This window comes from Triturus cristatus, chromosome 7 (genome assembly GCF_964204655.1).
Source record: "Triturus cristatus chromosome 7, aTriCri1.1, whole genome shotgun sequence".
Classification (NCBI taxonomy): domain Eukaryota; kingdom Metazoa; phylum Chordata; class Amphibia; order Caudata; family Salamandridae; genus Triturus; species Triturus cristatus.
Window position 1 is genome coordinate 969,297,175 of NC_140590.1, and position 144,179 is coordinate 969,441,353.

The 144,179-nt window shown below is 44.9% G+C and overlaps 1 protein-coding gene across 3 annotated transcripts; it reads left to right on the top strand.

The window, feature by feature from the left end:
- The first annotated feature begins 13,145 nt into the window (after positions 1 to 13,145).
- Positions 13,146 to 89,105, top strand: SMAD5 (SMAD family member 5). Of its 3 annotated transcripts, none has more exons than XM_085618010.1 (7): positions 13,146 to 13,273; positions 14,110 to 14,706; positions 36,714 to 36,965; positions 38,107 to 38,226; positions 68,738 to 68,959; positions 82,268 to 82,524; positions 87,517 to 89,105. In XM_085618010.1, exons 2-7 carry the CDS (start codon positions 14,304 to 14,306, stop codon positions 87,658 to 87,660), a joined length of 1,398 nt encoding a protein of 465 aa, XP_085474136.1. In that variant the 5' UTR covers positions 13,146 to 13,273; positions 14,110 to 14,303; the 3' UTR covers positions 87,661 to 89,105. The 3 variants fall into 3 exon arrangements, with proteins under 3 accessions (XP_085474136.1, XP_085474137.1, XP_085474138.1); XM_085618011.1 differs by having other exon boundaries at positions 13,160 to 13,278; XM_085618012.1 differs by having other exon boundaries at positions 13,196 to 13,441.
- Positions 89,106 to 144,179: the final 55,074 nt, after the last annotated feature.

Sequence of the window (144,179 nt, forward strand, 5' to 3'; positions counted from 1 at the left end):
ATTGAGGGTCGTACTTTGCTGTGTCAGCTTCCTCAAAAATAACAGGAACACAGTGAAATCACAAGGCTGCTTAGTGGGGCTGTGCTGTTTTGCACCACAGCCATGACCCATGATGCCCTGGACTCACACAGTTGGCAGCAGCCAAAGGCACGTTCTGTCTGGGCAGTGTTGATTTCCTCGCTCCAGAATGGGGAACCTAAAAAGCAACGAGTTGTAGTATGCAGTGAGATCTGCTAAACAACAACAGCAGTGCCGATTAAGGGCGTACAGGGACTGCCTCTGCTCAGGAGCTCAACACTAGGAAAGAGCACACAAGAACAGCCCACTCAGCTGATGAAGCCACGCCAGAGCAGAGAACTGAAACAAAGCAGGTGAATGCCTGCAACCAACAAAGTACCGACAATCTACCTTTGCCAATACTACCAAAATATGCCAGGCACAAAATCCCTACAAAAGAACAGAAACAGCATTTAATTCACTCTTGTATAGTATAGAAAAGACAACAAAAAGGAGGCACTCATCAGTGCAGTAATGGGCTTACAGGAATGTGAACTGGTGGAGCATTTTGTTTATGATTACCTCATTTACTGATATCTACAACACTCAAATGAGTTGTAATGTGTTACAGTTTTGTCAGTGGATACTTATGCTGCTCATAAGTAGTAAAGGAATAATAAAAGCCTAATATCAGAATCTGTGTCTTGAAATAGAATTCAACTCCATCCTTCACCTTTAAAGGGAATAAATCAGTGCTTCTTAACCTTTTGACTTCTGTGGACCCCACTTAACCCATACTGGAAGCTAGGTATCATTATCTGAAATAGGCCACCCCCACTGTGCTGTTATTGGAAGTCAGGAATCCCAGCCTAGGCATTTTTGATGATTTGAACTGCAAAACAATACACATAAAATACAGAAACAAGCATTCATCAAACAAATACACACATTTTTAACTATTTCATTTATTTCACAAATATAAATACAAACATCAAAAATTCAATTTTAAAATCGTAGTTTGGAACTTTTTTAAATTCAACTGAGGCCACTTATCGTTCATACTATTCTGTTTGATGCACTTGCACTGCTCTCACAAATCAATCTAAGCTTAACTTTTAGCCTCCAATTTCAAAATTCCTTCACATTTACAGAAAGTTTTAAAATGTTCAACTTAACATTTTGCTTCTTTATTCATATATACTTTCTTATTGTGTTAAAATGTAGTTTTCTAAGCAGTCACAGACCCCCGAATGGGCTTTGTAGACCCCCAAGCAGTGGTCGAAGTGGGGGGAAAAAAGTATGGGAACTGTGGGCGGAGAATCAGAGGGCAGAAATAACCCGAGGACTGGGGCAGTGGGCGGAGTCAGAGGTGTGGCCAGAAGGAGCAAAACATACCAATTTTTAGTATTTGTTTTGCATTTCACTGACCAGTTACAGCTCATTACGTTATTTAATTCAAATTGACATTAAAATACATTCACAAATTGGGATATGTATCCAATCACAGAATGTCCCAAATACGCTTCAAAGTGCTATCACAAGCCATTTGTCTCTCAGCCGTGCAGTTTCTCTCATCAGCACTTTTCCTTCCCTTTTCCACAAAAGAAGTTCAAAAATGAATGGAAAAATATCCTATTTTGCAAATGTTTTCCACATAATTATGGCTCTGCCATATTTGCTACATAATACATCATCTGCTGCATTATCTGACGCGTTTAACTAATAAATATTAGTAGCTCAAACGGATCAAAAGTTACTAAATATGTGGCTTGTGTTGCTGCAAAGTGAATGGACCTTTGCGAAGGTTGAGTGGTTACCTTTATCACTGCTACATTTGTATTTTGAACTGGTACTAACGAGTCAAAATATTTGCAGAGACTGTTAGTATGTGTAAAAATGTCAAAATAATAAAATATCAGGAAATATACCGCATTACGCTGCAGCCTTTTTCTTGCTGCATAATTTAGTTAACACTGCAGCATAATTTTGTCCTCCATTGCTGCAGAATTCCAGCAGGCAGCACATGTTAAAAGTGCTTGTGCATGAAGCAAAGAGACTGTCAAGTTTGTGAACTTATTTTGGTGTGTGTGCAAATCCTGCATTGCCGAGCCCTGATGAGTTGCAGCTAATGCTGTTGAAACAAGGCCAAAGGAGGTACCAATGGGTGAGGCGGACCGGCATCAAGGGTCCTGGGACCTCAGGGATAGAGTCACTGTCACTCTAGGGTGTGCTTCTTCGTATGCCTGCAGACAAGCCTGGAGGTGAACTTCAGTATGGATTGCCTTGAAGATTAACCCACACTTGCCACCCCTAGGGTCCACCTGCTGATGCTAAGACACCAGGGCGTTTAAGGTCTAGCGGGGCCTTCTAAGGTCTAGCAGGGGATGTGCTCTCTCAGGAGAGTAGTCTGGTGGACTGGTCATAAAGGCTGAACCTGGTTGCCCAGTTCTCAGCATCTCTGGCCAAAGAAGTGTCAAATCCTCTCCCCCACTGGACACCATACTGCCCCACTGAGAGAAAATCGCACTGCCTTTAACTACTACCAAATTGTGCCCCTCTATAAACACCTAGATGAGATTCAATTCAAAATATACACTTGACAAGTGTAATACGCTGGCTGAAAAAAGTAACAACATTCTGGAAAAAGCAAACACTCATAGGTAATACAACTTAACACTTTTACACTCATTATGCAGAAATCAATGAGCGTTTTTGCCTGAAAAGTTAAGCACATGACTAAAAGGTTTGGAAGGGACCCGTTTCAATGTCCATTGCTTATATCCTTACAAAACATAGACAGTATGGTTTAAAAAGACCACATCCCTGGACACAGAGCGGCGGTGCACATTTTATGAACTAAAATAGGGAAAACAACTGATAAGGATCACATTAAATGTTTTCCAATCCACTCATCAAGCAGGTATTGAAGTACCTCCATGAATGGCGCACTTCCCACTTGGGGAAAAATGCTGTTCAAAGAAAGATGAGAAAAGAAAAGTAGAGCTTCATTGGCAAACGCTGTAAAGTGCCGCTAATGTGTTTGGGGGGAATGAAATCAATCAGGCCAATTTGCGACCACTCTCTCTTGCTTTATTTAGTTATTTATTTATTGTTCAAATTTTAAACCTTTTTTTCTCTCCTCCCGAGGCTGCATAGAAAAATTTCAGAAATAGACATTTGCAGCAAAAGTGTTTCCTCTTTTTTTGGATTCATTTTACAGGGGAATGAATGAAGGAAAGCAGAGGAAAGAAAAGTCACGGTTTTCAACAAGTGACCTGGAGCACGACAAAAAGGTAGAGAATGCCGCTGCCCGCGTCCCACGCAGAGGGACATCAGCAGGGCAGCCTTCTAGTGGCCGCCCGTCGGAGCCTCCCCCCAACCCCCTGCTCCGCCTCGCTAGCGAGGCCGCGCCTCAGGGAGGGGAGGCCCCCAATGGGTTTGTCTTTGGGAGGCGTGCCAATAGGGTGGGCGAGGCTAGACCCCCTTTTTAGGCGTCTCACCCCCCCCCCCCAGATCCTCCTCTGCTTCCTGCGCCGCTCCTCCTGCCCACGCGTATTTTGCCCCTCGTCGTGTCTTCAGTCGCGGTTTGGACTCGTCATCGCCGACCTTGCCACGCGTCACGCGCAGGGCCCTTCGTGGATTTCATACTACGAGCAACGGTGAGTCTTGCACAACCCCTCCCACCCCGGCCCTGTCCCTGGGCAGTACCAGGTTGACGGGCCCTGTGGCTCGAAGACCACGGGTGGGGGAGGGGGAAGTGGGCTCCTGCGCGTCGGTAGGACGCTGCGGTCGGGGTTTTTGTGGCGCGAAAATAGAAAGGGGCAGGCTTGTAAGAGGCGCGATTTACAGGCTGGGAGGACTCGGGGTCGTTCGTATGGCGGGAAAGGGGGATGTTTGTGTGGTGGGGCACTGCCCGGCAGCGCCCGCTGTGTGGTTCGGAGGGTGTCGATCGTTGACTTGCCAGGAATCGCGCGCATGGTGATGAGCGTCGGTGTCGGTAGCCCCTCCCTTGCCAGCCACGAGTTTAGGCATGTCCCCCGTTTCCAATGGCTACGACCGGAGGGCTGTTGCGGCGTGGGTTAGTGGGTTTTTGAGCCCGGAACCTCCGCATATCTTTGTTTCCGATTACACTGGAGTCTTGTAGCTCTGGGTGGGTGTCTTCCCCGTGTGCCAGCACAGTAATGCATACCTACCGGGAGTGCCGCCCGGAGCGAGAGCGGCAGTGGTGCGCAGTGAACCCCCCCTTTTTGGCTCGTGCACGGGACGGCCGCCCCCCTCACACCCTCCCCAACCCCCCTGCCTTCCAGTACCGCAGTCCGCATTGACCGACGATGGTGCTGTGTACTCCTATTCCTTATGAGCGAATGCCCGCCAGAAAAGCTTAGAGGCATAACAAGCAGATCACATGGAAGGACCGAGGCTAGGTCCTCAATCGCAATCTGGTCGGCGTGTTTCTAGTCTCGGGGCCGCGTCCGCAGTATGGGTTTCGGGGACAATTACCATCCCCCCCCCCCCCCCCCCCCCCGGGCCAGCATACGCTTGTGGATTCGGTGCCGCGCGCTTCAATACTTTCGGGTCGGGTTTTCCGCTAGGTGAGGCATGCAGGCATGGAGAGGAGGCCATATGCAGGGACAGAGACTGGGGTCCTCGGTCGCAATCTGGTCGGTGTTTGCGGGCCCGGGGCCGCGTCCGCATTGTTTGTTTCGGGCCGGTCCACTGGTTGCCCCGTGCCAATATGGTTGTGGATGCGGTGCTGCGCGCCCCAGTGCCTTCGGGCCGAGTTGCCGATAGACGGGGCGTTTGGGCTGAAGAGGAAGTCTTGTGCAAGGACCGAGGCTCAGGTCCTCCATCGCGGTCGGGTTGGTGTTTGGAATGGCGTGTGGCACAGCACCAGAGCTGTCGACTGTGAGCTGGGGATGTATGTTCGGGCCTTGGCGTCGGCCCAACGACCTGCGATTGTTTGCAAATTGTGTATTTGCGCATGTTTGCTGTTTTCGGGGTTTGGGGCCAGGGCCGCGTGCTGCGATGCGGGGCAGATCACTTGATCTTCCCGCGCCTAGATAACTGTGTGGCTGCGGCACTACGGCATTGTCCGGTCCACGGTTTCTGCGCATGGGGGCGAATCACTTGATCTCCCCGTGCCTGAATGTGGCCGGTGCTCAGGTGAGGCGCTTTGGTGCCCGCGCGAGATGGATCTACAGTCGTCAAGTGGCATTGGAGTGGTGCTGCCCCTGACAGTGGGTCGGTGTTCCCCCACGGGTGCGGGGGATGCTGGCGCGGGCCTGGGTTGGCACAGGGGAGAGAGGCCCCCGCCCCCCCCCCCTCCGTGTGCATGTGGGTCGGTGGGTTGCTGCGTTTCAGGGGGCATCCTTAGGTCTTGCAGAGTTGATCTGAGGTCTTGGCCATCGGCTTACAGGTTGGGTTTCGGACTGTGTTGCAGAAGGGACTACTTCGGATAGTGATGATGTTGCTTATGATGCTTAGGGGTGAATTGAGTACCGCAGCTGATGTCACTGTGCTAACATCATGTTCTCCCTCCCACAGATCGACGGGGGGTCAGACCACAAACGTTAGGAGCAGGGACCGTGGGAAAAGCGCAAAGGGGGACGAGTGCAAGCTGTGACCGCAAAGGTTGAGCACCGCACCATGGAGGATATAGGGACACCGGGTCCACTTTTCTCCCAGGAGACGTCGGTCGATGAGACGCAGTCGAGCGCACCGCAAGACGGGATGCGGGCGGAATTTATGGCAATCGCTCGTGAGAAGGGCCCGGCGTGGGTTCAAGGTTTTATTGAGGCCCGCAGGCAGGACGACTCTGGCGTGGTTGTCGCATCCCCCCCAGCCGAGGGCATCCCCGGCCCTTCGGGGGCGGAGCCCTGGAGGTCTACTCGGGTACGCAAGCCCACAACAAAAGACATGCCTGAGGCCCCGCCTGCAAAGAAACGGCAAGCGGCCGCACCACGTAACACTGGGCCGGCCGTTGTAACACCGGTGGTGCATGATTCTGCCACTGGCATCTCGGACATGGCGCAAATGGGCAAGGCCATGGACCACATGCTTAGCCTCATGACTGTATTCCAGAGCCGCTTGGACGCTCTATCTGCACCGCCACAGGCGACCCCAGCGGCGGTGCCCGCGGCAGCCCAAGCCCCCGTGCTCCAGGTTTGGGCTGGACAGAGCGCAGCCACGGAATCTCGTAATGGTGAGCCTGGGGGAGCTCCGGGGCTGTCACTCACAGGGAATGCTAGTCCCACCGCAATTACTGCAGCGGTTGCACCCACGGCTGGTGCGCTGGTTTCCTCACCCCCCCACCTGCGAATGGTCCGGCCACCACCAACATTGCTCTCGAGCCTATGCCCGCCGTGGCCCCAGGTTCTGCTGTCCCAGTAGGGGAGGGCACTGGGCAGGTTCCCAGACCCCTTGTTACTCAGGCACCATTGGCATCCGGCCGCTGCTCCCTGGCATGGATGGTACCGCAGGCCGCAAAAGAAGGGATATGGAGGCGGGAGTACATAGACATCCTGACACTACTTATGCACGGGTCGGCAGGGGTGGACACCAGAAAGATGGGGCATAAGGAAGAGGAAAGAGTCAGATATCAGCGCTGGCCTGACAAGACAGTTGAGAACTGGACGTCAGCATTTAACATATTGGCGGCAGTGGTGGTCCAGAAATTTCCTGAACAGAGTGAGGCCCTCATGCAGTATGCCAGCACGATTCAAGAAGAGGCGAGGCTCTCTGGGGGGTTGGGCTGGTTCTATTATGACCAAGACTTCCGGAAAAGAATGGACATATGCCCGGACCTTGGGTGGGATCAGAAGGAGATCCAACTTTGGGTACAACACATGTGCCGGCCCACCCGGGATAGGAAGGATCAGTCACATAAAGGGCAAGGGGAGTCAGACGACAGGAGAAAGGATCAGTTTCCCAGGCGCCCCTTCAATCAGTCTTTTCGTGGGGGCAGGGGGCGAGGGCAGAGGCAGGGCTCCAAGCGCTTCAACTCAGGCACATGTCGACTTTACAACGGGGGCAACTGCACTTGGGGAAGGTCATACAAATTCGCACACAGCTGCAGCAAGTGCGGTGCACAACACCCTGCGAACACCTGCACCTCCAGCCAGGGCGCGCCCCAGCCTACCACACCCAACAGGACAGACACGCAACGCCAATGAAACCACAAGGGACGGACCTCCCCCCGCACAAGGGACCCCCACCACCACCCCCTGCGCTCCTGGGCCCCCCACGCAGCGCCCTAGGCCCGCAAAGGGCCCATCCCCCATCATCATGGATAATTTCATCCCACTCATCAGGCGCTATCCGTTGGTACAGGACAGGGCCCTGCTAGCGGGTGGGTTCCTCGATGGTTTCAAGATTCCATACAAGGGGCCACTGGAGTCCAGGGACGCACTGAACCTGAAGTCAGCCAGGGACATGCCCGGGGTAGTGGCGCAAAAAATACAGAAGGAGTTGTCAGCAGGGAGGGTGGCGGGGCCATTCAGCAGCCCTCCCCTGGATCATTTCTTGGTTTCACCGCTGGGGGTGGTACCGAAGAAACAGCAGGGCGCCTATCGCTTGATCCACCACCTATCGTACCCCGAGGGGAATTCCGTGAACCACTGGCTGGACGAGGGGACATGTTCTGTGTCATACTGCTCCCTGGATATGGCCATTGACATGATCCGTAGAGTGGGGAAAGGGGCGTGGCTGGCTAAGGCGGACATTGAGTCCGCATTCCGCCTGCTGCCGGTTCATCCAGATAGCCAGCACCTGCTAGGTTTCAAGTGGGCGGGGCAGTTCTTCTATGATTGCTGCATGCCAATGGGTTGTGCAGTCTCCTGTGCCTACTTCGAAGCCTTCAGCTCGTTCCTTCAGTGGGCCTTGGGGGACCTCCATGGGATCACGCAGGTGACCCACTACCTAGATGATTTTTTGTTTTTTGGCCCGGCTGGGACAGACGGGTGTGCGGCAGGGCTGAGACGCTTTGAGGAGCTGGCAGAGTTACTAGGAGTTCCCCTTGCCCCAGGTAAGACCGAGGGGCCGGCGCAGGTCCTGACCTTTTTGGGTGTGGAGCTAGACACGGTGAAAGGTGAATCGAGGCTTCCCGCTGAGAAGGTTCAGGGCTTGTTGCAGGACATCCAGGCGCTGCTGGGCAAGGACAAAGCGACCCTAGGGGCTGTCCAGAGCTTGGTGGGCAAGTTGAACTTTGCAGCTAGGGTGATACCAGCGGGCAGGGTATTCTCGAGGAGGCTGGCAGGGGCCACGGCAAATGTACTACAGAAGCACCATTTTGTAAGGTTGACTGCAGGCTTGAAAGCGGATCTAGCAATGTGGGCAGAATTCCTCATTGGTTTCAATGGTACGGTGATTTGGAGGGCCCCGTGGATAGCCAGCCAGGAGCTTTGCCTGTTCTCAGATGCGTCTGGTAGGGAAGGTTTTGGCGTGATCCTGGGCGAAGAGTGGTGCGCAATGAGGTGGCCAAATGCATGGCGTAAAAAGAAGGTAACAAACAACATTGCAGTGTTGGAACTCTTTCCCATACTTGTAGCGCTGCACTTATGGCGGGCCACCCTAAGCAACATGAAGGTAGTTTTCTGGTCAGACAACATGGCGGTGGTGCACGCCATCAACGGTCTTACTGCCTCGTGCCCGCTAGTTTTAAGTCTGCTGAGGGAGTTAGTGAAGGCAGGGCTGCGCAGCAATATTGAGTTTAGGGCGCGGCACATCGAGAGGATGTCAAGAATGTGGCAGCTGACGCTCTTTCTCGCTTTCAGTGGCTCCGGTTTCGAGAGGCATGGCCGCGGGCAAGGGCGGAGATGACACCATTCCCAGACCCCCTTTGGCGCCTGCTTCGGTGGGGGAACGACTGAGGAAGATGGGGGAGAGGTCCCTGGCGCCGGCGACACAGAAGAAGTACGGCTCCCAGTTAGCGACATTCAGAGCAGTAGTGGAGGCGCAGGGTGGTCTAGCCTTGGGGAGCGAGGATCAGGTAGAGACCTTCGTGGTGTGGGCCAAGGAGAACGGCAAAAGTCACTCATGGATATGTGGTCACCTGGCAGCCGTGCGCCCCGATGCCAAGCTAGATGGGGGTGTCGACCCAACGGGGTCTTTCAAGATTAGGGCGGCCCTGAAGGGCTGGGCCAGGTAGGAGATTAGACAACCGGACACCAGGGCGCCCATTGAATTCATTGACCTGCAGCGCATCCTAGACGCAGTACCCCTGGTTACCTTCTCCCTGTTCGAAGCAAGGCTCTTTTCAACGGCATTCTGCCTGGCCTTTTTCGGGGCCTTTAGGGTTAGCGAACTGGTGGTGAAATCCAAGGTTGACCTGTCTGGCACAGCGCTGGGTATCGCAGACGTGGGTCTCAATGTATCACTGGAGCTCCGCATTCGCAAATCCAAGACAGACCAGGCGGGGAGGGGAAAGACAGTTGTCCTACAAGCCCTGGGGGACAACAGGTATTGCCCGGTCCACACTGTCAGAGAATACCTGGCCTTACGCCCAGCGGCCCCGGGGCCCTTCCTGATTCATGCGGATGGGGCCCCCCTCACCCGGTTTCAGTTTGTTCGCATTCTGGGGGCCGCCCTTGACAAGGGGGGTTTATCTGGGAGTGGGCGCAGATTCTCCTCCCACTCTTTCTGAATTGGCGCCGCCACCTCTGCTGCCAAAGCCGGCCTGGGCCCAGAGGGCGTGAAGGGTGTGGGGCGCTGGGACTCCGACTGTTTTAAGAGATATGTTCGACCTTGATGCCGCATGTACATTTCTGAGTTTTCCATACTGAGTGTTCCATAGCGGATGAACATATCCGAGTGTCCTTAAAAAGTGTTCTACAGCGGGTATACCCCAAGAAATTTTGTGTGCAAATAAAGATACAACTGCCTAAAAGCTGCTTCATCGTTTCATTGGCAGGTCACCAGGTATGGTTGATGGGACACTCCTACATCACAAGGTTGGAACGCTGGGCAGAGCACAGGAATTGGCCGCAGAGTTTTGTTAACACGCAGTTCGTGTGGTTGGGCTCCCCGGGGATGAAATGGAGTGAAGCACGGGGCTCAATTGAACAGCGTTTGGCGGCTGGATGGGTACAGCCGTCGGTCATCATCTTGCACCTTGGGGGAAATGACCTTGTTTCCAGGGGAAGGAGGGCCCTGCTTCTGTCCATGCAAGCGGACCTTCCAGCCATCAGCCAGGCTCTGGGTTCATGCGAACTGTGGTGGTCGGAGATCGTCCCCCGCAAGACTTGGAGGGGGGCCAGGTCTCCGGCAGCAGTAGATCGATCACGCAGAAGGGTCAATAGGTCCATGCAAAAATTCATGGAGCGCAGGGGCATGGGCTTCATCAGACATGCATTGATCCAAGAGAAGGTGGAGGGGTTCTACGAGCCGGATGGGGTACACCTGTCCAGGGTAGGGATGGACATGTTCTTGCTGGACGTGCAAGAGGCGCTAGCAAGGGCAGGGCATCAGTAGCAGCAATGGAGGGAAGGGGGGCTCTGGCAGCGACGGGAGCCTCCCCAGAGCTGTGGCGGAGTTACAGGGTGATCTGGAGGCAGAAGGGTACAGTAAGGGTACCTCTGCGACAGGCGGTACAGTAAGGGTACCCCTGTCCGGCACAGTAAGGGTGCCCGAGCCAAGGTCCAGGAGCCGAAGGAGGTTCTGGGAAGACCGCGACAGCGCCCCGTTAGTCCTTCGGGCGGTTGGGGGGCCTGACCAACCGGGGGTGTGCCACAACACGCTCCGCCCCCGTCAAAAGGGGCGGGAGTAGTAGACAGATCACGTGATCCAGTGGATGATCTGAAAATATGTGCCGCACTGCCGGGCATCGACCCACCGTGCGTGCTGGCTCGCCAGGCGGGCGGAGCAGCGAGGGGCTGCTTGCCCTGGATCGTCCGTAAGATAACCCACTTATAGTCATACTTATGTTGTATGAAATAAACCTGCAGCAGTTCTTCACCCACAATGTAAGTGTCAGTGTAATCCTGGGGTGACGTCTGTGCATGCGTGTTGAGTGGAGCGGATGACGGTGTGGTCACTATGCCGCTGCCCGCATCCCACGCAGAGGGACATCAGCAGGGCAGCCTTCTAGTGGCCGCCCGTCGGAGCCTCCCCCCCCCCCCCCCTGCTCCGTCTCGCTAGCGAGGCCGCGCCTCAGGGAGGGGAGGCCCCCAATGGGTTTGTCTTTGGGAGGCGTGCCAATAGGGTGGGCGAGGCTAGACCCCCTTTTTAGGCGCCTCACCCCCCCAGATCCTCCTCTGCTTCCTGCGCCGCTCCTCCTGGCCACGCGTATTCCCACCCTTTCCGCTTACCCTGCGCTGCGGAGGCAGCGCGTTATTGGAATGTTTTAAGGTTTTTTCTTGCGTTGCAGGCGGAGTTACAGGGCGATCTGGAGGCAGAAGGGTACAGTAAGGGTACCTCTGCGACAGGCGGTACAGTAAGGGTACCCCTGTCCGGCACAGTAAGGGTGCCCGAGCCAAGGTCCGGGAGCCGAAGGAGGTTCTGGGAAGACCGCGACGGCGCCCCGTTAGTCCTTCGGGCGGTTGGGGGGCCTGACCAACCGGGGGTGTGCCACAACACGCTCCGCCCCCGTCAAAAGGGGCGGGAGTAGTAGACAGATCACGTGATCCAGTGGATGATCTGAAAATATGTGCCGCACTGCCGGGCATCGACCCACCGTGCGTGCTGGCTCACCAGGCGGGTGGCGCAGCGAGGGGCTGCTTGCCCTGGATCGCCCGTAAGATAACCCACTTATCGTCATACTTATGTTGTATGAAATAAACCTGCAGCAGTTCTTCACCCACAATGTAAGTGTCAGTGTAATCCTTGGGTGACGTCTGTGCATGCGTGTTGAGTGGAGCGGATGACGGTGTGGTCACTATAGGAGAAAGAGAGGGGGGGTGGCTGCTAGCGGTGGAGCGGGAGAAGTGGACACTGTCCTTGACTTCTCTGGGCAAGAAGGAAACGACAGCCCTTTTCCTTCTGTGCCCGCCCGTCCTTGAACAGCCACGAACGGCCAGGCTATTTCGGCCGTCCTGGGACGCATATCTAAAATAATAAAGTAGGGGAACGGACTGTAATAAATGAAAGAAGTAGGGGCACGCCGTGCCCTGCCGATCCCACCCACTTCGACCACTGCCCCCAAGTGTCCCAGGTCTACAGGTTACGAAACACTGAAATAAACTACTGTAATACTTGTATGGTCTCCTTTTAATTGGAACAGCACTACAGTGTCTTTTGGGCCATACATTTGCCTTAACATTCATATTTCTGGGTTTTAGGTTTTCTTAGAAACGTTTTCCATTGCGAAGTACAAGCCTTGGAGAGTGTGGTCAATGTCCAGCAATCCCAGTTCACTAAGAACAACTGTGTTTAGACACATCCTAGGGTGGTTCTGAGACAACTGTTTCACCCTAGCTCTATTGGTTTCCGCTGTTGATGATATCACTGAATTAAGATGTAAAACTTGAGATTGTAGGTCTTCCTTCTGGAGCTCAAACTGCTCAGTCCCTCGCTTTTCAATTATCTTTAAGTCCATCTTTTTCCAACATTTTCACGGTTTCTCTCGCTGCCCTAGTATGGTATTTTGGCCACATTTCTACCCAAGCATACATTTAGAAGACTCCTGTGAAAGCTTTCGCAAGTTAGAAAGCTGCCCTTCAGCAGTCACCAGTAACTGCAGTCCGGGCCGAGGCACACGACGGGGGGGGGGGCTTTTAGTCCTATGGGCGTTGCGCGTCTGCCACCCACCCCCTAAGAATGAATACGTGTTCGGGCTGTACGCGTAAGGTCCGCAGGGAACACAGCGACATAAATCATATATATATATTTTTTTTAAAGGCCGGTGGGCGGAGTGAAATCAGACGTTGGAAACCGGGCTCCGCACATTCGACACCTAATCCCAGGCGATTTGGCCAGAGGAAGGCCATGAACAGTGTAAACTAAAGACCGCTCCGATAGAGGGTAGACAAACAGAAGACTCGTCGCTCGGCTTAGGACGCCGCATACTCTAACAAGTGTTACTACTAAGGGTGGGAACGGGCCGGACGCCTCCTGGGGTGCCAGAACATTGCCGCATCGGACGTGATTGAATCACTCACTGGCCAATCAGTGCAGCGATGACGTAACGTCCGTGATGTAAACTTCCCTAGGCCATCCAATCAGAACCTCCCCCAAGCCAGCGGCGAGACGGCGGGGAAGATACGTCAACTTCTGTCCTGCGCCCCCACCAACAGGCAGCCTGTTTAGTACTGGGGAGTTGTCGAGTAACGCCGGGAGACGAGAAGTAAAGTAACTCAGTGTTCTTTTACAAATATCCAGAAAAGGCTTTGCGATTATGAACGCAATCTTCTATCCCATGTATTGTATACAATGTCTTCGTCACAACGATCTAATGCAACTACTGGTTTCTAGCGCTTGCTAGCTCGGGGTATTTACTCCAGCGGCAATCAAAGTAATTATGCTCCTGCCATTTTGCTCCTAGCTCGTTGTCCTATCGTTTTTTCTCACACGAGTTTATATATGCAAACCCTTCTCAGCAGTGCCACTCTTTCTGCATGCCATAGAGTCCTACATAGTAACATGGAAGTGGTTTATGTAGGGAACTTCAGCGAATGACTATTATTAGACGGACAAACTATTGTTCCAGAAAAAATGAAAACAAAAAACTGCCGTAAAGGCTGTTATTATTATTGTTGATCAGGAACATTTGTTTTGCTCTTTGCTATAATATTTTTTGGGGGGTGGTGATCGTAAAGTTGATTAAAATGAAAGATACGAGAGGTTGAGCTGCAATTCAGTATTTTGTGTTGCATGCGCTATTTTGAATATTTAAAGATTATTTCCAAAAATGGGATGTTCATTAATAGCATTTCTTAATGTAAAATGCTGACTTGCAAATAACTTATAACATTGATATCTTTATCAAATTATGATGTTTAAACGTAGTTGTGATTAAAACTGCTTTTGCAATTCATAGAATTTCGAAAGGGTGCATTGATTTTTAAACGAGTACATTAGTGCCAGTTGAAATTTGTTAAGAAGGATTCTTACTTTCACATCTCGTTTTGAGCACCTCTGCATTGACATTATTAACTTATGTAATTTTTTTTTTTTTTGCAGGAGAACATTTTAATGAAGTGGAAATATGCTGCTCTGTCTCTTGTAGACAAAATAGCTTCATGAAGATTACGTGGCACATTTTAAGTTAATTGGCGTGTCTTGGAAAATACTGGTTAATCATTGTTCAACAGCTGCAAAACTTTCTTGCACTTCTTTTTTAATTTGAAGGAAGGTTTTGTGGATATTCTTATCTAATGACGTCAATGGCAAGCTTGTTTTCATTTACTAGCCCAGCTGTGAAACGTTTGCTGGGATGGAAGCAAGGTGACGAAGAGGAGAAATGGGCAGAAAGAGCTGTTGATGCTTTAGTTAAAAAGTTGAAAAAAAAGAAGGGCGCCATGGAAGATTTGGAGAAGGCTTTGAGTTGTCCTGGACAGCCAAGCAAATGTGTTACAATTCCTCGTTCTTTAGATGGTCGACTTCAAGTGTCTCACAGAAAAGGCTTACCACATGTTATTTACTGCCGTGTTTGGCGTTGGCCGGACTTGCAAAGCCATCACGAACTCAAGCCATTGGAGTTTTGTGAATATCCCTTTGGATCCAAGCAGAAGGATGTGTGTATTAATCCATACCATTACAAAAGGGTCGAGAGTCCAGGTTTGTATAACCTAGACACAATTTTGTGCTTCTTATTTTTTTATTTGGTTGGCTCTATACGGCATTCAGTTTTCAGAGTTAAATGTTATTGTCCAGTTGTTGGCTTCACATAGGTAATATGCTTGGGGGTAGTTTGCCTAGATTCATATGCCATTACAAAACCTATCAATAGGCTGTTATATGTTCCCACTTATTTATCACTGGACTATTTTACATTTATATTCACTTAAACCTTCGGGGAATAACTCAAATTCTGTGTAAAATACTTACCCTGAAAATAGTACAGGAGTTCAAGAGACTCGTGTAAGCAGTAGGTGTAATTGCTTTTCCTTTTATTCTGTCTAATTGAGTCCTCATCTAGAACCTTCTCCCGACTGCATGGCCATGTTAAAATAATTTCACAGTGTTTCTACTAGAATCATGTGACCTCTTTGTCCTCCAACCTTCATCACATTCCTGCTCTAGGCTCCTCGATTGAATAGCCCGGTTTAGTGTTGAGTTTTTCTGTAGATTACCTGCAATCTCATTGGGGCATATCGGCAACAACCGGCGATAATCATCGCTAAGCGCACTTGACGCTAGGCTAATTATCGCCGGCTAGCGTGGATTTTTATCGCTGAGATAGCGTGCTATTAGCAACGCTTATCTCAAAAGCGATAAAAATCCTCGCGCTAACTGCCTAACGTGAGATTATCGCTGGAAACCCAGCGATAATCTCACGCAATGTGGCATTAGCTTGTTGATAGGGCATACAAAGAAAGAGTATGCTGTTCCTCCTGGTCAGGGGTGATTCTGTGAGGTACACAGTCTACTCCGGGTGGAGATAAAGTGAAAAATGATGTAAAAAATGAATGAAAAAGGGGAGTGGGGGACCCACAAGGGTGGAACTAAAACCCTCACACACCCAGCAAGCTAGGTGTCATGCTTCATCATCTGGGTTTTGCTCCTCGTCGGGTCGGCGCTGCAATACCCAACGGGCACCCTAAAAGGGGCTCTTTGTCGGAGATCTTTTGTTCCTTGCCGTAAGATGAGTGCAAGTAAGGGCCAGGCAGGTGTAGATGTTGGTGGGTGTATTAAAAAGGGTTGATTAGTCTGAATAACATAATTTATTTGGTCAGTAAATCACCCTATTTAAAAACAGTGTGAGTGGCGGTAGTCTGGACTCATTAGGTCAAGAACTAACAACGCTCAACTCAGATGGTCAACATGTTTCTCGCCTAATGGTCAGGAGGATCCAGCGGCAATTCATCAGGACCAGTGTGGTGCAAACTATCTACAATCGTGAGGGTGTATGACAGGGTCTCACATATATGTGTATGTACCTAGTCAAGTCTACCCTAAGAAAGTGTGAATTAATCTATCACTTCCGCAATGGAGTGGCCTAAAAGGATCATTTCCCGGTTTCGGCGGAGTGGGTAGGTTCTACAACCACCTTGGGCATCAGAAACGAGGCTACCACGCCATCCCAAAAGGCTCGCCACGCACCGATTGGAGCGGTACTAGTTTAGCTTTTAGGCCACTCCATTGCGGAAGTGATAGATTAATTCACACTTTCTTAGGGTAGACTTGACTAGGTACATACACATACATGTGAGACCCTGTCATACACCCTCACAATTGTAGATAGTTTGCACCACACTGGTCCTGATGAATTGCCGCTGGATCCTCCTGACCATTAGGCGAGAAACATGTTGACCATCTGAGTTGAGCGTTGTTAGTTCTTGACTTAATGAGTCCAGACTACCGCCACTCGCACTGTTTTTAAATAAGGTGATTTACTGACCTAATAAATTACGTTATTCAGACTAATCAACCCTTTTCAATATACCCACCAACATCTACACCTGCCTGGCCCTTACTTGCACTCATCTTACGGCAAGGAACAAAAGATCTCCGACAAAGAGCCCCTTTTAGGGTGCCCGTTGGGTATTGCAGCGCCGACCCGACGAGGAGCAAAACCCAGATGATGAAGCATGACACCTAGCTTGCTGGGTGTGTGAGGGTTTTAGTTCCACCCTTGCGGGTCCCCCACTCCCCTTTTTCATTCATTTTTTTTTTCTCATTAATTTTTTACATTTTTACATCATTTTTCACTTTATCTTCACCCGGGGTAGATTGTGTACCTCACAGAATCACCCCTGACCAGGAGGAACAGCATACTCTTTCTTTGTATGTCATTTCAGGGCATGTACGCTGGACCTCATTAAATATAGCCCACCCCTTTTTTGCTTCCTCTCTTTTGTTTAGAGACTTGTTGATAAGGCACCACAAAGTTAGCCATGATATCCACCTTCCATAGGATATCATGGCTAAGTCCATCCTGAAGCAGGCGTAAGGAAAGTAGCGATAACGGGGGTTATCGCTACTTTTCTTGCCGCTATGCTTCATAGCGTGGGGCTTGATGATAGGAGAAATGTCGCTTAGCGACATTTCTCCTGTCATGTCAGGAACGCCCACTTTGCATCTCATTAGAGATGCAAAGCTGGGCGTTAGGAATTAGTGCGCTAATGCAAGGTTTCACGCGTTAGCGTGACCTGGCTAATTAGGCGTGAAAATTATCGCCGCTTTTCGGCCGAAAACGGCCGCAAAAGCGGCGATAATTCTATCGCCTCACCTTGCTGATATGCCCCATTGTTTTCTTTTTCTGCTTGCTTTACGTCTTGATACGTGTTGCAGTTAGTTTTTTACCGTGCAATTTTAAATTTCTCTCAAAGTGGCCCCATTGAGATTGACAACGTAAGAATAATTTTTGATTACCAGGCTACACCTCAGAAACGCAATTTGTTAAAAAAAAAAAAAAGTTGTATTTATTTTCCCCCATACTTTTAGATTTTAAATATAAAAGAACAAACCATGTGAAACTATAGCATCAAGAGAAATGCATATCTGCCATTTTAAATTGCTTTTTCGGTTAGGATTAATGAGAGTTGTTTGTTTTTAACCTGGCACTGTTCTGCTACTAACTTCTTGCATGCTGCTTTGTTTTTTAAATCTATATTTGTATACCTGTTACGAGTCACCGTACGTTTGCTTGGTGTATGAAAGTGCAGCCGGGCTCACGAGACGCTGATTGGCTGTTGGGGGACCAATCAGCTACCCGGTTGGTTAGGGGCCGGGTAGAGGGCAGGTTCTGCCTTTAAAAGTGCATGCATGTTGCGACCGCTCCGGTAATGAGATTTGTTTGTTTTTAACCTGGCACTGTTCTGCTAATAACTTCTTGCACTCTGCTTTGTTTTATTGATCTGAATTTGTATACCTGTTACCAGTCACCGTAGCTTTGCTCGGTGTAGGAAAGCTCATTAGCCTTCAGCGGGGCTCACGAGGTGCAGATTGGCTGTTGGGGGACCAGTCAGCTGCCCCGTTGGTTAGGGGCCAGGGAGAGGGCAGGTCTGCCTTTAAAAGTGCACACATGGCGCGACCGCGCTGGTGGTGCGCCAAAGGCAAGCCTGTCTGCGCCCGGGGCCAGTTACTATGCCCCTTTCATCTCCTATGATCGGAAAGATCTGCTGGCTCTGAACAGGGACACTCACAGCGTCCCTAGAACACTCATGACTTCCCTGATGGAAGCAGGGCTATTGGGTTCCCCCAGAAAGGGAGACCTTGAGGGCGGTTGCCAGGTCATTCTTCACACGGATCACAGGGTGATGAGCGTTACCCCCTTAGTGGAATTGAAAGAGCGGACCGATACCCAGTTTATCTGAATACACACTCATTGGCTAAGCACCAAGGTGACATTTTCCATCTACTGGAGTTTGAGTCTCCAGATTTGTTGCTACTAATGGAGACGTGGCTCACAGTGGAATCATCCCCTGATATACTGGCAGCTCTCCCTAGTGAGTACTATATATTGGCATCTAACAGGGAAGAAAGGTGGGGGTGTCGCAGCCATAATTAAAAAATCCATTCAATTTACTAAATTGCCCTCTCTGGAGTTACCAGCGGTAGAAACGTTAGTGATCCTATTGTAATCTGCTATGGAGGTTTTTGTGTACGTCTTGGTTTATAGGCCTCCTTACTACATGCAGGAGTTCGCCCAGGCTTTCGCTGGGGCTTTCGCTGAAGCCATAGCCCCTTCAGTGGTAGACCATGCCAATGTTCTCTTGATTGGAGACTCAAATTATTGGGCAAAGGATGAAGACTGGGGGCCTCAAGCCTTGGACTTCACAGTTGCCTTAAGCAAATTGAACCTGGTACAAGCAGTGAATTCCTCAACTCACGTTCAATGCCACATTTTGGATCAAATGTGGACTTCGAAACTTCCGGTGCAGAATTTGAGCATAGTCCCTTGTGGGTGGGCAGACCATCATCTGATCTCCTTTTCGGTAGCTAGGCCAAAGGAGATAAGGCCTCCAAGTGGACCGGCGATCTCATTTAGGAACTGGGCTCAGGTTAACCTCACAGATTTCTGTGGGGACCTGGGGAAATTTGTGCCGGCTCCTATGGAGGATATTGACTTTTATGAGCAAAATGTTTTTAACTGGCTAAAGGGGGCTAGTGACATTCCCACCCATAGTCATAGCTCCAGCAAGACGAGAAACCATGAGGCCAATAAATGGTTCTCGGCAGATCTGAGAATGGCGAATTCAGCCTCCGATGCGCAGAAAGGAAATGGCGGTCGGAATATTAGCTAGATCTGAGAACCAGATATCTCCAACAACTCAAAGCGTATAAGTAACTCGTAAGGCAAACCAAAGTAAGCTACTTCCCGAGTAAAATCTTGAAAAGGCACCCAATAAATCCAAGGAGATTTTTAGGATCGTTAATGAACTATCTAATCTAGACAGAGTGACTCTTCCTGTCGCACCCTCACAGAGTTTGTGTGACAATCTCAGCGTCTTTTTTGTGAATAAGATTGCGGCAATAAAAAAGAGCATCTCCTTAGGCTCTTCCGCTACCTACTCATCACCATGTGACATGAATAGCCACACTGCGTCGGATAAAAAAGATTAGGACATTTCTTACGAGAGAGGCCCTGATCCTTGTTATCATGGCTTTGGTTATGTCCAGAATTGATTACGCAAACTCTCTCTATCTGTACCTCCTGAAATCCCTCTTGCGTAAGCTTCAAGGCATGCTGCACAGCGTTCAAGGCATTGGATTTGAGCTGCCCGGGCTTCGTGAAAGCTCGAATTGTAAAATATCGTCTGACAAGAGAACTTAGATCATGCCACCTACACTACCTGGTCACCCCCACTTATAACAAACACAGAATTGGAGGCGGTAGGTTCTCTGTCGCGGTTCCACGTGCTTTGGAATATATTCCCCTTGGAAATTAGTCAGTCTTCTGTCTACACCAGATTTAGGAAACTCCTGAAGACCTGGTTGTTTATACAGGCTTGCCAGTATTAGGGACTTATGACATTTCAGTACCTAGCGCCAAGAGACCTCCCCGATGATCGTTCGCTCTAGAAATAGTCAATAACATAACAGGATTGCCTACTTTGTTTCTGAGAGTTCTGCACCACTTTACTTACGTTTTTAATATATTAATATGTAAGACCTATAGTTATGGGAGAGAGAAGGGTAGATTACAAACTTAAGGAGGATATCATACCTGGAATCCTAGTGTTCCAGGTATGCAACACTTCCTTCTATTTAGACACCATCTTTAAATTTCTAACTTTTAGAGCAGAAATCTAATGGAAACGACATCCAGCTCTGTGCTATTTCAGCGGTTCATCCTGAATGTTTTCAGACTACTGTGAATTGTTTTGACTGTGCAGCAACACAAGATCACACTAAAAGCTAATTAACAGCTAAGTCTGTCAACCTAAATTCTTAGTAGCTGCAGTTTCTTAGTACCTGGCCAAGGCTTCCTTGCCTAGAGATGAAAGTTGGATGGCTAGGGAGCCTTCATAACATTCCTCCTTTTGGTTATATGACGGAAAGAAATGCAGGAATACATTTGCATGCGTTTCCTGGATGGAAACAAGCATACACACTACTGCTCTCTTAATAGTTAGGTACTGTTGCAAGGTTGAAAATCAGACATAATGCTTGTTCATCTGCTTGCTTCAACAATATATGTATTAAGTCTTTGTATACAAATTCTGCAAACATATGGCTGCCCCCTTCCATACAGAGGTCTAGCCTGAACAATAGTGTTATCCAGCATAGAAACCTTGAACGAATTAAAGAACACTGGATACCTCTGTCTCATTGTTGCTTCCCAAAACACCTTTACAAGAGAACCGCATAATGAAAAAGAGGTTAATGAAAAACAATTTTGCACTACAGTCTTACACTGAGAGTACAGAGTGCCTTTAAGACTGCATGCTGGCCCAGGTCTCAGAGGGCATAGCTTAAGTCATTTATTTTTTTCTTTTCACATTTCAATGTGAGGATCCCTGACCACAGGGTTCAGCCTGTGTTACTTTGTAATTTCTTGTCAGAATTTCTTTCAAGCAGCTGTAGTGGCTGGCACGGATCGGGAGTGGCTGGTTGTGCCGGGGGGGGGGGGGTTAAGGGGGTGTTGGAAAAAAAAAAGTACCTTTTCGCTGCTGTCCTGCTTTTGCCCACGTCGTCACAGTCTCTCCTCTCCGGGGCCAGAACAGGAAGCAGCCAGGCTCCCTCACCTAAGCCAATCACAACGCTGCAATGCAGCATTGTGATTGGTCTGAGCGCTGTGGTTTGGCACTCAGCAGGGGAATAGGGGCCTGGGCATGTTCTCCACGCCGGCTTTAATGAAACCTACATGATGACCATGTGAAGTGCACATGACACTTTGACTGGCCCATATATAACAATCAGATTTCCTGTCTGTTTCGCTGCGGGTCAAGTTTATAATTTGCTTTGATCTTGATTAGTTAACTCACTAGAAATTCAATTTACTCCTGATAAATCTTTATTCAATGTTTAACTAATCTTCACTTATCAACACTCTTCCTTTGGTCGATGGACCATAAGTTGAGTAGTTGATGGTGATATGAACAAATTAACTAAACTTACACTTAATGAAATAAACCACAGACTCTGGGTAAGATTCAATAAGTTTATCTAAATCTCTGTCTTTAAATGAACGCTCATTAATACAAATTCACAGTGCAAACACTATCCAAATTTCATGGGAGAGAAAATTCATTTAGCAATGTACATTCATTTCACAGACTCATTCTACAAATAAATGCTTTAAGAGTGGACAGATAAAGAGACAGAAGGCATAATAAATCATACATTTGCAAAAGGTATGCAAATTTGAGACAGAATAATAATTACCCAAAGGTGATTATAGAAACCCAGCTCTCTGGCCAAATAGGGCTGGTGGTGGTCTCCTGATTAAGACTCGGGAGACAAAGGCTATAGGACAGGCTCAGGACAGGGTAATACTTACTAAACTTCTCTATAGACCCCACACACCGGGACGCATCCCTCACTTGCTCTCTCTCCCTCCTCTATATTCTTCCGGAATCTTCGATCTAATCAAGTATCTTTCAGAGGTGAATCTTCCCAGTCTGTTTTCTCTTTCCTCAGCAGCAGTAGTTCTTGCCTCTCTCTCTCTTACACTCGTGCTTGCCTCTCCTCGCTTGCATGCATGACCACTCTTAAAAATTAAGTCGCTCTAGTTATAGTCTTCATTTTTGCATGTCCCACCCTCAAAAGTTACAAATCTTGATGAAATACGAACTCTGATTGGACAGGGGAGTTATCACCTCACGCTGACATGTTTAATTTTTAAGAACTCTTTTTTTGTCTAACAAAACCCATCCCCTTTAGCTCATCTAATTTTCTGTCTCATTTTCATTCACATGTATTTAATGTTACTATTCAAATGCATTCAATTCAGTTCTACAGTCGAGAAGAATTTTCACATGGCGGGTATCCTTGGCTCTTGGCAGCCTGTCAGTGACTCGGTCCGCGGGTCACATCAGTATTACACGGCGCATGTCTAGCTCGCCTCCATTTCTGTCGCCATCTTTTTTTCTCTTGTATGCCACATGAGACAGACCCAAACGTACACTATTAATAAAGGAATCATAAACAAATGTCAGTGTCTCAAATTACAGATTTTCACTGTTCACCACCCACTTCTACTCTATCCCATATTATTTACTCCTTCATTAAGCAAAAGCATTAGTAACGACACCTATCTTTAAATTTAGGCAAGCATATGCTAGGCACGCGTACCTCAAGACTCCATGTTAGTAATTTCTGCGCATGCGTGAGAGTTTTTCCTCTCAAAACAGCTTACTCATGTTACTATCTACGTAGTTCTAATTCGCACATGCGCAAAAGTGTTTTTCAGTTTAAAGCGGGTTTTAGTTGCATTGCGTTCTATTTTCATTAATTAAGCATGCGGAAAGCTCTTATTCCCATATGTAAATGTTGTGCGTGCATATTAATTTTGTTTTCTTTGCTATTACTAATAACTAATACTGTTAATGAGGGATTGCTCAGAGCAAGTTTCGTTTTCTTGAATCCTTGCTCCATCATAAGGATGACTCCACACATTTAGTCGCAAGTTCATATATTTATTATGTTTCCAACACACCAGTGAGGGTCGATCAGGCACACCTCAAATCGATGTCATCTCTGAACAGCCACCAGTGCACGTTCTGTCAACATTCCAGAACGTCCAGCTGGTGACAATGTCCAACAGGGTGAACACCGGGTATGGTCTCCCAAATAGGACTTAGGTTGATGTCCATACCAAACACATCTTCCCCCTTTATAGATTAAAAGCACTTACCTGCTCTGCCGACAAATGAACTCATATATATAAACTAAGCAGTCCACAAACAAATAATGGATATGATTCAGTTGCAGCAATAGTGCTACTCTCAAATATGATAATGTAATTTTCTTAGTTTGACTACAGGATGACCCACTCTGCTCATTTTATAGCCAGAAGTGGCACTTCTGTGGTTTGGAGTAGAAAGTTCTCCACTCCTGAGTCTGATGACCCAGGTTGTTGAGCAGATCACAATTGTCCTCTCCCCACCATTCACAGTTCCGTCTTGAACCACCTTCTATCCTCTTTACCTGAGAAAAGGCATTCATATCTATTTGTTTACACACAGAGATAAACACAGACATAATAGACAAATGCCATACATTTCCATTACTCAATAATACTGAATTGCAATACATTTTTTAACCCGTTCGACGCGCATGACGGAACGGTTCCGTCATGCACGTCAGATGCGCTGTGCGCATGACGGAACCGTTCCGTCATTGCCCCGCCCGCGCACGGAACCTTCAGCGTGGCGCGGAAATCCGCGCCGCGCTGAAGGGGTTAAACTGTAAGGGGTTGTGAGAACCAGCTTTGATAATTTCCAATGTGCCCACTTGTTTTTACTTGTACTAAATCCCTAATGTTTAATTGGACAGCCTTGCTATTGTGCCTAAAGTCAATGTTTTTTACACACATTTTATGCTTTCTCTAAATATCCTTTTAATCAGTTGAGGTCCACCCTTCTGGCTGCTTCCAACCGACCAATGATATATTTAGAGATTGGGGTTCCACTCTTCACAAGATCAAAGAGACTTAAACCAGTGCATTCACACAGAATGATTCTGTAAGCTCACAGGGTTTTAAGTAATTCTCCCCTCCAGACTAAGCTGTTATTACTAGCTAATTTAATGATTCCCTTGATTTTACGGTTGAATCGTGCAACTGTTCCGTTCCCAGCTGAATGATACACAGACGTAGTCTTGTGTACAATACCATTTCTTCCTAGGTATGGTTTTAAGCACTTGGATGTAAATTGAGGCCCATCTTCACTCCAAATACTCTTGGGCAACCCTTCTCTCAATAAATGTTTGTCAAAATGTTTATTGTGCTACAAGTGTCAGCTTTATGCACTACCTCTATTCCTGGCCACTTGGAAAAGTGAACAGTCACATAGACTTGTTCATATTGTTCACTAATAGGCCCTGTTATATCTACACCAACATTTTTTCAAGGCATATTCGGACAAGCAATGAGGTGTAGATGTGGTCTGAGTGTAACTTGTGTTTTGTCTGAATTTTCACATTGTAGGCATTATGTGACCTTCCTTTCTATTTCCCTATCTACTCATGGCCACCAGTACCAGTTTTACACTCTGCTGTTAGTCTTGTCTATTCATAAATGTCTGTAATGACATATTTCTAGATTATTGGTTCTCAATTAATCAGGAGGAATGACTTATCCATTTTTTAATATTAAGCGGCCTTCAAAAGATAATTCGTTTCTCACCTTCCAAAAGAATTGTTGCCCTTTTGGGATTAAATTTTTTGCTTGCCATCCCCCTGACATCATGCTGTAAATATTTGCAAGTAACACATCCTGTTCAGTCATCCATTCATCACTTGATCTGCCTTGAAATTCCGCAGAGATATTTGCCACACAAAAGTCTCCTACCATGTCCTCAAACACCTGACTCAATAATAATTGCATGTGACTCAGAAAATACACCACCACATTCTTTGTACGAGGTACAGACTGTACATTGTAATTGTAATCGAAAAGGTGGATTGACTTGCGGGCTAATCTAGGAGAAGCTGCATAAAGTCCTTTGGTGGTTAGGACATTGGTCAGGGGTTTGTGCTCCTTGCGCAACATAATTTTATTTCTTCAGATGTACTGTCTGAAGTGTTCTAAACCCCAAACACATGCAAGTGCTTCCAGTTCAAAGATAGACTACTTTTCCTCCATAGGGGTAAAAGAACTGTACGCAAACGCAATTGCTCCATCAGGATTCAGGCAAGCCGGGCCGACGAAGGCTGTGATGCCAGAAACCGGTCCCCGGAAGCTTGTTTCCTTCCCAGTATAAGAATTGGCTTGGTAGTTTGGTTTGCCCTGTTCCCATCATGCACTGGGACAGGTACAGACTAATTTGCATGTAGCCAGGTTCTGAGCTGGGATGGAGCTAAAAAACGGTGATGGATTAAAACCATGATCTCTTGACTTGGTAAGAGTATTCTGCATCATTCAGAAACTCTGTCCATCACCACCCCCTTTTTCCCAAATCGCAAACGCAATTGTGCCTTCCTTGCCAGAATTATTCTTTTGGGCGAGTACTGCATTTATAGCTCTACCACTGGCATCAGTGGTGACTATACTATGTAGTTCGGGCTAATAACCTTGTAATGAATGGAGATGCTCTCCACATGTCTTTCTTAAGAGAAAGAAATGCATCCTGGCATTTACTGGACCTTTCAGATTTATTTCTAAGTTTAAGTTTGTCTCATTTCGTAAGTTTTAGTGGAAGAGTCTTTACAAATTAGGAATAAAATTCCACAAGCCCTAAGAATGCACATAACTCATCCTTGAGATTTGTCACTTGTGCATTCCTGATAGCATACAACTATTCTTTCTGAGGTTTAATACCATCACCTGTAACAAGATGTCCTAAATATGCGACTTCCTTGCGTGCACATTTGCGTTTACTATGGTTTGCACTTAGACCTCTGTTCTCTAGGATACTGAAAACTTGAAACCATTTTTGATGAATTTCTTCTTTAGTTTTACCCATTGCTAGGATATCATTCTAGTAAATTACCAGGATCTTAACATTTGTAAAAATGTCATGCATCAGCCTCTGAAATATGGTCGTTGCAGAGGCCAACCCGATGGGTACTCTTTTAAACCTGTAGCACCCAAACGCTGTAATAAATGTTGTGAGATTTCGGCTCTCTGGATATAAAGGAACCTGATGATAAGCAGTTTAAATGTTAGTAGTAGAAAACCATTTAATTCCCTTTGTGAGAGATAGCATTTCATTGATGCGTGGTACAGGAAATTGATAAATTGATTAATAAGGATATTGTTATTCAGATTGTGAAGATCTATGTATAGCCTCACCTTGTCATTGGCCCTCTTGGCCACTACCAGGGGTGCCAACCACTCCGAGAACTCCAACTGTTCTAGGACTCCTTCCCTTTGTATTTTTTCCAGCTTCTTTCTCACCTCCTTTTTCAAAGAAAATGGGATGTTCCTAAATGTATGTACATGGGGTTTGGCATCTTCTTTCACACACATCTACAACCTCTTAGTTTCCCTATATTCACTGTAAATACCATAGGAAATTTGATTAATACAGATTTACTAAATTCTTTCTCAGGCTGAACCGTTAGTACAGGTTCTGGACTATTGGGGTTCAAACTGATACCCAGTTTACCTTTGTCCATCCAACTCAATACAGATGGGCCTATGACTGAGACATACAGTTTACCTTCAACCTCTCTGTTCTTGAACTGGAATTTTAATTTCCTATACCCAACAACGTGTATGGGTTCTGCTGTGATTGTTTTGATAGAGCTATCGGACTGATCCAACTCTCTTCCTAAAGCTTGTATAAATTTCTCCTCCCACACATCTTTATTAACAATTGTGTAATGAGAGCCTAAATCGGCAACAATGGAAATGTTAACCCCACCAATTAACATTTCACATATGGGTTTGTTCTTGTTTCCTTTGTCATTGTGATCAATTTGCAACACTCTGACATCTTCTACACTAAGAACATGCATGTTCAACTCTTCATCTTTCGACGTGCTAGTGTGACATCCAACATCTTGTTCGACTATCTTGACCATGCTTCCTGACTTCTTCTGGCACACTTTGTGGAAGTGTCTTACAATTCCACATTTGGAACGGTTTTGTTTACACGTTGGGCATTTTTTTATCATTTGCCAAATGATTTGCACTTCCTCTGCTATAACATCTTCTCTTCACAAACCCTTTGAAGTTTTGACCATCTGCATCCACTTTCTCTGGACCTTTCTTTTTGTAAGGAACAGCAGATTTAGATCCACTTATTTTAGCCACTACTGCATCTTCTTTCTTTGTTTTCCGATAACACTGCCTTTGCACACCTTTCAGTCAGTTCTGCTGTTTTGACTATGTCTATGACGTCTTGGAGATGACTTTTTCCCTTAGCCCACAGATTGTCCTGGATGCTCAGATTGGATGCTTGTAGGTTTCCAAAACGACACACTGTTTTTCAATGCAAATACATAACCATTAATTAACTCTACTTTTCCTTGTTTTCTGTGGTAAAATTTGTAGCGATCCACTGCAACACACACAGTAGGCTTGTAGTAAGTATTTAGAGCCTCCAGAGCATTGGTGTAAACCTCTTCTTAGCCAGCTGCTGTTTGTTTCTTATTTATATGGTAATACACTTTTAACCCATTTGGGCCTAAACAATGTAATAGAACTTTCTCTTTCTTAGCTGCAGTAAAATCCTCATCATCATCAAATGTAGAGATGTAATTAATGAAGTATTCTCGCCATTCCTCCCATTTTAGTGCCGGTTCAACTGAAGCGGGTAGGAAAGCTTGTGGTGGAGAAAAGATTCCATACGTTCCCTGACGCCTTTTGTTCTACCTAAGCCTATCACAGTTCAATGAATAGCAAATATGGTATGTGCGATATATATATCAACGCTACCAACAAAGTCCACGCTCCAGGACAAAGTACAGCACTCAGGGAGTATTCTGTAGATTCGTTTATTCGGCAACAAGCAAAAGACAGACGCGTTTCAGGGTATCCTTCTTCAGTGTCTAGTTGCGCTAGCCGCGCGAGAACTTTTAAATTCAAAAGACCATCGACGTCACTTCCCCACCCATATGGCTAATGCAATAATATCTATCACATGGCGGCCATCTTAACAGGGTGAAGATAACGTACCAACTTATATGGATAAACACATTTCTTTGTTTATCGCTCGACATACAAGAATTAAATCAACAGCGTCAAGACTACACAATTGTTACTCATCGTGAATGAAATCAAATATGATTAACTAAACAGATTGTAAATATCGCTTGACAATTTGTGTTTCATAGAGAGCTACACATATTCGTAAAATTAAGCCGTGGATCGGCGTGCATATTGTAGCAAACCTCATGATGTACAATTAATATCTTGATGTATTAGATGATTCATTAAATGGTTCATTAAACAATCAAAGCAATGTTTGACGAAGCAGATCGTCGCGAGGCAGCTCATGACATCTTCAAGAAAACCACAACATCGTCATTAGAGAACCCACAAGCTGTACTGAATGAGTCAAACACTCGCAAAACCTTGCGCACACTTTTCACCAAACTCGAAAGACTCTATGAAAGAGAGGTAAGAAAATGGTGGGAAGCCACCTCCCTCCAAAGTTACATGGATGTCGACAGAGTGCCTAGGGGCCTACGGATCTACACTGTGCCCGCTTATGAAAACCCGGATCCCTGCCTCCTTGAAGAATGGGCTGAATACACAGCAGCGTCATGCAAAGGCATGCTCGCAATCTTGGTGAAATTCGCCTGGAGTGACAGAGAAAAGGCATTGGTGGAAATTGCGAATCTCGAGAAAGAAATTGCGAATGATGATGACAAAGCGAAACAGGAAGAGTTAAAGGAAGAGATGAGGAAACGTTTACAAAGATATGAATTGAAGATACGACAACGGAAGCAGGACAAATTTGAACGCGATGAACGTGATTACGCCCAAGGGAGGATCCTAACCTTCGCAAGAAAATTTGACGAACCAAGAAAAGCCATTCACAAGAAGAAATCTCCGGTACCGTCTGACAGAATAGAAACCTCTGAATCTGAGGTCACGGAAAGTGAACTATCGGGGGAAGACACGACTGCCCCTCAGAGTGATAAAACGAAAAATCCTTTTCACTTGGAGTTCGATCTGATACGGCAAACGTGGCTGAGAGGCGGAAAGAGCAAGCCTCCGGAAAACGCAGACGGACAAGGAGAGGCGGCTGGTGGCGCACGAAACAGAGGAAGAGGCAGGGGCGCATCCCGAGCGAAGCGCAGCACCAGGGGAAAACGGTGGTAGAAGAGACCAATGATCTGACCATCATTAACCTTACGCCACGTGTATTAAGCGAAACTGAAGAGGCAGCCCTGAAACTAGGACTTTCATTCTGCCCGAGCGATCGCTTAGAATACACGCAGACGCGCATTGATCTATTCAAATTTGTCTGCAAAATCAAATTACAGAAATATTTCAAACTAAAACCTTCCATAACTGAAGCAAGAAGACTGAAGCACAAACCTAGACAGAAGGTAACAGACGTCTTAACGGTCCAAGATCTGCACACAATTGAATTGCTAGAAGAATTACGGGCAGAAGAAGCAACTGCAACCACACAGAGTGAGGATTTAGTCCTAAGAGTACACCGGGCAGGGATTGAACAAGAAACACCCTCAACCACCTTTAAGCCTCCCTCCATTTTCAACCCACAAATGCCATAGACTCGTTTTCCGATGCAGTGCTTCATGATCTTCAGAAATTCAGAATCAAGACTTCTTCCTGCACACCGAAACAACAGAGGAACTTAACCCATGAACAAGAAGTGATCTTTAAGAATCTGGCTATGGATGAAAACATCATTTGTAAACCTTCGGACAAAGGTGGTAACGTAGTGTTACTTACAAGAGAACAATATTGTCGAGAATCTTATCGGCAGTTGAATGACACCAAGTTCTATGAAAAAACCAACAACGAACTGTACCAAACTAGTATTACACAGTATCATGCCCTGATTGCCAAATGGCACAATCTAGGTTTGCTTGACATTAATGAATTTCTCTTTTTACGTAACAATGAACCAGTCACACCTACGTTCTACCAATTACCGAAAATACACAAAGATAAAATTGATCCACCTGGGAGACCGATAGTCTCTTCAAAGGGCAGTTTAGCAGAGAACATGTCCACCTATATAGACAGCTTTCTTCATCCATTTGTCATACAACTCAAATCATATGTTAAGGACACTAAAAATTTTATTCTTCATCTGATGGACATACACTGGGAACCTACCTTTAAACTGATTGCTATGGATATTACTAGCTTATACACCTGTATAGATCACCATCAGGGTATTATGGCAATGCGATACTTCCTAAATAAAAGGCCCCTTAAGTTCGCGGAACACAGCACTATGCTGCTAGAATTTATCGAATTCTGTCTTCATAATAATATTTTCCTATTTCAGGGGCAGCTGTTTAAACAAATCTCTGGAACAGCTATGGGCACCTGCTTCGCCCCCAGCTATGCGAATCTTTTTGTAGGCTGGTGGGAGGAGCAGGTGGCCCTTAGTGACGAAAGACAAAAATGGGCCGAACACATAGTCGTGTGGCATCGCTACATCGACGATCTTTTTATAATTTGGAGAGGCTCAATTGAACAAGCTGAGTTTCTGAACTCAACAATAACAATCTCAATCTTGGGTTCACATATGAAATTAGCACCACGGAAGTTAACTATCTAGATCTGAAGGTGCAGGTGAGGGATGGTAATCTTGGAACCGATCTATTTCGGAAACCCACTGCCGGTAATTCAATCTTACATGGCAGTAGCAATCACCCCCCCAAGCTGATAAACAGTATACCCTATGGGGAACTTCTCCGGCTCAAACGAAATTGCTCCAGAGAGGCTGATTTTGTGTCTGCTGCTTCAAATTGTATGACAAGATTTCGAACCAGGGGCTATAGCCAGGAAGTTCTGAATGCAGCATTAGTGAGAGTCAACAAAATCAAGAGGAAGGATCTGTTGATCCGTAATGACACCCAGTTTAACAGCAAAAAAAGTACTAACCTAGAAGGTAGCAAACTGCGGATGATAACAACTTTCTCAGACGATGCAAACACTTTGAGGAGTATAATGAAAAGGAATTGGCATATATTGCAAACCGATTCCGTAATGGGTAAAGATATCCCGGCAGTGCCATTGATTACTTTCCGTAAATCACGGTCTTTGAGGGATAAACTGGTTCAGAGCTACCTACCACCTGTTAGTCACCCTAAAGGTGTTCTGAAAGATATGAAAGGTTTTTTCCCATGTGGGAAATGTAAAGCTTGTTGCAACAGTAAAAGAACCCTGAGCTACACTATTGATGGGATAAAAAGACCTAAACCCATAGATAAATTTATCACCTGTACTACCACCCATGTAGTTTACTGCCTACTGTGTCCCTGTGGACTTAAGTATATTGGCAGCACTATTCATAGTGTAAAGATGCGCATTTTGGAACACCAGCGCGCGATTATGAATAAAGACAGTAACTACCCTGTAGCCAGACATTTCGCCCTCAAACATAATAGTAACAGGGAACTGTTACAGTACTTTGGTTTGGACTGTGTATGTATTAATCCAAGGGGTGGGGATAGAGTGCAACGCTTGCGGAGACTTGAATCCCGCTACATTATTGATCTGCACACCAAAACACCCTTTGGGTTGAATAGCGGAGAGGAATTAGCTGTGCATCTGGGGAGGTAATCAGGAAGATTCTGTAAACGTAACTGTATTCTCTTCTTTTCTTCCTGTATTCTCTTCTTTTCTTCCTTTGTCGTCTTCCCTCTTTGTTACTCATGAAACTCAGGGACTATAGGGGGTAAGAACGACGTTTGTCACCCATATGTGTTCACACTGAGCATGTTATGACTCTTTCTAACAGTAGTGAGGGTATAGCCTTATAGATTTTATTGGATAATTTTTACCATAAGATGCTTAGGCTGATACACGGCTTTGATTGTTTAATGAACCATTTAATGAATCATCTAATACATCAAGATATTAATTGTACATCATGAGGTTTGCTACAATATGCACGCCGATCCACGGCTTAATTTTACGAATATGTGTAGCTCTCTATGACACACAAATTGTCAAGCGATATTTACAATCTGTTTAGTTAATCATATTTGATTTCATTCACGATGAGTAACAATTGTGTAGTCTTGACGCTGTTGATTTAATTCTTGTATGTCGAGCGATAAACAAAGAAATGTGTTTATCCATATAAGTTGGTACGTTATCTTCACCCTGTTAAGATGGCCGCCATGTGATAGATATTATTGCATTAGCCATATGGGTGGGGAAGTGACGTCGATGGTCTTTTGAATGTAAAAGTTCTCGCGCGGCTAGCGCAACTAGACACTGAAGAAGGATACCCTGAAACGCGTCTGTCTTTTGCTTGTTGCCGAATAAACGAATCTACGGAATACTCCCTGAGTGCTGTACTTTGTCCTGGAGCGTGGACTTTGTTGGTAGCGTTGATTTTGAACGCGGGCACCACCGCGTTACAGCACCCGCCTACGAGTGCCTTGGCTCTTGGTGCAACCTGGTAGCGATATATATATATATATATATATATATATATATATATATATATATATATATATATATATATATAATAACAATATACACCACCATTTACTGTACTGCCAAAGTAATCTGTATGTAAAGTGGACTGGAACAAAGCTGCCAATGGTTTTCCCTCATCAATATTACACCATTCTGATGAAAGAAACAGAATGTGCTGCAAAATAGAGATGCTGCACCCCATTAACCATGTGGACATACCGCTAAGAAACACAAAAACGTTTATGCAGATACGCTGTTGATTATGATAATAGAAGATTTCCTGCCAAAGTCATTTCATGAAAACATGGACAGGACACAAACTGCCAATAGTTCTCCCCCACAGCATTAAAACCATTATGGTTGGCAAAGCAGAGCGCGCTGCTGAATAACAACTGGCATCTCAATACACTTGTGAACTCACTGCAAGTAAACACTCTCAGATGCTTTTGCAAGTGCAATGCTGTATAGGGATGATCTTCGTGCTTATTTGCCGAGCACGATGATCCAGTGCGCGTGCACGGTAACTTCAAAGGCTCATGCCGTCCATCTGTGTTGCGCGTTAAAGAACTTAACCTTGCACTTTAATGCATGTATCCAGTAGGCTTCCGTATTCTGGCCTGAATGTATAGACTGTCTATTGAGACAGTGAAAATCAATATGGTGGTACGAACGTTACTTAGTACGTCTGTATTGATACTTTTGTGGTCTGTGCATCCGAAGTGGCACTTAAGGATGGCGGCAATGCATAACGAATGCACAATGCGATGTGGTGACAGTCGAAGGAGAAGCCATTGGAGTGGTTCAACTGTCACTTTGATTTTCCACTGTCTTATAGATCGTATAAACCTATATAGAATCTGTGCGTGTAGACAACATTCACTGCGGGCTTGGTGTCCAAACCGATTCCGGACACCCCCACTGAGTATATCAGCCTCTATACCAGCGAGTTCACAGAGCCACTAGAAACCCCTCTTACCAAGGAGGGAAGAGTTCTTGGCAACTATCGAACATGACAACTCTGTCCCATCAGGGATCGTGGAAACTGCTACTTTTCGCATCAGTCACTCATGCTCACTTTGTCTTGGAGAGAGATACACAGAATAAACAATGGGGACGTTTCAAGTATTTCTTGAACCAGCTTCATTGTAGTGTAAAATAGGTGTGCTGAAACAACCATTAGACAATAACAGATATAAATGATTATAAGCACTAACAGAGTAAAAGAATGGTAGATTTCTACCATAGTGTTAAAACGATAAATACAGGCAAGTATAAAAATACATGACCGTAATAAAAGCATATTCCTACGATGCGTCCCTAACTAGATGTACCTAGCATGGATGTGGGTGTAAAGCCAAGAAACCCTCTAGGATAAAGTCAATCCCATTACCGAAAGTGAGAGACTGTGGGACCCTATTCTGGTCTCGAGGTTGGACACCCCGCAAGGATTGTCAGACCACTGCGAGCTGGAGTATCTGTGTGCAGGAGCCTCAGCGTCTCGCGTCAGTGTGTTGGCATGGAAGTCCTTTTCTCCTCTCTCTACCTTAGCAAGAGATGGTGTGTATATATACCCAAAGTGATACCCCCTGGGGATATACCTCGCTGTGTCATGTCGAGCTAGGATGACGGAAGGAATGACCTTTGTACATAGTTTTTATGCAGGAGATGTTCGGCCTGCTGTCCAGCTGTGATTCCAAAAATCCTCACACATTATGAGTGAGTCTTGGGCCTTTCGGAGAAATCCCCAGGTCCTCTAGTCATTACCTCAACTAGGTATAAGGTCAGTCCTAAGAACCGTTATGTAGTGCAATTTGGGGGCAATGTAGGTCAAAGGTGCATGTAGTACCTGAGCCGATGTTGGGGTACCTATATGGAATATAACACCACAGTAAAGTAATGCATGCTACACACATCAAGTTATTTACTTCACGAGCACACAGTATTTCACTCAAAGCCTTTACAATGTGCAGTACTTGTCTGTTGTGCTTCAATCTCTTGTGCGAAGGAAGTCTGATGAATGGGCACATATTAGAATCTTGCACGAGGTTGCACACTGACTGGTCCAATGTGTTGGATGATCGTCGCCAATTCTGTGAAGATGATTCCACACACCTAGTCGCAAGTTCAAGTATTTATTATGTTTTCAATACACCAGAGAGGGTCGGTCAGGAACCCCTCAAATTGACATCCTCTCTTAACATCCACCAGTGTACGTTATTTCAACATTACCAGAATGTCCCGCTGGTGACAACGACCAGCAGGGTAAATACCGGGTACCGTGTCCCAAATAGAACATAGCTTGATGTCAATACCTAATTCCTTTGTTTATCAGCAAGAAACGTAAATGAATGGCTACCGGGGTGAGCGTTTTTCATCTCTGGGACTCCAAGATGATCGGAGCTGTTCATAAAGATGTGGGCATATAATGAGTTATGTGAGTAGGAAAAACTACAGTTCGGTTTGGGGAGGGCTAAGTGATCTACAAAAGGCTTTGAAGATGAACAATTGGCAACTGGAAGCCAGTGAAGATTAGAAAAGTGGGAAAGAATGAAGACTTGTGCCACAGGCCCTAAGATCAATCAGGCTGCTGAATTTTAAACTGTCTGCACCTGCTGGATGCTATTAGCAGGCTAGAGTAAGTTACAATAACAGTGTGTGAGAATGATAGGTTGGACAAAGCTTTTGTGACAACTACATGACAAAGAGGAATGTTCTGGAGTTGAGTCCTTGGGTAGAAGAAACAGGAAAAGGAGACCCAGTTGATATGGTCTGAAAAAGAGTGATCAAAGATAGTACTAAGTTTCCTTGCAAATTTGCCATGAATAACTGGGGAGCCTAGTTTGTTTGGGTTCAGTAGCGATAAATAAACTAAGGAGTTTACCCAAAGATAAGGATGTTGTCTTGAGATAGCAGTAGTGCTAAGCAAATTCAGTCATGTTTGTGTACACTGTGAGGCCAGCTATACTAAGGTCGGAAATAGTCAACTATCATTTGAAATGGTAATTTGAAGCACCCAAATAAATATGACGAACTTCATCACATTATAAAATGGGGACTGTTTTTGGCAAATAAAAAAAAAAAAAAACTAAAAATGTGTCACATGTTAAGTTGACGAGTAACATAACTTTATTTAATCGCTCAATTTGTGGGTCTAGTTTGAAATGTCCTCTATTTGAGGCCATTAAAAACATGCCTTTAAGTCAACTGGGTGACGATAAATTGAATATTGAAGTTCTAATCCAGCCAATATATCGCCTTCTTTGTAAATCCTATTGTCTGATGTAGCTAGATTGCTGTCATTGGTGAGATTCTACATCCAGCATTTACACTGTTGGGAATAAGGTAGCATCAGTGATTGTCTAGCATGTTGTTCATGGCATGTGATCTGCGCGGTGGCCTCCTGACTTGGTCATGTTAAGGAACAATTTTCACTAGACCTCTGGAGTTTATTTATAAGCGATGTCCCCATATCTTGATACCTACATTCTTTAAACTCTCCCACAAGTTGGCAATATAGGCTGGGGTGTAAGAATATGTACAATTGATCTATTGTAGTGGCTTGTTATAGATGATGAGGAAAGCAACAGATGTATGTAAGCACCGGGACATGGGGGAGGACGAAGCATGGGCATAAATAGGCACAACAATGGCAGTTTAACATTACTTATGCATTTATTTTTTTTGGAGGACGAAACTGAGAGGTTGAGGATAGGGAACCTAAAAATAAACTTTTTTTGTGTAGAACATAACTATGGATACATTTCTACATTGCATATTTATTAATAATTGACAATTGTACTATGTTGTGGCTTAAATAACGCTACTGTCCTTTTTTCCTCTTTTTGAAATCATGTACTTCCTAATTTGGAAAAAAGTTTTTGCTTTAAATGTGTTTATCTGATAACATTTCCTGTATTTTTTTCAGTTTTACCACCTGTGTTAGTTCCCAGACACGGTGAACTTAACACACAGCACAGTCTTCTTGCTCAGTTTAAGAATCTGACTCACAACGAGCCACTTATGCCTCACAATGCTACATTTCCAGATTCATTTCAACAGCCCAACAACACTCCTTTTCCACTTTCACCTAGCAGTCCTTATCCACCATCCTCCGATGACAGCCAGTACCCGAGCTCTCCTGCCAGTTCTGGATCATGCAGTCCATTTCAGTTACCAGGTAAGAAAAAAGACATGCTGTCGGCCTAATTTTTGTTACTTTTTTTCTATTAAGCAGCATTTCTGGATACAATTCAGACGTTCATGAGGTTTTCAGGATTCACCTTGTTTTTAAAGAAGGTTTTGGCTGAGCTACACAGAGCAGCAGAAATGTATACTTTCTAATTCTTCAGAGCCTTTTGGGTAAACTGCTCCATGACAATCTGATAAGTCCCAGTACTGGTCTCCTACTTCTTGATTGTATTCTAGAATATTGAAGCAGAAATGTCTTGTGCGTACAATATTGTGAACAAAATATCAAAACCCAAAATATTGAAAAAAGGCTTAGAGGGCAGTATAGCTTTACTATTCTTAACTCAACATCTTTGAACCTTGGATATATTAATCCAGCCAAGGTACGTATACATGGAGTTAGGTATCAAAATATTTCAATACTTACCTGTCAGTATTTTCAGTTTTGATATTCAGGTCATGATATTGTTACCAGTCGATATTCATGCTTCGATATTCAGAACCCTCACCTTAGTTCTTATTTCTAAGGCCTCATATGCCAGGTATGTTGGAGGAAGGTTTTGAGAACTATGCAGAGAACGATACCCCTGAAAGGTTATATTTTTCAACTTACTTATGGACCATTCAGTAGTGATCATTGACATATGGTTTAGCAAGAACAAACACAGCTCTGCCCTTTCCCTCTCAAGAAAATAGTATTCATGCCCTCCCCTTTGTCTAAGGGAAGTCAAAGGCTTTCTTTTCTCATATAGAAAGACATCCTGAAAGTGACCTATTCAATTTTGTATACCCTGAGTTTGTTCACCATTATGACAAAAAAGTAAAACTCACGACTCCCACCGCTTGCTATAAGTCAGTGTTTTGGCCTGTTCTCATAATGGCAGATTATGTCTGTACTCTGCATGGAAAACGTAGGGCATGTGGGGTGAGGGCCCGACTATGGATATCATAGTCAAATGAGTGGTGTGCTCATCTATGTGGGCTTGTCTTTCCCAAAAGAAAGTTGTTATGCTGTGCAACACTTCTTGTTGACCTCATGTTCTGAAGTTGTGTACCTTTTTGATATGTTTTACACATTTGAATCTGATAAAATATGTTACTTACTTGTTGTCACTCTTCCTATCTCGTAGCCGATACGCCGCCTCCAGCTTACATGCCACCGGAAGATCTAATTGGACAAGATGGTTCTCAATCTATGGACACAGACAGCTGCATGATCCGTTCTATTTTGCCAACTGTGTCTAGTAGAGGTAAGGAGATAATTGCAAAGTGAGTAACACGCTTTTCAAAGTATAGTTTGCAAAATGGTTTGCATTTAGAAAATGTGTAATACCTCCTTTCTTTATCGTTCATGCCGCACTTGAGAAATAAACAACTTTGCCCAATGTGGAAACAACTAGGGATTGATCTTCAGCATTAAATCTTCCATTTACAGGCCTTGCTTAGAAACACTTTGGTTGTTACTACAAATCTCTTAACATTGTTAGTTAGATGTAAACTTTGTGATTGCTGTCAAACCTTTTAACCACTTGTTCCTTTTTAGGTCGAGGCTAGCGGCAGCGCAAATGCGCTGCTTGCTATGCGAGGCATGCTTTATTAGGGTATGCAGTGGTACCCCGCCCACTCTCAGCCCATAATTGTCATTGGCTTTGTGTCATTGTCCTTCATTATGAGGCTTGTTAGTCCCTCCTTAGTACCGCATTGTCTCTATTTGTTACCGCCCATAACGACTGGACCTTTTACTTGGCTCGTTACAGTCGGCGTTATCTAGTGGGTGAGCACAATTATGTTTTAGGACATTGATGGGGACCATGGCTGCTGCTTTTTTTTTGTATTTGCATGCAGTGCACAGCGCCCACCTAGGGACACCGCGCTCAGTTTAAATGTTTTATTTTAAAAATTTGGAGTTGAGCGCAGTGCCCGCTTTAGGGACACCGCGCTCTTCAATACAATTGGTATTGCTTTTGCAATAGATTGAACTATTGTTATTGTAAATGACAATGCCTTTTATTTTTTTATAAAAGGCATTGCCATTTACAATGCCAATAGCTCCAAAACTCGCAACACTGCCAGCATGGTTCAGCTCTTGCTCGCCAGAAGAAGGAGGCAAGGAAGCGTTATTCCTGCGGGGTCAGTGAGGTCCTTTGCTTACTGTGGAGGCATGTGGTGGGGTTATTCGATTTTCAAGTAAGCAGGCTTTTTCAAGAATGCGCCTTTCATTAGTGCCTCTCTCCTCAGTAAATCACTTTTTTTGTAGGGCACCCTATTTCAGTTTCAGAAAGCAAAACATTTCAGTTATATACAGGATCGCTTGAAACAATATTTTATTACATTGTGACAGGCGAGTTCCAGGGCTCCATCACACAAATTCCCACTCCCGCAACTCTTCTGTAACCCAATTTACAACAATTTATCTATTGAAAACACCCTTCTGTACAGCGCTGTTGATTTGAAGCTAGATTAAAGCACTATCAATAACAAATACTACCAATGTAATAATACTTTCCCTTATTACCATGTGGTGGTTGTAGATTTTTTTTTTTTTGTGTTTCAATTTTTTATTGAAATTTACAAAAGAATACATATAGTATAATAACAGTTTGCATTATCATACAATAAATATATAAGAAAATTGTTATATGTATGCATATAATAAAACGTTCTGAATAATTAATCATATTATATAATTTAATAAATACAGAAACAGATCCATGCAAAAACAAATATTTGACTTTATATTGAGGCCATAAAAGATGGAATTACGGGAAGGGGGGGGAGGAGAGAGAAAGGGAAGGTAAAGAAGGGAACACAAAAGAAAACGATAAATGAAAATGTACACAAATATAAGACATAATGCTATATAAAGCTATATAAATATGTTCCTGAGAAAAGAAGATACTCTAGAAAACCAATAAGAATAGAGAAAAGATGAATATAAGGGATAATAATTTCACTTGATGTATAAATATAGATTAAAAGATACAGAATTATATGTAAGTGTTCTGGTGAGTAGCTATTAAAAACAACAACAAATAATAGGTAGACACAATATGTATTAAGATTTATTAACCACCAATAATGAATGATGAATGAGAATGAAAAGGGATAAGAATTAAATTACTGCGTAGATGGGTCATTAATATTAGCATCAGTATTTAAAGCTAGAAAAGGTGACCATACTCTAAGAAAGAGATCAGATTGATCCAGTATGTTGTATATAATACGTTCGTAGGAAGCTGTTTGAATCATGGCCACCATCCATATTTCTTGTGATGGTGGTTGAGGTGACTTCCATTGCCGTAGTATACAAATTTTGGCTGCAGCTAAGGCTGTGTGTAAGAGTCGGGCTTGTGGTTTAGAGAGTGATTGTGATTGACGTGTATCATGCAGAAGAATGGTAGCATGCGAAAGTGGAGTTTGTAGAGGCATCGTGGAATGTAAGGTTTTACCTATATAATTCCAAAAGGGTTGGATCACTGGACATCCGCAAATGATATGAGAAATGTTACAAGACGTACTATCACATCTCCAGCAGTTTGAATGGGGAAGCAAGCCAGCTTTATGCAGTTTTGTTTGTGAGCAGTGCCAATCATGTAAGATCTTGAATAAGCAAAATTTCAATCGTGCTTCACGTGCACCCTTGTTGAGATTGTTAAGAATGTCAGACCATTCATTATCAGTATAAGAGACTGATAATAAGGTTTGCCATTTAGTACGTAAAGCTTGCGATAAGGGTTGAGAAAAAAGATGCGAAGTGAGAGTTTGGTAAAAGCCAGATGTAGCTCCTTTCATCTTACCCCAAGTGTGGAGATATGTTACAATTGGTGAGTCAGGCAAGAGCCATGGTGGAGGTCCTAGACTCCTCCGTAAGGATTGTCGTAACTGGTTGTATTTTGAGACTTGTATATCAGGCAAATGGAATTCTTCCTGCAGTTGGGCAAATGATTTAATATCTCCGTTTGAAAAAAGTTGATCTAAGGTGGAAACACCTGCTGTTTCCCAAATAGGCCAAGATATTGATTGTCTATTAATACGAATTGCAGAATTATTCCATAATGGGGCTTTTCTATGAAGACGAGGATGTGAGCCCAGTAAGCGGTGTGCCCTTTGCCAAGCAGCACGCATAGCCGACAAAATAGGATTAGTGGTGGAGTCTCGGGGACGAAATTCCGAGCCGTATAAAACAGAAAGACCTGCGTTTGTTAATGAAAGGTGGCGTTCAAGATGTACCCACTGTGGTGTATCCGATGAATGTGAAAGCGTATATGACATTTGAGAAAGCTGTAATGCCAAAGCATAATGCTCCACTGAGGGTAGACCTATTCCTCCATAGGAGCGATGAGCCTTTAGTTTTGAAGCTGAGACACGGGGTTTGGCAGAGTTCCATATAAAGGATTTTATCTTAGAATCAATTGAACGTAGCGTGGTTAAAGGGATTTGAATAGGAAGCATCCCGAGGACATAATGAAAACGGGAAAGCGTAACCATTTTCACGGCTTGAACTCTTCCCCACATTGAGAGACCCAGTGCCTTCCATTTTTCAAAATCACGTTGCATTTGAGCGATGAGGGGATTGAGATTATCCGTAACCATACTCTCTAGGCCTTTGTTCACTAGTATGCCCAAATACTTGAGATGAGAAGATTTCCATTAAAAAGGAAAACCTTGAATGGCCGCTATTGTGGTTCCATTCGAGATGGGCAGTGCTTCGCTTTTGTTCCAATTAATTTTGTACCCAGAAATGGAGGAGAAGTCATCTATTATTTTTAACACAGATGGTAAAGAGACGGAGAGATCTGTGAGTGTAAGGAGAATATCATCTGCGTAGAGATACATTTTGGATTCTCCTGTCGGAAGAACAATACCCTTAATATAAGTACATTGTCTTAAGGAGGCAGCCAACGGTTCCATGGCTAGAAGAAAGAGTAACGGGGAGAGGGGGCAACCCTGACGAGTACCTCGATTGATAGAGAATGGATCTGAGATAAAGCCCCCACAATTTACCTGTGCCGAAGGATTTTTGTACAACAAGCGTATTTTGTTTATGAATTGATCTCCCAGGCCGAATTTTTGTAACACCCTAAAAAGATAATCCCATTCAATTCGATCAAACGCCTTTTCCGCGTCAAGCGACAAGGCCAAAGCGTCATCCGGAAGATTCTTGGCATACCATAGTGTGTGGGCAAGAGTGCGAAGATGGTTCCTAGAGGAACGCCCCGGAACAAATCCTACTTGGGTAGGATGTATGAGAGATGGGATAACCTTACGCAAGCGAGAGGCCAGAATGCTAGCTAGAATTTTGATGTCACAATTCAATAACGATATGGGACGATAGCTGCTACATAATAAAGGGTCTTTGCCACGTTTAGGTAACACAGCAATAATAGCTTTATTAGATATAAGGCCCAAGGAGGCCTCACCCTCTGCCTCTTGGAACGCGAGTAAAAGAGAGTCAAGCACATGCACTCCTGCCCAACGATAAAACTCTGCAGGAAAGCCATCCTCTCCTGGGGCCTTATGAGATGGCAATCCAGCAATTGCATGCGATATTTCTTCCCTGGTAATTTCACCTTCCAATAAGATTCTACCTTCATCTGACAAACAGGGTAAGTTTACGTTTGTAAGAAAATAATCCAATTTGTCAGTATCAAGTTGAGTTTCAGCAGTGTAAAGAGACTGATAATACTGGGCAAATTCGTTAACAATATCTTGGGGTTTAGTTAGAGTAACACCGTTCATTGACTTAATGGCCGGTATGGCCATAGCTGCTTGCTGCTGACGTAGATGGGCTGCTAATAATCTTCCCGCTTTTTCCCCCTGCTCATAATGTCTCCCTTTCATTCTATGCAAGGCGTATTCTGCCTTAGAGGTAAAAAGGTTATTTAAAGCCATACGAGCTTTTTCCAGTGATTTACGATGTGGTATCGTTGGATTAAGTGTATATAATCGAGTGTAAGACACAATATCTTGCTCCAATTCTTTTTGCCTCTTAGCATTTTGTTTATTAAACTGCGCTGCATCTCTCATAAGCTGCCCACGGATAGTAGCTTTTGCCGCCGCCCCAAGAGTTCTGTTGGAGTCAACGGACCCTTGATTGACTGACATAAAGTCTTGAAAATGGGATTGTAATAACATTTTGTTTTTGGGTATCCTATAACGTTGAATGTTTAGACGCCAGGGTTTGCGACCTGGCTTAGATAAACCAGTTTGTAAGGAAAGTAGAACTGGAGAATGATCAGAGATCGCTGCCTCCAGTATCTGAGAGTCCTGTGTTATTTGAACTACATTCTGGGAGATTAAAAAGTAGTCCAAACGAGAGAGCGTGCCATGCGTAGGGGAAGTGAAGGTATAGTCCTTATCCATCGGGTGAGAAAGTCGCCAATGGTCTACCAAACCATTATCTGCCACCACATCGTTCATTAGAGCTCTATCTGCCGCATTTGTCTTATCTAGAGGGCCTGTCTTGTCAAGGACTGGATCACGTACTAGGTTCCAATCTCCACCGATGAGAAACTGGGAAGCACCTATTTCAGTTAAAAGGCGGTTTAGTTGAAGGAGAAATTATCGTTTTGCCCCCGTGGGAGCGTAAATTGAGCCAACACATATATGTGTTTCACCAATGCGAAGTTTGGCAAAGACATATCGTCCATCTGGATCTATCCAGGATTTCAAGACTATCACTGGTAAGGATTTACGGATAAGAATCGCAACTCCACATTTGCGGGTAGGTGTCGCAACTGGATCTGTTCTCTTCTGTATGCTGCTGTGTATAACCTTTCCCACCCAGTCTCTTCTTAATTTTTCAGACTCTTTAGCGTCAAGGTGGGTTTCTTGAAGGAGAGCTATATCCACATGTTTGGACTGTAAATAAGAGAGTGTCTTTTTTCTTTTAATATAATGTGTCAATCCATGAACATTCCATGTTATTACTCGGAGATCGTGTGAAGTGGCCATGTCAGATAAGAACAGGAAAGATTAGCGATACGAATTTAATAAAGATGCCAGAATGTGATATAGTAAATTAAGAAATTGATATAATGTTGCTGTATAAGTGAAAGGAGTGAAAAAAGATAAGAAGAAAGGAAAAAACAAGAAAAAGGAGGGAAAGGAAAATAGAAGAGGGGAAAGAAAGGAGAAGAAAAAGAAAAGAGAGGTAAGGGGATAAAAAGAGGGATAAAGAGAGAAGAAGAAAAAAAAAAAAAAAAAAAGAGAAAGGACCTTGGACCGTAACAAAGATCAGGTAAATAATAAATGAACCAAATGGGTAATGCTGTTTGATGATGAGAGAATATATGTGTGGAGATAACTAGAGGTGTGTTCAACAGAAAGAATAGTATGTAGTATAAATGACAAAGGGAGAGGTAGGGAGGAAAGAGTGCCAAATATAAAAAATGGCACAAGGGACCTCAAGACGTTTAACCGCGGGTCCAAACACTAATGGACTGCTGCCACGAGGAGGGGCCCCATCAGGAGAGTGAAACAGTGGTTGACAAATATAGATCCAAATATGTCCATAAAATGTATATAATAACAGATATTCTTATTATGAATAAGAAATATAACAATATATTGTAATATTGTAACATTAAAAGCTATGGATGACCTCTTGTATTCAGGAGGATTACTATGCTTATAAATAAATAATACATAGAGATAAAAAAAAGTAACACTACTAACGATTAAAATTAATTATTTGATTGAAAAGTATAATAATAACAATCTTAAAAAGCATTAATAAATTCAGAGAATATATACTATATGTATGGGAAAAGGTATAACAGTAAATTTGGATTTAAAAACAGTATTACTAACATTACGGAATCAATAAAAGAGAAGAACTAAACAATATAGACCTATCATTAATCATAAGGCTCACGTATCGAATGTAAAATGTAGAAGCAGGAAAATTATTATAATTCATATGAAGACATATCAAAGTATTATTAAAGAACATAACTTCATAGTATAATTGTGAGACATATTATTGAACCATTAGAATATTGAATTTAAAATAAAGATGAAATAAGGGAAGAGGGTGTTGTAACCTTGTAGATAAATAGGTAATATGTGAGGAATTAAGAGATTGAGATAGTCAGCATGAAGAGTTGTAACAGTCACAATCCTAAAGTAAATTAATAAGTACCAAGAATGTCAATCAAATATGTGTAAAACAGTGAGAGGGATAGACCAAATGTTTAAAGGCAATATAATTAATATAATAAATGTGATGGAAAAAAAAAATGGAGAAAAAAAGAAAGGAAGAGCAATAACAATAAAGAACAGTACAATAACTGTATTATTAAACAAACTGATGACGATATACCTTCGGTTCCCCATTTGTATCATGAGTTCTTTAAATTTGATCTAACACCTAAAAGAAAATGGTTGTGCAGACAAAGCTAAATCTGAACAAAAGTATATTTAAACATTAAATCATCCACATTCTGCGTTTTAAGTAGATTTTAATACTCATCTGCCCACAGGCGAGGTATCATCTTCGTTTCTTGTATGTTATGAGTTCATTAAGGATGCTCCGGTGTCAGTTTACATTCCTCAGGAACCGAGTCACTCATACGGAAGAAAACCGGCTCATCTGCTCCTCGTTGACTTTATGACCTCCAGAATGCTGAAATAATGTCGAAGGTCTTGCATTTACTGGGTGCCAACTCCTTTTGAAGCCCCACTCGCAGCAGAGCTCACACGTTAGGCGGCCATCTTCAGTCGTGGCCAGACCACGCCCCCGTGGTTGTAGATTTTTGAACATGTTACCTTACACTTCTTGTCAGATAGAGAAGAAATGTGAATAAATGCCATATTTGATAAAGTTTGATATTTTGCTGAATTGCAGAAATTAAAATACTTGTTTTGTTTCAACACAAAAACACACAGCTGCAAGTAACGGCTTCAGCAAGGATTTGCATTGCAATAGGTCTTGCATTTATGCAAGTTTAAGCTGTTGGGATTGTAAATGAGAATGCCTTTTATTTATGTTTTAAAAACCAAAACATAAATAAAAGGCATTGTCATTACAATGCCAATAGCTCAAAGTCACTTAAATGTGAGACCTATTGCATTACAAATGCTTGTTTTTTGTTGTTGCTGCAAACAAGTATTCCTGCTGATGAATACAGTGTCAATTCAATTCAAATAACTTTATTTGATTGTAAGATTTAACAATCATAAAAGCACAATACATGGATAAACATTTCACAGATAAATTGTTTAAAAAAGCTGTCCAATACTTATGTATGATGGGCGGACTATGTAAACAGAATGAGTAAAGGCATCTAGCAGAATAATCAGGTTTAAGAATATAAATAATTTGTTCAAAGTTAAAAATCATTAGGGAATAGGACAATAAAAACAGCATAATTATCCCTCCATACTTTTCCTGAAAGTAATAGCTAGTTTTAAAAAGCTGCTTACATATAAAGTACAATCACAGTTCAAAAGTTGAAGGAAATAAAGTGCTGGTTTAATCTGTGTAAAATTTAGTTTCTTTAAACAAGGCTTTAGATATAGCCTTCGAGGTACTGAATAATACGGACAAAAGAATAAAAAGTGCTCCAGATCTTGCGGAGACTTTCCGTTGCAGCCGCAAGCAGGTAGCACTTGTCCACGATGGGACCCTCTTGGTACAGCCAGTAGGAGGTGGAACAGGTCAAATCGGAACCTGGTCAACAAAAATCGTTCGTAGCCAGATATAGGCCACGAGAGATATGGTTCCAAATGTAAGCATGTTTTAAGTAGAGCGTATTTCCTGACACTACATTTCATAAACTCGGCCTTCTCCCGGGCAAGGTACCTGGTTGTAAGAAATGCTTTTTTTACAAATGTGACATCAGCTTTTGTTATAGTGGATGGGGTTAAAAACAGGGCTGGCCGTCCAAGTTCGGTAAGACAATCTTTTATATATTTCAGCCATGGGACCTTGAATCTACCATCCCAGGTTAAGGCTTCTCTTAATATATCGTTGGTAAGGGGTATATCATTATTCAACCAAGAATTCATCCAACAAAGTATGGGATTTGCGGCTAGTCTATCGCTTAGAAAGGGCAAACCTAACTCCTCGTGAACCGAGAAGTTACCAGTGCCCCTAGGCAGCCTTAGGATCTTCTTTAAGAAATTATTTTCTGTGACCTCTTGGTCTCGCGTCTGGCTATAGCCCCAGAGTTCACTACCATAACAGGCAACTGCAATGCTCTTTGCTTGGTATAATTTAAGCAAGGCCGCCACCGGGCTGTTGCCCATTTTTCTCACAAATCCTAATATGGCTGCGTTGGCCCGAGTCATTTCGCCCTTTTTTTTATGGACTGCTGGGCCCCAGGATAATTGGTCATCAAGAAGAATTCCAAGATATGAGAAAGTTTTAGATGTTGGAATTTTTTCCCCATTTATAGTAAAGGAATTTGGTTTTCGCGAACCATGGCCAATTTTCATGACAAACGACTTGGAGTTATTGATACTGAGGCCTCGGGATTCCATAAAAAGATAAAATGAATTTAAAAGTGTCTGGAGACCGTTCGCTGTCCTTGAAATCAGGACGGCGTCATCTGCATAAAGCAGAACCGGAACTCCTCTTGAACCTACATGAGGATAATCCGTACCTGATCTCAGCAAATAGTCCTCTAACTCGTTAATGTACAGGTTAAAGTGTCATTTGAGCTGTCTGAATACCGTGGAGTGATTGTTTGAGAGAACTCGATGTTTACTATTTCTGTATTATTTAAGTATTGTTCCCTAATTGTTGCCATCCTTTTCTTTAGTACTGTGATTTTGAACCACTGAGTAGTGTCTCATGCATGCTCATGTCCCTCAAAGGAATGCCTTTGTTAGCTTATAGCCCCAATGAGGGTTGAGGAATATTCAAGTGTGAGATGCCCAGACTAGCAGAGACGGAGGTAGTTCTCAGTTTCCTTCCTCTGATAAGGATGGCCTTGTTGTGGGTGTTTAACAGGTGACTTACTATGGCTCTTCTCGCAGTATCTTTTACATTGATGCTCTGATGTAAGACCCCCAAAATCATCTTTAAAAAAAATGGTCTGCCTCCTTATCATCTAAGGCTTTGTACCGTAAAAAGGCATCATCCAAAACAGACCTCTTGATGCCAGCTGTTAACTTGCTGCCGACAGTTTCTTTGACATATATTAGGTCTTCTGTTAATCTCTAATGTTCTAATAACTAGTCATCGTCCACATTGTAACTTGATTCGGTTATAACAAACCATTAAAGTGCCCAAAACAAAATAAAACCATATTATAAAAACAAGTGCAATTCATCAAGAAAGAGACGCAAATCATAAATGGACCACTCATCAAGAAAAGGAGAAGAGGACATTATAATTCAGTCACCCGTGAAAATCGGCACTAGTCCTTTCCCGGGCCACCAGCATGGCTTCCAGCGCATGAGAAGCCTTCCCAACTTAAGGGACCAATCATAATATGTGATAAAAGTTTGGTACGAATCTAAAACAATATAAAACCAGAAATGACGGAAAAGCACAATATTTGATTATCTCATAAGACAGATGGCTGTACAACAGCACATAGGCGCTAAAATGCTTGTGTAAAGATACAGAAAAGTGCAACCATACTCAATTTTAAAATTACATTAAAAGACTTGTCCGCTTATACCCTGCAAGTAATTTACGGTAGCTTAGACAGCAAGAGGTTTGTGTCCTTTCTTAAAGGGCAGCAACGCAGATGCCCCATCTAATTGACCCAATTTATGACATGCTGAGATTATCCCTTTAGAGTGACTAGCTGAATATGCTGGACAGAAAAAGAGGAAATGTTCCTCCATCTCATTATAGTAAGAGCAGATACGGCATGCTGCGGAGCTCCCAGCGTTGGCTAGCTAAGTGCTTGAAAATGCTGCAAGAAGAAGGATACCTCACCGAAATGTTAAGTAAAGGATTCTCGCAGAAGTAGGGCAGATGGTATCTAGGCGAATTCCTGATATCTTCCAAGCCAGGCTCCATCAAGTTTGCCTTTACTGATCTTAACCAGAAGATCTTCCTTAAAACTCCTGGCTTTCCAAGGATGTCAGCAAGACCCTCCCTATATGGTTTTAGCACATCCAGCTTCCAAATTTGTTTCAAATAAACGAATGAGTGCAGCTTGGTCACCAGGTTCAAAGGCCTTAATCCAAGATCAAGCTGTAGAGGTTACAAAGGGCAACTCTAAGGGAGTGATAGTAATGACCGCACAAACTTATGTTCCTCACAACCCAGATTAGTTAAATTTGAATGGGCCCATAATTTGCTTCCAGAAAGTACTGCTGTTATAACCTGTGTACTGAATATTTGGAGGGGGGTGTTAATAGGCTTGACTGGTTTCACGAATCTTAAGGTTCCAGCCCTGTGTTTTAATGTAGTAACGCTCTTTTGCATCTGGACTTCCCTCAAGTTGTGTAGTGATGTTCCTTTAGGGCACACTTTGGTTCTACCTTAGCTTACTGTATTACACTTGTGCATAGATCGCCATCTGGTGTTGGGCCCGGATGTTTGCAGTTGTTTTTCCTCTTGGAAAGTCTTTGCAAGTCACGAGGTCGGTGACTCCTCCTTTGGATCGTATTGCGCATGGGCTTCGACTCCATCCTCAGATTGTTTTTTTTCCGCCATCGGGCTCGGATATGATCTTCGCGCTCCGGTTCCAAACAGGTTTCCAGTTCAATCGACGCGCAATTCTCACCCCAATTCGCGGTATTGTTTCGATCGCGATCTCCACACTCGGCACGGCTCTCATTGATCAAGAACTTCGATTCCAGTCGTCGGCGCCGGCCTTCGAGCCTACCCAAGCTCCGGTCCTGGCTAATGGAAAGGACCCCCTTCAAGAAGTGCTCTCGATGTGGGTCAAAATTCCCCCACACCGACCTCCACGAAGTATGTAATCTCTGCCTCTCCCCTGAACACGAGGCTCGAGACTGTCCGGCGTGCAAGTCCTTCCGGTCCAAGAAAACTATTCGAGACCGAAGGGCAAGAAGAACCATGGCACACTCGTCGACGGCGATTCCAGATGACATCTTCGGAGAGGGCGTCGACGCTCCAGAAGAACACCACACCGACGAGGGCCTCGTCAGCGCCTCCGAAGCCGACGATTCAGATGTGGAGGACATCACTCCGGCACAGAGGGTCGTGAGTACCAATTTGTCCCCATGCCCCCCCCCCCCCGCACCCACACCCTCGCCGGCACCGAAAAAGGCTTCGGTCACGCCTTCGCCTCCGGGCCTAGGTAAGACCAAAGACACTGCTTCCCACACCGCAACTTCGGGACCGGTAAAGAAGCCGATTAAGCCTTCAGGCGGCTCGGGCTCGAGCCAGCCCACCATCAGTGCCGACAAACATTCCTCCACACCGACACCGAAAAAGAAAAAGAAAATGGCCTCCTCTTCGGCACCAAGCCCCATATCGAAACACTCGGTGCCGAAACCCAGTTCCAGCTCCTCGGTACCGACCCCATCCCTGGAACCGACAAAAGCACACAAGGCCCCCGGCACCGAGATCTCGATGCCGAAACCTATCTCGGCACCGACCAAACAAAAAGCCCTTTCCAAGCCGTATACTTCCAAACAGGACACTAAAGCCAGAAAACCAACGGCCCGATGCCTTCGGCGCCGACGGATAAACCACCTTCAGAAGAACTTTTTACACCGGATCCCTTGTAAAAGACATTAACCAAGGATCCCAAAACTGGGCATTTGATGCTCAACATCAAAAAGAGACAGCTGGAAAAACCTGCCCCAGCTCCACCTCCAAAAAGGAAGGACTCTGCTACCTCACCTTTCAGAATACCTTCCCCACCTCTTCCACCCCCTCCACCTTCCCCCCCCCTCCACCTTCTCCACCCCCTCCTCATCATTCCCCAACACCCCCTCCTGATGATCATGACGACACATATGATGACATAGGGGACGTGCTCCATGACTTACCCACAGGGGACCCTACTCCTACAGGCTCCCCAGACCCATGGGACGACTAAAACATCCCTAACGTCCCACAAGATGATCTCTATCCTTCGAGACCATCCCCACCAGAAGACTCATTGGGGTTCAACCATTTGCTCCAAAGGGCTGCACACTATCACGGGGTAGATCTCCATACCGACCCCGTGGAGGAGGATTTCCTCCTCGATACTTTCGACACCACACAATAGTGCCACCTCCATACTGCCCTTGCTCAAAGGGTTTATAAAACTTGCGCCAGAGGTCTTTAAAGACCCAGTCAGAGCCAGGGTCATTAACCCGCGCATCGAGAAGAAATATAAAGCCGCCCCTACAGATCCCTCCTACATCAGAGGGCCAGCACCACTTGATTCCCTGGTAGTGTCCACAGCATGAAAGAGGGCCAACTCCCAGGCGTCGGGCGAAGCACCACCACCTGACAAAGAGTCAAAACTCTTGGACGCATTCGGCAAGCGCACTGCATCACAAGCTGCCAACATATGGCGTATCGCCAATACACAAGCGCTACTAGCAGGATATGACAGGGCCCATTATGACGAACTAGAAGCCATAATGCAACACCTCCCTGACAAATACAAAAATAGGGCAAGCGAGTTAATTCAGGATGGCAAAACCATCACTAATACCTCCATCCATTGTGCCCTAGATGCAGCAGACACCACCTCCAGGGCCATCAATACTAGCGTCCTCCTCAGGATTTAAACCAGAAGTACAAGCTTCAATCCTGAATCATCCCTTTGACCAGGAACATCTGTTCGGCCCAAAAGTGGATGAGGCCCTAGAAAAGATGAAAAAAGACACGGATACGGCCAAATCTATGGGAGCCTTACAATCGCACCCTCCCAGGCGTTCCTTTTGCCGTTCCTCCTTTCGGAGCACATTTAGAGGCTACTCCTCTGATACCGCTTCGACTTCATATAAAGCTCCTACCCAATCCACCTTCACAAGGGGTTACCAAAGAGGCGGCTACAGGGGCAACAATAATAAAGGCAGAGGCAAGACAAACACCGCCCGCTTGCCTCCACACCTACCCAATGACTTCCCTCCACTCCCCCCAGACCATCCCACTCCGGTCGGGGGCAGACTCCAAATTTTCCTTCATGTCTGGGCTACCATCACCTCAGACAAATGGGTAACACAAATAATTCGGTCAGGCTACTGCCTATAACTAATATCTACCCCCCCCCCCCCCCAAACATTCCACCCAGACAACGCCCAATGTCACAGGAACATCTAACATTACTAAAGCTGGATGTAATCTCCCTCCTACAAAAAGGGGCGATAGAACACGTTCCTACCAACCGACGAAATCTGGGGGTTTACTCCCTATATTTTCCCATACCAAAAGGGACGAGACTCTACGGCCCATCCTAGACCTCCGGCCCCTAAAGACATACATACACTCCGACCATTTTCACATGGTAACACTTCAGCAGGTACTTCCCCTGCTCTTCCAAAACGACTTCCTGACCACTTTAGACCTAAAAGACGCTTATTTCCACATTCCTGTACACAGCGCTCACAGGAAGATCCTCACATTTGTAGTGGACAACCAACACTACCAATTCAAAGTACCCCCATTCGGAGTCACAACAGCACCACGAGTATTCACCAAGTGCCTAGCAGTCATGGCAGCACACCTCAGGAGACAACACATCCATGTCTTCCCATACCTAGACGACTGGCTAATAAAAGCCAGTTCATACAACCAGTGTGTACAACACACGCGTGCCACTATCCAGCTACTTCACCAACTGGGCTTCACGGTAAACCACGCAAAGTCCCATCTGCAACCGTCCCACGTAAAACAATACCTCGGTGCCACCATAGACACCTCAAAAGCACTAGCCTACCCCAGTCCAGCCAGGATCACAAGCATTCAGGCTCTACGCGCAAAATTTACGGCACAACACTCCCTTCCAGCTCGAGTGTTTATGCAACTAATCGGGATGATGGCCTCTTGCATATTCATAGTACCTCACGCAAGACTCCAGATGCGTCCTCTCCAAGAGTGCTTAGCGCGCCAATGGAACCAGGCCCAGGGTCAATTAACAGATCTGGTGTTGGTAGACGGTCGTACCCATCGCTCTCTGCAGTGGTGGACCACCGAAAACCTTTCCAAAGGGCGACTGTTCCTGGACCCGGTTCCTCAGATAGTACTGACAACGGACGCATCGCTCTCCGGCTGGGGAGCTCACCTATGACATGCAGGGCAGATGGACACCTCAACAAAAGTTACTCCACATCAACCATCTGGAGTTACTAGCCATATTTTTAGCCCTAAAATCTTTTCAAACTCAGATTTCAGGCAAGGCAGTCCTATTCCGCACAGACAACATGACAGCCATGTACTATATACAAAAACAAGGCGGCACACACTCTCCACAGCTCTCTCACCTAGCACAGAGCATATGGAGATGGGCCATACCCCAGAAAATCTTTCTCCTGGCCCAACATGTCCCAGGAGTCCAAAACACTATGGCCGATCTACTCAGCAGTCAGACACAACAGATCCACGAGTGGGAACTACATCCACAAGTTCTTCACCCGTACTTTCAAATGTGGGGGCATCCACAGATAGACCTCTTCGCCACCCACAAAAACACCAAATGCCCAAGCTTCGCCGCCAGATATCCACAGATATCCACACCCATTATCCAAAGGCAATGCGATATGCATGAACTGGTCAGGCAGATTTGCGTACGCTTTTCCGCCTCTCCCACTCATTCCATTAGTGGTGCGCAAACTACAACAACACTCCCTCCCTCACTCTCATCCTAGTAGCTCCAACTTGGGCCAGACAACCGTGGTACACCACACTGCTGGAACTATCTGTAGTACCGCACCAAAAGTTACACCTCTCTCCACACCTCTTAACCCAGAACCATGGAGAGATCAGGGACCCGGACCCAGCTCAACCTAGCGATCTGGCTCCTGAAATCCTAGAATTTGGTTACCTCAATCTTCCCCCTGACTGTATGACTGTATGAACGTCATCAAAGAAGCTAGGCGACCCACCACTAGAGCGTGCTACGCTGCCAAGTGGAAACGTTTTGTTGTCTATTGTCACAACAATACCATCAATCCCCTAGATGTGCCCATTCAACACATCATAGGCTATTTACTACACCTACAAATATGCAATCTAGCCTATACGTCTATTAGACTGCACTTCACAGCCATAGCAGCTTATCTGCAAAACAGGCAACATCTATCACTCTTTAGAGTACCTGCCATTAAAGCCTTCATGGAAGGCCTTAAAAGAATAATTCCCCCCCAGACTGCCACCCTCACCTGTGTGGAACCTAAACATCGTTCTCACCAGACTAATGGGGCCTCCCTTCGAACCTCTGCACAAATGTGAACTTCAATTAGTAAAAAATGGAAAACCGCTTTTCTTGTAGCTATCACTTCCCTCAGAAGGGTCAGTGAGATACAAGCACTTGCCATTCAAGAACCTTTTCTCCAAATGCACCATAACAAGGTTGTTCTCCGTACCAACCCAAAATTCCTCCCTAAAGTCATTTCTCCCTTTCACCTAAACCAAGCGGTAGAACTACCAGTATTCTTCTCGCAACCACAGACCGTTACAGAGAGAGCTCTTCACACACTAGATGTCAAAAGAGCCTTACTCTACTACATACAGAGAACACAACCTTTCCGTAAGACCAAACAGCTGTTTGTCTCTTTCTCTCCACCACACAAGGGCAACCCCATCTCCAAGTCGGGAATAGCTAGGTGGATTGTCAAATGCATTCAGATTTGCTACCACAGCAAAACTAACGCTATCCGTTCCCCCTAAAGCCCACTCTACACGTAAAATAGGGGCTTCAATGGCATTTTTAGAGAACATCCCATTTGATGATATCTGCAGAGTAGCTACATGGTCAACACCGCACACTTTCACTAAACACTATTGTGTAGATGTGCAAACTAAGCAACAGGCTAGTGTGGGCCAGGCTGTATTCAAAACATTATTTCAAACCACTGCAACAGATACGGGGGGTCGCCGCTAAGGGTGGGTACTGCTATATAATCTATGCACAAGTGTGTAATCTGCAGCTCATATGCCTCGAACGGAATATGCTACTTACCTGTATGCATCTACACACGCCCACCCGCCCCGGCTACCTTTATCTGTTCCAGTTGATCTTATTTAGATACAACACACATGGGCATCTTTCCTGTTATTACTACGCTCCATCTTTCCCTGTTGGCGAAAAACAATCTGAGGATGGAGCCGAAGCCCATGCACAATACGATCCAAAGGAGGAGTCACCGAGGAAAAACAACTGCAAACATCCGGGCCCAACACCAGTTGGCGATCTATGCACAAGTGTGTAGATCTGCAGCTCTACATGCCAAGAACAGATGCATACTGGTAAGTAGCATATTCCATTTTGTGTGGCATTTTAGAAATGCGCTGTACATGTTTTGTTATTCAGTGACTCTTCTTGGGATTCCGTCTGCACATTTCGTACAAGGACTTTCGGAATACATAACACCATGTTGTATTGTTTTTCTGGTCAGTCCGCAGCAGTTCCTAATGTTTTAGACATAATACGGTAGCACAGCTTCTACTTTCCAACACAGTAGTTTTATTATATAGACTGTGTTTTATGCCTTTGTGGGCAGAGAGGAGAATTCCGTCAGAGACGTGTCCTGGAACGAACGCATGCCAGATATGTGGCCCCTTGCTAATCCCAGTGATCACTAATATACCTCTTTGCTTACACAGTAAGAATGGGTCTAGACCCATGATACTCAAAGTACGGCCCGGGGAACACATGCGGCCCTCCTGACCGTTACATGTGCCCCCGAGCAGCAGCTGCAGCACTGGGCTGCTGTTTACTCGACTCAGCACTAACATTAAAATATTGCTAAAGATACAGCAAGCACTTAATTCAGGGTTAATTGCAGTTAAACAAAAGGAAGTAACTAGGCCCTTAACTTTAGGAACACTGTCATTATTAAAGACCGCAAACGTGTCAAAATACGATAGTCTTTCCAAAATTCAAAAAGTGTATTTAATTTACTTGTAGATCAATTTCACCTCAATAAATACAATTTTTAGCAGTGCATTCAGAAGTAATTCTTTAAAGTGTGTTTTCACTTATGAATTTTGAAACATTCATGCATCCTCCATGCCCCCCACCCTTACAACAATGCCATTAGTGATTACATCCAAGTACAGGAATTGATTTTGTACAGCACGCATCCTGAAGTCTTGTAACTCAAGGTCCTCTTGTATGTGATAATGAAGAAAATGGAGGGAAATGGAAATCAAACTATTGCACAGGGTCACACAATTTAGTCAAGTGGAGAAGCCGGGATTCAACCCAGGTTTTCTGGTTCACATTGCGCAATTGAGTTCAGCCACTAGATATACATGCTTTATTTACTTCCACTACCACTACACCCACTTTACCCCCTGCTGGCATTAGTTCGGCCCTCTGTCACACCAAAGGCCAGACTTCGCGGCCCCCAGGAAAATATTTGTGAGTACTCATGGTCTATTCAGATAGCTACTTTGCCATGGTTGGGTTGTTCATTGTATACAGTCTGCTAGTAATGTTCAGTACTTTGCTTAGTTGAATTTGTCTGCTGATCACAGCACTTCTGCTTCATAGTAGAATATGATAGTTTCAATAAATGTTTTATAAACTTTCATTATGTCTTTCAATTGACTACTAAAGGCATGCATGAGTGAGACATTAACGTTGATGATCTGTTTCCATGGTTCCCTTGGGGATTAGAGGTTCATATTCTAGGTTTGCCATAATCACCTACTGCTCTGGGAAGGTTAGGAGCTCAGGCGAGGCACTGCGAGCTAGCCTGTATTTGAGCTGCCACTGACGTAGTAGAAAGACACACTCCCTACTTTCTGACATACTGTCACCCCAAGGCACAGTTCTTCTTACCACCAGAATCCCTGCGACAGTTGGAGTCTGATATCTGGATACCAAGATAATCAAAATCCCTCACTCTATCAAGGGAGACTCCCCCTAAAGTTTTGTTCGGGTTAAAGACCATGTACTTGGTCGTTCTATTCAGTTCAAACTTTCTCTGGTCACAAAAGAGGGAGAACAGCTGCAACAAAATTGATTACCCTCTAGCAATGTTCAACAGCAAGAGTGCGTCATTGCAAACAACAATGCAGGGACCTTCAATTCAGCTACAGTAGGGTGATTCTGGCATCCAAGTATAAAATCCACGCACGTATTGATTAATAATAAAAACAGGGTGGGAGCCTGGACACAGCCCTGGAGGACCCCTCTTTCTATAGGATTGCACCTTGTCAATTCCCCGTTAGGGCCCCATCTAACTTGGGCATAATTGCCCTCATGCAGTCTGATTAAAATATCCAAGTTCATGGGGCATTCCCTGCTCCCTCAATACGCCCCACAATTTCTCTCTCCGGACCAAGTCAAAGGTAGAGCGGAGGTCAACAAAGCCGACAAACAAGTTGTCAAATCTGATGGCCACGTTTCCACTTGGTAACCTATAATCCAAAGGTTTGGTCGACAGTGCCCACATTGTCTTGAAAGTGGGTGACCATTTGGCTGTCGGCTAGCAACCCATTAAGTTTATCAAGATTAAAATTGTCCTAGCTGTCGTAACGAAAAGTTTCAATTCTATTAATGCTATCCTTTCTACACTTTATTCAACTGCAGCCATTCCACAACTTTAGCAAAACAAACTGCCATTCCCATGAAAGTTTGGGAATGTAATAAAATCAATAACCTCCAATGGGAGAACAGTCACAGGCATGAGCTGGCCACTGTCCACGTTACAGGCCAACAGCTGTGTCTCTTCAACCTCTTATGCAGCGCGAGCCAAGCCATTGAGTCCTCACACGTCCTGTTTACCTGTCTCCATTCCTACAACAAAGAGGGCAATTTTAGCAAGAGTCCGTGAATGAGGTTAAAGCCTGCGAAAAAGCAGTAGGTAAGGCAGCCGCTAGCAAATGCATACAATCGGCATCAAATAAGTAACACTGAGCATAACCATACCAACTGAGCATAACAAACTCAATATTAAAGTCAATACTTACTAGTGATGGGGGGTACCGTTGGCTCATAATTCACCTGGTGGGATAATTCTTGCCTCCGAGTCCTTAATAGAATTGAAACTTTCCATCACAATAGCTAGGAAATTTTTCATTCTATGTCAGGACCGTAAACCAGGATTATGCTAGTTCAAAATTTACTCACGACCAAGTGAAGCATATCCAACTCAGGCTTAAAATAGAACCTTTTAAAGTTAGAGTCCGAAGACCAATCTTCAGCATTGATGATATCCTTCAAGCAGGCACCTTAACTAAAAGCTTTGGAAGCCATTGCCCCACCTGCTGAATGGGCACTAAAAAGCCTCAGATCAGTGCCTGCCTCCTACACCACCCACCTTACCCACTGGGCAATAGTGGGAGAAGATACTGCCCTATGTGGCTTCTTCAGGGCAAAGAGGAGTGGTCTGTCACCTGGGGCATGGATTTCCGCCGACATCTCCTCCTACGCTTTGAGGCATTGCACTACGCACAACTTGGGCGAATCAGGAAAAGCCAGGTAAGAAAGGACCCTGGTAAAACATTTTGTTTTCCTACTGAGTGTGAAGGTCACACCAGAGGGTGAAAAGTTGATCCGGATTGAGCAGGAGCGCTGTAATGCAGAGGGAGAGGGATTGGAGAATCCCAAGAGAGTTCCAAAAGAACTGAAAATCAAACTTGAGACTTCCAAACAGGGGTGACTAGCACCACTTCCGGCCTTTGAGGCCTGACCCGAGCAGAGTCTTGCATGATCATCGCGAACAGGGGAAAGGTGTAGCCCATCTCCAGACTCCAATTTAGGAGAAAAGTATCGATGGCCACGGCCAGTGGGTCTGGTCTCCAAGTGAAAAATCTGATGATCCTACCAGGATGCAAAGACATCCATGGAGAACAGCGCCACTGTGTTCGGAGGGTTGAAAACTGTCCTGCATTGAGCTTCCAGAGGCTTGAATCCTGGAAGTTGCTGGATTGCTAATCCACCACCTGATTGCTTGACCAGGTAAATACTGTGCTTTGACAGATCTGTCGATCCAGGCAGTACTGCCAGAAGGTGGTCGTGAGGTCGTAGAGAGACTTGGACCAAGAGCCCCCAGGTTGTTGATATACCAGACCGCCGTTACATTGCCCATCATGATGAGTACACATGACTTAATGAAGTCCTTGGTGCAACAACTGACCACGAAGGAGCCGGCCAATAGATCCATACAGTTGATATGTAATGTCTGTTCATGAGGAGACCACAAACCTCCTTTGGAAAACTCGCCACCTCTAGCGCCCCCGATTGACTTGCTGGCGTCTGACACTATGACTATATCCGGGGCCGAACTGAAGATCTCCCTCCCATTCCAAGTGTCCATGTTGGCTAACCACCAACGGATCTCCTCCCGCGCCCCCTCTGAAAGAGTAACCATCTGGAAATAAGTAAGGCCCTTGCAGAGATGACCGGCATTCAGCCGTTGAAAGGCTCGATAGTGGAGAGGTCCTGGGAAGATGGCCTGAATGGACGACGAGAGAAGGAACCAACAGGGACTTGTTCTTGTTTATGACACACCCCAGGCTATGTAGGAGGTCGACTGTCGTTTGGAGCTGAAGAGACAGTTTGCGATGGCACTTGGCCAGGATGAGGATATCGTAGAGGTAGACTATAATGTGGATCCCCTTCACTCTGAAGTATTCCAAGGCTGGTTTGAGAATCTTTGTGAAGCACAACAAGGCGAAGGATAGACCGAAAGGCAGAGTGATGCAGGCCTCGAAAAATCGACTCGCCCACTCGCAATTGCGCGTAAAGTTTTATCAGGTTGAGCTATCTTTAGCTCCTACTTGTCCCATTTGGCAGTAAACTTAGGCTGGAAAGGAACAAGTGTTCTGTTCATTCAGAAAGTGAATGAGCAATAAAGATGCCATTAAATCTTGTTTTTATCTTGACGCATTTGCTGTCTGTTCAAGGAAAGAGGTCAAATGTCAGTTTGTCTTTTAGCTAATAGCTGCTTGGAAAATTAGTTTAATTTTTCTCTGAAGATGTCAGTTATTAATAAATAGCCTGTAAATTAATATTACAAATATTTCAAAATATATCAGGAATTACAAAAGCACATTTTGTAATTAAGTGTGATGCAAACTGTGATACAGTTAAATAGGAGCAAAACAAATCAGAACACTTTACTTGGTGATCTGAAAAGGACACATATTTGCAGAAACACTATTTCCAAACTTTGTTTGTACACTATAGCGTTTTATCAATAAAGCTGCATGTCATTTGCAAAGTTTGTGTCCATTTCAATGTAAAATTTGATGATTACAAATGACAGTTTGCTACCATGTCATGCTTTAGTTCCGTATTTATTAAAAGTGATTGTTTTTAAACATGATTTGAGAAACATTCCTGCCCCCGCCCTGATGAAAATGCTGTTAATGACCTAAGAGACAAGTCAGGGGTCATGTGTATCCTAAATGTGGCTAGATTTGTATTGTATATGGAAAAAAAGTTTTGTCTATTAAATCAAACAAGATAATTTTTTTGTACAGCAGACATGCTAAACTCGCACAGTTGAAGGTGCTCTCATATAAATATATGATAATGAAGAAAATGGTGACTCCATGAATTAAATGATTTGCCCACAAACACATCACTTGAAACCACTTTGAGTCAAGAGCATTACAAATAGGTCAAGTAGATTATTTAAGTCACTAGACCTGCAGGTCTAGTAAAATTTCTATGATTTGTCGAGGCATGTGGTGAGGCAGAGCCATTGAAACTGAAGAAATTTCCTGTGGGGAGGGATAATTGGAATGGAAAGTCCTGTGCCTTTTAGGTCCAGGCGCACCATCCAATCCAGGGGTCACAGAATATCTAGAAGGAGGTGGATCCTCTCCATCTTGAAATTACGATACACGAACCACTCCATGAACTCGCTTAGGTTAATGACTGGGTGCTGACCCACGTCGACCATGAAGATGTTGCAGAGGAAGCCTCACAGATTTGGGTCCGAAAGGGAAATGGCACCTTTGTGTAGGAGGAAAGCCACATCCTCGTCCACTAGCGCGGCCTCGCACACGGAAAAACGTATGGGCTCTGGCAGCGATCCTGCCTGGGGAGCTGTAAAACTCTATTTGAAAACCCTGCAAGGTCTGCAGGACCCACGCATCGCTTGTTCGGGCTGGGAAAAAAATTTGCCAGCTGGCCACCTACCCTTTTAGAAGGGGGAACACTCACCCAAATTGTCAGAAGCATTTGCACCTCTGGCTCCTCTGTCTCTGGTGGGCTAGAAATTGGCAAATCAGACCTGATCTTGATACTGGCCTTTTTGGTAGCCGTGCCACCCGGGAGGATACTGCGTTTTGGGGTTACCAGTTGATCAGCCTCTATCTCCACCGGGCACGTGGAAAACACTGGAGGAAAACACTCTCTGAATTTAGTACTAAGCCTTGTCCAGGGACGTGAAGGTGTTTACAAACTTTACTTATTATTTGATAAAGGGTTCCCCAAATAAATCTCCTTGCGCTATGACTACAGCCTCAGAATCGGCCAAACCCCCTAGCTTGGGTTCAACCTTTATCAACAAGGAGCAGTGACGCTCCGTTGACAACGCACAATTAGATTTCCCAAGAAAAATGATTGCCCATTGTGCCCATCCAGACAACACCTCAGGAGAAATTAAGGAGCCCTACGACTTGGCCACTTAGGCCATGTCCATTATCTTGGTGAGGGGTCCTAGTGCGTCCAGGTGCTTGTTCTGATATGCCTGCCATGAACTATCAATCCCCTTTTTAGGGTCCCTCCTGAATTTTTGTAGGAACGTGGGCATTCGGGGGTCTACTTCTGCCGCAAGGGCCACTTTTCCCTGTAGGGAGGAGCATGGACACTCTGCCTTGAGACAATTTTAGGATTCCTTCTCTAGTGGCTTCTGAATACAACCCACCACATAGTTTGCGACCTTCTAGGACAGGGCCCAGTCGGAAGACCGAGGGTGAAGGATCTCATCTGGGTCCAACATGTCAGAACTGGCCCCCAGAGTGTCAGAATCAGCAGGTGGGGGAAGGGAGAAGGGGCAAGTATCCTTGTCTGTGTCTCTATGGTTGTCTTCAGCTGGGCGGCCAGGGGACCCCGGGTTGGGGCGGTCCCCTGCAGGGTCCCAGGTAGAGTGTGAGGAGGGGTCAAACTGGCAAGGAAAGCTTGCTTCAACCTTTCAAAGGCATCCAAATCAATGAAAGCCTCGCGGAGGCGCTTTGCTGCCGTAGGTTCAGTCCCAGGAAGGTGCAGGCAAAGCACTGCAAGTTTGGGAGCTAAGTGTCAGCCCAAGTCTCTTGTGGGCAAAGCCTAACCGCAGGTGGGTCCAGGCCTGGGGACAACTTGCTCCTTGTGCACCTTTAATGGGGTTCCTCGCCTGGAAATGTGTCTCCGCAGGTTAACTAGACCTGTACTCTGAATACTGACCTGTGGGGGTGCAGCGTGCAGCACTCGCATACAAATAAACACCCTGCGCTTGGGGGGGGGGGGGCAGCGTTCAGCACTCACGTACAAATAAAGACCCTGTGCTTCGAGGGCATCTACAGCAGTTGAAAAAACGGCCTGATTGGGCGGTGCACACCCACTGGGTGGGCGTCATTCTCCAGGCGGCAAGGCTCCGGTTGTCCGTCACCACACAGCTCCTATCCCGCTGTGAGAATTCAGAGCGCGAACAACGGATGCGCTGACAGGTGCCACCCTGCGGCGGGAGGACCACACTGCGGAGTTGCAGCGGTAAAAACTGCCATGAAGGAGTGCAAAGCGTTCCCGCGACCAGAGGCAATAATAAAAAGCAACAATGAATTGCAAAAAAGAATCAATACACTTCCAATTTGAAAGAGAAGGGATAGTAAGCACTTATCTTGGCTGCGAACAGCGAACAAAGAGGCTGAAGTGACACAGTTGATTTATTATAATTTGGACTATGGCTAGCTAATTGGTTCATGCTTGGGAATGTTCTCCCATTGCATGTTATCGTTTTTATTAAATTACCAAGACTTAATGGGGAATGGTAGTTTGTTTTGCCAAAGTTTTGAAATGGCTTAAAGTGAAGAAAGGATAGCCTAATCCATGCTTTCGGTCCTGAAATAGAATTTCTCCACAAAAGATTTTTTGAATGGAGTCTTATCAAACTAGTGGGGTGATACTTCTGCGGGGTGGGTGTGTGTGTGTTTGTTTGTGTGTGTGTGTGTGTGTGTGTATGTGTGTGTGTGTGTGTTTTCATTGGTTCTCTCCACACCTTTCCTGGTCTGTGGGGTATAGGAGCACCTTCAAGGATGGCGTCTGGGATTGTATTTACATATGGGACCCAAACATCCAGATTTGTTAGCAAAAACGTCTGTAGGGATTTTATCTAGAACAGCAACCTACCCCTTTCTTTTGCACGGCCACATCCCTTTCAGTATCTAAGAAAAATGTAGAAGTGGTTCAGGGCAGCAGTCGCTACACTCTATCAAGGGACGGAAAGGAGTACCTGCATGTACACTTACTTCACAAATCGAGGGAGGACTTTTTCACTATAGGGATTTAAACTGATTCTCCCACACTTCACCCTGAATGTGGATTTCTGGGCACATTACCATATGTGAGGAGATGTTTGACAATATGCCACAATTTATTAGCATCTGTACCAGTTGCCGCATTTAAGAGTTCGGCTCATAATTCCAATTTACGTGAGCTGTCTTAAGTACAGTTTTGTATTGCGCTCTAACTGATGGAATTACACTTCTATTCCCTTCGTTGATAGCTTTCAATAGGGCATGCTTAGCTTCCTTGCATGCAGTGTTAAACCAGAGATTGGTTTTAGCGGGTTTGCAAGCAGGCTTAAAGTCCTTTAAAAAAAAACAAAAAAAAAACTCCTTTAGCTTAGTGAAGCAAAAGTTCTGGCTATCTACGATGAGTTCACTATTATCTAGCTTGTCAACTACTGGATTTAAAGTGGAAAATAAGATGTCATCATTGTTTTCAATGACCTTATCGGAGGTGGCAATGGCATTTCACTTGAGAGTCCCCCTAGAGTTGGCAACACCAGGCACAACTCAATCTGTGGCATTTGTCAGCACCTCTTCACATGCGGCCCCATGGCCCAAGTCCAAAACAAGAAGGAAATGATCACTTTCAAATCTATGGGGAATTACCATATCAATCAAGAACTCCCATGCTCTAACGTCTAGGACGATATAATCAATTTTACTCCTATAATTAACTCTGGGGAAAGTGGGGGGGGGCAGTGAGACATCTGATTTTGAGCGCCCATTGCAAGCTGTCAGCCCATGTGACAAGCAAATACTGGCAACTTGCAGGGCTGCAGCGGATAACAGAGCAATAGGTGGAGCCTCTATAGCGAGAAATGCTCCAAAGTGAATCCTCTTTGTCTATTAGTTCTTAGAGGCATGCACTAGGCTCAAATGTAGCAATAAAATCACCTGCAGTGAGAATGGTTGGGGAAGATATTCTAAAGGAGCGGATCTACGTTAAACATTAATAAATAGCTAGGACTTCCCACCAGGCTCAGCATCCTCTAACACCAGTGTATCTGCAGACTGAACTAATATTTCTCTTGTTTTCCCCCTCAGAGTAGGTTTGACCAATATTAACAGGCCACCAGAAGGACGGCTGACCAGTGAACGAGTGACATATTTGCTTTAACTTCAGAAACTGTCCTTACGCTCACTTTCTGTGGCCCATGTCTCCTGAAACACACATCTGTCAATAAAAGCACCCCACTCTGGGTCGGCAAGTTTAGCGGAGAGGCTGGCTATGTTCAGGAGACATTGCAGTCTTTGCTAGTATGCCCATCGGTAATTACAATATTGGGGTCTGCAGTAGTTTCAGAGGGAAAGGCAATCTGTAGTCCCTGTTTGGATCCATCTAAGATCGGAATAATGATAGGGGGGCTGCTCATCTATATCTGCAAGGTGGAGCCATAGACATCGCTTACACCCCAGCTGTGAGCATAACTACAGCCTCAGGCGTACCCTCTACTGCCTCTGAGTCAGTCGATTTCCTGAATGTCAGAAAGGGGTCATAACGATTGATGATTGGAATTGGAATAACAGATGGACATGCTCGCTGTATGATTGGGCCCATAAATGGAATTGCAAGCCTTTCTGGTGGTCACTAAATGTAAAGACAAGTAGATGATGGACGGGGCGCTGAAACTTTTCAGACACTCACGCCCAGTCCCAGATCTTGGTTGAATCCATCATCATTCTTTAGCTCACTTCGCCACCCCACTTCAGACCAAGCTATATGCAAATCAGTCTTGATCCTGTGCTTCATGGGAACTGTCCAGCTCGAACTGCGAAGCCAGGTCTTCCCTGGACCGGAAACAAGCATCCTGGAACCGGTTTCGGGGTGCCACCCCTTATCAGCCAAGCTAGTGGAATTCCAGTGGCAAAGTGAGCAAGGGACCCACGCCTCTCTTGCTTTAGGTATTTCTCGCCGGGGTTCATAATACAACTTTGGCCTTCGTGACCCCGACAACCCCAACGCGACATCAATAACATTTCCCCTACTGCTCTATCCACCACCCCTAATATCGAAGTGGCAACGGGTGTAGCAACCGACTGGGAAGACAGCTGTAAAAGAGTGGCTATTTGAGACTCAATAGCTTTAAGTTTGTCAATCAAGGGTGGAAAGTTCAGCCAATAAGAGAGACTTACATTTCTTGCTCAATTCCTCCATCAGTTGCTCAATGTAAGGCTGGCTGGAGCTCAAATCCCCAAAGACCCCTGCCACAAAAGGAGGGTAAGGCAAGATGAAGGGGACGGGGATTGAGGTGTTGGAGTCATGGCTATCTGGGTGCCCTGATTAATATAGCAGGATATCGCCCTATTGTGTCGTAGTAAGGAGTTCCAGTAGACGTGGTTAGGTTACAGATGAATATGTTTATTGTTCTTAGATGTTAAGTAGGTTTTCCAGTAAAGATGTAAACAAGGCCCCACCAGGAGCAGCCTCCCTGCTGCTCAGCCCAGGATCCAACTGACGCTCTGCCTCACAGCTATCCACACATTCCAATGACCTCACAATCCACACCAACATTCTACCCATACCATTCACACTGGCTGAGCAACAGAGGCAGTGAAACAGGGAGGGTGCATAGAATAAAACCTTAGATATAACATGCTCCCTGCCTATTGAGAGTCCCCCGCTTTTCCCAGTTTGCCCTCTTGCTGGTTAGAAGTTGATATTGAAGGCTGCTGCTATCATTCTCTACCACGACTGGAAAGTTAGTGGCGCAGATGGTTTCACCAGATAATGTAGCAGTGAGTAGAATCTACACAGGCGTAGGCTTAGGATGAAAGTCAGTAACCGCTTGGACAACAGAGGAGGCTAAAGCAGATCTCAGATTCAATGAAAGATGTCTCTTGGTCAGAGTAATCTCTGTGCTAATATCCCCCATAGCTCTCCAACATTCTGTAATTTGAGGTGCACTTCACAGGGGGACTAGAGACAGATTGACCACCAATAGTTTTCGTTTTTGTTGCTGTTTTGTTTACATTCACAAAGGGGAGTGGGTTGCAGAGGGACACCTCCCCTTTTATGAATAAATGACTTCCTCCTTTCAGATGTTCTGAAAATATCAATGTTTGTAAGAGGATTTTGGTCGCAAAACATTGATACTCTACTAATTTAGTATTTGGAAGGGATTACTACAATACTCCTTTTCTAGATACCAAATCTGTTTCCATTCACATTCCCATTATTGGAGTCAGAAAAACCTTTATGACTATTTTAAAAGTAAATAATTACAGAAGAAAAAGCATGTTAAAGATCGCAAATGCCGAATTTATGCGATTACTACCAATAAAATGTTTAGTACTTCTTTCCCTAAGAGGCCAAATTGATGATAACATTCAAAGCTCTTCGGTTGTCTCTCTTGGTGGTATCATTTGAAGTTTGTCAAACGGAGTAGCCGTAGGTGGTGAAATCCTTTTGTATCAACATGGTGAAAACACTTTACACCCAGAAATTTAATCACTGAGGGAAATAACTTGTATTAATATAAGTTGCATTTTATGCTATCTTTTGCTTAAAGATATATGGTGGCTAATATCTTCCTTGTTGAGGAAGTTTATAATTGCCCTAGCCTAGTATATAGATCTGATTCTCCTGCCCAATTACATGGCAGATTACTGTAGGGACCGAACATTCTTATCAGGATGGAGTGCAGCATTCTACTTGATAGCCGACCACTACCAAGTAAACTATGTGACTTCTGTGTGCTTACTCTATGGGCCGCTGAACCTTCTTCCTCAGTTTGTGAACATCTTGAATAGTGTTGTTACGAGGCTGTCTCTGGCTATAAAAAGAAGCGGTTATATGTACTGTGTATATCCAGAGACATTGATCAATGACCATTTAAAAATAGAGATGTAATTTGTTACTGTCTTAATCAGAATTGGTATGAACTTCAACTTTTTCTAGGACCCAATATCGCCTTAATAATTCAAGCCATCCATTTTCAATTTTCTTCTCAAGAAGTATTTGTTTGAGGGTCTTAAAAACATTTAATCTCCAACTGGAACACCTGCTTGGTTCAAAGTAGCTATTTCTTCATTGATGGTTTCTCCTTTGAACCAGTACGCATATAACACCAAGGTAGTCCTTTCAGAAGGTGGCACATGAGCCATAAGGATACAGAAAATCCATCTGTTACTTTTAATCTCTCAGATTTTTATGACTGAAACATTGATTACTGCAGATAAAAAACAACAGCTAAAGTGCTAGTTTTTGAGCAATATGTTATTAGACATATAAATAGACAACACAATGGGTGAAGGAATTTCTATTGTCATCCATAGCAGTCCACCCCTGCAGCACTAAGTCCTGTTAATGGTGTCACCAGTTCACAGATTCCAAGTATCTTACTTCATGCAAATACTACATCCACATTATCTTGATGTACACATCAAGATAATGTGCCTGTTACGTTAAGTTGGATGTTGACCCATCTTATCAAGTTTTGCTCATGGCAAAGTCAGTGTTAGTGCCTTAGTTTTCCTCTCTGTTCGTCTATTCCATTCGTATGTGATAAACCCATTCAATATTGAAAAATACTGTTAACACACACCTTTTCTTGTTTAGCAGCGGGCAAAAGGGATCTAAATGTATTGTGTTTCATCTTGGAGTTGCCATCTCCATGTGACCAGGTATTTGCCATAAACTTATCACCCATGTTGTTGGTCAGGAATTTAAAACCATGTATTAAATTGCTTCGATGAGTGCCAACATATTCAAAAGAGTTAAGGTTACTGGCTTTGTATCTTGCTTCAAGAAGGCTATTTCAGTACTATTTAATCCGAAGCCAGACTGTAATGTAATCCAGAAAGACACTGTACTTGATGTGTGAAATACCTTCAATGTAATTGTTTTCGTGGGGGACAGCTGGATGGCAAAGAGGTTTTGACTGGGTTGTGTTTGCTTACGTTAGATTTCTTTCTAAAAAGGGGTCATTGTATGAGCTTGAGTGATTACGTTACACCCTTTAGTTTTAATGTTAACAGTTCTTTAGCGAATGTTCGCTCTTTCTAAAATGGCAAAAAATATATTTTTTAAAAAGGTTGATCGCTAAACCCCAAACTAAGTCAGAATGAGTGTGCTAGTATTTTACAGCGTTTGAATTGATGGTGTTATTGTAAAAATATTTCAAAATTTGAAAACTGAACCTTCATTTCAGAGTGCATAACGTGGACTCCGTATTGTGGTAACACCTTTTAACATTATGAATGTTGTTTGCTTTTAGATGTTCAACCTGTTTCTTATGAAGAACCAAAGCACTGGTGTTCAATTATGTACTATGAATTAAATAACCGTGTCGGGGTGGCTTTCTATGCTTCTTCAACCAGTGTCCTAGTAGACGGTTTTACTGATCCAACAAATAATAACAACAGGTTCTGCTTGGGGTTGCTGTCAAATGTTAATCGCAACTCCACCATTGAGAACACCAGACGTCACATTGGAAAAGGTATATTTCTTTTTCATTTGTTGTTTTTTGTTATTTATACTTCATTATTCCATAACACATCTTTTAGTATGTTTTATTCAAATGTATTGCATGGAAAAATATTCTTTTTTTAAAATGAATAGTGATTTATTGATCCCATTCAATATAACTACTTTCATTCACACTATTTTATTTAAAATTCTTAGTTTCACTGGAACAGACTAATGTCAGTATAATACTAAAAAGTTTTTTGTTTTTTTTAAACCTTTTTTTAATTGGCTGGACTGGTTCATCAGAAGTAGAGCGTTAGGATAGTCTTTTTGGCCAGTTAAAGTTTGGGTATATCAGTAAGGATCAGAGTTTCTTTGTTTGATTGCCCAAGACTATAGGGTAGAGAGCCAACGTTGCACTTCTTTGACTTAATATAGTGCAGGTGTAGTGGCGAAGATATGAAACTTTTAGCCCATTTTAAGAGGGCATTTAGGGGACAAAGAAACCCTGACTCCATCTACTGTATTAGTTGTAGTGAAATCAATAGGCATTTTTAGGTTGTCATTGTTGCGTTGTCTGTGTGTATTGTAGTATATTTTCATGTTTTTTTTATTTTTTAGCTTTTTATATTTTTTGCCATTCCTATTGTATAGGATGTTTGCGAAACGATATATATGTATATGTGATTACCTCTATGTTCTATTGTGATGCTTTATGGTTTAATACGTTTTTATTGAGCAAAGATCTGTGTATTATTATGGTTGTGTATTGCTCACTGTGGCGCATCCTGTCACGTAGAGTTCTACCCCTACTGTGTGTTAGAATAGGTCTCTTAGATGAAAACGTGGATTAAGTGTTATCCATTGTTAACAAATGCCAGTATCTGTGTAGAATATTATAAACTGACTGACTCTGCCTACCGTATGGTATTATTAAAGACGTCCTGTTTTGTTGTTGTTTCACTTTGCTTTTTATCCTGAGTAATGTTACATTCTCTGGTATTAACCATGGCGTAAACTAGACCTGAAGGTATTGGAGCGCTTTACATGAACATCTTACGTTACAGACGGACACATTCAATTGTTTTTGGTAGGCATGGGGAGATTACGTGATTTGCCCAGGATCACAGAATGTTGAGCGTCCCTGCCTAGACTTGAACCCAGTTCCCCAGCTTTGAGATCAACCACTCTAGCATTTACCTCTTAAACTGATAATTTCTCCTAGCATTATGGCTCTTGTATGTGAACTAGGGTGTGCAATGGTGGCATGTAAAATTGAATGACATGCCGCCGGTTTCCTAAATACCGTGCTTGCTATATTTTCCTCCTCCACATATAATTCAACATCTAGGAAGTCAATACGTTCCTTACTGAAATTATGAGAAAAATACATTTTATATGAGTTTGTGTTGATACCCAATAAATCCTTTTATGTGATGAGTTCTACCCATCCATATCATGAAAACATTGTGGCTATGAACCAAGTATAGAATATGTCATGTTAAATCTGGAAAGCAATGGGTCCAGATAATTGGGTGTTCTTACCAGCCCATGTAAAGGAACGCAAAGAAGAACATTTTAATCCATAATAATCCTTTGGGTGTGTTTGTACCAAAGACTTTTGTGCAGGATTTTACTGTTGTCTCAGACCAAAGATATCATTTCAGGCTACATGATAGTGTGCTCTATTAGTGTGGCATGTGTATAGAGAACACGCTCAAGGGTGACAAAAGTGATCAAACAGTAATAAGGCAGCAGTAAAGTCAATCAGTCCACTTATGTTTAATCAGTGTAGTAACCTCCATAATGAGGTTATTGTTTAATATAAGCCTGCATGTCTGATAATTGGTGATCAATTTCTTGTATATAAAGCAACTATGGTTCATAATCCCCGTGGGCCATATGTACAAAGTATTTCTCCGGCGGCAAACGGCCCGAATTGTTAACAAATTGCAATTTGCATTTGCGATTCAGTATTTGGAAGGGGCGTATTATATGGTGATGGTGTGTATTATTGTTCTGCAACCATATTTCCTTCGCAAAACAGTAACACTGTGCCACCATTTAAAAATTGATATTAACCCATTTGCAAATGGGCACGGTTCCCTTTGGGACTCATTCCCATTGAGAATGTTAAAACATATTTTTCAGAGCAGGTAGTGGTCCCATGGACCACTGCCCACTCTTAAAAAATGTAATTTTTTTTTTTTTTTTTTTACTTTTTAAACACCCGTTTTGTAAGGAAAATGGGCTGCATTGAAAAAATAAGATTTCTTTATTTAAAAGCAATCCGACACTGACCCCAGCAGGCCACCATGCATGTGACGGCACCAAATCCTAGTGGGCCGCAAATTGAGACCTACCTCATTAATATGCACAGGGTAGGGCTATCTGTGACCCATTAGAAATTGCCAATGAACTCCTAATTTTTGCATACATTAAGAATAGCATTTGTGATTCATAGGAAATGGCAATTAGGAAATTGCTGTTTCTGATCTTCTTACATCTGGTCCTATGTTCCCTCCTTTATCTGCTTCCTTTATAACAATAACCGGCTGTTGTCACAAGTTATCCTTGAAATATTTCATATTAGTAAACACAGTCTAACCAGTACCTGAGCTGCTACTCCGTAAAATATATCTATATTGTTAAACGATGTTAGTGGAGTAAAGGTGGATTTCGGTCTTAAACCGCTATCAATGTTGATGTTAGGTATAATATTAATTACTGTTAACAAATCCAATATGTATGGAGTAGGTTCTTCTGTGCCACCCAGGGAAAGTAATGTTTGTAAGTCATAAATGTCACTGATCAACCTATTGCTCATTGTACAAGTGTGTGTTAACAGTGATTTATTGCCCTGCATCTTTCTCTTTTTTTGTTTTTTTATTACATTTTTATTTTGCAAAGGATTCAAACTCAAGGTATCTATACAATGGCGATAACAAATTACATATTTTTTTCCATTTCCATTTCATTTTTTCTAGAGGAATGGTAGCTATACAACAAAACTTCATCAGCCAAATAACTGAAGATAAACTAAATAATAAGCAGTGAAAAGACAAACCATAAAGAAAACCTTTAGCACCTTATTTCTTAATCATACCATGCCAAATAGCCTTAAATTTCCGTAGTGCCTTAAGACCTCTGACTCTGGCCAGAGCTTTTTCATGCTCAAAACTTTCCATAAAGATACCCCACCACTCAATTACATAACATGGCCTCGGAGCGATCCATGCCCGGGCTATAACTAATCTTTCAGAGACTATGACCATAGTTAACAGAGCTCTCTTAGCTCTGTCCGCATTGTCTCTGTAACCCATCATTTTCTCAGTTGTAGTAAGGACCACTTCCAACCCAAGTCAATTTATTTTTTAGTACCTTCAGAACCTCTTGCCAGACAACAACTAGCCTAGGGCACTCCACAAACAAATGAACTATATTCGCTCCATATTCCCCACATTTAGGGCACCCCGTCCTATTGCTTAATTGATAGGTGGTCCTTTGTCCCCACGGGCAACCTTATCCGGTATGATACAGCATAGTTATAGTTTTAAATTGTTAAAGCCTTAAATTAACAGACCATACTGCCTCTTTTGCTGTAGATAATGCTGTCTCAAGGGTTGTAGTAGATATCTATCCTGCAGGAGTTACACTCCATTTCTCCGCTAAAAGATCCATCGGCTCCAATCTTCCTTGGCTGTATGTTTGATACGCGGCACCAATTAATTTCCCCTTACCAGATTCATGTAAAAAGATCAGTAATTGATTAGCTTCCACCTCCCTCAGTCCTTGTGATCTCATAAAGTAATCTCTGATTTGAAGATATTTAAAATGATGCTGGCATGGTATAGAAAAAGAATCTTGCAAGTCTTGAAAGGTACGAAAGCCCTCTAGATCATATAGATCTTCCAGTTGATCTATCCCCAAGCTAACCCATAGCTTAGCTATTCTGCCTCTAAATATGTCCGGCAAATATGGGTTATCCCCAAGCGGGAACTTAGTAAAATAGGTTGGCACAGAATACATGGTAGAAATATCTCGCCATATCATAGCTATGCCCCTCAGGGTCTTAAATCGTACCCTCTTAAAATAATTGGGGTCCGATCTCACTTATTAATACGGATGCTAAATGGTTTGCGAAGATCCTGGCTAGCCGCCTTTCTCCTTTTTATGGAAAAGATGGTCTCGGAGCAGCAACACGATTTTATTAGGGGAAGGGACACGACTACTCACATCCATACAGCCATCATGGCATTTGATTTAGCGGTGCCCTGTATCTTTCATTGAAGAACTTTTTACATTTAGATTTTTCAATTGATTCTCTATATAATTGACTAACTTCAGCAATAGAAATAGGACAAAAACGGAGTCCTTTACGTAGCACATTCAATTGGTTGGTATGCAAAGTGAAATCAGACAAATTAATGATAGATATGTCATTGGATGTCAAATTTGTTTCTTTAGCACTCTAAAGGCAGGTGAGAATAATTCTCAATTCTTCTGATTGTTCAGTGCTTATCTGGTGATCCCTCCCCACCCTCTTTTCAAATTGACCCAAGTACCTAAATGGAATATTTCTGCTTCAACTAAAACGAAGAGGCTGAGTTTCCTCCTAATGGTGTAACTTTCCTGCTTGTTGAAGAACCCTCACTGATGTCGCTGGCTATATTGATCAATTAGGATCACATACATCCCTATCTGTGAGAGTAGCTTTCTGTTTGTTCAAAGAGCATCCAATTTTTATTTTATCAAATTTATCAGCATAAGGATATACTCTTCCTTTATTGTAATCATTGTCATCTCTCTTTATTTTGCGTAGTTTCTTAGAGTTGATGCATAATTGGTGTCTGGTTGAGACATCCTTAAGGATTTCATAATTCTTATCTGTTGCCTCTGGCAGCATGAGAGTTTTGATCTCTTTTTCCTATTTCTCTATCACTTGTAACAAATTGTCTCTGTGACGTTTTGCGTGTTGTTTGAGGATGTCCTTCATACCATATGGAGATTTATTCAGCAACTGTTCCCATACAATCAAATCATCCAATGAAGGGAATATCCCTGTTCTTAGTCCCCAAGGTATCTGCTTATTCTCACTATACCGTTTAAGGGTGGCTGCATCCCACAATTTAAACAATTCTGTTTTTAGAGATGTTCTGGCTTTTGAAATGTTTGTTTCAAGCCCTCCGTTGTGTCACTTTGCTCTGTCATAGGATTGTGGTCAATATTTCCCTGCTGAAATAGCTCATTCATGGATTTCTCCCTGTCATCATTGAAGGTAGTCCTATTAGTGGATAAGTGAGTTTGTGAATATGTATAACCCTACTAATAGAGTGCTGATAGCCACAAATTATTCTAATAGGCACAGGTAGCAATGGCCCAAAATAAACACACATCACTTAGAGAATTCAGGGTTTGTAAGTCAATACGACTATCATTAGATGGCACGTAATGTACATTAAGTGCTATGAACAGTGTCCAACACCTTGCGAGACAGAAGGTGCCCCATGTCCCGTCACACGTAATAGGTTACTACCAAATTACAACTATACAATAACACTGGAGCATTCTCAAACACTAAAAGCAAAACTGGCACTCCTTTGCATAAATAGCCAGTCTAAAAATGTTTGTCGTCTTCACGATTTTTATTCTTCAGGCTTCCAATTCTCAGCAAGTATACACAACTAGCAACCTTTGAATTTCCAGTGTTCAGAAAGTTTCTTACAATAAACAGCTGACACGTGTTTCGTATGATACAGACTTTTATCATGAAAGTAAATAAGTATAAAGTAAATAATGAAAATAAACCTGGATGATGCAATCTTGCAGTATTCAAAACCAGCTGACGGTGCAACTCAAGATCAATGAGCGAAATAGAACAAAAGATACACCAAATGTTGTGCAACCAAAAAGTAAAGATGAGTGCATGTGGGTGCCTTTGTTTCCTCAGTGGTAGACACATATTTAAAGATAAAAGCCCAACATCACACCTATGTAGAACTTGCTTATCATTTGTGTGCCCAGTAATGTCTCCTAACACCAGCATGTGTGTGCTGATAACGAGAAATCGTGGGTGGAGTTTGAATAATATGATCAGGCTGATACCTTAATCCCCGTAGATGAATAATAAGGAGTTTCTGTTAGAAATTTTCAGTAATGGAATCAAAAACAAGAACCTTAAAGCTGAAATACATTTAAGAGAAGAGAAATTTTAGTTCTTCTGGATTAAATGCCAGGTGTTCTGGCCTGCAGTAATGACTGGCACCATCCTGTCGAAGGTAACCCTGCAATGGGATATTTATTTAGCTAATAGACACTAGCAAAAAATAATTTGACTACAAAAGGTAATATGGTAACAAATGTGTTGAATCCACACACACTATATTCTGAATGCTCTCAAGTATTTTTCTTCTTTTAGCAAAAAAGGAGATGTTCAAGAGGTGCTCTGTTCATAATTCTCTTGTATACTAGATTGTTAGGCAGGAGTTGTTTACAAGTATGCTGGTTTAACTTAATTTTTGAGCTTCGAAAGTGAGCTTTCTTTAATATGTGCAAATACAATGTGTGCATTGCTGCATTAGTATATTCATGCCAGATCCATTGGCTATGCCAGTGCATATTGAATTTTTGCACATTATTGCCTTTATACCAACAGGTAAATCGATTGTTTTGGTATGCATTAAGTTCAATGAAACATCAGTAATGCTTTCTCTGGCAAAGAGTGTTTTGATTGGTTGAGATGCAGGGCAAAATGTCCCTCCGTGTAATAACTGCTAACAGAAATAGATAATGTACCATATTTGAAAGGTACCCTCCCTCTTAGACTCATTTCAGTCTGCAACAGCGGAATGTTTGACCATTTGAAGTTCTATGCTTTGGACTCTAAGGTTGTGGAATGAATTGTCATACTGATATCCAGTTAGGCTAAAGATGTAAGCAGTGGGGAACAAAGTGCCATGTTTCTTTTAGAGACCTGCTACCAATGTTGGCACAGAAGTCTGCTTGATTATGGTAGTAGAAGGGCCTCATTATATTGTCGGGATCAAAGATAACTACTGCAGCTACATTTGACTTCTTATTACTTTTACAGGCAATGTGCTGGAAATCTAAAGATATGTAGGTGGAATGCCAGCTGTGCTGCAGATACAGGAAAACTTGTCAGCAGGCTGTGAAGGTCTGTGAGCAAGAATGGCCCTACATGCTTAACTGAACAAGTGTTGCCCTTCTCAAGAGGAATTGTTAAACTGTTTAGAAAATCTGTGTGCTTTTATTGCAATTCATCATTCCCTTAAACAATGAGGGTAGGCCATAAGGTGGTGTTGCTTTGATGCATAAAGATTGCATCCAGGCAGTATCTCCAGTGACACCCCAATCTGCAGCTATCAGCTCTTAAATGATTTTCAGCAAAACAAAAGAAAAGCGATGTGCTCTTAAACCTGTCATTCTTAGGGTGGTCTTCCCCAAAACCTTTTGCCTGCTTACCTCTTCTTCTTTTTGCTGATTCTTTTTGTTGGCCATCGGACTCTAAGCACTTTACCACTGCTGACCAGTGCTAAAGTGCATGTGCTTCTCCCCTAAACATGGTAACATTGGTGTATACACAATTGGCATATTGAATGTACTTCTAAGTCCCGTGTAAAGTGGTATACCATATACCTAGAGCCTGTAAATTAAATGCGACTTGTGGGCCTGTAACACTGACTGTGCCACCCACACAAGTACCCGGGTGGGGGAAACATATCGCCCGACGCCCAAACCATGTAGATTTTTATAATGGGCAAGAAGATTTAATGTCTATTTTGTCCGACGGACAATAAGACATTAAATCACTAATCACGGGTCTCTGCCTTCCAGCTCCCTGGCTCTCTGGTCTGGAAGCGCGATGCCACTGCCCCAGAAGTGGAGCTGCGGGGCTGACACAGAGAAAGACAGAAAACTGCACTGTCACTGCGGCTGCTGGCAGGTAGAGGCCAGAGTGCGCAGGAGCAGATGGAAGGGCACAGGGCCCCAAGAGTGGAGCGCGGCTGGAGACATAGACCAGGCCCGGGAGAGGGGCCCGGGAGGCAGCAGACACAAGCCCCCAGAGCACTGGAAGAAGTAGGGGGCTCAGAAACAGACCCCCGAGAGAGGAGGACCTGGCCTAAGGCTGCCTAGAGGACAGAAGCTGTCTGGTGTACTTAGGATGGTGGGAGGGAGAAGAGGCTGTCTGCCTGTGGCTCTAGGGTAAAAGGCCGGTCTGCGGGAAAAAGAGGCTGGCCACGGGGGCAGAGACAGAGACAGGCTCACAGTAGCTATGATCGGAGCAGTGGGCAGGCTGCTCAGTGGGAAGGCCTGGAAGGGGCAGACGCAGGGGAGGGAGAAAGGGGCAGCCACTAGAGGAGGAGAGCCGGCAGCGTGGGACAGGAGAGAGACAGAGAGGCACTGAGGCAGCTGCTCTGGCCCTGCCACTGAGCAGAGAGAAGAGGCTGCAGTTAAGGGACTTCCAGGGATACAGCTGTGGAGCAGATACATTACCAGTGCTATGATCACCCTAAACCTCCAGTATGTCCTGAGGTTGTAGCAGTGGGGGCATAGGCCGCACCTCCTTTCACAGACCATCTTCACTTGGCACCGACCTGCCTTCCATGACCCTCCACTCGCACCCCAGTCTTGCGATCTCCCCTTATCCTCGGGGGATTGGCCTCTCCCCTGTTTAACGACTCTTCCCTTTTACCAGCCCTAACCAAAGAACCAACTCTAGCCCCTACCTGAAACCTGTCTCTGGTGCCAGCTACTTCCCTCAGTTTCAAAGATTGTGCTATAAACCCAGCCATAACAGGGGCCTTCCCTAGCACTAACTTCTTCAAACATCCCACGGCAGAATTCCTCGCTTTTTGAAAGATGCTTCCCAGTCTACCTCTCCTCTCCTGCAATTCGTGCAAGTGCTTGTGCTTGTTGGATCAGTTCTTCCCAGTACAGAATTTAATCCTGCTTAAAATGATTAGAACCTCAGTGATGTACAGTCTTTGTGTGTCTTTCTCTAACCTGTGTATCCCTGATTCAGGCAGGATGGGCCCTTTAATGTGCCTGTCTTTTGGGTGGAGATAGTAAGTCTTTCCCTACTCTCTGTACACACCTCATATACTACCCCCGCTCTAGGGCTCAAGGAAATGGTCCCCTCCCCCTTTCCTCTCTGTACACATCACATTCACCTTAATGCAGGGACGCAAGAGTCCCTCGTTCCACTCTGTGTCTGCCCCTGACCCCTCTGATCCGGATGGGTGGAGGGAGAAGAGTTCCACCTGCTCTGTGCGCGCTGCATATACCCACTTTTGGGTGCAGGCAGGTGGGCTGACCCTTACCTCATATCTCTCCAACTCTTCTCCTTTGCACAGGTTGTTGGTCGTCCACTTTTCCCTGTCTCTAAAGTCCTTGTATGCATCCCTTTCTAGGTCTATGGAAGTTAGCTGTGTGCTCTTTTCCTCTGTTACTTTTCCTCTACAACAGTGGCTCCTTGGTTGATTGGATGGGCTTGTTCTCCAGTTCTCTATACTCATTCACTTATTTACACCCCTTGCTTTTGGTATCCCATGTAGTTTCAGTTGTGAAATGTAAGTAAGTTGTTGGCCCCCCATAAAGGGTGAATTCTGCATTTGGGGAATGCTGTTGGAGTCTTGTAAGTTTTCTGCTTTTTTTAAATGTGATATTACAGTGATGTCGAGAGGGACAACACACACAAATAAGGGGGAGTTGATGTGTGGTTTATGCTTTTAATCCTTCCAAAGTTGCTTGATTGAGAACTAAATCCCATCATGGTTGTAATGTGTATATTCTTCTGATTGTGTGCAAGTAGGCAGTTTATGCTCTTGGCTGCTTTTCCCTCCTGCAGAAGTTATCTTTTTGGCTCCAGTCACCTGTGCGCTGGAGTAGCGGACTTCAGCTCTCTTTTCTGTGATAAACGGTGAGTTCTCTGTCCAGGAAGCTTGCCTGCTTCCTCATTTGTGGACCTGTGCAGACTGACCAGCTGTAAATTATTTTTGCACATCGCTCCCTCTGTGACAAGTTTAGAGGGGATTCTTGCTCCTGGGCCATGTTTCGGGGGGACGCTTGCTTCTTGACCTTGTGTTTTAGAGGAGTAATAACCGTGGCAGATCAGCCTGTTTTAGAGGGCTGGCGAAAGTGGCTTATTGGTCTTGTTTGACTGTAGGTATGGTGGCTCGTAGGCCTGAGTTTTTTGGGTGTGAATGGGGTGCTGTTGCCTGGTTTGGGAGGGAGGTTGGGTGCTGATGCTGGCTTCTGCGTCTGGTTTAGGGAGCAAAGGCTCAACTTTGTTGCAGGGTTGGACACTCCTGGGCCTTGTCGATAGACTGGAGACTCCCGTGCGTGCTCTGGAGGTGGCTGAAGACTCCTGGGTGTACTCTAGAGGGCTCTGGCTCGTGGGACAAAATTAGAGAGGCACTGGTGCATATGCTCAGCTTAGGAGTTGAATGGCCTGGGGGTGCTGTTTTCTGAGCTGATAACGCAGGTGCTGTTTTCTGAGCCCAGTTTAAGTCGTGAGAGTGTTGGTTCTTGAGCCCAGTTTAAAGGTGGGGGTGCCATAGGAGAGGCTGCTGGTTCCTAGAGCAAATGTATCCACCATTAATTCTGCCCTCGCATAAAGCAGACTGTGATCTCATCCTGCGTATATGGCGAGCAGTGTGAAAAGTACATAGTTTCCCATTAACATTGACACAGTTGTTTCTCTGTCAGCCCTTATAATTGATTTATGGAGTAGGTGGGACAAGTGTATTTTACAGGACATGTAGATCTCAGTAACATTTTGTCCCTTGGCCAACTAGATTATTCAAACAATTCCACACCCCTGCAAGTAGCATTTCAGCCCTGTCTTAGGCCTGCCATAGCAGGTCCTGTGTGTGCAGTGTACTGCCACTACAACTTTGCATTTAAAACTACTTGCCAAGCCTTAAACCCCCCTTTTATTACACATGTCACCCTTAAGGTAGGCCCTAGGTAGCCCATAGGGCAGGGAGGGACATGTACTGGTAAGGTGTGCATGTCCTAGTACTGACAAACACCCAAATTAGTTTTTTACTACTGGGAGGCCTACTCCTCTCTCAGGTTAACATTGGGAATTCCTTAATACCCTCTTTAATGATAAAGTTGGATTTAAATGTACTATTCTAGAAATCCCACTTTTAGAAAGTACAAATGATGGACGGAATGCTGAACAAATCAAACATACACCTCCTGTCACAGATCTGGGTTAAATCCATCGCTTTTTTTGCTTGCCATGCCATTCCAGTTTGGACCCAGCCATATGCAAATCAGTCTTGACCCTGCTCACCTTAGGAATAGTCCAACCCAAACTGCCGGGCCAGGTCCTCAATGGACCAGAAAAAAGCATCCTGGGACCGGTTTCAGTGTATCGCCCCATATCAGCCAGGCTAGCCTGAAACCGGTGGCATAGCGAGCACGGGACTCCTGTCTTTTAGAAAGTGGTCATTTCTCTGCTCTTACTACTCTGTGTGCCTGCAGCCTGTCTCCAATACATGTCTGGGGTGGGTAAAGAACGGCCTTTTTGCTTTGATCTGCTGCTTGCTGATCTCTGTCCTGCTGAGGACAAAGGCTGGACCCATCTCACTTGAACCCAGAGTGACTCAAAGAGCTTGCTGGCTTTCCCCCATTTCTGAAGTCTCAGGGCCATCAAATGCTTCCTTCAACCCTCCAAAATTACCTAGACTGTGCCATCTGGGAGTCCTGCCCTGCCAAGTGATTGCAATCCAGTCCTGGGCCCTTGAAAGTGAGCTTCAAATTCGATGTAATGATGACTTTGCACCAATTTGAACCGACGCATTACTTGATCGATGACATTGCTTCAATGGACCGCACAGCTAGATGATGACGCATCACCTGCAGAACCTACGTGCGTCCTGTAGCCAGCCTGCCCCTGATCACGGTCAGCCTGAAATTTGGATTTACTCCGGAACAGCGTGACCTCAAGTAACACCAAAGATCTATTTGTTTAAGCACTAAGTTTTGATTTAATCTTAAAAAATTCATATCACAGTTTCTTCATACTGGATTTTTGTCATTTTGGTCTTTAAGTCATAAAAATATAATATATTTGTCTTACTCTGTGTGAAGTGTTTTATGATGTTATCATTGGGTTACTGTGTGTGGGTGTGGGTGTGGTGCGTTGCGTTGCGCAAATACTTTACACATTGCCTCTTTAGAGAAGCCTGATTGCTCTGTGCCAAGCTACCAGAGGGTGAGCACAGGTTATCTTTTAGTGTGTATCTAGCTTAACCCTGACTAGAGTTGCGGTTCTTGCTTGTACAGTGTGCATTCTCTGACAACCTGAAACCCAATTTCAACAATGTACAAATTCATCTTGCCTTTACCAGTCTGTCCCCTAGCTGCATGACTGGTATATTAACCCAATATGCGCAGCAAAGCAACCTTTGATAGGCCAGTTTAGACCTCACGTTACTGAACCTCCCTGCTTTACAGTGCTGCTTCTTTCATCTACTTGTCCTCTGTTACTAGAACCAATTTTCGCTTTTCTATCTTCAAAACTGCTCTAAATACACTTAATTTAGTTGCCTCCCTGCCCCTCTATTTTTCCCACATTCCCCAATCCTATTGTAATTTAAATATGCTTTGATTTACAGCTAAACTGTCACCTTTATCTGTATACTGTACCTCAGACATTACTCGCCTAGTATTAACAGAGGCAAAATTATAAATGGTCATCGCCCAAACGTATGTAGCTTGATATTGTTGGTATTTTACCACTGTTCTTGTTAAAATTTCTACATTCTTTGCACCCGGTGTTAGCACACAGTTTTTTCTCCTTAGTGCATTTATGTGCTATTGTTTTATGTGTTCCAAACTAACCTCTCTGAGGCCTTTTGAATGGATAATTTTGCAGTATAGGCATAGCTGCTACTAAGGAACACCCTGGTTACGCATGCGGATTGGAAGATCAACTAAATCTGTTTTCTCATGTGTATTCCACTGAAGGTTGACTAAGAGGCAGATAATAAGCTTCAGCTGAATATTTTCATAGTTACTCAGAGCAGAGCACTTAAAGCTGATGTTTCTGAAATGTTGATTCAAGAAAGAAGAAAAAACATTAATTATTTAATCTGCGCTGATAAAATAATACTGCTTTCTTTATTGCTTTGATAGTTTTTTTTTATTTTAATATTGCATTTGATGTTGAAAGTCAGCTATTCGTTTTTTAGCCAGGTGTTCAACAAACACATGGTATTTGGTGTCAACCGATACAGTATTATTATGCTAATAGTTATGTTGTAACATGCCATTAAATGCTTTAATACAATTGTGTGTCTTTAAGGTGTCCACCTTTATTATGTTGGAGGAGAGGTCTACGCTGAGTGCCTCAGTGACAGTAGCATATTTGTGCAAAGCAGGAACTGTAACTTTCATCATGGATTTCATCCTACAACTGTGTGCAAGATTCCAAGCGGGTGCAGTCTAAAGATTTTCAACAACCAAGAGTTTGCTCAGCTTTTAGCTCAATCTGTCAATCATGGATTTGAAGCAGTGTATGAGCTCACCAAAATGTGCACAATCAGAATGAGCTTTGTAAAGGTAAATACATTGTTCTGTTGATTTTCACAAGTGCTAAAATGTGTTTATAGTCTCTAAAATGTATTTGTCTTACTATTAACTGAAAATGAAATTTGCTTTGCGTGAGACAACAATATCCTTGGCCTTTCTCGTTGAATGACTCTTCATTGAATCGGTCATATCGGAGTATTAAAAGTAAAGTCTGCCTACATGTTTGCTTCAAAATATTGTCTAAGCCTAAATATGTGGTAAAAACCTCCTAATTTGACTTACTCACCTCGAAGTGAATCCTAACATGCAGATTGAGTATCTATTGCTCCAAAATGTATAAGTTTTTGCCTTTTCTCTGGGCATTTGTGCCTGATCTATTTTTACATGTTTTACCCAGCAGAATCTGTCAAATCAAAATTAGAGTAGTTTTGTTTATTACAACTAAACTCTGGTCTGGACAAACTCCTGTTTGAGCAGGGATAGAATTGTATCCCTGAATGCTGTATCAGGACATATTGACAGTCTCTATTGACAGTATGACAAAATAATGACTACTCTTTAGCAGATATCATAAATGTGAACACTTTGAAATATTGCTGTTTGGAGTCTGTGTTTTCAAAATATATAGCATGCAAGTGGAGGCATAAATGTATTTTTGGGCATGTATATATACATTATGGACATACTCGCTTATGACTTACTGTCAGTTACTTTCTGCGAATGTATTGTACATCTTCGTTTGTTGAATCATTTGTACCAGAAATGATGTGGCCCATACTGTTCAAACAAACAGTTTTATTTTTAGATGGATACATTTAAAGATGTGTATAACCCATTAATGTTTAAGGAGCTGTACAAATATAGGAACATTTATTACATATTATACATTAGTAAAGTGTGGAGTTGTGGTACAGGTGACTTCCAAGTATGTGGAGTTTAGTTGTTGAAAGGCAAGACATGAGTCCGGGTCACAGTCACATTGATCCTCAAGCCACAGCAAATAGGTTCTTAAAGGCAATCTTGGAAGAAGGAAGAGTGGTGGTGGTTCATAGTGGTCAAAGTGTTGGATCTCTACGTAACACAATGCAGTTTGGGGTCAGAAGGTTGTAGTAAGGAACGCGTAAGGCTTTGTGTGAGTTAAATTGATGCAATACTGTGAATGCCTTTAAAGAGCAGGCTAATTAGCCAACCTAAAGACGATAGGTGGTGATGGTTGTATGTCTGGTGATAATGAAGAGTGTTCAGGTGGTGTTTATGACAGAGGAGTAGAATGGATGCGGGGGAAAAGAATTATGTATCTGAGGATCCCTGACACCTAATTGGCAGCTATGATCCGCTGAAAACGAATATGAAGGCCAGGTCATGCACACTACTCCCACTGCACACAGCCACTGGAAGTGCGCTGTGCGAGTTCCGTACAAGGCATCCTGTGCCCAACTCCTCTGTGAAGAGCCAAATGCCTTGGCCCTCAGGGGTTGACTTCCAACAGCGTTGCATACAGGGTCTGGCTGCCTGCGAGGAGCTTCACCCAACCCCTGCTGCACACAGCCAAAGGCCGTGCGAAGCAAGGGTAGGAAATAAAAACATCATTAAAAAACGCAATGAAATTCACTGGAAAAAATATGAAGAATTAACTTATGGTTTTGGCTCAGACGCATAAAACAACAAAAATTTGCCAGGTATGGTTTATGTTGCACACAGTGCACTAACAATGTGAGCCATGCACAAAACAGCAATATGGCATTGGCACAGGAAAAAACATATCCAGCAAAACTAACATGGTGGGTGGCATTCGTTGTGGTTTGTGTTGTGTACACTGTAAAACACAACTGGCGAATTTTACTGGTTTTACAGGTTTAAGCCAAAACCATAACTTTTATCTGGTTATTTTCCAATGAAAATATATAATGGTCTGCCGGTCTCCTTCTCACCACCCTCCATTCTTTTGAGGGTCGTTTTTTAGGAGAAAAAGAATAAGTAATACCTGCATCCTGCCACTCACCCAAAAATAATTTTATAAAAATACCTGTCATCCTTCCTATCCTCCCATATCATCCTCTGTAACAAGACCAGGCTTTCTGCTGTCAGTGGCAGAATGGAGATCCCTTTTTATCATCCTCTGAGCCTGCGTCCCCATCACAACTCGACACCAGGCTTTCTGCTCTGCCAGAGCACGAGAGCCGCTGGTCTGCTGACAGCAAATCTTTCAGAGCCACTACCATACAGTGGAGAAATCATTGCTGCCATGAGTCTGGAAAGACCTTTGGTTAGCTTGCTAAATTCTGGTTGGTGACTCAGTGCCACACACATTCCTTTACTGCCTCCCTAAGATCTGTGATGGTTTCCAGAGGGAGAAGTGAAGAACTCGAAAATTTAATTTATAATTTTTATGCCAATTATCATAGCATTCTTAATAAATTGGTTGGTTTACGCTAGGTAGAATGATATTGTGTAGGTAAATTGCACTGTAACACCTCGAGGCATTGTGCATCTTATGCCACCACTGGTAGTGGATTACTGGTAAGTGAAAAGACAAACAGATACTGCACAATAGTTAAACCCTAATATGGTTTTATTCAGAGCTGGAACAACTTGAAAACACACAAAAACAGTGCACCTTTTAATAACATTGTTGCGTTCCAGGACACACTGCTGTCAGACCACTAGTCCATTCCCTGACTTCCATAATGCCCCCTCCAGTGCTTCACCGCCCAAGTGCTGTTGAACTAGAGGAAGCGCACTCTATGTATTTAATCATCTGCGCAGTAATTTATAGGATATCACCTTACTTCCAACCTACTAACTGCGGTGTGTACTTTATCTCCCCTGCTCTGACTCCGTACTGTCTGGGGTGTTGTTCCACTCTCCACTATGAAAATGTCTGCCATCTATTGCTTCCCGGGCCTCTTTCTACTTTAGGCTGCAGACGGTATCTGATTTGGACTTCTCCTCTGATGTCTCACTGGTTACTGTTTAATATCTGTGCTACAGCCACTCATTGCCGAGTTCCAGAGACCCTGACGACAGTGAAAGAATTGTATTCAAATACTTCATGCAAGAAAATGAAAAGGCAAGGGCTTAAGAAGTGTGGCCTGCTAAGTGGACAGTGACAACTTTCATGAAACACTGTGACTGCTGTGGTTTACTGGAATTTATTTTCATAATTTTTTAGCATTTCTTTTTTTTGGTGTCACCTGCGACAGCATAGGCGCTGCAAGTGCTTTCACTTGTGAGAGATATTGTATACAACAAGGGGCTTGCAGCCCGCCCATTCCTTAACATGAGTTGGCTTCATTGTCACTCTTATTTGCTGCCTTCCAATTGGCCTACGCCTGGTGTCTTCACTTCCTCTACTTGTGGCTGGAACATATGCCATGTACTGATTGCTTCAGCTTGACCTCTCTTTGATTCAGGTCCTACTACTCTTATTTTTTTTCTCCTTCTATATTTTCCTTGTTGAACTCTTGAAATTTGTAGCTATCTTTTACTGTGCCACACACACTTCAAAGAAGCTCTTTTCTCGTTGGAAATGGCTGTTTGTGACAACAAGTGTTATCTGCCTTTATTGTGACACCAGATGTTACCAGCCTCCAAATGTATTTTGAATAAGACCTGGACATGGGTTCAATTGCTTTCTTTATGTGACAGGATTTTTTGCCAAACTACATATTTTTTTTCTTTTTCACGCATGGTGAGATTAACAGATTTGCTCAGAATCACAGGGGTGTTGGACCAAGACCTATCAAGCATTTGCAAAGCTAGTAGATCCCGCCTTTGAGACTACTGGCTCTTCCATTGCCTTTTGTTCCTGTTATACAGCATGGGCATTACCCACTTTGGAAATGATGTGTAGCCACGCTGTATAGCATCGTGGTGCTGTGCAAGATTGCTAAAAACAATGATGCATCCAGCAATAATGCACATTTAAAAAACAAATGTATTAGCCCTGGCTGCGTCATTGGGTTTATTTAAAATGTGTTCTAGCCACACTCCAAAGCATCAGCGCTACTGTGCAGCATGGCTACAAAACATTGCCAAAGCTAATGGGTCTCATAGGCGAGACGTACTGGCATTGCCATCATTGAGTCTCTAGTCTTGCAATAGAGTCTGCTGTCGATCCCATATTTCATATATACAATTATTCTATTACCGTGTACAAATTAATGTTTGGTTCACCTAGATACTCCAATGAAAGTTCCACAGTTGTGTTTTTGTCTTGTTTAAAACTGGATGCTTAAGAGCTGTATTGAGTCTCACCCCGCTGCTTATTAGCAGCACACCATCAAAGAACGCCAACAATTATTGTTCTAAAAATATATTTTCCTGCAAAGGCAAAAGAACTTTAAAGTTTTATTTCATTTGAAGGTTTTATTTAAGATCACATATACAATTGGAATGCCAAGCACACTGTTTTTTGTATTTACATGAAATGTTTCTGCACCGATATTACATAAATTACTTATTTGTTTAGTAGTTTTTTATAGTATTTGCTAAACATAGAAACTGTGGCAGATCACTTTATGTAAGGATGGAACCATGCAAAAGAACATTTTGTAGCATTTTGATTACATAGTAACCGCTTTGACAAACTTTCTACATTTTAAAACGGAGGAGTGGAATGTAGCAGTTAAACCCTGCAGATCTTGTCACAGTATGGTGCATTTGTGGAAACTTTTTGTACTTCAGAACTTTATTTGCTAAGATTTGATGTTGACAAACATTAATAATACCTGGAGCAACCTAGATTTAGTCTTGAACTGTTTTGCGTCTTTCCCATGTTGTGGACGTCTCCGGATGTGCTACTGAGGTGATTCTCAGTCATTCCAAAAAGATCTGGTTCCCCTATCAGCAAAGTTGTCAAGTTTTAATTGTCACCTTCTGAAAAGCTTGCTGTCCCATCGAAAAGAAAATGGTCATTTTTGGCACACATCTTTGTGTTATGTATTTCTTAGTGCTTGTTTGCTGTTGGCATGCATCTCTTTAGTTTGTTATTTAACTGATATTATATTGAATTTTTTGTAGGGCTGGGGAGCAGAATATCATCGACAAGATGTAACAAGTACACCATGCTGGATAGAAATTCATCTTCATGGCCCTCTACAGTGGTTGGATAAAGTACTCACACAAATGGGCTCTCCACTTAATGCGATCACATCAGTTTCATAGTATTTTGGGTGATGGACAACAAACTTTTTTGATACAGAAGTGCTTAATGTGGATCATTTACAAAGCAGATACTCTGAACTACTTGAAATCTTGGAGTCAGTTGTCTGTTGTTCTCCCTTTGTGTTGACCGATTAATATGGTATGTGATTATCTTTTTTTGTTTTTTTTGTTAAATGGCGATGCGTACTATTTGTGTAACACTGCAAAGACAATTACTTTTCAAACAAATATTTCGGAAAAATTCTAGAAGAGTATCTTTCAAAACTATGTTTTAATAGGTTTTGTCTAAACTCGAAAATTATGTTTTTTAGCATTTAGGCCATGACCGCCAAATATTGACAAGTATTTATCTTTTTACTCGCAAAAGCATTAGTATTCTGTTTGCCAAAGAGGAGTACGCAGAGTTGAAGGTATAGCTCATGTTCGCTTTATTTGACTACGGTTTATGGAAATGATATTGATATTAGTATGTGTTACAGTCTGTTACCATTTTGCTTTAAAGACCTACAGTGTGTTTTGTAAGCTTATTCACTTGCTGCCTTTGTCAGTAATTACTGATTGGCTTCGACGCATACACTTACGAACATTTAGATATATTTTTATGTACAGTTTTTATGTTTACCCATTTGTTTTATTTTATATACCGCAACATGTTACACCTTTCTGAACAGTACTTTTAAAACCTAGTTATCTTCTTTCCTTTAACCCGTTGGAATGAGATCTTGCAAAGATTAATAAATCATAAACAATACCAAAATGCAGAAGACTAACAAGTTCTTCTGGATGGGCTTAATCTTGGATATATGCCATTCAATCTTCATTTAAAGTTGCCATACTTTATCGTGTTCTGGGAGGATTGTGAAACATTTATGATGCCAGGCTTGGTCTATAATTTGTGTAGCATAATTTTGGCATGACTTTTTGTTTTCAAGATCTCACCTAATTTTTGTAGGTTTTACTACTATCAGTTTGTTTGAAAATGTTCCTGTATTCACCTGAAGCAAATATATGTGTTGTAGCTTTCTCTTTGTCAGAGTTGCGTTACTGTGGAATTGGAGAGCCTGTGTGCATCTAAATTGGGTGTAAAGTATGCACTGCTAGCAGCAAATGTTATCAACCATTAGTTTTTCGACATAAAATGATAAACCTGTCTGGAAGAAGGAAAGCAAGTTAGTTTTCTCCTAATAAACAATGGTGCCATCTATAGTCTTTAATAGCGAGACTCGTATGGAATCGGGCGACATCAGTTTCCATAGCAGTCAGACTTGATAGCTTGTGTATTGGTTCACTATGGTTGTGGAGGATCTTTTTGTTCACATTCTCTGGTCTTTGTCATAAATGCAATGGACTAATGTGTTCATTTTCTGTAAGTTCACAACCTTCCTTTGTAGATTAACGTGAAAGGAAGAAATAGTCATTAAATAAAACAATCTTTGCAAGAATGAGCCAAAAAGTGACGAGTGGAAATGCTTGAATCCGTCCCAGTCATGTGGAATGATACTTGGCACCATTCCATTCCATCATATTTAGTTCTTCTATGCCATTACCATCAAGGAGCATCTGTATTCTACTCGGTCTTGACCCTGCCGCTAAACAGACAGTTTGGCCAAAATTGATAAGTCTGGTTTCTCCTGTACTGGCAGCCCAGTGACTCTAGATGTGATTACGTTTTATCAGTATGGAAAAGTTTGAGCTTAAATGAGACCGCTAAGGTTTGACGAAAAATTTAGGTTTTGTTATGTGCTCATCAAAGAAGGGATAAGAGAACCCATACATAAAACAGATGACCGCACAACAAAGAGGAATGAGTGAGTGTCATGCAATTGTTGCAGAGTTTGGTTAATGGGCCCCTTTTCCTAAAGGCTAAATGGTGTTCCTGAGAGGAGCAGGAGCGTGAGTTCAAGGGGGGGGGGGGGGCAAGGTGGCTTTCAATTCAACTCAGCCACTAGTTAACTTCACTTTCAATGACTGCATTTTGTTCTTTCACAAGCAGCATATCTGCACACAGAGTAGTTCCCTTCAGTGCCAGGGTTTTGTTTTTACTTTATTTTATGACATTAGGGTCCAGTCAAGATTCACTTTCCTCGATCTAGCTCAGTAAATCATAAAACTTATACAATAAATACATACATTTTTAAAATCAGCAAGACACAATACAACCAATTTATCAGGAGGAACGAAGCAAGCCAGCTAAAATACATGATATATAAAAAAAAGCTGTATATATACTAAAGATTGCAGATATAATAAGGCCTCGCTTGCCTAAAACCCAGAGGAAAAAGTAAAGGACGTATATAATTGTAATGCAGAGTAATACATTTCGGACAAATAAAAACAATATGCAAAGTGTTGGGTGCAGCAACCATTTCACATGTGCAAATTGCAGGTTCTTATAGTTTGTGCCAACCGGCTATCAGCTGGGGGAACAAATTTAAATGAAAATAAGTTAGAAGTAGTCTATGTAAAACCGGCATATCAATCAGTATAATTCATATTTGCATGTCATTTTAACCATTGCATAATGTTTGCAAGCACTTTTAAAAAATGACAGTGTATACCTTTTTTTTCTGCTCAAAAACCTGATATGCATCTTTGACCCAGCAAACATTAGGCTTTAGAAATTCGTTCAGGGTGAGTAAACATTCCGGCCTATCACGATCCCGAGAATACGTTTAATATACTGCACCCAAGGAATCTGATGGCAGTGTTCCAATCCCAAACAGTGTTTCATAATCCTTCTGTTAAATTCCAGATCATCTTTTAACCATACGGAAAATATCAGTACTGGGAGGATTTGTATGTAATCAGCATTAAATCCTGCACGCAAAATTCATGCAAAAGCTCTGCAAGTACAGATTACAGTATCCTCAGGCTTCTCCTTAAAAATGTATTTTGAGCGACCTGAATGGTGTAGCCCCAGATCTCAGAGCCGAATGCCACTGTTGGGACACATTTGGCTTTATAAAGTGCCATTATGGAACTGACATGAGGCTGACTCTATGGTCTCTCAAAGCATCAATACTATGGGCCACTCTATTAAAGGACTGCACATGCGCGCTGATTAAAGTATCTCAATGTGATCTAAAATCTAACCAGGTGCCTAAATATCAGAATTTAAAAAGTGTGCTGTTCCTCTAATAGCGTGGGTCTTCATTTTAGCATGTTCTGGCCCTAGCACCATTGTGTAAGTTTTTGCCAAATTTGTTTTCAGACCTAAATTGTCCATAAAATCATGAAAACAATCAATTAAAAGTTGCAATCCATTAGCTGTATGTGCTATGAGTACTGTATTGTCTGCGTACATTAAGGCTGTGATCTTCCTTTTTCCCACCAGAGGAACGTCCTTACACTGTGCCACTAACAATTGATCTAACTAATTGATGTATAATATAAAAAGCAAAGGAGCTAAAATACAGCCCTGACAAACTCCTCTCCCTAACTGAAAGTGCACTGAAAGTGCACAGTGCATTCTTCATTTTTCCCATATCTTACTTAGGCTTACAGCCCATTGTGCAAATCTATCAGAAAATTTATGAGGGCACTCTCCATCCCCATGTCCCCCAACACAGCCCATAACTTCACACTATCTACTGTATCAAAGGCTGTACTGAAGTCCATGAAGGCCGAATGGATCGACTCCTTCCTCACTTTTACATACTTAGTAATTAATAGATATAGATTTAGATTCTGCTCGATCGTTCCTCTACCAGTCCTAAACCCATATTGAATATCTGATAGAATCTTTCCATTCTATGCCCAGTCCTGCAATTGATTCGACAGTACTCTGCCTATGACCTTCACTTCAGCATCCACTAAAGTAAATTACTTTACTGTTGTTGCCATTGAATATAATTGTTAACATAATGTGATGTTCTCTACTACATTTCCCTGTTCAGAGGCAGCTGAGTTTAGGTTTTATGGTGTTTTGTCAATGCTGCCCCATAAACCATTTGAACCTGTGGTACTCAATGTTGTCAAACACTACACATAGACTGCAGCTCTTATTGCTGTTGCTTTTGCCAGGAGTGAGTTACCTTCTCTTTTAAAGAACTATATACACTGTTCATAAGGCAACCTGTTTTAGGAGGATAAAGGAGTTCATCTTCATTTTCTTTTCTTCTGCAGGGTCTTCCAGACTTCTACATGATTCATGACATTTCCATTGTTGTTTCAAATCCCAATTTGCATACCGAAGGAGCCCTTTAAACTCATGCTGCCAGGAGGAGTCACAGAATGTATAGGAAATTAGCAAAACTTTTGTGTGAAATACCATCAACCCATGGTACAGGCTAATATTATTATTTAGTCCTCAAACTATTAATTTGCTAGTATTTGTTAGAGACGTTTAGCAGCAGATTCCTTATCTTTGAATTATCACCAGGTGCCATACTGGATCCGGAAACTTTTATACAACAGTACCTCTGTGCAACGGTAGAGTGCGTTGAGCGACTCCGTAACATCGCCCACTGAATGTGACGTCGAAAGAGTCCATATAAGCCCTCCCCTGACGTCAGTTTCTTCCTTTCCGCACGGAACGGGAGAGGGGTACCTCTGACCATTTTTGGCCTCCCATGACAAAAGTGTGCTTTTTTCTGGTTATCTTCGAGGTCTTGTAGACTATGATGATGACCCCTCATCCTATTTGCATTTGTAGGTGTGCACCCTGACTCCGAACGGTGCGGTTCATGTCTTCAGGTTCGGCGTTGCAGGAGAGGCACATGACACTGTTAGCGGTGGTCTACTGCCACTGGTCGGTCGCAGTCCTCTTCTTCCTCCGAGGACTGCTCATACTCCAGCTCCCGAAGTCCCTTGTCCTGAAAGTTGCCTGTTAAGTCACGCCGTAGGCGGTCGACGTCTCGCCCTTCCCAACTTTACCACGTACGCATGGTGTCCTGGACTCGCCTCCTATTCCTCCGATTTTGGAATCGTAGTGTGTCTCTGTCCCATGCCTTCCGGATAATGCCCAGGCAACTATGGCTCAGATGAGAGAATACTGTCTCTTCCTTCAAGCCATTTTTTGGTTCTCAACCTCCCTCTAGTTCTTAGCCACAAGGAGGTTGGTGAGGCCCTGAACTGTGGGACCTCCCTCTGTGTCAGTGGGACCCTCCGAATCTGTGATCAACTCTGGTGCACAGCCCTTCGAGGTTCCCACCTGTGATCCAGCCTCAGATACTCTAATACCTCATACTTACCTTGGGCGACGCCGAGGTGTCCCCCTCTCGACACTGCTCAATGTGGAAAAAACCTCTTCGGGCTACCTGCCTTCACCATCAGAGGTGCCCCCTGCCATTTTCTCCTTGGCACACAGGTATTTTGGTGATGTGGGTAATCACATGACTGAGCCTCTTCCGGAGTTTCAATGGGTTTCTACCCTTTGTGACGCTAGTGGCCTTGATTCGTTCCCATCCTCAGACCTGTTTTCTCTTCCTATCTTCGGAGGCTAGCTAAACTTTTGCTCAGCTTTTGCAGAGAGTTAATGTGGTTCTGGGGCTGCAACTTCCAACTGTGTAAGTGGTCATTGATCCCCTGACTTGGGGTGCTTCAGTAGAGCCAGCTGAGAACTGAACCTGCGCTTCCCTTCAGTGAAACCCTCTTTGACATTTTGTTGAGCGCTTGGGCTAAACCCGTTTCAAGGTCCTCCGTGGACCGGTCTATCGCTCATAGCCCACTTGTTAACTCCACTCAAACTGAGGAAACCTAAACTGAACAACTCCTCTGCCCCCTGGTTCACACCAGAGCTAAGGGCTCAAAAACAAAGCTGCCGTAGATGTGGAGAAAATACAGAGGCAAAACTACAACGAGGCTGATCAGGCTATTTATAAGCTTTGTCTAGAAACTTACAAATCTCTTATTATCAGAGAAAATACCTCCTACTTTACCAGAAAGATAGGCAAAATGAAGAAAATCCTCAAACAGTGACCAAGCTAACCACTGACTCCTCCAACAAGATTAGCCCCAATAGCCAATACTTTTGCAATATTTTTCTGCACAAAGTAGAAGCAGTTTACAATGTATTCCCCCTCCTCGATCCCTCACTCAGACTACACTAATGTCCCCAGTAGTGCAAGTGAAAAGGGGCTCATTTTCAGCGATGTTATACAGCCCACATTAAAACAGGTCACCAACTTAAAGAACCAACAGCGGACTCCAGTGGCCGCACTTCTTTGTTATGTTCCCTAAGTAGTTGTCAACAGTATGATAGAGATTGGTGTGCACAATCCGCTCCTGCACCTGCCGTTGTGAGATGCCAACTGCTGAGCAGATATACAATACTTCAAGAAAAATGGAGCGGTGCACTCGTTTCGTTCAAAGGTTGAACTTCGTCACCGGGTAGGAAGTAGATCGAAAGGCCCAATCAGGCCTGAACCCTAATAGAAAGGTATAGTGACGTATCGGTCAGTCAGTCAGTGACTGCCCAACCAGCGTAGGCCTCCTTAATAGGGGCCTGGATGTGGATACTCGAACCTGGGTGGCAGAGTGATGCCAGATCATATCACATCATGGTTGAATGGAATCCAACCATGATGGTTCAGGCCTGATTGGGCCTTCCGGTCTACTTCCTACCTGGTGAATCCACTACTAAGACTCGCCGATCAACTCACAGGCCCTGACGAAGTTCAACCTTTGAATGAAACGTGTTGGCTGATGCTTTGCACAATTTGATGGATTTTGGCCTAAAGAATTATTTTAACACAAAGGATTTGACCAAACTTCATTATTGACATATACCCATCTGGATGTGCACCGCTCCAATTTTTTTGAACTTACAGAAATCCACTTCTTCTGGATCCCCCCCCATGACCCTTGCCTACCAAGAGTTGCCATACTACTGACAGGGACTATTGCCCCTTAGCTCACAGCTGTTTCCCTGCTAATGAGCTTGACTGGTAGGTTTACTTCCATTTGGAAGATTGCTTCCACTATTAAAACAAGCATTTGCAATGCAATAGGTCTTGCATTATTAAAGTTTGAGCAAGAAGGCTAACTTGATAATGAAAATATGGTAGAAATAGATGCTCACCACAAAAAATCAGGCTAACCGTACTACGTTAATTTTGCACGTTTAAAAAAATCACATTTACTCCAAATTCTCTGGTGTATTGAAATTCTGCCCAGGCCTAGTCATGGGTCAAGGGCCCACTGATGGCGAAGGAGGCGGGGCAGCGGCCCACGGCTTGATATGGTGCTGGGGACGGGGTGGAGGGAACATCCCCTGCATTATTCCTTTGTGAAGTTAACATAAATTGCACAGACCACTCCAGCAACACTTACTGGAGCCAGATGGAAGGTTGTAAGATACGCCCCTCTGTGGGGTAAAGCCACAACGTCTATGCTACACCACCCACACTTACTCGAACTAGGTGGAAGGACAAATGGTGCGCCCACCCACTCTGAAAATCTGTGTTCCGAAGATTCCGATATGAAATAGAAGAATCAGACCAGCGCCATGAGGCCAATTTATTTGCCAACACAGCACTATATAGAATCTGAACAACATAACTTTGCCCTTTCGTTTATACTGCCCTGTACACACTTTGGTTGATCACACACATAAAAGTGTGGGGCGGCACTGTAAGACCAGGGCCTGATCCCACCCCCACCATGACCCCCTCTCCCCGCCAGAAGTGGTAAAGCAAAGTGATGCAGCCCCATTAAGATTGTGATGCGGGGCCATAAGCCTCCCATATCTCACAGATAGACATTGGCCTTTGGCTGAAAGGGGGTCCCCTGACTGCTTGGAGCCCCAGTTAAGGGCTGGGCTCCTCCAGCGCCCCAGGGGCCTGCGTTTTGCCCCTGTCCTAGAGATCCACAGATATCTTATGCTGACAGTCTGCTATTCTCGCGCTATTAATACCGCCTACTGTACAATTCCGAGGGAAGCTCGGTTGGTTGAAAGGCGCTCCAGGGGCCACTCTCATTTCACTTCCATCGCAGGGGACGGGGGAGGGAGGAATGGAAAGAGAGGGGAGAGATGGAGCTCAGGTAGGCCGCCCGTGGCCCAGGAAGGCACAGGTGCCCGCCGCCAGCCTCCTAAACCTAGCGCTGCCAAGGGATTAGTGCCACGAACCTTGGCACCAAAGCAAAGGCGCAGAAAGGCCCGTGCAAACTCAAAGCGCCGCCCCGCAACAGCTGCGCCTGCTGAAGGGCTCTATCTGCGGGACACGCACCGTGTAGGGCTTTAGAGGGAGAAGGTGTGTGCGTGTGAGGGATAGGCAGTAGCAGGTGCGTAAATGCATTTGTGTGCACACGTGTGTGGAGAGTGCATACAGCTGTGTGCTTTCGGCGGTGACAGGCAGGCTTTGATAGAGCGTGATAGAGCGCTTATTCTAGCACCAACCCAGGACATTTTTTTTTATAAATATGTAAAGTAAAATGCTTGAGAACTACTGAAGCGTGCGGCTTAGCAGAGATGCCAGGTGGTAGCCAGACTGTGTTATCCATAAAAAAGCCTACAGCTAGCTGCCTTCTACTCATATTCCTTTTTTATAATTTATATTCAAAATTTGTATTAAAGTATGTAATAACAAGGGCTGTTGCAGCTCAGTTATGAGTTCCTCACGCTTCAGGCACTATGAGGTATACTACCAGATGGTATACTTGACACAGGTTCTGTATGCACCACTTTATCCGTGATATTTTATTTTCTAGATTGAAGGATTTGTGGATTGAAGGATTTGTGCTGTAGGAACGATACGGCAGAAAAAAAAAAAAACCACACACACCCGCGAGTGGTGCGCGTGCGCACGCCACAGCAAGCCATATGTTTTACATTTTTCAATTATCGCGCCCGTGTCTGGGTACGATAATTGAAACCACATGGGCTTTGGTGCGCGTATCAGACCTAAATAGACCATGGGCCGAGCAATGCGCCCGCCTTTGGCCTATTGCATGCTTTGTTTAAAAAAAAAAAAAAACACGCACTCAAAGCCCAATAACGGAAGCCAAAAGGAAAAGCGCACGAGCGTGTGCGATTCCAGGCTCCGTTTTGAAACCCCAGACAAAAGGGCTCTCGCCTGTGCGAGCAGTGCTGCGCACTGCATCGCTAGGGCGCAAGCCCAAAAAGGAAAGCTAGATCTTAAAGATCCCAGCAGTTATTTTCATATTTCCTGTCTTCCCCCTGCCATCAAAGATCATAGGAAAAAATCATGAATATCCAGTTAATGAAACATATTCAATCTAATAATCACCTAGACACTACGATGTTTGGTTACCGCAGTGGACACAGCACAGAAACCGCTCTGATCAAGGCTACCGAGGAGATCTAGCAGGCGCTCAATCAAGGCAGAGGAGCATCCATTATCCTGCTTGATTGCTCTTTGATAAGGTAAATCACAGATTGCTGCTGGAACGTCTGACGGAAATCTATGTCACTGATCGAGCCTGGGACTTACTAAAATCTTTCCTATCGTACCGCAAACAATCTGTTCAGTTGGATGAATTTGCGTCTCTTCCTTTCTGTTTTCCTTGCGGGGTCCCTCCGGCTTCCTCGCTCGGCCCAACTTTATTTAATATATACATCACACCATTAGCTGTTGTAATTAAATGTTTGGGCTTTTCCTTGACGTCCTACGCAGATGACACCCAAATAGTCATCTCGCTGGCCAAGAATGACAAAGAGATAAGTATCAGATTTTGCGATTGCATGCAGGCAGCCAGCACGTGGATGAGCAAACGCAGGAAGAGCTAAGTGATGCTCTATGGTGAACCTCCTTTTGGACCCCATCCTGCTGGCCAGTAGATATGGGCCCTCTTCCAACTCTTGTCACAATACCTAGAACCTGGGAGTAGTGATTGGCAATAAATCAAACTATACTAATCACTTCAGCACCCTGTCCTCTTTCAGGACATGCTGAATGCTAAAAAAGATTCTCCCATTTATTTTGGTCCACCTTCTGAAAAACCTCATTGCATCTCTGGTAATGACTAAATCAGATTATTGCAACAGCTTACTACTCACAGCACACCAGCACATTCTCAGCAAACTGCAAATACAGCGGAATACTGCTCCAAGACGTCTAAAAAAAATTCCAGTACATCATTCAGTAGCCACTGCTATCAAAAATCTACATTGTTACCTACCCGACAGCAGATCACATTCAGAGCACTTTACATCACTTACATTGCACTCCATGGCTTAGGGCCTGGGCTCTGCCACTGCCAAACAGATCGTTGTTCCCAAATTCACACGCTCCACCTGCAGAGGCAGGAGTTTCTTTCTGGGAACAACAGTAACCTGGAATGCCCTACCACTACACATCAAGCATTCACCTAATCTTATGACCTTAAGAAAGCTCCTAAAAACCTGGCTTTTCAGTACACGCTAGCTCCTGCTCCCCCCTCCCTTTTGCATCTCTTCTCCAGTTACAAAGTCAGCCCTAAGACACCCCAGGGCAATCGAGCGCTTTAAAAGTATATATTAACTTAACATCGGCACCATCCTGCCCCTGGAGACCCCTTCAGAATTTCTCGTCGACCTACTCCCCACAGCTTTGTGGTTCAGGCTGCTACGGCCTCCCCCAGCATCTGCACCGTGCCTGATTTCCCTCCAGACAGGTAGTCTAAAGGTCTGGATGCTTTTGTTCGAAAGCTCTTTTCTGCTACCAGCTCCGCTCTGCGGTCCCTTAATATAGCTTGTGTTTTGGGCCTTTTTTCTCATTTGTTGTACGATACAAGCACTTCTTTTGCTTTGGCCTCCATGTTTATTAGGCTGTCGGCAAAGCCTACCCATCTGTTACTTTGGTTCTTTCCACGGGTTCTTCGGTTGGGCCTTCTCTTGCAGTGTTGGTCTTCCCATGCTATGTTCTCTGTCTTTTGTCTGCTGCTTCAGCCTGGTCCCTTGTCCGTCTGCTATACTTTTTTTAAGATGGGGACTAACTATCTGATTAGGCCTCGTTCAAGTCGCCTTGTTCTAGTCCTGTATAGTAGTCCTTATTTCTCTATTCTAGCGGGGTTGTTTCTCCCCTGCTGTCTTCTTTTCAATTGTCTCTCGACTGTCTGATTGTCACCGTTCAGTTGGTAGTGTTGTTTTCTATCTGATCATTTTGTTCCCTGGGGTGTGTGTGAGATATACGCCCCCTATCCGTTTTATATAGGGCCATGTGGCTGGTTGCCAGCTCACCGTTGTCCCATCTTCGGCCATGCCCAATGTTGTTGCCGTTTGTATGTATCCTTCTTATTATACAGTGTCAATTTATGTATATGTTTGTGTGTGTGTGTGTGTGTGTGTGTGTGTGTGTGTGTGTGTGTGTGTGTGTATATAAAAAAAATTTAAATACCTTCTTTATTGGACATCTTTGTAATAAGTTGTTTCTCCTACCTCTCTTCTAGGGTGGTGTGTATTTTTGCTGGCGTTCCTGCCTTTTCCATGTGGCATGCAGGGACCTTTGCATGTTCATGGCTTTTCACTCGCTACCCTCCCCATCCGAGGATTCTGCATTGCATAGTCCCAGAACGCTTCCTTCCCTCAACGTGCTTCCTCTGACCACGCATGGTCAATGACAAGGATTGTTATTGCTCACCCTGCCTTTCTTAAACTATTGCTTGATGCTCTCTGCATTGCTTACCTCTATGCCTTGGAGCTTTGACTCAGTAGTTTTAGCTGTTGTCCTTGGCCTTCCGCCCCGTTGTCTTGGCCTGGTTGGCATTACAGGGGACGTTGTAGTATGTTTGTGATGTGTTCTTTCCTACTCGTCTTATTCTTCTGCCATGGTGTCTTTACCCATGTTCTTGCACGGTTGCGGTTTTGGTTCCCTGCGGGGTTCTCCACAATATTTCTGGTGGGATTTCTTCTCCCTCACATCCCTTCCTGGCAGCCGGTCTCTCTTTTAATTATATAGACTGGGTAGGCTAGTTAGGAATCTTCTTGGGATTGGTTCGCAGACCCCCCTCAAGGATGGTATTACTTGGGTATCTCTTCAAAGGCAAGGGATCTGCAGCTAGACGTCTCTTTCAAATGAATACACTACTTACCTTCGGTAACGCCGTATCGGGTAGAAACAAGATCTAGCAGCAGATTCCTTACCGACCCACCCATCCTCCCTGCTCTACGAACTGATTCCCCTTGTCTTCCAGATCCCTTCTATGCACTCTCGTGCCTTTCATTTATAACAATAAAATATAATTTATATAAACATTTTTCCCAAAAGATTTTTTGGGCACACTGTTTCCAATGCAGTTTCTATACATGGTTCTGCGTTTGGGTGCAGAAAGTAGTTGTGGAAGAAACTGATACCAGATAGTCGGGGTAGGGCTTATATGGGCTCTCTTGACAATGTTGTTACGGAGTCGCTAGATGCCCTCTATTGATGCACAGAGGTATTGCTGTAGAAAAAAATATTAAATCCAGGATCGTGCCTGGAGATAATTCAAAGATAAGTAATCTACGGCTAGATCTTGTCGCTGCCTGATAAGGCGTTACCAAAGGTAAGTAACTTATTCATCTGAAAGAAACACGTTAGTTAGATTCCTCACCTTAGAATATCCCCAGGCGTCAGACTGGATCCGGAAGATTTTTCGTCAGCAATACCCCTTGCGCGTCGCTAGGCGTCGTCTGCGGCTCCGCGTCCGTCGTCGGCGTCGTGCGCCGGGATGACGTCGTCGGAGTACTTAGACGCCGCCCTCGCGCGCTGACGTCAGTTCTTCTTTTTTCCGCGCCAGTAAGCGCAGATCCGGGAGAGCTACCCCTTTTAGTCTTTTTTGACTAAATCTTTTTGATCATTTTTGATCCTTGTCTGTCGACATCTGGTGCCGGTAGGATGCCTGGGTTCAAGGCTTGCGAAGATTGTCATCGACTGATGTCGGTGACCGATCACCACCGCCGGTGCCTCTACTGCTTAGGCCTCGACCACGACGCGGAGTCGTGTAACGACTGTCAGGCCCTGACTTCGAAGGCTAGGCGGGAGCGGTCCCGCAAGCTTCTCGAGCTTCGCCACTCGGCTCCGCGTCGTGCGCGATCCCGGTCCAGGAGGAGGTCCAAGGATCGCTCGCGGAGCCCTAGCCGACGCCACCATCGATCGTCGGGCTCCAAGTCGTCGGGTAAGTCCAAACACTCTAAGAAGTCCAAGCGGCGACATCGCTCTTCGGACTCCCCTCGCCGGTCGCGCGACTCGGCCGAGGGTCCAAGTGGTTCCACCCCCGCGGCTCCGGCGGAGCCGCCGGTGCCGCGTCCGCCCCCATACCTTCCGGTCCCTGGGGCTGACGCGGCGCCGGCGGAGATCAGTGCCTTCCTCTCGGCCATGAGGAGCCTGGCCCCGCCGTCGACGCCCGCTGGCGCGCCTTCGGGCCCCGCGGACTCGACTGGGCGACCTCGCGTGCCGGCGGCTCCGGCCCCGGCGCCGTCGACGACTCCGGTCTCGACGCCGCAGGTCCCCGCGGGGCCCTTGCCTGGGCCCCAGTCGACGCCGGTTGACCTTGTCACTCCTCCACCGGCGCCGACGCCTGAACCACCGACGCCGTCACCGGCGCCACCGACGCCGACGCCTGTGACGCCGACGCCCCAGTTTAGCCCTCATCCGGACCCGACGCCGGCACGGCGTCCGCCGACGCCGCATCCGACGCCGCTTGAGTCCTACCATCTCTACAGTCCGGTTCCGATCATTCCTCCTGTTTATCAGGAATCGGAAGAAGGGGGCGACTGGGAGGGGTTCGAGGACCCTCTGGCTGTTCAGTCACAGCTTTCTCAGGACTGGGCAGATGAACTGGGGGAGGCCAGCGGGCTGGACACCTCGCCAGATGCTGGATTCACTTCTCCTCCGACCGTGGCTTCGGAGGAGGGTGCGGCATTTTCTGTGGTGCTGCGCAAGGCGGCTGAGGCCCTTGGGCTCGAGTTGCCTGCCGTGGCTGTGAGGACCAACATCCTCACTGAGGTGCTTCAAACCTCAGCAAGCTCCACTGAGCCTCTGCTGCCGTTCAACGAGGCCCTCACTGACGTTCTGCAGGGCACCTGGTCCAAGCCCTCCACAGTTCCTCCTGTGGATAGGAACGTTGCCAGGCGCCACCGCCCTGCTCCGGGCGACCCCAGTTTCCTGTCCCAACACCCCACCCCCGAGAGTCTGGTTATCCAGGCCTCTACCTCCCAATCCTCCTTCCCGACCGCTCCGCCGGACCGGGATTCCAAGAGACTCGAGCAGTTTGGCAAGAAACTGTTCTCGTCCCTTAGTTTGGGCCTGCGGTCCTTAAATACCGCCTGTCTCTTGGACCGTTATTCCCATTCCCTGTGGGATACGGTGGAGGACGTGCTGCCCCTGTGTCCGGAGGAGGTCCGGACGCGTCTTACCCAGGCTTTGGCCGATGGGAGGGATGCAGCACGGCACGCCATAAGATGTGGGCTTGACACCACGGACTCGCTAGGTCGGGCGATTTCCACCACGGTGGCGCTCCGCCGCCACGCCTGGATGCGGTCCACGTCATTTTCCGGGGATGTCCAGAACACCCTCATGGACATGCCCTTTGATGGCACTCGCCTGTTTGGTGAGAAGGCGGACAGTGCGCTGAACCGCTTTAAGGACTCCCGGGCTACGGCCAAGTCCTTGGGCCTCTCGGCTCCGCGGGCGCACACCTCCGCTTTTCGCCCCTTTCGTGGCCAAGGAAGGGGCGCCTCCTCACGTCCGCAAAGCCACCAGCCACAGAACCAACCTGCGCGCGGTCGCGGACGTGGCTTCCGCCGTGGCGGAAATGGAGGCCGACGTGGTCAGCCCACATCCACCCCGGCAGCATCCGCCTCAAAGCCTTCCTAGTCCGAGCTTTCAGGCCCATACCACGCCAGTGGGCGGCAGAGTTCGCCATCACCTGCTCCACTGGCGGTCCATAACATCGGACAGGTGGGTGCTGCAAATCGTCCGAAGGGGCTACTCCCTCCCCTTCGAGACGACCCCTCCAGCCATGCCACCGCAGCACCACCGTATCTCGGGGGATCATTTGGATCTTCTCCGCGAGGAAGTTTCGGCTCTCTTGGCCAAGGGGGCCGTCGAGCGCGTTCCGAGTCCAGAAGTAGGTCGTGGTTGTTATTCCCACTACTTTCTGGTTCCCAAGAAGGGCAAGGGGGGCCTGCGCCCTATCTTGGACCTCCGGAACGTCAATGCCTTCCTCCGAAAGGAAAGGTTCAAGATGCTAACGTTGGCTCAGGTTTTAGCTGCCCTAGACCCTGGAGACTGGATGGTAGCGTTGGACTTGCAGGACGCATATTTCCATATCCCCGTCCTGCCGGCCCACCGGCGTTACCTGCGGTTCACGGTGGGCCAAGAGCACTTTCAGTTTACCGTGCTCCCCTTCGGCCTCACCAGTGCCCCTCGGGTGTTCACGAAAGTGATGGCGGTGGTCGCAGCTCATCTGCGCAGATCAGGGGTCCCAGTCTTCCCCTATCTCGACGACTGGTTGTTGAAGGCGGGCTCGCCCCAGGCAGTCGTCTCCCACCTCCAGACTACGGCGGATCTCCTGCATTTGCTGGGGTTTTCCATCAACGTGCCGAAGTCACACTTGAGTCCCTCTCAGAAGCTCCTCTTCATCGGAGCGGTTCTCGATTCGGCGCAGTTCCGGGTCCATCCACCGGAACAGCGGGTCCGGGATATACAGGCCCTGATTCCCATCTTTCGGCCTCTATCCCGGGTTTCGGTCAGGCTAGTGTTGCGGCTTCTGGGGCTGATGGCCTCCTGCATCCTACTAGTGCATCACGCCAGGCGGCGCATGCGGGCTCTGCAGTGGGACCTGAAGTTTCAGTGGGCCCAGCATCACGGCAACCTGTCCGACCATGTCTTGATCTCGGAGGGTACTGCACTGCAGTTGCAGTGGTGGCTCACGGACCGCGAGTGGGTCAAGGGCAAGAGCCTCTCCCTTCCCCAACCGGAGCATGTCGTAGTGACGGATGCGTCCCTCCTGGGATGGGGTGGCCATATGGGAGAGGCGGAGATCAGAGGCCTCTGGTCTCCGGCGGAGTCTCGTCTCCACATCAACCTGTTGGAGTTGAGAGCGATCCGGCTTGCACTGAAAGCCTTCCTTCCCTCTGTCAGGGGAAGTGTCGTGCAGGTGTTCACGGACAACACCACCGCCATGTGGTACTGCAACAAACAGGGCGGGGTGGGGTCGTGGACCCTTTGTCAGGAGGCTCTGCGCCTCTGGACATGGCTGGAACACCAGGGCGTCACCCTGGTGGTTCAACATCTGGCGGGCTCTCTGAACGCCAGAGCAGACGAACTCAGCCGCCGGTGCATGATGGATCACGAATGGCGTCTGAACTCCGAAGTGGTGCAAGGCCTCTTTCAGCAGTGGGGAGAGCCTTGGTTAGATCTATTCGCCACCGAAGAGAACGCGCAATGTCAGCAGTTCTGCGCGTTGGAATTTCCAAGGCGGCACTCGCTCGGCGACGCTTTTCGTCACGAGTGGAGTTGCGGTCTGTTGTACGCCTTTCCGCCTATACCACTTCTGCCCAGAGTGCTGAAGAAGATCAGGCGCGACCGGGCCCAAGTCATCTTGGTGGCTCCGGATTGGGCACGAAGATACTGGTATCCCGAGCTACTCAGTCTGTTGACCAATCCCCCGATACGTCTGCCCCTTCGGGAGGATCTTCTGTCGCAGCAGCAGGGGACGGTCCTCCACCCGAACCTGTCCGGCCTCCACCTCCATGCGTGGAGATTGAGCGGCGGCAGTTGATGCCATTTGACTTGCCTCCTGAAGTCTGTGATATCATTCTGGCAGCCAGGCGTCCCTCCACAAAGACGGTATACGCCTGCCGGTGGAACAAATTTGTGGCATGGTGCACAGCAAAGGCTGTGGATCCCCTTTCCGCCCCTCTTTCTGAGGTTCTCCTCTTCCTTCTTTCTCTGGCCCGGCAGGGCTCTGCCCTGGGCACCCTGAAAGGTTATCTTGCTGCCATCTCCGCCTTCTTGCGGCTTCCTGATCAGCCTTCTCTTTTCAAGTCCCCTGTGGTTACACGCTTTCTCAAAGGCATTACACACACGTTCCCTCCTGTCCCTTTTGTAATGCCTCAGTGGGACTTGAATCTGGTTTTGACATTCCTGATGTGCGCTCCCTTCGAGCCTCTTCACAATTGCCCTCTTCGTCTTCTAACTCTAAAGACTGCTTTTCTGGTAGCCATCACCTCGGCTAGACGGGTGAGTGAGCTCCAGGCTTTATCTTCAAAGCCTCCTTTTCTATCTGTTCATCCGGACAAGGTTGTCCTTCGGCCTCGTCCCTCCTTTCTTCCTAAAGTGGTGACTCCATTTCACCTTGGGCAGTCTGTCACCTTGCCCACCTTCTTTCCGCCTCCGCATCCTTCCAAAGAGGAAGAGAGGCTCCACCGTCTGGACCCAAAACGTGCACTCTCCTTTTATCTGGACCGCACAAAACAGTTCCGGGTGGACGACCAGCTTTTTGTTGGGTACGTGGGCGCTAAGAAGGGGAAAGCTGTGCACAAACGAACCATCTCTCGGTGGGTCGTTTTGTGTATAAAAATCTGCTATTCCTTGGCTAAAAAGGACCCTCCTGTTGGGCTGCGCGCCCATTCTACTCGGGCCACGGCGGCTACTACTGCCTTGGGACGGGGAGTCCCTTTGCAGGACATCTGTCAGGCGGCGACGTGGGCTTCGCTACACACGTTTGCCAGGCATTATTGCCTTGACAGCCAAGTCCGGAGGGATGGCTTCTTTGGCCGTTCTGTCCTCCAGGACTTTCTGGTGTGATCTTGGTTCGCAGACCCACCACCGGGGATGGTATTGCTTGGGTATCTATTCTAAGGTGAGGAATCTAACTAACGTGTTTCTTTCAGATGAACAAGTTACTAACCTTCGGTAACGATGTATCTGTAAGAAACATTAGTTAGTTAGATTCCTCACCGACCCTCCCATCCTCCCCGTTCTGCGAACTGACATCTAGGGTTAAGGTTGTCCTTTCAGGCCCCTAGATTTTATTTTTGGCACCAGTGTCGGTCTTTGCATGGCTCTGCGTTCCTGGCGCAGAAGGCTATGTACAAGAACTGACGTCAGCGCGCGAGGGCGGCGTCTAAGTACTCCGACGTCATCCCGGCGCACGACGCCGACGACGGACGCGGAGCCGCAGACGACGCCTAGCGACGCGCAAGGGGTATTGCTGACGAAAAATCTTCCGGATCCAGTCTGACGCCTGGGGATATTCTAAGGTGAGGAATCTAACTAACTAATGTTTCTTACAGATACATCGTTACCGAAGGTTAGTAACTTGTTCTTTAAAACGTCTTCCCATTCCCCTCCAGCACAGTCCTTGTTAACCTGTATCTAACATCAGTTTCACAAGTCTCCACCATGTCACTGATACATGTGAACCATAGACAGTACAGATCACTGTCCATGTCATCACCTTTGTCTGACAAAAGCCTGCAGCGTAAAATTCTCCCTGTGGCTATATGGATGTTTTGAAGGGCTTTGGAAATGGTGCACAGTTTGTGGTGATTCTCCAGAAGCTCTGTCAAGTGGTTTCTGTTTTTCCAGGCCTAAAGAGCGTAAAAAAAGAACTATGTGGCACTTCTATTACCGCACAAACCTTGTGACAAAGCACTGTAGAACTGAAGAGGCCCAGCTTTACCTATCCAAATAACATTCAATCTCAATAAGGTGGACAATAGCATCCAACCTCAACAAAGTGAACAATGGCGCTACCATTCCACTTACAAAAATTTCAAGTTTACAAAATCTGGCGAGTGTGGGCTTATCAGCGTATCTTAAATCATGAACGTCTGGTAGGGTGAGCACTGTGGCCTCATCAAGTTGACAGTCCCATTTTTATGTTCATGGATTAACTGTGGTTCTGTTTTGATATGACATAATCTTGTTTGCGTTCAGTCCTTCCATCAGGGAGGTTTGTCATACTGAATATACATCCAAAGGTTTATAGTGACTGACCTTAGCCCCTAGCTCTCTGCAGCCACTAGTGTGCCAGTAGCTGTTTAGGTCTCGCCTGACCCAGCGCATGCGCTGGTCTGGCGAGACTTTTTGAGAGGGCTCCAAAAAGTGCTACCAGGCCAGCCTAGAGCTACAGTGCATGTACGCGCGCGCCGCGCTTTTCTGCGATTACTTTCACTTTGATGTTTGATCGCTTGTCTGTTCTTTCATCCCTGTCTCAGTCCTTTAGTTATTTTGCCATCTTCCCTTGAGGGGCGGTGGATTGATGCACCAGTGTCATCCTAAAGCAAAGAGCCTTGCAGGATGAGCTGCCTCTGCATAGCAGAGCGCAAGAGTGGACCCTGAGCTGTGCAGCCTTCCCTGTATTCCTAAGACTTTATACGGGGTCAGAACAAATGACAGAGGAAAGACGAGGTTTCTTTGCACTTTGTCTTTCTTGTGGAGGGATTTGCTCACTCGTATACATGAATCACTCCCGACATGACTGGGTTCCAGCGGGATGCAGAGCGTTTACTTCACTTTGAGAATCCTAGTTAGCAAAGCAGTGTTTACACAAGATCCCAGCTCCCTCTGTGGCCTGCGGTATTCAGGACCCGCGCCCGCACAATTGTCAACAAATGTCACAAACAGGACCATTAACTAGTATTAATGACAACCCGACTGAGAAACTTGAATATAAACCAGAGACGTTGTCCTTAAACCAACAAAAGAAACACCTGCTGAGTTTCTGCCTCCTCACAACGTGTTTTGTCCGATTCCGGCGTGAGCGCATTGGGGGTGATTAATGGTAGACGTCTCCCAGTTTCAAAACCCCCAGATGCCCGCGATGTACAGCACGGATGCATCATCTCTGCCTAGAAAGTCTGTTAAAAATCCCCCTGAACACCAGAGATCCATAAAGTAAATGCTGTCTGAGTCAAATGTTGAATTGCAGATTTTCTTTTATGTTTTAGTTGAGCAAGATGATGCGACTCATTTGTTCTAGTTTGATGGGCACTTTTGGGAACAGGCATGTGTTAGTTTGGCGCATAAAATGTGCAATAAATAAATGCTGTTCATTGGTGGGGAAAAAACGAGGAATATCTTTTATTGCAGTTGTTTGTTTAAAAAAAGACCACGAAACCCTCAGAATACTCTGCACAATCCATTCAATTAGGGAGGAATTCGGAAATATGCTCAACATATGACAGGTTTTGTGTTCTGACAGTATTTGTGCATTAGGAAGCAGCCAACTCAAGAGGCTAGCGTTCTTTACGTTTAGACCATCCTTCCCTGTGATGTCGCACAAAGCATTAGCAGAAATGAAAGTCTATGCAGAAAAAAATGGTCCAGGTGCCGAACTACTCAATAGGTCATTTTTACCAGACCGTGTAATCAGTGGGGATGTAGTGTCAATCAAAGTAGTTTACATCTATCCAATCAAGAGATATGGCTCTCTTTCTTTCGGGAGCAGAGCAAGATCTTAGGTGGTGCACAATTTGGCTTTAGGAAATCACACAGTCCGGAATTCGCTCTGTTGGAGGCTACAGAAGAGATTTGTGGAATCTTGGATAGAGGTGGAAAGATGGCTGTGGTCCTTTTGAATCTATCCGCAGCCTTTGACACTGTGAGTCATCAAGTCTTCATTCACCTTCTAATGGAGATCTGGATTGCAGGAACTGCCCTCAATCTCTTTGTATCTTTTCTCAGCAACAGAATCCAGTCAGTCTCTTTGGGAGACTATACTTCTAGTTGGTTTTTTTTTTCCATGTGGGGACCTGCAGGAGACCTAGCCGAGCCCCACAGTGCTCAGCATTTATGTGGCTCCACAGGCAGCATTGATTAGATCCTTTGGCTTCAACACAATAGCTTATGCGGATGACACGTGTCGGAAAGTGGGTTTCTGATGCAGTAACCCACCCACTTTTTGCCAGACTACTGATGCACTTTCACTTGATGTGCCCTGGGTCCCTGTCGATCAGGTGTTTAGGTCTCGCCTGATCCAGCGCATGCGCTGGTCTGGCCGAGACATTTAGTAGCGGTTTTAAAAAGTGCTTCCAAAGTGGCCACCAGCTTACTGTCACGCGCACAAGCGCGCGCGCTGCTGCGCGTGCATCCCTAGCGTGCTTTAGCGCGTCATCGCGATGACTTTCGCTTTCAGAGTGATCGCGATGACTTTCGCTTTCACGGCCGCGCGGTGTTACTTTTACTGTCGCGCGGCCAATGCTTGTCTGGTTATGTATGCTGTCTCTTATTTTCCACTCTGTGCTCTTTCGTTCTCCGCCTACCTATCTTACTGCCACCTTCTGTCTCTTTCATTCGATGTCAGTTTCAAGATGCATTTTCTCTCTCTCCTTTCGTGCTATGTCCTTTGATATTCCTCTTTAAACTACTGTTTTGCTCTCTCTCCCTTTCTCCGTCCACCCACATTCCTGTCTCTGTCTCTTCACTTACCCTCTCCCTCGTTTTTTGTCCTCTGTGTCTCTGTTTTCGCCTCTCTTTCAGTTTCCATTTTGTCGCCTTCTGTTTACCCCATGTCTTCCTCATATGCCCCAGTGCTTTGTGACTTTCTTCATATTGTATTATTAATTCACCTCTTGTGTTCCTACTCTAGGAAGAGATTTTCAATCCACCGTACTTCATTCACAAAGAGCGCACAATCTACTTTTGTAAAATGACCGGGTGCGTGAAGCGTTTTTAGCTCCTAGTGAGTGAATCAATATAATTGTCACTTGACCTCATGCCCTGGCTCTTCAGTCCTCTTTTCCTATCTAGTTCCACACACAAAATACATTCATTCACAGGCAGAGTCGCAGACGATTGAACGTGTCCACGCACTTACCTCTATGTACAGACATGCGCTCGCTCACATGTACATGCATTTTGTACCCTTACGCTTGCACACAATGACGTTTCCCCAAAGATAACGCACATATATACATATAAACACAAACACACTCTTTTTTCAATGTTGCACACGTGCTCACTGCAATGTACGCTCACTCAAACACACACAGGCAAAAAATACACATTCTTTAACATACACACATGCCCACGCAGGCACCTACACACAAAATTGCACACATCCTCGCTCTTGTACAGATACACCCATTAATATCCCTTTGACCTTTCACAAACACACACACATTCATGTGTTTTAGTTGCACACCATTTAGCTCTTCATCTTTTTTTCCGCACAGTCTTATTTTAAACATTCCACAAGTTAATTAGTTATTGTCAAAATCATTCTCTGCTTTCTACCTCGTCTACTGGCATCTGTAACTAAGATACAATTTTCATTGTGCATCTATATGATCATAAAATAAAATGTGTGCCCTAGAGATGCTAGTCGTAATGCACGCATCCGCTCTGGTTGCTCATTCCTTTCCATATACAAATGAGAAATGGCTCAGTCATGCGCCTCGAAGCACCGCTCAGGTGTATCGTTATGAATGAATGTGCTTGAGCGCTGGATGTTGATGTTTCTGTTCTCACAAAGCTAGACAAGGAAGAACACTACCAATTCCCAACTTTACACACGCAGTGCTATACCTTTTACATCAGGGGTTGAGGAAATTCGATTTTCGATCTCGCTTGTATTCAGCCACCATTTTTTGTGTTCCACCGCCATTTTGTGATGCCCTCACTCGGGCAGCACAATGAACGAAGTTTTTCTGCTGATCTTACTGCGTTGCGACGTGTCAAATAACCTTCTGCCTCTGTTTACGAGACTGATGTCCGGGACTGGCTGAGTCCACTAATCCTCGTCTGGTTTGACTAAACCCTGTCTCAACTGTCTGTCAGTTCACAACATTCTTTCCTGACTTTATCTTATCTTCTGGCCTTCGCTATTCTCTACTTGTATTCTCTCATTTCACAACTGTCCTCCAAAGCATACAAATATGTCCTGCCACCTGCAAGTTGAGTTGTAGACACTACCACTGATTAACTTGTGGGGAGGGGTGACAAAAACAGTTGGAAGAGAGGTTTTTTTGGGTTACTTGATATCTTGTTTTCAAACTTTTCTCATTGGTTATATCCTGTTTTCAAACTCTTCTCATTGGATAACCATGTATGCATTGGGATGCATCCATGGCAACATCGCATTCGATATTCGACCACGCCACCCAGCCTCAGTTCCTCCTATCAGAGCGAGCTTTAGAATTTCCTCTACAGTGCATCCTATGAGAGTAATCCTCCTCACGTTCAGCGCACCATCGCCAGGAGAGGTCTCTCGGCACCAACCATTGGCCGTTAACACCCAGCCTCCTCATCGAATCAAGTGCGTCTCCTCGAGACTCTAACACACCTCTGTCCGACATCCTTGCTCCAGGCAGCAGCAGCCGGGGACACCGGGAATAATTCACACGCTGTCAACTCACGCTAATTGTGCCGCCCTACCCAATTAAGCTCCGGGAAGTAACCATTATATACTCCGCCCGCTCCCTGACATTCTCACATTCGGGAGGACCGGGAGCGGACGTATAGGTTGCGGGACGCGCTGATCACGAGTTACAGTAAGAGTGTGTCTGAAGTGATTGATGGTAGAGTGAGCAAGACAGTATGGATATGTGAAAAGGTGGAACAATGCTGACTCACCTTACGAGTCTGGCTAAACATGACGATCTATCCCGTTCTGTGGTCCCCCCTCCCTTCCCCCTCCCCCTTTTTAACTAAACGCTTTTACTAAAGAACTGTTTTGTCATGTTTTCTCTTACAGAGGAAACACAACTGTGGTTTTCTTCTCCGCCCCTTCCCCCATGGGGCAACTTGTCCAAACTATTAGGGTAAGCCTGGTGGCAGCACCGTCTGCCACCACATTTTCGCACTAGTGTACACTAATAGAGTGCCACCAAGTCACGCACGCACTTGTGTCACGCACGACACCCAATGCATGCATTGTTTTGTCTCTTTTTCCTTCCTTTGTTTCTTTACAGGTACAAACGACCCAGCGAGTTACATTGTTTTTCAAAAACTCTATTTCAGGCTTCACTATTGGAAGCAGCTCTTAGACGGTGAAGTGTGACCTATGCCACACTCCCGCAGTGGTGACACATTACCAAATGTGGTAAGAACGGAGCCCCTTATTCTTTAATTTAGGTCCTGATGAATGCCGCGGACCCTTCGGGGCCACTCAGGCAGAAACATGTCGACCATCCACGAGATCATTCACTAGACGGTTGGGAACAATAAACATCCCAATCACCGTCGCACTTATATTTTAATATCATATAGTTTTCATCTCACATTAAAGAACTGCTACTGACTACTATAATGATTTTTAACTTCACTCACATAGTCACGGGCCCCCACTCCATCACTTAGAAGTGCATCCTTGTCGTCAAGTGTATGCCCGCCCTCCATCAAACGAAGGTTTTGGAGGGTGAGGACTGGTCAATGATGAAGCATGACACCAGGTGGTGTGTGAGACCAGTCCGTATCTTTTTGTGAGATGCCCACACTCACGACGTTCTTGTAACTCGTTTGGGTTATCACACTAGGAGCAGCTCTTTTGTGATGAACATTTAATATTGGAGGCTGCTGCTCCTAGAACCCCATGCCTCTAGTTCCCCCCTCCACACATCCAGTGGAGTTTTCTTGTGATTGGATTATGTACAGCTGATGGCTGTGGGAACAAATCAAGGGGTACCTTCCCTATAATAAGGGATCTGTTCTATTATACAGCGTTCTGTTAATAGAATTATCACACCAGACAAATTGTGTGTCTGGGCTTGGGCACCAAGGCCCGAGTCTAAGATCTGACTAAAGGTCACATCTATAACTACCCAAATTTCAAGATGGACACCGAACTCTCATTTGGGGATGAAGTTCTAGCAGAGATTTTGAACACACCATCTCTACTGGCGGAAACTATTGTTACACAAACAGTACAAAACTCAGACGAGTGGGAAGCGTTATCCACTAAGAAAAAAGAGCAAATACGAACAGCTCTCCATGGGGCATTCATGACAGAATACCTCCGGAAAAACACCGCCCGAGAGGATTGATTGTCACTAATGAGCCTAGACTCTTCCTTAATAACAAAGAGTTTAGAATCAACTGGTCCAGCATCGCTTGGAAATGTACGAAAGATTGGCTTATCCTGATTATTAACACCGTAGGACAATTGGCTGATGCTCTCCTAGTTGAAATCCAGCAGAGCGAAAGTAGGCTAAAAACTACAGTACAACTATCAACCTTCAAGAAAAAGTTGGATGAGATTAATAAAGACCACTCAGAATACAAGGAATATTTGACCCAATCCAAATTGACGAAACTGAAGAAAGATGTACTGAAATTCAGTAAGGAAACGGTCTATCCATATATAACGGATGAACATTACGATAAACCAACCCCCCAACAAACAGGGAGAAAACAACGTTTCAGACCTACCCCACAGAATTGGACATTCAGTTCAGGAGATGAAAGAAGTGATTCCAGCAGTGACGAAGGCTCAGGACCACCTTTCGGAAGACAACCCCACTATCAACCTTTGATGCAAATCCAACAACCGCAACACCCTCCCTTCGGCTACTGGCAACAACCGTATTTCCCACCAGGGTTTGGCTATCCTCCCGGGCCCCCTTCTTTTTTATTTCAGGGCAGGGGCAGAGGGAGAGGCCGACAAAAAAGAAGAAACGCAAGGGTCCAATGGGAAGACCAACAACAACAACCACAAGGGATGACAACCAGGAGCAGAGGGAGAACGGAGATGCCCTCAACCAGCAGGGATTAACAAATATTGTTAACATTAGTACATACACCTTCACAACCGAAGAAAAGTCCGTCCTTGAGAAAGGTCTGGGCTTTGTTCCCACACCAAGAAACGACCCCTTCAGCCTTAATATGGAATTGGCCCAATTCTTCCGCAAACTTAAACTCCGCGACTTCTTTGGCGATACAACTGAAACCAGTGAAGACGGCAGGAAATCAACAGGGCTACGTAAAAAATCAACCTTCCAACCTCCTATGCAGAGCATCTCGTGTAAAGTACTAGCATTTGAACACGCTGTACTCAGAGACATTGAGAAAATAGATTTCCAGAACACCAAAGGGTTTGATAATCTAACGGGGAGAGAACGGATGGCCCTACAAAGACTCAAAAATAACCATAACATCGTTATAAAACCGGCGGACAAAGGGGGCGCCACTGTCATCCTGGACCGCTCAATGTACCATGAAGAGTGCCTACGACTACTAGCGGATACCAACAGCTATGCAATACATCAAACAGATCCCACTAAACATATCATGAATAAAATAAAGAACATAGTGGAAGAAGCACTCAGTAACGATTGGGTTACGAGACAAGAAGCTGATTTCTTGACCAGTACGGAACCTAGGATGCCAAGATTCTACATCCTCCCAAAAATCCACAAGAATCGGATGCCCCCCCCCGGGTAGACCTATCGTATCAGGGATTGGATCTGTGCTGGAACCCCTATCACAATTTTGTGATTGGTTCCTGCGGCCAATTGTGAAGGAGGCCGCATCCTATCTAAGGGACACTAAAGATGTCCTCTGCCTCCCAAGAGATCTGGAGATAGATCCCGTCAGTGATTGGCTTATAACTATGGACATCGAAGCCCTGTACACGAGTATATCCCAACAAAGAACACTGGAAGTCGTAGAAAACATCATTCTACGCAGGCAATGGGATTTCATCACCCCCCAACACTTTGTCATGGAATGTGCCGAACTGGCCCTCACAGAAAACTTTTTTCAATATGAACAAACCATCTACTATCAAATAACAGGAACTTCGATGGGGAGCACTTTTGCCCCTAGTATGGCCTGTCTGTACGTCCAACAATTTGAGGATGACTTTGTTAACAATCCGGTGAACCCGTTTCTAAGTCATCTCAAGATTTGGAAACGGTATATAGACGATGTACTGATTGTGTGGAATGGAACGGAAGAAGATGCAACCGCTTTTGTACATTGGGTAAACTCCCAAGACAGACACCTAAAGTTTACTCATTCCATCCACAAGGACCACGCTATCTTTCTGGACCTGGACATCACACTCACTGGTAGAGGGTTTTCAACCAAAGTCCATAATAAACCCACAGACAAAAACAGCTTACTTTTATATGAAAGTTACCACCCAAAAGCCCTCAGACAGAACCTTCCGGTTGGCCAGTTTCTGCGGATAAGAAGAAATTGTTCTGAAAAAGAAACCTATACAGAACAAGCGAAACACCTTGAGAACAAACTCATCGCACGGAACTACCCTAGAAAAATGGTTAAGAGGGCCAACAAAAGAGCAAGCAATAACCCCAGAGAGGTCCTACTGGAAGACACCGAGCAAGTGAAAACGAACAGACAAGTATGTGTCACTACATTTATACCAGCATCAAACTCTATACAGAAAATCATCAGAAAAAGATGGCATATACTGAACAGCGCTGGGAAACAATGGGAAACACCCCTGTTTGCATACAAACGCAACAGAAATCTAAGGGATGAACTGGTACACGCCCAGATGACCACATTGGAGGACACTGAACAACCCAGACTCTGGGACCAACCACGTGTAGTGGGTCATTTTGCCTGTGGTATGTGCAACTCTTGGAACCTCACAAAGAACACCAAAGAGGTTGACATAGGCACTGGAAAACCCTGGAAACTCAACACATTCAGCAACTGTAATACGGAGAATGTTGTCTATCTCCTAACTTGTCCCTGCATGCTCCAGTATGTAGGTATGACTACTAGGAAGATAAGAACTCGTATCAACGAACATCGAGGCACTATCAGGTGCAAAAAGACCAATACTAAGTTGACTCGCCATTTCTCCGAAGTAAACCATAAAGAAACAGACCTTAGTTGGACTATACTTGAAGTCATGAGAAAAGGGAAATCCGACCTTACAACCAACCTTCTTTTTAGAGAGCAACAATGGGTTTACCGCCTCCGTACCCATGAGAGGGGTCTCAACGACGATATTCCATGGCTACAACTGACACGATAGAAGGATCAATGTACTTAGAATACACTATAACTCTCCAACGATCTATATGTGTTTCCATAAAAAACTCATGCTACATTATAGTCTGGACTCATACACCACACTCTAGCACCCCCTCCCATACGTAACACCTAGTAAGAGCATTTATATGTATGGGACGTACACACTCTGGCTTAACCTAATGGTGACTGAGATACCATTGTTAAGGCTTTATTCATCATAGCACCTCTTGACTGCTGTATGTATGGGAGCGGACCTTAAAAAACCATAGAAGTTCAGTGCACGGGAGGTTGCTCCTGTTTATGATCATATAAACATCCATGGACCCAAGAGTTGCGCTTGCCACTTATGACCCTGCATATAAACATCCATGGACCCAAGAGTTGCGCTTGCCACTTATGACCCTGCATGAATTGTAGTCATTACTCAACCGCATGGTATAGAATCTGCTTCTCACGTGTCAAGCATGAGACCCTCACTATCATCGTCTGTATTAATATATCACATACCCAACACGGAGTTACCTCCACTCCGAGTCCAACAGCCGGAGGATCGCGCCACCACCCCGTGAGCACTCACTACATGTACGTTTCCATGCCAACGATGCATCCATGGCAACATCGCATTCGATATTCGACCACGCCCCCCAGCCTCAGTTCCTCCTATCAGAGCGAGCTTTAGAATTTCCTCTACAGTGCATCCTATGAGAGTAATCCTCCTCACGTTCAGCGCACCATCGCCAGGAGAGGTCTCTCGGCACCAACCATTGGCCGTTAACACCCAGCCTCCTCTCATCGAATCAAGTGCGTCTCCTCGAGACTCTAACACGCCTCTGTCCGACATCCTTGCTCCAGGCAGCAGCAGCCGGGGACACCGGGAATAATTCACGCGCTGTCAACTCACGCTAATTGTGCCGCCCTACCCAATTAAGCACCGGGAAGTAACCATTATATACTCCGCCCGCTCCCTCACATTCTCACATTCGGGAGGATCGGGAGCGGACGTATAGGTTGCGGGACGCGCTGATCACAAGTTACAGTAAGAGTGTGTCTGAAGTGATTGATGGTAGAGTGAGCAAGACAGTATGGATATGTGAAAAGGTGGAACAATGCTGACTCACCTTACGAGTCTGGCTAAACATGACAATATATCCCGTTCTGTGGTCCCCCCTCCCTTCCCCCTCCCCCTTTTAACTAAACGCTTTTACTAAAGAACTGTTTTGTCATGTTTTCTCTTACAGAGGAAACACAACTGTGGTTTTCTTCTCCGCCCCTTCCCCCATGGGGCAACTTGTCCAAACTATTAGGGTAAGCCTGGTGGCAGCACCGTCTGCCACCACATTTTCGCACTAGTGTACACTAATAGAGTGCCACCAAGTCACGCACACACTTGTGTCACGCACGACACCCAATGCATGCATTGTTTTGTCTCTTTTTCCTTCCTTTGTTTCTTTACAGGTACAAACGACCCAGCGAGTTACATTGTTTTTCAAAAACTCTATTTCAGGCTTCACTATTGGAAGCAGCTCTTAGACGGTGAAGTGTGACCTATGCCACACTCCCGCAGTGGTGACACATTACCAAATGTGGTAAGAACGGAGCCCATTATTCTTTAATTTAGGTCCTGATGAATGCCGCGGACCCTTCGGGGCCACTCAGGCAGAAACATGTCGACCATCCACGAGATCATTCACTAGACGGTTGGGAACAATAAACATCCCAATCACCGTCGCACTTATATTTTAATATCATATAGTTTTCATCTCACATTAAAGAACTGCTACTGACTACTATAATGATTTTTAACTTCACTCACATAGTCACGGGCCCCCACTCCATCACTTAGAAGTGCATCCTTGTCGTCAAGTGTATGCCCGCCCTCCATCAAACGAAGGTTTTGGAGGGCGAGGACTGGTCAATGATGAAGCATGACACCAGGTGGTGTGTGAGACCAGTCCGTATCTTTTTGTGAGATGCCCACACTCACGACGTTCTTGTAACTCGTTTGGGTTATCACACTAGGAGCAGCTCTTTTGTGATGAACATTTAATATTGGAGGCTGCTGCTCCTAGAACCCCATGCCTCTAGTTCCCCCCTCCACACATCCAGTGGAGTTTTCTTGTGATTGGGCAGTGAAATAACGATGCCTGGTCTGAGTAAGTTTAGAAAGTTTTGTTGTTTTGGTTGTGATAGGGATTCCCGGCTGGAGGACTCTTGTCCAAATCCTCCGGTTGGAACTCCCACTTATGAGCTTTATTCTAAACCTGGTGTTGGCCCCATTGCCTTTAATGAGGCATGGATCCGATACACGAAGAACGATGGTGTTCTACAGTGGCCACAGAATGGTAGCTTTGAGCCTGACATATTAGATAATTTGGAAGCAATTTTGTTTAAAAGAAAAGCCCGGCCGGCAATGTTTGACTCTTTCCGCCTCTGGCGTAAGAAAGCCAAACCGAGAGAAATTAAACAGGCAAAACGAGATAAGAATACACAAAGTATGACGATTATACAGGCTGCCCAGCAGTTTAAAGATAATGAGATTAATAATGCCATGGAAATTTCAGAGAGACAGCATCGTATGGCGATAGATAAATGCTATCCTGTGTTGCCTATTTCCCCTTCTGATAAAAGTAAGGATCCGGAAGAAGACCCTTTGATGTCTCACTTATTGAGATTGCCTCCTCCCTATGTACAAGGTGCTAATGCACCCCCATTGTTACAACCAGTTCAGCCATTAGTTGCGCCTCCGCCAGCTCCGGCTCTTCCGCATTTGCCCCTTCCGGTAGTGCCACCCCCACCTCTTCCGCCACCGACTTCTTTGCCTCCGTTTCCTGAACATCAATCTCCTTTGCCTTCGGCTCCCCTTATAACTGTTAATTCTTCTGTTAGTTCACCTAATACCTTGTCCTCTGTTCTTATGTCTAATTCTCCTACTGTACGCAAACGAATCACAGATACTGTCTCTGGGTTTCTGTCTCCTTTCTTTGAGACTTTGAATATGTCTCCGGCTTTTTCTCGAAGACAGTCTCGTAGTAAACTCCCAGGTTCCGACGAACGGGTGGTATTGGACTCTCTCGCTTGCAAATGGATCGAGAAGGGTCCCCAGTATAGTGTGAAAGATATCATGACCACCTTTCATCAGTGGGAGGCGCCCACGCAGAGATATGTATTTAATGTTATGTGTGACACTCTTGCTAAAGAATGGGAGGTTATGGATTTGGGTTTACTTCCTCAGGGTTTGTTAGATGTTCAGGCTAATTTCGATAAGGGACTCACTGTGGGTTCTAAGGTTGAGGATGCCGTAAGGACACTTGTCACTTTTAGGTCCTTATTTTTCTCACAGACTTTTTTTGATTCCGATCCTGCTGTTAGGCTGACATCCAAACATTATCCCATGAGAGAGGTTCCTCCAGTGTGGAGAGAAGCGGTTGCACAAGCAGGTGCTAATCCAGCTGTTCCCGCGCACTTCCAGCGTATATGGGTACATGTCCCCTGGAAGAGATCTGAAGTTTTGGCTCTTAAACAGTCTCTACTGGATCCCCGTAAAAACCCTGCTGGCTATTATAAGGAGTTGTCCCAGACTGTTGATGCCTGTATTATGAATTTAGCCGATATTGATATGTTGATGGGAAATGTAGTCCCACAAGCATTATGGGCTCGGATTCGTAGAGAGGATCACGCCCAAGCATTGGGTGGCGATTGGGCTGCTATAACTGCCGCGGATGCAGCCCAAGTGGGTGGTGCTAAGCCTGATGTGTTGATTTCAGAACTCCCTGGTAGGATTATTACTTTAATGGAAACGATGATGCCCGCCTTGCGAGTTAATTGGGATAAATTAGCTGCGTGTAAGCAGAAGCAAGATGAGTGTCTCTGATTTCTTCACTCGTTTTGAGGAGACGTTTATTGATCACAGTGGTCAGGATATGACTACGGAGGGTGGACAGCGATTATTTGTAGATAAATTCGTATTTAATTGCTTCCCGAACTGTCACATAAGTTGAAAGACTCCGAGAGTTCATGGGCTGTTTCTTCGTCTGCCCAGATATTGGCTACTGCTCAATATTATGTGAATAGGGATAAAGAGGAGAAAGATAAGCAAGAGAAGAAGATGAAAGAATTAAAAACGAAGGGTCTTCTGCAACAAGCTTATCCTCCTCGTTATACTTGGCGCCAGTATCAACAGCCTCCACAGTTTCAGAGGGTGTATCAAAAGCCTGAGCCCTTTATTCCGCGACCTTTATTAGGTCCTAACCAATGTGCCTATTGTAGAGAGGAAGGTCATTTTAAGAATAGCTGCCCGGTTTTATTGCAACGTAAGGGAGAACTATCTGCTCCATGAGGCCGTAGTGGTTTCCAGATAATATACAGGGGTAGAGGTCGAGGTGTGATGCCTCAAGAACAGCGTTCCTTACCCCCTCCAAATTCTACGAACTACTTCGATCAGCATAATACTCAGTCTACACAGTATTACAATGATGATTATCATGTTGAAGGTGAAAATGAAAGCCTTCACGCTAACTAGGACAGCCATAGACAAAGTGAGGGAGTTGTATCGATTCCACTAAATCATGATGGGCCTTATGTCAATGTCACTACAATGGGTGTTTCAGAGCCATTTCTTTTAGATACTGGTGCGATGAGAAGTTCTAGCATTCACTCTAAACTCCCTGGGGCACCTTTGTCTGGCTTAACAAATGTATCGGTAGGATTTTCTGGCGCCCCAGTTCGTAAAACCGGTCTCCTGTCCTTTGCCTATTTCAATTGGCCCTTATGATATGGAAGCTCCTCTTCTTTTAACGACTGGTTGCAGCGAGAATCTGTTGGGTTTGGATCTATTGAAAAGAATGCATGCAACGATATATTGTTCTCCTTCTGGTGTGCATCTTACTTTAGGGCAGAAATTGACTTCTTCAATGTATTTGTCTAAAGATCAATTCCCACCTGAATTGCTCTCTCTTCCTGCAACGCTCTGGGCTACGGGTCCAAATGATGTTGGTTGTCTTGAGATCCCGCCTTATGTTGTTACTCTCAAGCCCAATGCTAAATTGCCACGCATTCCTCAATACAGAATTTCCAATGAAGGTGAAAGAGCGCTTTTGGATATAATTTATGATTTGGTTCAGAAGGGTGTGATTGAGGAAACGAGAGGAAATGTATGTAATAGTCCTATTCTTCCTGTTCTTAAATGCACTGATCCTTCTAAGCCTACTGTTTATCGTTTTGTGATTGATCTTCGGGAGGTCAATAAAATTGTTGTACCGCAGTTTCCTGTTGTTCCAGATATCACTGCCCTGTTAACTATGATACCTGCCTCAGCTGCTTGGTTTTCTGTTATTGATCTGAAAAATGCTTTCTTCAGCATTCCCATTGCCAAAGAGAGTAGGGATATTTTTGGTTTCTCTCTAGGAGGCCGAAGTTTCCGGTTCAAGCGCGCACCCCAAGGCTTTTGTGAAAGCCCCTCCATTTATAGTCAAGCTCTGAAATGTCAGCTCGATGTTTTTCCTTTGCCCCAGGTGCTACTCTTATTCAATATATGGATGATTTGTTGATTGCTGCTGATTCAGAGGATGTCTGTAAGAATGTGACTGTTGCACTGTTACGTCACTTGTCTGAACTTAATCATAAGGTTTCGCCTTCTAAACTACAATATGTCCGTCGAGAGGTTACCTATTTGGGTCATCTCTTATCAAAGGAGGGAAGGCGATTAACCCCAGAACGAATTCAAGCAATTGCACAAATGTCTGTGCCATCTACACAAAGAGAGGTGCGCGCCTTTCTGGGCATCACTTCTTATTGTAGACAGTGGATTCCCAATTTTTCTTTGTTGCCCAAACCTTTGTTAGCACTCACTTTGAAAGACACACCCCAACCCCTTCCTTGGACTGACGAATGTCAGAGGAGTTTTTCTGATTTACGTACTGCTCTGTGTTCTGCTCCTGTGTTGGGTACTCCAGATTACAGTAAGCCCTTCACGCTCTATGTCCATGAAAGAGAGGGTTGTGCGTTGTCAGTCTTAACACAACGATTTGGAGACAAACAGCGGCCATGTGCCTATTTTTCAGCTACGTTAGACCCAGTAGCCAAGGCATTGCCTAGTTGTCTTAAGCAGCGATTTCTATTCGTCAGTCTGCTGGAGTGGTGCTAGATAATACTCTCATTGTTATGGTACCACATGCAGTGGATACCTTGCTAAATAGGACGAAAACACAACATCTTACAAGTGCTCGATTGTCTGGATATGAGCTGATGCTCTTGGCTAGTCATGTGCACATTAAACGATGTAATATTTTAAATCCAGCCACACTGGTACCTCTTCCAGAAGAGAAAGATATTCGGAAACAACATGATTGTTTTCTCCATACTGAGGAGGAGACAAAAGGCAGGATTGATTTGAAAGATACGTCGTTAGTGGATCCAGATGGGATCCTATGGGTGGATGGGTCTTGTTTCAAACTCCCAAATGGTGAGACAACTTCAGCTTATGCTGTTACCACCTTGTATACAATCGTGGAGACAGCACGCATCAGACATAATTCAGCTCAGGCAGCTGAACTGATAGCTTTGACCAGAGCGTGTGTGTTATCCAAAGGAAAGAGAGTGAATGTGTATACCGACAGCCAGTATGCGTTCGGTGTGGCGCATAGCTTCGGTCGTTTGTGGAAGGAATGAGGATTTGTTACCTCCCACGGTACTAAAATACAGCATGGTCAATTGGTAACTGATCTTCTTGAGTCACTTGTTTTGCCTACCCAGATAGCAATTGTGAAGTGTAGTGCGCATAAGAAGATTACTGATGATGTTGGTCGCGGAAATGCTTTTGCGGACGAGGTAGCAAAAAGGACAGCCAGAGATTCTACAAGTCGCATGTATGTTGCGGGCCCTGCGAATTGGGTCAGGGAAAGAGGGATGTGTGAGGACACAATAGAAAGTGTGAGATCGATTCAGGGAGATGCTACAGAGAAAGAGTTGAGAAAGTGGAAAGAGAGTACAGGAATGTTAGACGCAACAGGATGTTGGATAGAATTGTCAGAACACCAGCATTGGCTGTTACCAGACGCCTACGTACTGCCTGTAGTTACTATGGCGCATGGTCCAGCCCACATCCGTGCAAAAGGAATATGTAAACTTCTGGCTCCAGTGTGGCTGAACGAAGGGATTCCAAAACGTGCAGATAATGTGGTGAAGCATTGTATCATTTGCTTGATGTACAATCCGGGAAAGGGAACCCCAACTCCGGCAGGCCATTTTGCTCCCCCAACATATCCTTTTGAGGTGTTGCAAATAGACTACATTCACATGGATCGATGTAACCATCTTAAATATGTTCTGGTAGTGGTATGTGCCTTTTCCAGATGGATAGAGGCTTACCCCCTGAAAGACAACACTGCTTTGTCCACTGCCAAGGTTCTTCTAAAAGAGTTCTTCCCTAGGTTTGGTTTGCCGCGCATTGTCTGGAGTGACAATGGAAGTGAATTTGTAGGCCAAATTACGCAAAAGGTGTGTACCGGTCTTGGTATAAGGCAGAAGTTTAATGCGGCAAATCATCCTCCGTCCGCGGGTTTGGTAGAGTGCTATAATGGCACTCTCTAACTTAAGCTTGCAAAAGTATAAGCCAGCACAGGTCTTAATTGGCCCGATGCTTTACCTTTGGCTCTCTTGTCCACTAGAACAGCTGTACATTCTCGTTTGGGACTCAGCCCATACAAGATTGTTTTCGGGCGCCCAGCTAATGTATGGGGAGTCCCTCGGGCGCCCAGCTAATGTATGGGGAGTCCCTCGGGCGCCCAGCTAATGTATGGGGAGTCCCTCGCCCTAGAAAGTATTCTGATATACAGTATGCAATGCTGATTGACTATTTACATGACCTCACAAATAAATTATGTGTTCTTCACCAACAGGTTCAACACGCTTTACCAGAAGCCTCCACAGACCCAGGTCATTCTATCCAACCTGGAGACTGGGTCTGTGTGAAAAATTTTCAGAGGACGAAGAATTTGGAACCTCGCTGGAAGGCGCCTCGACAAGTCCTTCTGACAACTCGCACAGCAGTAAAAGTGGAAGGGAAAAAGAACTGGATCCACGGCGTGCACTGCAAGAAAGTGCCCTTGCCCTTGCCTTTTGATCAGTGCGTTCGTAAGGGTATAGGTGATTCTGAAGGAGAAAAAGTCCCCCGATTCATACCTTTCAGTAGTGCACACCTGGATGGACCTCGATCGGAGAAAGAAGATGACGACATTCTACAAGAAGCCGTACCTTCCCATCTCCGATTAAACACTACAGAGCCACAGACCCTATTTCAAGACCAAACTGTACCAACAAGGACTAGATACAATTTAAGACCTAGATTGGTCAAGGACACCTGAGATTTCCATCTCTTCTGCTACATTTATCATCTGTCCAGGTTGCAGGGTCACGGTAGGAGTCTTGGTTTGTGACCTGTATAGTGGCTAGGCCCCCAGGACTTGCAGTGTCATAGGACGGCTAATAATCACAGCCAAGTGAGTAAGGAAGATTGCCGTGAGCAACAATTTTAGAGGATGGATGTTAAATTAGGAAAGAAGGATAATAAGGAAGAGATGAGAAAGAAATATTGTAAAATATTGTAGTCGATGTGGCGTAACATTGTGTGTTTCTATATTTTTGTGTATCTTATTGGCTTGTGTAGGTTGGGTTATTCATGGTATGCAGCAAAAAGTTGTCCCTAATTCTATCTCCTTGCCTCTTCATTCTACTATCTCCCCACATCAATTATATACACTTCCCCAACATGAACTAATCAGGAGAACAGAATATTTTAATAATTCATTTATCCAATTGTTGCACCAACACCAATTGGTAGTCAACACAACCGACTGTTGGGTGTGTGGACTTATGCATCATACCACAGATAAAGGGATGCCATATTTAGTCCTTCCATTTTCTTATGAAGGTTCCGCTTGGGCCTAGTTTGTAATATTTTCAAATGCATATCAGCCGATTTAGACGTCCAGTTGGTTCCTATGGTAGTAAGCCAGATTTTAGTCATAATTCTCTGATAAAGGGAATGGTGGCTATGACTAAAATTGTGGAGAATAATAAGGTTCCTGTTGACGAGAGACAAACATACTAATTGGAGCGTGACTCGTTACATTACTAGCCTTACAGATAAAACTAAACAGGGAAATTCTCCACCAATTTGGACTGTCCCTCATCAAGGTAATTTCTGTTTACAAATGAATGGCCAGACTACTGACACTGGACAAAGAAAAAGCTTTTGTTCCCATACATACATCTACACGTCTCAGAATTCACCGCCGTTAGTGCCATCCCAGGGCACATATTTTGTCTGCCACGATAGAGCTTACACGTGGCTACCAACGGATTTTTCAGGAACATGCTATATAGCTTTTCTTCTCCCTCCTACATACACTGCTCCTTCAGGCCATCATAGAAACAGATATGGCAGAGGGATTATTGATTCTAAAGACACGGCAGGACAAGAGGGAAGTGATTTCCTCAAAGGATTTCTTCCTTTTTGGGGCCCAATGGCCAACAGCAGAAACATGAGACAGCTGGTTCGTGTTGTTGAGACTACCATAGATGTCACTGTGGGAGCCTTGAGTAATCTCACAGCTGAACTTCAGGCGGATCGTCTCATGACTTTGCAGAACCGGATTGCACTAGATGTTATTCTTGCAGATCGTGGTGGAGTCTGTAAATTGATCGGATTTGGCTGTTGTATTTATATACCTGACGACGCCCCTACGGTATACCAAGCCATCTCCAAATTACACATGATCTCCGAATCGATTCATCAAGACGAAGGAGATTGGTCTTTATTAGGATGGTTTTGGGGATTACTATCTAAATGGGGATGGAAGGTACTAACCTTCCTTGGAGTGGTTTTGGCCATTATTTTTTCCTGTTGTCTCTGTATGCAGTGTGGCCCCGCCATCTGCGGTCTTTGTGCCACTCTGTGTGTCCCAAGACCTGAGTCACAGAAAACAGAGAACATTAAAATGATGTTGCAGCAACAGTTTGACGACCTCATGGCTATTGACATTGATTCAGATTAACGTGAATCTATGTGTTTTGCCTGAGTTATGGCAAAAGGAGGGTCTGAGGAAATTCGATTTTCGATCTCGCTTGTATTCAGCCACCATTTTTTGTGTTCCACCGCCATTTTGTGTTGCCCTCACTCAGGCAGCACAATGAACGAAGTTTTTCTGCTGATCTTACTGCGACGTGTCAAATAACCTTCTGCCTCTGTTTACGAGACTGATGTCAGGGACTGGCCGAGTCCACTAATCCTCGTCTGGTTTGAATAAACCCTGTCTCAACTGTCTTTTGGTTCACTCCATTCTTTCCTGACTTTCTTCTGGCCTTCGCTACTCTGTACTTGTATTCTCTCATTTCACAACTGTCCTCCAAAGCATACAAATATGTCCTGCCACCTGCAAGTTGAGTTGTAGACACTACCACTGATTAACTTGTGGGGAGGGGTGACAAAAACAGTTGGAAGAGAGGTTTGTTTGGGTTACTTGATATCTTGTTTTCAAACTTTTCTCATTGGTTATATCTTGTTTTCAAACTCTTCTCATTGGATAACCATGTATGCATTGGGAGTGTTCTTGGTGAATCTATGTGCTATAAAAGATTGTGCGCCACGGAGTAAAGTGGCAGTCTCCTAAGAACATACTGAGTGTACTTCTGGGACAACTGTACTTAGCTGCAGCTAATAAACCTGATCTGCTACGCTCAACAGTATGTCCTGTGTCTCTGTTCAACAAAGCAGGTGAACTCAGGAGATTAAGGCGTGCCCTGCGCCGCCAGGCCCATAAGGCCCTGGTTCTTCAGGGTGCCCTCCACACTTCATTTCCAACGTAAGCAGACGCTTGGACATGCAGTTAGAAATAACCAGTCTATTTCTTAAAAGACAAACGCACACAAATGCCCCTCCCCAAACAGCCAGTGTGCCCTCCACTATTTCAGGCAAGAAGTGGCACGTTGGAGTGATTGAATTTTCCTAGTCGCTACAAGTTTGTTGTCTTGGCTCCGTAATTGGTCGGTTCGTCCATTCATTCATACATACATTAATATGTTTCTTCGTTCATTTATTGACTGTGGAGCATCAGCCTTAAAAAACCGACACAGTGATGCTTCCACGAGACCGCACGTGGGTCTCTCATGTTTATACCACCTTGCTAACGAAATCGCACATCTAACCATAGACTAGCAACGTTATTCCAAAACGGAAGCTTACACACAATTATCTCATCAAAGTCAGTTGGACATCCGGCTGCCAGCCCCCATTTCAAAATCGCAATCAAAGCACCAGTACTCCCGGTAATTTTATCATTTTAGAATTCATGTCTATAACATATTTAGCAAAATAAACAACAATGTTGCATATTTAAAACGCAAGCTAACAAAAATCTCACTACCAATAAAAACAAATGGAAACATATGCTCATCTGCAATCTTTGTCTTTATAATTGCATTAAGGGTGCAATAGTTATGTGGCTAATAGAGGTCCCTTTACAACTCCACATGGACACCTAGTAACAACCTGTGGTACTGCACCATTTATTGCTTCCGAGATTTTCTTTTATTACTTATGGTACTGCTGGGCTGGTTTTGGACAAAGAAAAAAATCTAACAAACATTATAATTTGCAATGCCAATAGCTCAAACTTTCCCTAATGTGAGACTTATTGCATTGCATATGCTTTGGCATAGCCAATAGGTCTCGCCTTTGGGACCCTATAAGTGTTTAGCCATGCAAAGTTGATAGCGTTGTGCCAAGGATATTGTGCTGCATAACAAAATACTTATAAGGTCCCAAAAGCGAGACCTATTGGCTATGCCAATGCTTGTTTTCATTTGCAGTCTTTCCAGTGTTTGTCCCAGGAGAGGACGGTAAGCCGCAAAGAGTGTCTGCAGAATGGTGGATTGAGCACCTCTTGTGGTATTAGCGCCCTATTTATTGTACCATGTTTTGACTTTCCAATAGTTTGTGCTAAGGCACAGTGTTGAGTATGCCAGACGTTGGTTGGTAAAGCCGCAGGGTCTAGGATGAATGTTCCCCCATTATATGTGACAGAATGAGCTCAGTGACAGAATGCCTTGTGAATGCCGAATGACTGTTTCAGGATTGAGTAAGTAACATCTATTTTAAATGTGTGGGAACTGACAATCTACCCTTTCTTTGGAGTATTTTCCATATTTTGAGTAAAGTCGCATTTAGGTAAAAAAATAACACTAGGGTGCAGAATCACCTTTAAATGTCACATCAGCGTTTATGTGTAAAATCACTGTTGGTGCAGCATCTACATGTGTCTGGAAACCATTTGCAGTAAAAATGAACTTCCATTGCAGTGAACGGACTCTTGTCTTCACCATCAATTTATCGCAATGGGAAGCACTCTGGGCATGTGGACTAACACCTAATATGTAATAGCTAACAAGGAGACCGAAGTATTTCTCGAGCCTTATTCAAACTGTGAATGACTTTCTTCAAGCAAAGGGTGAAAGGGGCTAACCTAAAAAAAAAAAAATAAGCAACAAATGAAGTGAACTTATCTGCAGTGCAAATTGATGTTGAAATCATGTTGAATAGTGACACCATCGTTAAGGATGTGGGACAGATCGTCTAGGATAAGCACCTGCGTGGAGAAGTGTGGCTCAATGGTTAGAGCGGCAGACCCTGATGCAGAGGTCTGGCCCGGGACCAGGGTTCAATACCCGCCTCGGCGGCTCTTGGATTCAATTTCCCCGAACCTGATAATTCTCGTCTCGGTGCCTATTCTAATCATGGGTCCCACTGTGCAACTCTGGGCAATAGCTTGCTTAATCTCCACAACGGACCCCACAGCGCTAGGATGCCTGGCTTCACTTTAGGGGGTGCCCAGGAGTGGACATCTCACAGGAAAACCAGGAAGGGTTCCACAGCGGTATGAATACAGCGCTACGAGAACCCTGGGTAGAAGTGCGCTATATAAGTACAAATACATTTACATTTACAATAGAGTGTACAACATTGACCAAATGAGCGACTCCCATCTATTGTCCTGGTGCATCTGTTGAATAAGCCTTGACCGGTCTGACGGCACCTGTGAGGCTAAAGGCACAATAGGTAAAAATTCATTCCTTTTGAACAAAGTTGCGCAGGTCAGGATCATCGGAGCTCTGCATCTCTCCAGAGCATGTCAGCACTTATGTGCAAATGGACTGGTGTGTTGCCAAGTACAGCTCCGATGTCTCCTAAAAGAAACATGAAGGTAAACAACAGACTGAGCAGAACCATTTACATGCTGCTTGGTTATGCCCTGGATAAATGTGATTTCAGTGAGCCATTTTCTACACCGTAGTGTGCGGCCTACCATATTTAAGGGCTGCATTTCTTGCTTATTTTCATTGAAAGCCAAATGTGTTAATGTTCATTGGACTGGAATAGTGAGGATTGGACCAGATCTCTGGTTTAGTGGAGAGGGTTATGGACTGTCAGTGGTATAATGTACAGTGAGTGGTGGTGAATTGTTTAGTTTTTGTTTGTAGTGGTTCATGGTTGTTGTGTGCAGTAAGACAATAGTCAGTGGTGTGTCCAGTTGTTTGCAGTGGTTGACATGGGTTGTTGATTGGTGGTTTGGGTTTTTGATATGGGTCAGTTGAATTGTGATTAGTGCTAAGAGTTTGTGTGGTGTGTTACAAGTGTCTTAATAGTGTGCTGATTTTCTAGTGTGTTTTATTGTGTAGTGTTTTGCAGCAGGGGTGTTCTAAGATGTTATGGGTGTGTTATGTCTGAAGATCGTGTGTGTGTGGTACAGTGATCATGAGTAATGCGGGAGAGTTGCAAGTTATGGTTGTTTTGTTTGGGGTTCAGGGTGAATTCATGTCTGGTGGGGCTTGTTGAAAGCATGGAAAGCTTAGGTGGTATGATGGTGAAGGGGGTGTTGGGTGGAGGAGAATAAGGTGTTCAGTGGTAGGAGACGGGGGAGAAATAGGAAGGATCGAAAAATGTGGAGAGAAGGTCTTTTTGGATCCTTATTCTTAGGTGCAGAGATTAAGTTAATTAACTTTATGATGCATTTGCCTGTATGTGTTGCGTTTTAATTTGTTGTAGTGCATCCAGTGCATCGGGTTGGTGTGGGAGGCATGTGTTAAATATGATGTATAGTACTGAATAATTTTATTAGCTCCATGGTTTTCAATGTAGATGCCCAGAGTGTGGGCTGGGGTAGACCTTCTATTGATTTGCAAACGATTAAGCAAGAATACTTCCAAAGTGAATGAACATAAGACTGGATCTCTCACACCACTCCTGCTAGACTATTTCCTTTGAAATTTCGGCCTCCGTCCTGGTCTGCTTCCCCAGCCCAGCTAACTCAGTAAATATCTGGGCTTCCATCTGGATGTGAACTTGATTCTGGAAAGACATGCCGATCATCTGAAATATTCCTCTTTTCTTTGGCTGCGCGTGTTGACAAAGATTGTGCCCTTCACAGGTCTCCAGCTCCCCTGATTGTGGTTTAACTATTGCAACTTGCTATTTCTAGGTGCACCGCTGGGCGTAGTGAATAAACTTCAGCACATCCAAAACGTGGTGGCCAAATAAGACCTCAGCCTTCCCTGGTCTGCCTCATCGTTCTCCGCACCGCCTATACTTCACTGTCTCCCTGTGGCAAAAAAGTAACCTCTTTAAGTCTCTCTGCATTGTCTACAGAGCCATAAACCACTGGGACCTACTCCATCTGAGAAAGAAATTCAAAATGTACGTTCCAAGCTGGTCCCTCTGCTCACAGGAGGATGCTCTCATCATTTCCCAGATTCAGTCGAGCCTGCTTGGGCAGCAGGGCCTTTTCAATGGTGGCCGAAAAATGGCGAAACACTCGACTGAATCCAGTACAGACAGTGTCGCACCTGCGCTTTCAAAAGGCTCTGAAAGCCTACTTGTGTGGCTCATGACTGGCGATTGTTCTTTTTTCTATAATAGGTCAGATTCTTTCAATTGGATTGGGCTGGGTCAGTGGATTTGAATTGTAGTCTGGTCTGGCTTCTGGAATGATTTACTTTTTGTTACTCCTCTTTTTCTAGGATAGGTTGACAGAATGTTGTTTTTGATGTTATTCCTGTGCTTTTGCACCAGGTAGAGAAGTCCTTTTCTCTCTGTCCCAGGACACCTTTTAGGTATTTGGACTCTCCACAACCTATAGCATAACATTACCATCCTGCATAATATGTAATGTGTGCAGCTCTTTAGCTGGAGGTGCACCTTGTGTGCTCTGGTTTTAGGCTTCACCATGCGTGGCTGGAAGTGCAGTGTTTTTGGCATTTAAGTTACTTAGAAAACCATATTGTGTTTCTATTCCAAGCCATAGTTTGCACAGGGTTATTCAGGAGAATACATGAAACAGCCGAGCTTTGTGTTCTCACACATGTCACCTTGATTGCTAACCACCATTAACTATGGTTCAGAGGATAACTTTTGTTTATCTGCGTTACTGGGGTCATATTATACATTGTGGCCTGTGGGTGCAGTCACTCAGTGCACCCACCTAACCGGGGGTTCTCACTTGCACTGTGAAACACGGCGCAGCTTTAACGCAGCTGGTCTATATTTCACTTGAATGCGCTACCGAGGGGCTGTGTATTCTTTCTAATACGGCGCACTGTCCCCGTTTGCACTTGGTGCACATTTTGAGAAGGTGCGCCATGGCTCCTACAGGGAAAGTTTGTGTACATAATATGGCCTTTCTACAGCATAACCAGCCCCACAAAAGAAGCAGTCAAAGGGAATTATATGTAAAACCAATTCTCCACTGGAATGCACCATTGTTGCAAAAAAGATTAAAGTATCCGGACTTGCTCCGAAAGATCCCTCGGAGATTTGAGCTGTGTGATTGGTTTGTAATCTTAACCGAATCACTTTAGGGCGTTTGGAATATCATAAGTTTCAGATTTTGCATAGAGATGCAGGAAATGCTAATGCGTCCCAAGGTTTTTCGATCGCAATTGAATCTCCCAGGGAGACCTACCACTTAAATATGTTTGCAGTTCTAGGCGAAGCACGAACCACCACAAATCTCCATTGGAGATCCCTGCGTCTGAAAGAATGCATTTTATATAAAAATAATTGTTAAAAGAACCTCTTAAAACGGTATAGTGAGGAAACGTTGTTAATGTGGAAATAGTGTCATGCTTACTAAGTAAACACAACAAGGCCAGTGCTGAAACCTTTATACCATTCACACCCACTCGCAGATCTGGGTTTAACACATCGTTCTTTTGGTCACTATGCCACCCCAGTTTGGACCCAGCCACATGCAAATCAGTCTTCACCCTGTTCCTCATGGGAACAGTCCAGACCAAACTGCCAGGCCAGGTCCTCCCTGGACGAGAAACAAGCATCCTAGGACCGGTGTCTGGGTTTCACCCCTCATCAGCAAGGCTAACTTGAATCCAGTGGCAAAGCAAGCAAAGGACCAATGTCTGGGCATACCCTTGGCCACTTAGAGCGAACATAGCAAACTCAACAAGGTTATGGATTGATTGCTGAAACTTTTCAAACATTCACCCCCCCAGTCACAGATCTGGGTTTAATCCATTGTTCTTTTGCTCACCATGCCGCCCCAGTTTGGACCCAGCCATATGCAAATCAGTCTTCACCCTGTTCCTCATGGGAACAGTCCAGCCCGAACTGACAGGCTAATGAGACTATAGACATCTTGTAAATATTGTTTAAACAATCCTGGTTGCATAACGCGGTCTTCAGACAAAAGTAATGAATATTTTCTAAAACAATAAATTCTTGTCTAAAATGTCACAAGCATTTGGAAAATGCTTTATTTAGGAAGTGCAAAAAGAACAATTGATGGACAGAATATTGACCAACGTCAAACATTCACCCTAGGACAGAGATCTGGGCCTAAATCCATCGCGTTTTTGCTCCACATGCCATTCCAGTGTAAACCCAACCCTATGCAAATCAGTCTTAACCTTGTTCCCTGTTGGAACAGTCCAGCCCAAACTTCCATGCCAGGTCCTCCCTGGACCCGAAACAAGCATCCTAGGACTGGCTAGCCTGGCTGATATGGGGTGAAACACCGAAACCGGTTAAGGATGCTGGTTTCCGGTCCAGGGAGAACCTGGCCTGGCAGTTTGGGTTGGACTGTGCTTCCCAAGTAAAGCATTTTCCAAATTTTTATGAATGTGACTATTTACACAAGAATGTCATGCTTTAGAAAATATTCATTACTTTTGTCTGAAGACCGCGTTATGCAACCAGGATTGTTTAAACAATATTTACAAGATGTCTGTGGTCTTATTAGCCTGGTAATGTTCTTGGGAGGTTCATGCTACGCTTTCTCGTTTAAAGAGAAGTGTGTTTCGAAATATTCATCCATTTAAACGTTATCAGCTGAATCATTGTATTTCTGAAAATAAAAGGTTTATGAAAAGACAATGTAAACACATTTACTACTAGGCCCATACTGAAACTTCTTGTGAATTCAGGTTTCATATTATTACAAAAATAGACATTTATCTACTTAAGAAAAATATAATTAACTCATCCTTTAAAATAGCTGTTTTAAAATACATGCTTAAAACAGCTTAGGGTTATCCAGGACATGTTTATAGGCCTGCCATGTATTGAGTGGATAATTTTAGTCTTCTAGCCCGCAAGCCTGTCAGATTTTTATGATATCCAACTTGCATATGCATGAGAATCTTTTTATACAATGGATGAAATTTAAATATGATTAAAAAAATAAGGAAATTTGGAACAGCTGTGTTAGTCAGTGCTGAATATCCTATAAATTAGATGCGTTTATGGTCCCTTGGTACATGTAGGATACGCTGTATATGTATGGCCCTGGGTGCTTTTACAATACCGTAGCAATCGAAAATCAGTTCTGTTAAATCTGTCTGTGCTGATTGGTGTTTTGCTTCCTGGGTTCATTACAAGGGATTCAATTTCTTTGCTCAACTTTAAGAATAAGCATTCATTTTTGCCAAATATTTTACTTAAGGAAGGGAAAAAAAAGAAGTTCATTTATTTCAGATTAAAAACATCGCCTACCACCTTGCACTGCCCACTACCAACTGAACAAGAAGGTTCGATCTTGCATAGCCACAAGCATTGGCATAGCCAATAGATCTGGTTTTGGTTGACAGCCTTTTATCATTGTCAGTGCTTATTTTGTCTTGTCTTGTTTTTTGTAAAACCATATTGTTGGGAGGCTGCCAGGCCTTCAGAAGTAAAAGAAGAAAGAAAGGCTAAAAACTGAAATTTGTTTTGGTCTCGTCCATAACCACAGTAGTCCCCTGCACAGAAGTGAATCACTTTGTATTCAAATGTACTCCTTGCTGTATGCTGGAGCTGGCAGAATTAAAATGTGAATGAAACAGCAGACCAGTGGTTAACGAGGGATGTTTGAAAGCCCCTATAAGTATATTATCTATATATAATCCTGATAGAGACTTTAAACCTCCGATTTTACCCCTTAAAATATCTGTCAGGCACCAGCCTGGACTTTTTTTGTTTTGTTTCTTCATAGCAGTGCTTCCACATGCTGCTAAGTGGTGTCATGCAACTCCTCTCTGGCACCATGCTGCCCCGTAAGCGATGGAGCAGAGCCACATACAGGCACCACCCCCGCATGCAGATGTTGGGTACTTTGTGCACCTTCCAATGCAAGTCTGGAGCTCCACTAGCAACTTTGTTGGTTTTCTGATGCTGCACATTTTTCACCGTGTGCAAGAAAACTTTGTCCATACTAAGAACAACAGGATTCAAGGTGTGGTGTGACTGGCAGAAGCAGATGTCGGTCACAGACCTGCATAAAGTATTTATTTTGTGCCTGGGCCCCGGCTCTGACTCAAAACTATGTGATAAGTGCGCCCTCCTATACCTGAAGGCATTTTGAGCCCGGGTGGCAAAGTTGTATGTCGCTGAACACAAGAATAAGTTGCAACCTCCGTGTAGATTCTTCCTAGTCTTGGTCTTGATCTGGTCCCGCAACCACTCCACTTCGCGCTTGAAGTCCTCTTTGAAGTTCAAACATAAGCATAATAAACTAAAGCATGTTTTAACCCCATCCCGCCACTATGATTCCAAAGAGAAGGCACAAGGGTATCAAGATGTCTGATGCACTCCATCAAGGTCACAGAGCTGACTCCCCAGTTGGTTTCAATGTTGCCAGAGTTTACCATCATGTCTTCAATCCTGCAGCAGATCAAGGCCTTCAGAGAGGCCATGCAACAAATCTTCAGTTCACTTGCTGCTGCCTGTGGTATTCCTTTAGCCCCCACAGAACTGCAGAGGCCTCCTATCTTGTTACTGATGGCAGGTTCCCCCACAGAGCTGTCTGCCCCCTCTGGAATTATTACTGGGCTGTACAGTCTCCATTACAAACCTCCAGCTTAGTCCCCAGATCCATGCCTGTTCCTACCTCCGTACCGGTGGATGATCTGGTCCCGACGTCCGCGTCGGAAACCCAATCCAGCATTGGCTCAACTGATTGAAAAATTACAATATTACAACCTGTTGTCATGCACCCTGGGACTAAACCATGTGCTACTTACAGTGTTGCAGCTATCAGCTGATGCTCTGTTATCTTTTTGGCTTCAATTCTGAGGATGGCTAGCTCCCCCCTCAATCAATCAACCAACTATTTGTAGAGCGCTGCTTATCACCCATGAGGGTATCCAGGGGCTGGTGGGGTCTGCTGCTGGTACTAGTCAGTTGTACATCCAGGTTTTTAGGCCATCTCTGAACGTTTGTAGGGTGGATGCTGTCCAGAGGTGGAATGGGAGGCCACTCCAGGTCTTGCCGGCCAGGCAGGAGAAGATGCGGCCGCCGCTCCTGCTTTTGTGGAAGTGGGGCGTGTGGGTGAGTGAGAGGGAGGTGGAGCGTAGTTTTCTGTCGGGTTGTTGGAAGTTCAGTCTGTGCTTGAAGTAGGCTGGTCCTTTATTGTGCAGGGCCTTGTAGGCATGGGTCAGCAGCTTGAACTGGCACCTTTTTTGGACGGGGAGCCAGTGGAGTGCTCTGAGGTGAGGAATGATATGAGCTCTTCTCAAGGATAAGCCTGACTGCAGCATTGTGGATGGTTTGCAGTCTGCTCAGTAGTTGTGAGGCGATACCCATGTAGAGGGAGTTTTCGTAGTCCAGGCAGCTGGTGACGGTGTGCCTGGAGTAAATGGTGCTCTCCATGCCACTGGAATCAAGCTATCCTGGCTGAAGAGGGGTGAAACCCCGAAACCGGTTCTAGGATGCTTGTTTCCAGTCCAGGGAGGACTTGGCTTGGCATTTCGGGCTGGACTGTTCCCTTGAGGCACAGGGTCAAGACTGATTTGCATATGGCTGGGTTGAAACTGGAATGGCATGGTGAGCAAAAAAACGATGGATTTAGGCCCAGATCTCTGTACTGGGGTGAATGTATGACATTGATCTGCATTCTGTCCATCAATTGTTGTTTTTGCATTTGTCACCCCGAGTGGGACGGGTATGCTCAGACGTGAGTCCTGTGCTCTCCATGCCACTGGAATCAAGCTATCCTGGCTGAAGAGGGGTGAAACCCCGAAACCGGTCCTAGAATGCTTGTTTCCAGTCCAGGGAGGACCTGGCTTGGCAGTTCGGGCTGGACTGTTCCCATGAGGTACAGGGTCAAGACTGATTTGCATATGGCTGGGTTAAAACTGGAATAGCATGGTGAGCAAAAAAAGATGGATTTAGGCCCAGATCTCTGTACTGGGGTGAATGTATGACATTGATCTGCATTCTGTCCATCAATTGTTGTTTTTGCATGGAGTAAATGGTGAGCTGTTTGAATATTATCTGGGGCATACGGAGTGCGAGGAAGCAGGCTGAGGAGACTGCGTTTATCTGTTTCTTCATGGTGAGTTTGTTGTCAAGTATGATGCCGAGGTTTCTTGTGTGGTCTGTGGAGTGGGGCCCAGTTCCGCTGATTACCAGGAGTTGTCACATTGGGAGGTATTGCTCCCGAAGATGAGTACCTCTGTTTTTTCACTGTTGAGTTTGAGGTGTTTGTTTTGCATCCAGCTAGCTACCCTGGTCATTCACCTGTGGAAACCGGTTTTGGTGTTAGTGGGGTTTCAGGAAAGGGTGAGCTGAGTGTCGCCAGTGTATGATATAATGTTTATACCCTAGGACTTGACCAGCGTTACCATGGGTGCCATGTATGTATTGAACAGAGGTGGACTCAGTAAGGACCCATGGGGAACGCAGCAGATGTTCTTTGTGCTTGAGGTGTAAGACAGGAGGCCGTGCTCTGGGTTCTTTCAGTGAGGTAGGGAATGATTCATTTAAGGGCATTTCCCCATCTGATGGAGTCCGTGTAGGAGGGTGTACTGTGACAGTGTCGAAGGCTTCAGATCAGAGAGATCGAGGAGGATCAGACCTGTGGTCTCTCCCTTGTTTAGGAGAGATCGGTAGTCACCACCATTATGGCAGTTTCTATGCTGTGATTAGCGCGGAATCCCGAGTGGGATGGATCCATAGGGTTGTTGATATCTAGGTAGTTGGAGAGTTGTTTGTTTATTGCTTTCTTTTAACCGGGAACAGCAGGAGGGAGGTGGGCCGGTAGTTCTCGAGTTCTTGTGGGTCAGAGGTAGTTTTTTATTAGCAGAGGTTTTACTTATGCGTTTTTCCATCCATCTGAAAAGGAGACAGAGGTGATGGACGAGTTGAGGATGGTGGTGAGTTCCTCACTGATGAAGTTGCTTTCCAGGGTGAGCATGTGGTGGGGGCAGGGGTCTGTTGGTGCTCCTGAGTTGATGGAGCTCATGCTGGTAGCAGTAGTTTGTGTGGTTAGTTGATCCCACATAGTGATTATAGTGTTTGGGGTGGGGTTGCTGCTGTGGAAGAGTTCTTCGAAGTTGTCTCTGGTTGGTTGCCGATCAAAGTGTTCGAAGATGGTGGCGATTTTGCTGTTGAAGAAGTCTGAGCTCCTGCAAGGGGTTTCGGTGTTCTTGATTGCTGAGGGGTTGGTGAACTTTTGATGATGCTGAAGAGTTCTTTGCTATGGTTGCAGCTAGCTTTGAGGCGGGTGGCTAGTGCCTCTTTTTTTGGCATTTTTCAGGCTTATGTGATATTTATTGGGAGCCACTTTGAAGTTGGCTCAGTCGCTGGGTGTTTTGATCGTGTGTTAGATTCTTTCTAGGTGTTTGCAATTCCATTTGAACCAGCTGGTGTGTTTGGAGGGTCTGCCTTGTTTTGCAGGTTTGAGGGGTGCGACTGTCGGTGCATTTGGTGATCCAGGTGTTTACATTTTGGATGGCCACCTTGAGCTCGGCGGTGGTTTTCGGTGGAGGGTGTTAGTCCATAGATTTTCCATTACCTTGCTCTAGCTCCTATGGGCGGTGCTGGTCTTGTCGGTGAGGATTGAGTGGTCGGATGAGGTGATCTCCGAGGTGTGGCTGTATTTGATTCTGTTGCTGGCTGTGAAGATTGGGTCCAGAGTGTGTTCATCTATGTGCGTGGGGTCGATGACGATTGGGTGAGGCTGAGATTGTTCATGCATCTCGATTAAGTTTGCTGTGTTGGCATCGCTTGAGTCATCGATGTGGAAATTGAGGTCTCAGAGGAAGATAAAGTTCTTTGAGCAGATGGCCGGGAGGACTAGGAAGTCAGATGTTCTTGCAGAAGGCGTGGTGTGATCCTGGTGGTCTGTATGCCATGGTGCCCCTGATTGATGGTGGACTTGCTGGCTGTGTTGAATTTGAAATTGAGGTGTTCCGTATGGGGGTGGTGGTGTCTGCGGCTGCTGTGCAGTGGAGGGACTCTTTGTGGATGATGGCTACACAACCTCCAGGTTTGTTGATTTGTTCTCAGTGTATGATCTGGTAGTTGCTGGAAGTGGCGGTGGCAATGTCCATTGAAGAAGCAGGGTTGAGCCATGTCTCGTGAGAAAGATGATATCAGGGGTGAGGGAGGTGATGGTGTCCTAGATTCCTGTGGCGTGTTTGTGGAGTGATCTATCGTTGATCAGGGGGCATTAGATTTCTCTTTTGTCAGTGGGTATGGGCTGTCGGCAGGAGAAGGGTCATGCCGTTGATCGGGGAAAGTGAGGCTACAGAGGTCCCTGACAGGTTCTGAGGTCAGGGCAGTCAAATCTGCTCTGGAGTAGCCGTGGGCGTTTAGAGATCCAGGGGTCCTGGCGCTTGGCGCGGTGCAGATGCAGATGGCCTTGCCTTTGGCTCGCCGGCTGCGTGCCCGCTGCAGACTCCCATTAAGTAGGATCTTGGGAAGGGGCTGGGTGCTGAGCGGGGTTACGAAAAGGGGAGAAGCGGGAGGGGGAAAGAAGTTAAGTTTAGACAGGAATCAGAAAACCCGATGAGGAACAAAATCTAATTTTGCAAAACAGGGAAAAGAGTTACAATTGGCAGAAGAGAAGGTCACCAATAGGTGAGAGGAAAAAAAAGGTTATGGAGACAAAAGTTTTATTAGGTGGGAGGAAAACTGGGAGGCAAAAAGTTGGGTTTAGGGGGAAAAAATTTTTTATATGGAGGCAAAAAGGGTACGTTTATGCGGGGGAAAAAGTCTGTTTACAGAGAAAAAAAAGATCAGTTGGGGAAAGAAAACAAGGTTATGGGGAGTGGTTGAGAGCAGCGGCGAGTACAGCAGTTACAGGCTTCAGCTGGAGCTCAGTCTGCAGCAGCTGGGGCTGCTGGCCTAAGGACCTGCTCAATGGGGTGCTGCGGATTCCATTAAGTAAGTTCCTGGGAGGTGGTGGGCTGCTGGGCAGGGTTTGGAGAATGCAGGAGGGGGAAAGAGGTCAAGTTTAGGCTGGAATCAGAAAACACAATTAGGAAAAAGATGCAATGTTACAAAATGGGAAAAAGGGTCACAATTGGCGGGAGAGAAGGTCACAAATAGGAGGGAGCAAAAGAAGGTTATGGAGGTAAAAAGGAGGCAAATGTTTCATTAAGCCGGAGGAAAACAAGAGTTAAGAAGGCAAAAAGGTTAAGTGTAGGCTGGAAAAAAGACTGTTTATGGAGGCAAAAAGGATGCAAAAGTTTAAGCTTAGGTGGGAAAAAATATTGTTTATGGAGGCAAAAGGTTAAAGTTAGGCAGAAGGGAAACAAGGTTATGGGTATAGGTTGAGAGCAGCGGCGAGGTTTCTGGCTAACAGATGTTAGAGGCTTGAGCGCAAGCTCAGCCTGCAGAAGTGGGGGGTGCTGGCCCAGGTACCTGCTCAATGGGGTCGCGCTGCGGTCTCCATTAAGTATGTTCCGGGAGGGGGTGGTGTGTTGGGTGGGATTTGGAGAAGGCGGGAGGGAGAAAGGGGATATGTTTGGGCAGGAATCAGAAAACACAATTTGGAAAAAGATGCAAAGTTACGAAATGGGGAAAAGTCGCAATTAGCGGGAGAGAAGGTCATGAATAGGCAGGAGAAAAACAAGGTTTACTGGGGAAAAAGGTTAAGTTTAGGCGGGAAAAAAAGACTTTATGGAGGCAAAAGATTAGCATTAGGCGCGAAAAAAGACTATGGAGTGAATGATGGGGGCAAAAGGTTAAGTTTAGGCAAGAAAAAAAGAGTTTATGGAGGCAAAAAGCTTAAAGTTAGGTGGAAGGAAAACCGGTTATGGGCAGAGTTTGAGAGCAGCGGCGAGGTGTCTGGCTGACAGCGGTTACAGACTTGAGCGGCAGTCAGCTTGCAGCAGGGGGGGGTCGGGCCCAGGGACCTGTCCTTCAGTACTCTAATGATGTCCTATACCCTATCCTACAGCCTGGACCAGCAGCGTCTAAGCCCTTGCTCCTATTTAATGGTGCACTCACAGATACTCTGGTGACCACCTGAGAACAGGCTGGTGACCAGATATCATAGGCCGGTGCCTTCTGACGTGGACTTTTTCTCAGAGCACCCAGTTCCATAGCCGAGGCCTCGACCAGAAAGGTGTACCCTAATCCATTTACAGCTACCAAAGAGCAATAAAATGATTTAGGCCCAGATCTCCGTACTGGGGTCAATGTTTGACATTGTTCATCATTCTGTCCATCAATTATTCTTTTTGCATTCGTCACCCTGAGTGGGACGGGTATGCCCAGACTCGGGTCCGTTGCACTCCATGCCACTGGAGTTAAGCTAGTCTGGCTGATGAGGGATGATACCCCGAAACCAGTCCCAGGATGCTTGTTTCTGGTCCAGGGAGGACCTAGCCTGGCAGTTCGGGCTGGACTGTTCCCATGGGGAGCAGGATCAAGACTGTTTTGCATATGGCTGGGTTTGAACAGGAATGGCATGGGGAACAAAAAAACAAATGATTTAGGTCTGGATCTCTGTACAGGGCTGTAGGTTTGGTATAGTTCTGCATTCTGTCCATCCATTGTTCTTTTTGTATTGGAGGAGCTAAGCGTATATCAAATTTATTTACCACCAGGATAGGTCAGTGCCTTAGGGTTAGTGCGAGGCCCGTCCTACTATAGGTCATGAGCAAGAGTCAAGTACCCCTTCAGCATTTGTCTCTTAGTGGTAGAGCGGGTGGAACAGTCCAAAGCTTCTCAATGGGGGTTCAGAGGGTGAATGTAGGCTCCCAACTCAGTACTCCATAGCAACAGTAAATGATTGTCCAGTCAAATACATTCTTTTATGACAAAAGTAGTATTTATATACAAAGAAAAAGTTAAATATGGCGCACACAAACAATAGACACAGCCCCCTGATGTCAGGGCGCTAATGTTCAGTAGGCAGGTCCCTGAGTCCCACTTCCCTCTCCCTAGCAGTAATGGTTATTCCCCATTCACTATAGATGACATTCAGGTTAGGCCCCACTGTTAGTTCGAGTTTCAGGAGTCTCACTCCAACTCTGCAGAGTCAAAAGTATTCTAGCTCCCGAAGCGCTATTGTAGCAGAACAACTTTTTTTACAGTTACATAATACAAACAAATGCACAGTAAACCGTCTGCACATCTCCTCATAAGCATTCACTGAGCAAGAAGCAAGTAGCAGTTTAATCCTAATATAGCCACAGTACCCCAGGATCAGCATACAGGTCTGAATTCAGCATTTTAGAATGTCCAATCCATGTCCGCTTCCCCCATCATTCACCCCTAATCTTATGGTATTCAGCAGGGCAGCCTCTGGCCTCATATGCCAGCTTTTCCTGCTGGGCACACCAATCTGCCCCTCTTTGCCATTGATTGGGTGTCTAAGGTGTGGTTGATTTCCAGTGAGCGTCTATGTCCCTTTTGGCGACCATGGTGGCTGTACCCAGTAGGGCTTTGTCTGCCCTTGTGCCCCCAGCTGCGATCAGTCTTCCCTGCACCTGCGAGGATGCTAAGATCGAATTCTCTGTGAGGAGCACCGAGGCTGCTGTTGGTGAGTAGCACTCACGGCAGGGTGTCCATGGCACTTCCTCCAGTGAGATGGTAAGTTTCCTCTGATCCTTTCTACAGTTGTGGGTAGGTTACATTGGTTCCGATCCTTATTCGGGGCTTAGGCCCACGTGGGTCATCATAGCATTCCTTTCCTTTCAACCGGGGCTTGAAGTTGGCAATGTTTCTTCTCCCCAGGCATACTGGGTCACTCACCAAGCTCTGCACATGGGCGACAGCCTGATCGGCACAGCAGAAATCCTCCTGGCAGCCTCACCTGGCATAGGGGATCGCTGAATTTCCTCCGCATACGGGCTACTTCCCGATTGTCCCAACAGTAATCTTCACGGTGGTACCACCTGGCATATGGGGGCCACTAATTGAACTTACACATGGGTGATGACCTGATCGGTGCAGCATTAGTCTCATCACACCGCATTATAGGGATCCACTTACCAGGATTCCCCCCGGGACATTGCTTTCTCCAGCGCCATCCTCTTTCTCTCAGGTCACAATGCTTTTAGCAAGCAGGCAGGCACTGGTACTCCAAGGGCCAGTGGTCTTGGATGTCCCTGGGTGAATTCCCCTCCAGCTGGGAGGAAGGAAGACCTTAGCCTCCAGCCCTGGTCCCAGGCAGAAGTCTGTCAGAGCTTCTCCTTGCACAGCCAAACTGACTGCTTCACAGTTGACCGTTTTGGGGGCCTCAAGCTCCTTTCCTTATAGTTCATTTTCAGACAACAAATGTGATTTAGGGTGAGTTTTTGAACTTTGTGTTGGGGGTCTGCTTCCTTTGAAATGCCACTTCCTCTTCACTGCCCTTCCTCCAGAAAGCAGCCTGTCACAGCAGGAGCAAATCCAAATTTGATAGTCCTACAGCACAGGCCATGAGAGTTACTAGAGGTTAATATCTTGATGTCAGCAACTGTGATATGTGTATGAAAAGGTTACTGCAGGGCCTCCAGCCAAACTCTATATGATTCTATAAGCCCGTCTCCTTCCTGAGATGTTCCCAGACTCCTCTCTTCTGACCTTTCTCTGAATAAAAGCACCATTTGAAGTGTACTGAAGAGCCTGGCTCTTCTTCCTCCGGTGTTTGTCCCACCCATGTCACATGGATGCAGCAATCCACAAATCGATCTAGGGTTATTTCACAATCTCTTCATATTCCTCCAGGCAGCTGTGGGTCTCCCAAAATGGAACCTAGAATCTTCCATGTAATGTACCATTCATGGGCACCCATACACCCAGCATATGCATACAAGACATCTGCGCGGTACAGCGCTACATACTAACTAGATGTAGGCCAAGGGGGAGTTAAGCACATAGCAGCTGGACTTTATATGAGTGTGCCTGTAGGCCTCACTCCAGTGACTCCGGTAAAAAGGCCTGTTCACTTCTACTGATCACTACACAATAGGCTGCCACCACCATCCTTGTACTGCTTAACTCCCAGCAAAAGCAGTAGCCTTTCATCACCATGAGGGTAGCACTGTGGGTGCCCTTCCTGCTCCAACAAGATTGTAATTCGTAGGACAGTCCTATCTCATGGCGGACACATATGATCCATGTTTTGCCAATTACATACATAATCAGCACCACGGATCTTGACATCGCTACAGCTGGCGCACTCGGGCAGGGGTACATGTCCATCTCCATGCTAGGGGCTTTTCCATTCCAACACCCAATATTGCAGAAAGCTTGGGGTGTCCCGTGTGGCACTGGGTCAGCGCTCCCAAGACAAAAAGAAATACTCGCGGCGACATTTCAAGCAGCCAAACACAGCCAAAGCTACTAATAAAATGTGTACGCTTCTCTGAGTAAGCACCCTATTATGACCTGCAGGGCTTATACTGCCTGCAATTGTGGCCTTTTGGCTGCCCCAAAATGAGCAGGGGCACTACAAACCTGTTTTAAAAGTACTGTGGGGGCAGCAGGAGATATAGCATCCCCACAAAAACGTATCCATCAAAGTAACCCTATGTCTCCTACGTCATATATTGCATGACCTCGATAGACTTTCCCATTATTTTCAGGCATTCCTATGGCTGGAACATTTGTTCTACTGCCTGGTAGTGCAGGGACCGCTAGTCGTTGGTTCTATGGTTTCATTTTATGTGGCCTAAAGGTGTTAGAGGAAGACTCCAGACATATGTTATGTTGATTGTAATGCTTTATTGACAATATATTGTTGACAGGGATTTTTGATAAACATTCAAATGTTTTATTGGCAATACTGTGTGCATTTATGCATAGTCATTTTTAACATGTGGTTAATGGGCATTTAATATGGTCACCACTAACAAAGCCAGTAGGCTTATATTATATTTGTGATAACACTTTGACAAAACCAATAGGCTTGCCTTATATGTTGCTGTGACGATCCTTTGACA

Coding starts and splice junctions, on each gene's coding strand:
- SMAD5 (XM_085618010.1), top strand. CDS start 14,304: ATGACGTCAATGGCAAGCTTGTTTTCATTTACTAGCCCAGCTGTGAAA. Junction 38,227..68,737: donor GCCAACTGTGTCTAGTAGAG/GTAAGGAGATAA, acceptor GTTTGCTTTTAG/ATGTTCAACCTGTTTCTTAT. Junction 82,525..87,516: donor TCAGAATGAGCTTTGTAAAG/GTAAATACATTG, acceptor AATTTTTTGTAG/GGCTGGGGAGCAGAATATCA.